The sequence below is a fragment of the Panthera tigris genome, chromosome C1 (genome assembly GCF_018350195.1).
Source record: "Panthera tigris isolate Pti1 chromosome C1, P.tigris_Pti1_mat1.1, whole genome shotgun sequence".
NCBI lineage: Eukaryota > Metazoa > Chordata > Mammalia > Carnivora > Felidae > Panthera > Panthera tigris.
The window spans coordinates 55,536,961-55,681,139 of NC_056667.1; the positions used below are offsets into that span (position 1 = coordinate 55,536,961).

Consider the following 144,179-nt stretch of genomic DNA (forward strand, 5'->3'; position numbering starts at 1 on the left):
TTGTTTCTTGTGTTTTTGATTTTAGCCATTCCGATAGCGGTGAGGTGATATCTCATTGTAGTTTTGATTTGCATTTCCCTGATGATGAGTGATATTGAGGTATCTTTTCTTGTGTCTGTTGACCATCTGGATGTCTTCTTTGCAGAAAAGTCTGTTCATTTTCTGCCCATTTTTAAATTAGATTATTTGGTTTTTGGGTGTTGATTTGTAGAAGTTCTTTGTATATTTTGGATACTAACCCTATATTGGATATGTCATTTGCAAGTATCTTCTCCCATTGAGTAAGTTGTCCTTTAGTTTTGTTGATTGTTCCCCTTGTTTTGAAGAAGCCTTTTATTTTGAGGTAGTCCCAATAGTTTATTTTTTGCTTTTATTTTCCTTGTCTCAGGAGACATATCTAGAAGAATGTTATTATGGCCAATGTCAGAGAAATTACTGTCTGTGCTCTCTTGTAGTATTTTTATGGTTTCAGGTCTCACATTTAGGTCTTAATCCATTTTTAATTTATTTTTGTGTATGGTATAAGAAAATGGTCCAGTTTCATTCTTTTGCATGTAGCTGTCCAGTTTTCCCAACACCATTTGTTGAAGAGACAGCTGTCTGTTTCCCATTACATATTCTTTCCTGCTTCATCAAAGATTAATTGACCACATAATTGTGGGTTTTCTATTCTGTTCTATTGATCTATGTGTCTGTTTTTGTGCCAGGACCATACTTATTTCATTACTACAGCTTTGTAATGTAACTTGAAGTCTGGAATTGTGATGCCTCCAGCTTTGCTTTCTTTTTCAAAATTGCTTTGGCTATTCAGAGCCTTTTGTGGTTCCATACAAATTTTAGGATTGTTCTAGCTCTGTGAAAAATGCTGTTGGTATTTTGATAGGGATTACATTAAGTGTGCGTATTGCTTTGGGTAGTATAGACATTTTAAGTTTTTCTTGCAATCCATGAGCATGGAATGTCTTTCCACTTGTTTGTTTCATCTTCAGTTTTTTTCATCAATGTTTTATTGTTTTCAGAGTAGAGGTCTTTCACCTTTGATTAGGTTTATTCCTAGGTATTTTACTATTTTTGATGCAATTGTAATGGGATTATTTTCTTAATTTCTCTTTCTTTTGCTTCATTATTAGTGTATAGAAATGCAACAGATTTCTGTACATTGATTTTGTCTTTTGTGACTACTGAATTCATTGATCAGTCCTAGTAATTTTTTGGTAGAGTCTTTAGGTTTTCTAGATATTATTTCTATATATTATGTCATCTGCAAATAGAAGTTTTATTTCTTCCTTACTGATTTGGATGAATTTCATTTATTTTTGTTGTCTATCTGCTGTGGCTAGATCTTCCAGTACTATGTTGAGTAAAAGTGATGAGAGTTGACATCCTTGTCTTTTTCCTGACCTCAGGGGGGACATCTCTCAGATTTTCCCCATTGAGTGTGATGCTTGTTGTGGGTTTTTCATATACGGCCTTTATTATGTTCAGGTATGTTCCCTCTAAATCTACTTTGTTGAGGGCTTTTATCAAGAATGGATGTTATACTTTGTCAAATGCTTTCTCTGCATCTATTGAAATGATCATATGGTTTTTATCCTTTTATTGATGTGGTATGTGACATTGATTTGTGGATATTGAACCACCCTTGCAAACCAGGAATAAATCCCATTTGATAGTAGTGAATGATATTTTTAATGTATTGTTAGATTTGGTTTGCTAGCACTTTTGTTGAGGATTTTTGCATTAATGTTCATCAGAGATATTGGCCTGTAGTTCTGTTTATTTTGGCATAAGGGTGATACTGGCTTCATAGAATGAATTTGGAGGTTTTCCTTCTATTTTTTGGAAGAGTTTGAGTAGAATACGTATTAACTCTTCTTTAAATGTTTGGTAGAATTCACCTATGAACCATCTGGTTCTGGACTTTTGTTTGTGGGCAGTTTTTTGATTACTACTTTAATCCCCTTGCTGGTGATTGGTCTGTTCAAATTTTCTGTTTCTTCCTGCTTCACTTTTGGGAGGTTGTATGTTTCTAGGAATATATCCATTTCTTCTAGTTTGTCTAATTTGTTGGCATACAGTTTTTCATGATATTCTCTTATAATTATTTGTCTTTCTGTGGTGTTCATTGTTATTTCTCCTCTTTCATTTGTTATTTTTACTTGAGTTCTTTCTTTTCTTTCTCCCCCCTTCCTTTTCTCTCTTTCATCTGGCTAGATGTTTATCCATTTTGTTGATGTTTTCAAAGAACCAGCTTCTGGTTTCATTGATCTGTTTTATTGGTTTTCTTACTTTCTAAATCATTTGTTTCTACTCTAAACTTTATTATTTCCTTCCTTCTTCTGGTTTTGGGTTTTATTTATTGTTCTTTTTCTAATTCTTTTAGGTGTAAGGTTAAGCTGTTTAGTTGAGATTTTTCTTGCCTCTGGATGTAGGCCTGTATTCCAATATACTCCCCTCTTTAGAACTGTTTTTGCTGCATCATACAGGTTTTGGACCATTGTGTTTTCATGTTTGTTTCTTTTCTTTTCTTTCTTTCTTTTTTTTTTTTTACTTTTTTATATTTTTTTTCATTTTTGTTTGTTTCCATGTATTTTTTGATTTCTGCTTTTAATTCTTGGTTGACTCATTTATTGTTTAGTAGCATGTTATTTAACCTCCATGTATTTGTGGACTTTCCAGATTTTTTTCTTGTGGTTGATTTCTAGTTTCATAGCATTGTGGTCAGAAAAGATGCATGGTATGACTTTGATCTTTTTGGATTTGTTGAGGCTTGTTTTGTAGCCTAATATGTGATCTATTCTGGAGAATGTTCCGTATGCACTTGAAAAGAATGTGTATTCTGCTGTTTTATGGTGGAATGTTCTGAATATATCTAGTCCAGTGTGTCATTCAAAGGCACTGTTTCCTTGTTGATTTTCTGTTTGGATGATTTGTCCATCGATGTAAGCGAGGTGTTCTTTTACTGTTATTTGTTTACTGTTATTGTATTATTATTGAATTGTTCCTTTGTGTTTGTTATTAGTTGCTTTATGTATTTGGGTGTTTCCATGTTGGGTGCATAGGTATTAACAGTTGTCATATCTTCTTGTTGGATTGTCCCCTTCATGATTTTATAGTGTCCTTCTTTGTCTCTTTTTACAGACTTTGTTTTAAAGTCCATTTTGCCCAAATAAGTATTGCTACTCCAGCTTTCTTTTGACATCCATTTGCCTGATAAATGTTTCTTCATCTCCTCACTTTCAATCTGCATGTGTCTTTAGTCTCAAAGGAGTCTCTATTAGGCAACATATAGATGACTTGTTTTTCTATCCATTACATCACCTTATGTCTTTTGATTGGAGCATTTAGTCCATTTACATACAGAATGATTATTGGTAGATAACTATTTGCTATTTTTTTTTTTTTTACTTGTTTTGTGGTTGTTTTTGTAGTTTTTCTCTGATCCTTTCTCCTCCTTTTCTTCTTCATGGTTTGCCGGTTTTCTTTAGTGATATACTTAGATTCCTTACTCTTCATTTTTTTGCATACCTATTTACTGTTTTTTGGCTTGTGATTACCATTCAGTTTATATAAAACATCATCTGCTTGTAGCAGTCTATATTAAGTTAATGGTTGCTTAATTTTGAACTCATTTTTCTCTTCCCTCCAAGGTTCAGATATTTGGTATCATATTTTACATCCTTCTATTTTGTTCCTTCCTTGACTGATTTTTACAGATTTATTTATTTATTCACTTATTTATTTTGCTTTTGTGCTTCCTATTTTTCTTATTCTTATGTTGTTGTTGTTGTTTCCCCCCTCAGAGTCCCCTTTAACATTTCTTGTAGGGCTGGTTTAGTGGTCATGCATTCTTAACTTTTGTTTGTCTGGGAAATTCTTTATCTTCTATTCTGAATGATAGACTATTCTTACCTTAAGATTTTTTCCTTTCCACACCCTGAATATATCATGCCACTCCCTCCTGGCCTGCAAAGTTTCTGCTGAAAAATCAGCTGATAGTCTTATGGGATTTCCTTAACTGTCTTCTTTTCTCTTGCAACCTTTAAACCACTTTATCACTATTTTTTTTTTTTTTTTTTTTTGGTCATTTTAATTACTATGTGTCTTGGTGTGGACCTCTTTGGGTTGAATTGTTGGGGGAATCTCTGTTTACTTCCCCAGAATCATGACATTTTCAGCTATTATTTCTTTAAACACATTTTCTGCCCCCCTTTCTCTCTCTTCTCCTTCTGGGATCCCTATAATGTGCATGTTATTATACTGAATGGTGTTGCTGAGTTCTCTAAGTCTGTTCTCATCATGCAGTATTTGTTTGTCTTTCACCTCTTTAACTTTATTGCTTCCCATTACTTTATCCTCCAGGTCACTGATCTATTCCTCTGCTTTCTATAGCCTACTATTTATCCCATCTATTACATTTTTAATTTCATTTGTTGAGTTTTTCATCTCTGATATGTTAGTTTTTATCTCCTTTTACGGGTCGCACTGACATCCTCCACTCTTTTCTGAAATCAGTAGCTTTATGATCATTACCTTAAATTCTCTATCAGATAGATTATGTATTTCTGTTTCTGCTTAGATCTCCTGCTGTGATTTTGTCATGTTCCTTCAGAGCCAACTTCTAATAATAGCATTTACCACAATGCATAGTAATTTATGTTTACCTCCTACTACCCATCCCCATAACCCCTGCCTCAACTATCCTGGGAGATCCCTGTCTTTTCTGGGTTTATCCTAGGACATATTTAGCATACTGCCAGTGGGAACTACTACATTGCTAGCACGGCATTAACAAATGAATGAATTCCTCTTTTCCTTGCTTCTAAAAACCAAATTCTCTGTTACATTTAAAATTTGGATGAGCTATTTTTCTTTTTGTAGTTATGTTTTTGAACTCCTCTTAGAAAGGCATTGTTGGCACTTTGCTCTCTTAATTCTATTAATTGCCTCTAGACAAAATACCTTTCTGCAAATCATTTTTACTTAAAAATTCTTTCCAGTCCTGTTGATGAGTCAATAGCTGAAGTATCAGGAAGTGATTCTTTAAATATCTTTTAAATACCTATAATTACACGCAGCAAACCCACATATCCTCTGACCTCATACTCTAGACTTGGTTCTCCTGATTTTTAATTCAAGGAAGGAAATATAAAATGACTTGGGGTGGAGATGGCAAAATGCACCTGAAAGTGAATTGCTCACCTCTCTCAAATTTGTGTAAAATGTAAAGTTAGAAGAAACGTTGACAGTTACCTAGACTAAGTCCTTTTTAAAAAGTAGATCCTTTCTTTTTTTTTTTTTTTTTTTTCTGGAAGCAGGACCAGAAGTCATAAAGGTCCTAAGGTTGCATAGCAAATTAGCGGCAGTTGGACTAGAACCTACATTTCCTGATTCCAGGACATGTGTTCTCTTACCTCATACTAGCTGCTCATGAAAAATTCGGTGTTTTTAAAAGACCTAGCAAATATGCATTTGGATCTCTTCACACTTGTATTTCCTCATATGGAAAGTAGGGATAATAATAGTAGCTACCTCGTGGGTCTGTTGTGAGATTTTAAAATTGACACACGTTCGGTATTACATAGGTTTCAGGTATACATCGTGGTGATTCCACAACTCTCTATGTTATGCTATGCCCACAAGTATAGCTACCATCTGTGACTATACAGTGATATTACAGTATCAGTGGCTATATTCCTTGTGTCGTACCTTTTATCTCCATGACTGACTCATTTCATTACTGGAAGTTTATACCTCCCACTTGCCTTCATCCATTTTGCCCATCCCCCAACCCCCTCCCCTCTGGCAATCACATTTCTTCTCTGCATTTATGGGTCTGTTTCTGTTTTTCGTTTTGTTTTTTAGATTCCACATAGGAGTGAAATCGTATGGTACTTGTCTTTCTCTGACTTATTTCACTCAACCTTATACCCTCTAGATCCATCCATGTGGTTGCAAATGTCAAGATTTCATTCTTTTTTTATGTCTGAGGTAGTAGCCCATTGTGTGTGTATCTCACATCTTTATCCATTCATTTATCCATGGATACTTGGGCTGCCTCCATAATTTGGCTACAGTGTAGCATTATTTACAATAGCCAAGACATGGAAGCAACCAAATGTCCATGGATAAAGAAGTGTTATATAAATATATATACATATATATATATACACACACACATATATATACACACATATATACACATACACATATATATGTATATATGTATACATATATGTACATATATATGTGTGTGTGTGTGTATATATATATATATATATATAATGGAATATTATTCAGCCACAAAAAAGAATGAAATGTTGCCAATTGCAACAGCATAGATGGATCTAGAAGGATATTACACTAAGCAAAATAAGTCAGAGAAAGACCAATACTGTATGATTTCACATATGTGGAACCTGAAAAACAAAACAACTGAACAAAGGCAAAAAAGAGAAACAAAAAAACCCCAGACTCTTAACTATAGAGAACAGATGGTTACCATAGGGGAAGTAGGTGAGGTGGATGGGCGAAATAGGTTAAGGGGGATTAAGAGTACACTTATCTTGATGAGCACTCAGTAATATATAGAATTGTTGAATCATTATATTGTATACCTGAAACTAATATAGCACTGCATATTAATTATACTAGAATTAAAATTTTTAAAAATGCAATAAACATAGGGGTGCACATATCTTTTCAAAGTAGTGTTTTGTTTTCTTTGGGTAAATACCTCGCAGGTAAATTACTGGATGATAGGGGGTTTTTTTGTTTTTGTTTTTTTAGGAAACTCCATACTGTTTTTCACAGTGGCTGCATCAATTTGTATTCCCACCAACAGTGTAAGAGGATTCCTCTTCTCTACACCCTAACCAACACATATTATTTCTTGACTTTTTGATTCTAGTCATTCTGACAGGTGTGAGGTGATGCCTCATTGTGGTTTTGACTTGCATTTCTCCGATGCTTAGTGATGTTGAGCACCTCTTCATGAGTCTGTTTGCCACCTGCATGTCTTCTTTGGAAAAATGTCTATTCAGGTCCTCTGCCCAGTTTTAATTGGATTATTAGTGTGTGTGTGTATTGAGTTGAATAAGTATTCTAGATATTAACCCCTTTTCAGATATATTATTTGCAAGTCTCTTCTCCCAGTAAGTTGCCTTTCATTTTGCTAGTTTCCTACCCTGTGCAAAAGTCTCTTATTTTGGTGTAGTCCCAATAGTTTATTTTTGCTTTTGTTTTTGTTATGTCTTGGGGAGACATATCTAGAAAAATGTTGCTAAGGCCGATGTTAAGGAAATCATTGCCAATGTTTTCTTCTAGGTATTTTATGGTTTTGTGTCTCATATTTAGGTCTTTAATCCATTTTATTTGTATATAATGTAAAAAGTGGTCCAGTTTCATTCTTATGCATGTAGCTGTCTAGTTTTCCCAGCACTGTCTATCAAAGAGACTCTTTTCCTCATTGTATATTCTTGCCTCCTTCGCCATAGATTGGCCATATAAGCATGGGTTTATTTCTGGGTTTTCTCTTTTGTTCACATGCCAACTTTTACTTAGGGTTATCCTTAACCAGATCCCAGGAGACATGAATGCTCTGTGCCAGTCAGTGCCAGGAACAAAGCAGGTACTGCTGGCCATGTTCTTCCAGTGAGTGCCTTAGGCTTGCCCCCAGTAGAACAACAACTTCTAGATCCACAGGGTCCCCCATGATGTCACAGGATGAATATTTTATGTTAGGACCAGATTTAAAGTCTCTTAGTCAATGAAGCTCTCATTTCTACCTAAGTAGGATGTGTGTGTGGAAGGATGGGGGGGGTGACCGGATCTAGAGACCAGAAGTAGCAACTTGTACATAGATGTTTTGGCTGCAAATTTCTTAGACCTCCAAGCCTGGGATCTTGACATTATGCATCTCAATGATTTCAATTACTTGCTTTTATAATTAAGAAGATTATCTAGGATTTATAGGGTATAGGAATGCTTCATATGAATAATTCTTAATGATATCTAAAACTTTACTATTAACTTCTTTATGCTAAACATTGCTCTTTCCATAGTGATCTTCTAACCATTAAGTCATTAGCATCTTAGAATGAATTTATTTGGATTGCATTCTCCCTCAGGATAAAGAGAACATTGGTTTCTGAAAAAATTGATAATTGAAGGGTTCTTGAGACCAACTGTGCATGTTTGTCCAAGGCTGGCCTACAGTTAAACGGCCTTGATAGACATGAATGACTCTGATAAGGAGATAGTAATTGGAGTAGCAGAAGGGCTCATCTGAAGGCAAAGGTTGTTTGCTGCTTACAGTGGTAAAGAGGTAAAGTAAAGTAGCCAGTAGGGCCATGCTCTGAAGACAAGCTAAAGGTGATATCCATGCCAGATGGTGCAAAGATGGGTATAGCTGATGGTGGAATCAGGTTCTACAGAGCTGTAAGCCAAAGGTTTGTAAACCTAGGGATAGGGAAGGAAGGAGGGAGAAATCCTCAACAGGTGTCTACCTACCACCAAATAAGGCGGCTTATAAATACTATACACATGTATATGTATGTTGTAACTGACCATCTTGCCAATGAGAAGGTGTTCACCCCCCGTATCTTGGAGAGTTGGAAAGCCACGTGACATGAATCTCCACGCCAAGCTACCACCATCACCTGTAGGTTTGAGTTCCTTGTTCATAACATTAAGGTAGTATAACATTTCATCTGCCATGTTTACTTACATTGTCTATCCTTTGCATTACCTTCTCTTCCCTCACTTTGTTTTAAATTCATCCCTACCCAGTCCCATCTCCTAATACAATTATCCTCCATTGAAAGTCACAGGAACTTCTGATACTTTGGTCTGAACCAGTGAAAGTGCATGTTAGCTGCTGTTTTTCATGATCAAAATCTCAATTCTTCAGTCCTTTCCTAGAAAGGGCTGAAGGACTCTTTTGCTCCTACCCTTTATAGTGTGTATGTACTGATTCTCAGAAGCCAGGGTCATCTCTGTAGCTGCCCAGATCCATAACCAGACACTCACTGGCTGCCTTTTTTTCCTTTCTGGATGATGATATTGTTCCTTCATCTCTAAGGGAATCCCAGCCTTAGGGGAAGGAATTGAGGAGGAGGCAGGGTACCTTTGGCAAATACTTGGTGAATATGAGTCATTGTGAGCGTAATGGCTTTTTCATTTGTTATCTGTTTCCATGGTCACAGCTGGGTCTCAGGCTGGGAAACCACCCTCTCTACACATTGGATACCATTACATCATTCCTCTTTAATAACCTCCACTGCCTTCCTGTTGCTTGCAGGACAAACAAGTAGTTTGGGAATTACTCTGTACTCTAGTTTTGAGCCCACTCTCCTCCTCTTCCCTCACTTTCTTCCAAGACTTCATTCTAGTGCTTACAAAATTTCTTCTTTTCTCAAGACCCAGCTCACACATCACCTCCCTTGGAAGCCTCCTCAGACCTCACTGTTGTGGAGCTGGTCCTTCCTCCTCTGGGCTCTCACAGTACCATGTGCTCACCTTCACACAGGGTACTCTGCTGCTCGATTGTCAGTTTCTCTATCTGCCATGCCACCCTCCTTGCTCCGGACTGTGAGCTTTGCACGGGCTGGTGTGAGTCTTACTCATTGGAGGGCCAGAGCCTGGTATTCAACATCTGGCTCTCAGCAGGTGTTAAGAAAATGGTAACTGAATGAAGGAGAATGGAAGAGAGCTGGTCTTCTATTAATTTATTGGGCAAAACACGAGTAGGATGATACAGTGAGGCACGGATCCAGTAAAGAGAAGGATGTTTTAATGAAACTTCTTTTGAATCTGTGAAGTACATGTGAAGGAAATGTTTCTATTCTTTCCATAGGACAGATTTCCAAACAATGATCACAGTGCTTAGGTTAATAAGATGCTGGACAGATGAGTAGCCAAAGAATGCCATAAAATGACAAAATCCCATCCCAGATTACTGGGACAAGTGAGTGATGTTTAGAGTTACACGGCTAAAAACAAAACATTACAGTAATCAAGTCCATAAAACCAGAAAAAGCTTTATAACAAAAAGGCCTTTCATAAGCTATTAAGTGAGCATATATGATAGACGAACCATTTTATATTTGAAGCAGCTTATAGCACCAACACATTGGCAGGACCTGTAGCGGGGTAGGCCATTGGACCGAGGCTTCAGAGAGTGGAGGTGCAGGGGCAGGGGGATCGCCACCATCATCTACTTCAAGCCCCTTGTTTTACAGATGGCAAAACGGAGGCCCAGCGAGATGAAGTGCCTTGTTCAGAGTCACACGACACAGGGGCACCACATTGGCTAAAAAAGGATCCAAGGCTATGATCCAGGCCACCCAATTTTAGGTAAGTGCTCTATTTTAATTTACACTTAATTCTATTTGATTCACGTATTTTGTTCCTGTTAATAGATCTATCATAAAAGAAATCAATACAATTCATAACACACTCCAGTATTATATTTTATGGAGAAGGACAGACATGTACTATAGTTCATTTCTTGGGCTTCTACAGATCTTCAATCAATAGTTGGAGTAATCAGATGACACTTAGTTGTAAATTAGCTGAGAAGAAGGCATCTGAAGAAAAAGTTTGGTGCATCCTCTACTACCTAAACTAACCTATGCCTCAAAATTACTAAGTCACTGGTATAATTTCTTTGATAGTTAAAGATTAGTAAAGTACAAAAACAATATGGAAAGAAGGCAGGTCCTTCCTTTAAAAGATAATTATGGCACTTTCATTTTCATAAGGTAAGGAAATGTAAAAACCTGATTCTCTGTAGAAGAAAAAATAGCTACAACCTATACTTGGTGAACAAACTGGAATAATGTGTTTCTGTAAAATACTTTGGAGTCCTGAAATTTTATCTAGCATATCTTGCCGTGGTCCTGAGGCCTCAATTGGGACAGATTTATGCACTAATGAACATATAAGAATGAAAAAAAGTCACCGTTAACAGAAACAGCATTAAAGGCAAAAGTATAATGAACACATTTAAATAGCTTCACAGATATGAAGCCAAAAGTTGCATGTATATATGTGATTTGTTTTTATAGTGGTAGTTGGAAAAACAACACATACTGGGCATTTGTCCATTATCATAAACCAGCTGCTGTAGAACAGTTAAAAATGGTTTTTCATAAGTAAAATAAAGCCTGACAAATAAAAGTGATTTCTATATGTCCTATACATGTACTTTCTCACATAGACATCTAGTTTTAAGTAAATCAACATTTAACTACAATTTTTCCCCACTGGGTCCATCATCAAAGGATGTGATTTCACTTTTCTTAAACATGCCCTATACATCATTAGGAAGCTACATGATATTTATACTCCTAGCCTTTATGATAGCTGACCAGGAAAAATGAAATCTTTAGGGACCTCAAGTCCATTCCTTACCACTATAAGCACATTAACAAATAGGGAGCAAAACGTATTTGTTTTCCATTAGGTAAAAGAGCATAACTTAGTACTAAGCAATGAACTATGCTTGCTACTGAAAAAGTGCACATATAATGAAAAGGTATAAAAAAATTTCATAAAAATATTTAACAAGCTGTATTATAAATATTTAAAGAAACATGTTAAAAATCAGAGTGAAAATAAGATTAGTGTTCTGAAACTATCGGTAGAAAAATATACTTATTAAAAGAAAATGTCTCATTAAGTGAAGCATTAAATGCAATGTTGTCTTTTTCGTGTACATTTCAAATTTCACCTTTATCTCTCCTAAACAGGTGCCTACAATTTATGTGGAAACTGGTCATATTGCAAAACCCAGAGGCAGAGGACAAGAGGATAAGGCCAGTGGCATGATTTTCACATGATCTTGGAAAAGTGAGGGCAGTTCACAATACTGAACAGATAGGTGACTGGGGAAATACTGACTATATTTGAACAGTTTAAAAATAGGACTACATTTGTTCACCCACAATCTGCTTAATACTTAAAACCAGACATTAGGTTTTAAAAGGGGCTTGTGTTGCAGGGCAAGATTGTACAGAACTAGGGAAAACCATCAGAAATAATTCCATTTTGGGGTTGACTCCTTTTTGAAAATAAGCTTTTAATCCTTCATCAGTAGTTATTTTCAATGAACTAAAGATGAATTAAAATATCAAAGGCTTGTAAATGGTTTGAGCCCTTAGGTGAGCACTTTTTTTTTTTTTTTTAAAGAACCTTTTCTCTTTCTCTGATAAAGTTAAAATACTCTCTGGGCACAGGAGATTCCTTGGGATGCCCACTGGAAATTCCAAGGATGTGAGGGCTGTACTCATGTCCAGAGGAAAATCAAGGAACTGCTGCTGGAACCCTGAAGCCCAAGTCATGTATCCCTGAATCCAAGCCTGCCTCGGGTGGTTTGTGGACAAGGTAGGGAACACACTGGCACTATAGATATTTGAAAAGTGCCTGATACTGTTGTGTTTCATGTATTTCCATCCCACCATGTTCCACCCACTTGGGGCTGGGGAGGTGAATACCACCTCTGGAAAGAGATGTTCTAGTGGGAGAGGAAAGACAAAGGGCAGGGCAGAGAGAGTGAAATTACAAAGTTTGGCTGAGAAAAGCAGCTGGTTTTCACACATTCCTGCTCTCCTTTGGGTGGGGCTCACGTGCACTCTAGGCATTAGGGTGGACATTTCAGAGGTGTCTCTCCACAATCTAGAGAACATGAGCCCCAGAGTCTGGCCCAGAGGCCTCCCCTCCTCTTCTAGACTCAGGATCATGGGAGCCTTTTTAGGTTCCCTTGTCAATACCTGATAAGAGGGTTTTTAGTTCAGTTTTTAAATTTTAATCGGTATAGTTAATTCTAGCCTAAGAGGTCAGCAACATTTCTTCACAACTCAATTACAGTGGATACCTTTTTGTACAATAACTATATGAAAAACTTTTATTCTATCTACATACAGCTCAAGACAAAGGTATAACTTCTGGAGTCGAACTGATGGCATGGGGAGAGAAATTTTAAAAAGGAAATAGCATTGATATGTGTATATACAAAGACATATATATATATACACAAAACACTCTTCACCCACGTACACTGTACAGGTTGGCACAACCCTATTAAAAACATACTATGATATAAAGGTTTCAGTAAGTTATTCTTGGCATTTTAACCTAGACAGGTACTTAGGTAATTTAAGTCTTGATATGACTGGGTTATTCATATATTTAAAAGCAGATAATGTTTTTTTTAAATGGCCCAGACCAACTTTTCTGAAGCAGTAACCCAATAGGACACCATAGTTATCAAATGGAAAAGAAGATTGTTATTCTGTATTAAATGAGTAAAAGGTGTTTTAGAGAAAGGGCAGCTTGGAAAATAAAGACATCAGAGTCAATCGTTCCAAGTTAGAGTATTTTAGTTATTAGCAGTGGTTACCAAATAAGCTGAAGGTAAATGTCTTCCAAGGAGCTGCTCATAATTTGCTTTGTTGAGAAGAGGCGAGGGACGGTTTCCGTGTTCCTCTATAAGATGATGCAAGTTTTTTTATCCTTGAAAGGGTTTTCTGAGGTTGGTATCCCGATCAGCAAAGGGTCGCTCCTGGCATGCTCCTCACAGTAGGACATGAGGTCCGCCGATGCCTTTGAGACCTGACAGGTGGATGAACCAAAGCAAACACACAAGAAAATAATGTATGCACAAACTTTAAAAGGGTAGTTGAATGTTGGTCCTCTGCGTAGAAGACTGGTGGAGTGAGCTTTCCAGACCCCGTTTCTCCCAGATTACTTGTCAGTTAAAAAGGAAAAAGATTTGTAAACGGACAAATCTGGTAGCTCTGCTTCTTTAACCAAGTGATCGGATCTAAAGATCGGAGAAAAATGACATCACGTGTCTCCTAGGGTGAGCACAGATGACGCACCACCAGCTAGCAACTATTCCTGCCAAAACATTTAGCCGGCATCGAAGAATCGGCAAGCAATGGTATCCCATGGGAGGGCCATTCTGAGTGGCCTGGATTCTTCAAAAGTGGACTGTGTGTTAGATATTACTAGATGATCCCGAAACTTATAACTGTAGTGTGGTTATGAGGAAGGTGAAGTATTTAAGGGTGAAGAGTCACGATGTTTGCAAATAACTTTCAAGTGGTTTAAAGGGTATGTGTTGTGTGGGTGCGTGTACAAGACACAGAAAAAGCAAATGTGGCAAAATGTTAATTGGTGAATCGTGGCAAAGGGTATATATGGGTGTTTGTTGTGATAGCTCTTTTACAGGTTTGACGCTTTTCAAAATAAGCATGGGAATGGGGAAGTATATGTGAATCAAGGGAAGGCTGTATCTTAGTATTTGATACAAAATTGGAACTGAATTATGGGCTTGGAGTCCGTATTCTTGAGAGAAGAGCTTTAGGTTCTACTGTTAAAGGTTGGTCTTAGAAAAATAAAAGGAGGGATAAAACCAGAATGGGAAGATTCAGTGCCTTCCTCTGGCACGAGTTAAAAACAGAAAATGCCACACCCTGTTCAGAAGTCTGGGTGGGCTATTCCACAGAATAATCAGATCAGTGTCCTCAGGCAAGGAACACAGGGCAGCTGAGTCCCGTCAAATACAGCATAAGCAGCCTCATGTTTTGAAGACAGGTGACTATCTCCAGGCCCAGAGGAATGTATCAGGTGACTGCTTCAGTTTCTAGGAAACAGCATTACTCACAACATTCCAGGGCACACACTGCCTAGTTCTCTCTTGGGATTTGGGGAGAAAAGACTTCGAAGTCAGGTGACCTAACAAATGCCTTCCCCTTTCTCGTAGATCTCAACTAAGGCTGGCATTACTCACCCCGGGTACAGAATGTGGTCATTAAAATAGTGCACACACATTTAAAAAAGTGCGTAGTCTTAAAAAAGGAGACCCCGAGTGTTGACTTGCTATGCCAGACTATACTCTAAAGCACTTAGTAAATTCCAGAGGGATAACAAGGGTGTTTATAAAATCCATCTAGAACCCCTGTCCCAGTGCAGAACACAGAGATCACAGGACTTGGCTGTGTTCCTTCAGGGAAGGTAGGTTCTTGGGGAATCCTGTCATTGGGTCTAGGTTTTCTGTTCCAACAGAGAGGCTAACTCAGACACTTTGGCTTGCCTGTGCTTTTGAAATGAAGCCCAGGCCGGGCAGAAGTGAACGTTAGATTCTGAGGCTCTCAGCCGGCCCTAGGAAAATCCTGGCCCCAAGCCGCAGGGAATGGCACTGCCTTCTCGGAAACGTGGCCCCGCCGTGGGGAGCAGAGGGGCCTGATCAGAAAACACGTCTGATCCCATCCAGGCCTCTTACCTTTATTCTCTCAATGGAGGCTTCCATTCTCAACTGCTGCACAGTTCTCCTTGCCTGGGCGATGTTGTTGGTGCTTGCTGTTTTGCTCGACATTGTCAGGTATTGTTTTTACCTGAAACCTGAAAAGAATGTAAGTTGTTTAAACATTCCTAAAGTTTGCATTACTTAGGGGAAAAGGATGCATTTTTCCCAGTCATCATGGGCTCTGTTACGAGAATGCCCTCCCATTGGAGCTCCTTCATAGATCTTTCCTTTGCAGAAACCCAGTACTAGTTTCATCCATCCACCCCAACACGCAGCATAATGGAGCCTTTTCTAGCATCTTCTGAGAGGAAACAAATATACATAAACATTTGCAGTAGTTAGGGGGCCTCCAGCACATATGAGCGTATGCAAGCACAGGCCACATTACGTGTGTAGTTTAATATTACTGCTATGTCCTTTAATAGAAGGTTTGATTTTATTTCATTTTGGCTCTCTTACCCAGCTATTACACTGATTCAAGTCCTGGCAATAGAAAACAGCAAAGGAGAGTGCCTCTGGAGAACTTTGCACAAAGGGTGCATTTTTAGGTGCTATCGAGATTTGCAATCATTTGAGGAATGTTAGTTAGGCAGATAAGGAAGCCTTTATTCAAGAAAAAGTGGGAACCTTTCAGCTGAAAGACTCTCAATGATGAACCCCCTGCAAATGTCAAAGGGGATACACTGAGCAGCCTAAAGCCTGAATATTTAACAGAACTCTATCTTTCCCTCCTTTACCTCTCTCTGGCCTCAGCCGGGGCGCCCAGGGCACTTGCTAATCCTGTACCCCCACCACATGTTTGGGGGTTGACTCTCCTCTCGGGCCTGAGCCCTTGGAGCCAAGGCTGCTCTTTTCCTCTCGCTCCCCAGCCACCTGGTAAAAAGGAAACGAAACCTCCTGGACCTTGAGCTTTAACCCGGCTGATTGTCCAAGGACATATTCCAAAAGGCAGGCAGGCTAGGGAAAAGCACTACTGGTGCCCCTGCCATATATGGCTAAGTTCTGTCTTGGCACGGTGGCGAGTGGGGGAAAATGCAGAGCTGGCAGGCCGGGTGGCAGTTTTGTGACTCATAGAAGCAGGTGGACAGTAGGTATGCCTCCCTCATACTATGCAAGGGCTCAGCAAAGTCTTGGGGCACCGTGGCGCCTGCAGCAAACCCAGACTGACTCAACCTTCTGGAAGGGCCGCACTTGCAAAAAGCATCTCTGCCATAAAGGCCTAGGACCAGGCAGGGCTACAAAACATGCCCGCAACCCCCAGGCTCCACGGTGTCCACCACGTGGGCACCAAGGTGCTCTGCCTGAGCTCTGCCACACTTGGAATGCTCCCAAGGGCTTGGCTCCAAGATTTAGACAGGGCTTTGGTCAGAGGTGGCTTTGGGTCAACTGTACAAATAAACCTGTGTTTTTAACTGTGTGCAGAACTTTGACATCCAGCCTCATCGTCATGCTTCATATTCCTGGGTTTGGACCCTGCCTCTGCCACTTACTAGCTGGGTGAAACTGGGCTGATCACTTAACCTCTATGAGCCCAAGCTTTCTTCTGCATAATTTGAGGAGATGATGGTTTTTGAGGAGCCACTTTGCTGATGCACATGTAGTGTTTATCAGAGGACCAAGGCACCCCAAAAATAGCAGCTGCTCTTGTATTTATCCTTGGGAGGCCACACCCAGCACGATGAATCAGAATTGCCTGTGTACCTGGCTGCCTCGCCCAGGTCAGTGAGGCTCCAGGATTCTGATGACGGGGCCTGGGTGGGCCATGGCATGAGGCCCCTTGTAAGTGCATCCTTAGGTGATTCTGCTGCACTCCGCTGTCAGGGTAGAATGGAATGGCTGGTGACAGACAACAGAGGATTCCCCTAGAAATAAGGATGTCCCACCAGTGCAGGAAACTGGGAGGAGGAATCATCCATACATCATACACAGGGCAGGGTGGCCCGGCTTTAATCCTAGGCCTTGGCGACCTCATTTCAACACTCCCTGACTCGCTGCCTCTTCCTCAGATTCCAATCATCCCGCCCCACCCAAGGGAGAGGCCTAGGGTCCTCTCCCAGTGGTTTTGCTCATACCCAGCGGCCTGGCCCAGTGTTGTTCTGTGCTCCCAGGCAAGCATTTATTAACAGAGCCTTTGAAATGGGACCGAGGCAGAAGGCAAACCTCCCTGCAAGCAGAGTGAAGCATCCCGATTCATGGCATTCTAGTTCCACGTTTTGTGCCCTGCAGCATGTTAAACGGGGCTCCTGTGCCAGTTGGCGAGGTTTCTGAGATTTGGCCCCCAACCTCCAGAATGTGAATATGATACCCTTCTGAAGGGCCTGTGGTTTCCAGGCTGCATCCTAAGGACTTTCTAAATGTCCCTTTGAGAATAACGCCAAGCATTCTCTTCTCAGGCTCCAGGGCATAAAGTTTCCAAGGCCTGAGCAAGTTTCCCTGTAACTGCACACCAGTTCACATCGGTCAGGCCTGGACCACTCATTGCTCCCACCCGCGTAGCTATGAGCAAAGAGCCCACGGTCAGGCTCTATAAAATACTGGGGTAGGGGCACCTGGGTAGCTCAGTCAGTTAAGTGTACAACTTTGGCTCAGGCCATGATCTCACGGTTCGTTCGTTCGAGCCCTGCGTCTGACTCTGTGCTGACAGCTCGGAGCCTGGAGCCTGCTTCAGATTCTGTGTCTCCCTCTCTCTCTGCCCCTCCCCGGCTCGCTCTCCCTGTCTCTCAAAAAATGAAATGTTAAAAAAAAATTTTTAAAAATACTGGGGTAGGTCCCTCTGAAATCGGTAAGAAACTTTGCCTCTAGTACCCGTGAGTTTCTTCGTGTATTATAGTTGTGATTGAAAACAGCAATTCACAGATCACACTTGCAGGTTTAGCGCCTCTGGCAGGTTTCCCCTATTCTGATATCTGCTCCCTTCACAGTCCTCCCTGTTTCTCAGACAGCTTCCTGCTTCCTTCTCCTGGGGACCCTCTCTCTTCTGCTTCAGGGGGAGTGGAGCCCGTCCTCTGGCCCCACCAACTTATCTTGGGCTCCCAACGCAAATATGAGTTCTTTTCTCAAAGTCTGTTTCCCTCTCCTAGCATATGTCTAAACTCACCCAGAAAAGTAGTTAAAGTTTAGGAGATGGGTGATTTTCACAGCTTCACAGATTATTAACCACCACCAACTTCCTACTGAATATAGGAATAGTGTTTGGCAGGTCAATTAAATGGGGTATTTGTGGCCATTCCTAGAAAAAGTTGTGTACCAGGCCACTGGAGAACATCATCTCTTATTACAACATTCTTCTAACTCAGAGAAAAGTCAGATCAAAGTTACGGTTTCAACTTAAGGAGCCCCATGCAGGGACCCAGGGCTGAGATGCCTCCTGTCACTGCAAAAACGGCCACTACTATTTGGTTGTGGAGAGAGAGGAGGTGTTTCCAGGAGCTGGAGGTCTAGCTGAGGACTTCCTCCTAACCTGCAGCTTCTCTGAATCTCCTCAACAGCTGGACCGAGAGAACAGGTATCTCTAACCATCTTTGTGCCTTGAGCGGGTTTTCTTTGCTCTTCCCTCAAAGGCAAGGATGTCTGTCTGTTTGTGCTACCACGTGGATAAAAAGCTTGCTTTATTCTTACTTTAAGAAAGCTTCCAAGGCAAATACCACCAGATATTTGTATGAAACCCTAGACTGCACACGTTGCTCTCATGCGCAGCAGTCCGTGAAGCCTCACTACGATCCTGAAAGGTGTTATTACTATTTCATACTCATTTTATAGATGAGGCAACTGAAATTAGAAAAACTTGCTTCAAGTTAACCCTGCTCATAAGCCCCGAACCAGCTCATAAGCCTTTCACCCCGGAAGCCATGCTTCCTATTGCACCAAGGAAAGGATACAATTCCAGTTAATTTGATTCACAAACACTCAGGGCTAGGGTGACCTTGACACTGATGACCTGGAGTTGCGGGCTTGCTGACTGCTTTGTGTCTGTGCAACAGCCCTTCTGGTGCAGAAAGCATCTGTTTATCCGGTGTCCTGAAAAACAGGCCTCCCCTCTCCTTTCCACAAGCTAAGCAAGAATGTTCTAGCTGTCACGACCAGGCAAGGACTGAGGTCAGCATCTGGAGATCCTGAGCCACCAGCCCTGCCTCTGCCTCCCTAAAGGGCAGAGGCCTGCACAGACCCCCAGTTTCATGAAACCCTGGCTATAGCTTCTGCAGCCTTGTTCACATTTTTACAGGAGCAAATCTGAATAAACATACATAATATTTAGTGATTCAAATAGTTGGCATTGGTTTTAAGGCTGTTGTTCATCTGAATTCTTAGGTTCCTAGAAATTCCTAGGAACAACATTTCCCATTAGGGAAAGAAGAGCATCTTAACCTTTGTCCAGAGGGGTCTGCTGCACGGAGAGGGTGGGGATGGAAAGTGTGTGAGGGAGCACACTTGGGGAAGCAGCAGCTGAATCACAAGGTCATCCTGGCCGGGCAAATAACTGAAGCACTGGACCGAAGCCAGTGTTCTGAGCAAATACACCCCTTGTGTCTATAATAAAAGAGCAGGTTAAAAAAAAAAAAAAGGCTTCCATCTGATCTTCCTTCAACTATCAAAGTCTTAATGTCTTACCCTGGCTTGGCCCTTTATCAGTCCCTCTCATCTATTAACGGGGTGCAGGCAGCAATACTTAGCTCACAGGGTTGTTGGGAAGAGAAACAAGAGAGCCTATCAGTACGTAGCCTGTACACACAGATACTTAATAATGTTGGGTCCCTTGGTTCACTGACAAGACTGAAAATCATGCATTCGGGTGTGAAACAGGAGAAAAATTCACCCAGCAAAAGAGCAAAAGAAGAATGTCAAGGTAATATGATTGGGTAGCAACATGTTTCTAATATGGCCTTAGAGGAAGGACAGTCAGATCCGTAGAACAGTGTCTCTATCTCCTGAACACTTCTTTTAAATCAGAGTCTGCAGGCTGAATCCAGACTACTGATGTGTTTGATTGGGCCCCGCACAGGGTTAACTCAACTGTGTGTGTGTGTGTGGCGGGGGGGGGGGGGGGGGGGGGGGGGGTGTTAACTTTAAATTGTCAACATTTGAAAAACTGAGCTATCACTTTAAGACAAAGAAAGATCTCTGGAAAAATCAGAAAATTTTATAAAACTGGGCTGAATCTAAGTAGAGGCTGCTGCTTTAACATTTGCTGGCATACCTGCCCATCCCTCTATTTGAACTTGTGACATGGCCTTTGTACTATGCCTTGGACATTTAGTTCCAGGGACATACTCAAGGATTAGGGCAGGGGACTTGAGCTCACTCCTGCCCTTGCCACTGCCTAGTTCTGGGGCCCCAGGGAAGGACTCGCAACCCATGTAAGCCTCAATTTTCTCATGGGAAAAGGGGGGATAATAATACTTTCCTATTCCAAAGAGCTGTTAAGAGCATCAGATAACATAAGCATGTGAGTATAATAAATACAAAGAATACTTTTGCTGAGTGTTAAGTACCTATACCTTCTGATCACATCCCCTGAGAAGTACTCTAGGCACCTGCAGTCCCCGATGGTTGGCACTGAACAACTGCCCTACCTTCCTCCTGGGGCGCCCTATTGAACCGCCCTGATGGAAAGAAAAGTAACCCCCCATAACTCAGAATAAAGTGTATTTGGAGATAGGGCCTTTACAGACATGATTAAGTTAAATGAGCTTATTAGGGTGGGCCCTGATCCAATATGACTGGTGTCCTTATAAGAAGAGGGAATTTAGGGAGCATCAGGATGGCTCAGTCAGTTAAGCATCCAACTCTTGATTTCGGTTCAGGTTATGATCTCACAGGTTTGTGGGTTCAAGCCCCACATCAAGGCTCTGTGTTCACAGTGCAGAGACCTTTTGGGATATTCTCTCTCTCTCTCTCTCCCTGTCCCTACCTTGCTTGCTTGCGCACGCTCTCCCTCTCAAATAAAAAAAAAGAAAAAAGAAGAGGGAATTTAGAGACAGATGGGCACAGAGGGGAGAACATGTGAAGATGCAGGGAGAAGACGGACATCTACGAGCCACGGCTCGTTCTCTTACAACTAGGGATCTGGAGGATGCGGGCTCCGCCAAAGGGATAGGGATGTGATCATCAGAGATCTGAAGGTGGAAGTGAGAAGGCCGGTGCTTGCGGCTTGGCTTATTTTCTGCTGGCAAGCAGGGCGGTGAGCTCTTTGGGAGCATCCCAGCATGCAGTCGCTAGCGATGTGGTGCTAAGAACCTGTGTGGCTACAGCAGTCTCCTAATTCTCCACCTCCTGCTGGGCCCCCGGGGCCAGTTCTGTGGTGATGTCTGGAAGCTGGTCCTGGTCGAGAAGTCAAGAACCAGTTGCTCCAGCCCTCCTACTGATTACACAAGCACCTCATCCCCTGTACGAAAGCCCATTCTGCTCGCACTGCCAAGCACGCTGCTTGTGGCAACTGAACCCTGACTGATACACAATTGTTAATCTGTTGTTTTGTAATCTGTAAATAACTTACAAAGGCTAGCTATGATTTCTATTATTATCATGCCATGATTGAACACATCAAACCCTAAGACCTGAAAACGTGGAGATGCAAGCCATAACATTCTCTTTCTCCTTCTCCCCAACCAGAGCTCACAGGCTGTAAGATCAAGAGTGGTGAACCTGTGACCAGCCCCATGTCCTGCCCTGTTCCTGTCCAGTTTTGAGAGCAAAGAGCAAAAAGAACAAGTTACCGGCCCATGGGGGAGAAAAATGAGAGGGCGTGATGAGGAAGGGCTGCATGGAACAGTGGAAAATGCCACCGCGGCTGGGGAAGACAGAGTGACTGGAGCTCTTCTAAGAGTTTATATGGGCTCAGAATGAGCAGAATGAAAAAGAGTAAGGACAGCATTCCCTCAAGACCTGAAGAGTGCGTCCTCTAAAAGTAGCATGCTTTTATACTTACAGACCCCTGCGAGGTCCTCATCTGGTATCTTTAATGAGTTCACTTTACCTGCCATCCAGCCACATGTCCCTGAATAATAATGATGATGGTGGTGACAATGTTACTGTTGTAGGTATAATGACAAAATGTGACAACTACCACCATTTATTATTATGTGCCTGGTAAGTGAATTCCATGAATCATTTCATTTAATCCTCTTAGAGACGAGTTCTTTTATCATTTCTGTTTTACAGATGAAACACAGAGAGGCCAGAAGAGTCTTGCTGAACAGTATGCTGATTTATGTAGCAGAGCTGGGACTCAGGCCACCTGACTTCCAAGGTCATCCTCTGAATCATCACCCTATACTGCTTGTCTCTGGACATTAAGAGTACAAGGAAGGAATGGGAAGGAAGGGGGGGAACTGTCAGTCAGGAGCCCTGGACAAAAGAAGACATGACCTCCATTTAGGGCCCACTACTCATTTAGATAGGTGGTCTCCATAGCAATGACAGCAGGTGTTGAGAAAGTGGCCTTGGAAGAAGACTGAAGTGAAGAAGAATTGGTAGCTCTTCATTAAGAGAAGGACTGTCCCAGATTCTAGGTAAGGCTATTGCTAAAGACAGAGGATGATCCCATCATGCCTAGCGAAGCTGGTAGGAAGCCACGAGAATGAGCCAATCTGGGTAATAAATCCAGGAGAGAGCTGCAGAGCCTGAGTAGCGGGTTCCTAACTTCACTGTATATCTAGAACATCTGAGGCACTTATTAAAAAAAAAAATCTGATTCAATAGGTCTGCAGCAGGGCCCAAGAATCTGTATTTAAAGCTTCCCGTAGGGTCGCCTGGGTGGCGCAGTCGGTTAAGCGTCCGACTTCAGCCAGGTCACGATCTCGCGGTCCGTGGGTTCGAGCCCCGCGTCGGGCTCTGGGCTGATGGCTCGGAGCCTGGAGCCTGTTTCCAATTCTGTGTCTCCCTCTCTCTCTGCCCCTCCCCCATTCATGCTCTGTCTCTCTCTGTCCCAAAAATAAAAAAAATTAAAAAAAAAATTGTTTAAAGCTTCCCGTGTAATTTTGATTTGGTCTTCCTGAGAAACACCAATAATGATTGCCAGAGTCTTGCCTCTTGGTTCTACTCACGTTTATTTTTGCCTGGGAATAAAATATGTCCATTTAAAAGAACGCCACTTCCTATCCATGTTTAACTTTCCAGGGTTCTGAACAAGCCCCGGAAAATACTAACTCCTTTTTAATGACCTGAACTTACAGGATTCAGTGCCCTTCAGCTTGAAATAGCTGTTATCATCTAACATAGTTCTTTGCTATAAAAGTCTAACTTTGTTTTCTGAACAGCCACTTCCTTCTGGAAAAGTTTCTCCTCTTAGTGATGCTAGACTATCCTGTTCTTGCTTGTCCAGTGATATTCCTTTCTACAGTACGGCTCCTTCCTCTGACTCAATTTTCTCAGGGGCTCCGTCCTGGAGGACTGATGTAGCAGAGTGAACAGGGCTTTGACAGATAAATTTGGATCCTGGCTCATCACTTACTACACCTCAAGTTGCTTCACTTCTCTGAACTTCAGTTTCCTCATCTGTAAAATAAGAAAGGATAATAATAGTACCTACTTCACAGGGTTGTTACCAGGAGGAAATGAAAGAACGTATATACATTACACAGCACCTGCCTGACCCACACTGGTCCTCAGTAGACGTTGATCTACCCTTATGACGTTAGCTATGACCAACGCACTTCGCATACAATGCTTTGCCACAATCTCAATGTCTTAAATGAAAGCCTGTTTAAATTTACATGTAGGGCACCTGGGTGGCTCAGTCAGTTGAGCATCCAGCTCTTGATTTCGGCTCAGGTCACGATCTCACAGTTTTTGGGGCTGAGCCCCACGTTGGGCTCTGTGCTAACAGTGCAGAGCCTGCTTGGGATTCTCTCCCTCCCTCCCTCTCTCTGTCCCTCCCCTGCTCACTCTTGCTCAAAAAATAAACACTAAAAAATCAAAAAAAATTTACATGCGAAATGGTGCCCAGTTGCTTTAAACACAACACATGGAAAACCCAGTGAATATGGGTTTATTCTTCTTCTTTAGATGAATATGACCAAAATTGAAATGTAATCCATGTAAAAAATTACTGAGATGTTTTACTTTCTTTTGGTACTAAATATTTAAAACCCGGTCTGCATTTTACAGATACAGCACATCTTGATTTGGACTGGCCGCACTTGAAGTATTCATGAGTCACACAGTGGCTGCCTCACCAGACAGTGCATCCTCAGACCCTGGCACTTCCCAAATTCTCTTGATCCCTATGTTTTGACAAACCCCTTATTTTTATTCTTCCCCATTCTCCCCACTGCTATTTGACCTCTGTCTTGGCTCCCAGCACCTCATGTTAGGGCCACTGTATCAGCCCCATAACAGGACTCATGCCTCTCGTCTTTCTTTCTCCGATCTAATCTATCCTGACCAGTATATGCACAGATACAATGGCACTGTCAATTTATTTCCCCTGGTCTCAGAAGAGGATTCTCCAGTCCCCCCAGAAGAGTCCAAAGGGCTCAGCTTTGCAATCCAGATCCTCTCTAATATTTCTGCCACCATAATAAAAACCTTCTCATCGCCAATGAAGGAACTGAGCCATTGAGAAGTTAAGTGTATGCCTCGTATCAAACAGCTAGCAAGCTGCCTGGGTGGGATGTGAGCCCAGGCAGTCTGATTCCAGAGGCCAGGCCCAGAAGCTTCATTGCGATGCTGCTTTAGTGCCAGGGAGCTGTCACCACACTCCCCATTTTTCTTGTGGGCTGTGTTTACAAGTCCTCTTGCAAGTATCTGAGCAAGTTCTCTGCCTGCTTCTCTTGGCCTATTTAAATTCTCTCTTTTGGGGGCACCTGGGTGGCTCAGCCAGTTGACTGCCGACTTTGGCTCAGGTCATGATCTCACGGTTCGTGGGTTTGAGCCCCGCGTCGGGCTCTGTGCTGACACAGCAGAGCCTGGAGCCTGCTTTGGATTCTGTGTCTCCCTCTCTCTTTGTTCCTCCCCCACTCATGCTCTCTCTCTCTCTCAAAATAAACATTAAAAAATAAAATAAAATAAATTCTCTCTTCTTTTAGGCCCTAGTTCACATTTTTATCTTTTCTAGGAAGGCCTCTCTGCTTTTGCTTACGGTAATTTATTCCCTTTACGAATTCCTGCTAAATGCTTAAAGCTTAGGAGTTCAAGGACCCATAGGGGATGGCCCAGGCACGAGAGAGGCAGGGAGCAGGAGCTGTGTGTGTACTTATGTTTACTCTTTCTGAAGGAAGACATATGTATAGCTCTCATCCATCAGTTTTATTTTGGTGCTAATGATATGGCAGCTAATGCTTATTGTTATGTAACTGACTTTGTATGTACGAATATTGTCTTCCCACCAGACTGTGGGAAGTTTAGCTGAATAATAATAGTATACCAGGAACATTTATTCATTACTTATTCTGTGCTAGGTACTATTTAAAAATGCTCTATACCGTTATTAGTTCATTTACTATCATCTGCAACCGTAAGAGCTCAGTTTTATCATATCTGTCAAGACTAAAGCTTACGTTAAATAATTTGCTCAAGATCAGATAGCTAGTAAGTGGTAGAGACAGAATTTGAACTCAGATCTCTCTTACTTCAAAGCCACACCCTTAACCAGACAGGTGAGTTATCGCACGCCATCTTCTCTGTCACACTGACTAATGCAGAGAATGGGGCCTTAATAAACAGTTGGGTAAGATGTAGCCACCAACACATCAGCCAGTGAACGTCTCACTCTGGGGTGTTTGTGTCGGGTGTTTGTTTTCTTAGAAACAGGATACACCCTGCTGCTCCTTCCCACAAGTATCCCACAAAATACATACTGTTCCAAGCCAAAGGTTACCCACCTGTTTGGTTCCCTTCACAGCTTTGAGAAGCCTGGGTGGAGTCCCAGGGACTTGACGGGGTCAAGCTGCCCGTGAACATTCACCTTCAGCATGGGCTGGCCACTTGTGTAGCACCCAGATTCTGAGGGCAGTGCTGATTCCTTTGTACCCCCATACTGTGCCCAAACAGGTTTTCAGCCAGTGAAGGGGGGGCCGTAGGGCGCAGCTGTGTGATGGTGACCTACAGGGGTGCAGGACCCAGCCCCTTAGGCTATATGTCAGGCCAGGATCCAGCAGAAGCATGTGTTTGCAGTCAACAATGAGTATGACCTTTGCAAACAAGTTTTCCTCTCTACCTAACATAGCAAGACAGCTTGAGAAATGATTTGCTCATATTTGCATGGTTGGCTTAAGGGGCAGCTGGCAATCTTGTCTGTTAATAAATACATGGATGAATTCTATAATTATTTAATATTCAACACAAAAGCTAACAGTTACAGAGTGATTTTCTGTGCCAGGCACTGTTATGGGCTTTATTTAAAGTCATTTTATTTACTCTGAAAAAGAACTTATTATTTCATTAACTAATTTTTAAATTTTAAAACAATATGCTGCTAGTAAAAATTTTAAACAAATTTACCCAAAGGGCATACAACAAAAATTAGCTGTCCTACTCTAGACTACATGAGGTGATCACTGTTATCAGTTCCTCATGTCGCCTTCTGAAGACATGTGATGCATACACAAGCATGATTATTTAATATCTCTCTTAAAAAACACCAACGGGAGCATGCTATATGCATGGCTCTGTAGCCTGTTTATTTTATTTTAGTTTATTTTTAATTTTTTTTAACGTTTTTTTATTTATTTTTGAGACAGGGAGAGACAGAGCATGAACAGGGGAGGGTCAGAGAGAGGGAGACACAGAATCGGAAACAGGCTCCAGGCTCTGAGCTGTCAGCACAGAGCCTGATGCGGGGCTCGAACTCACGGACCGAGAGATCATGACCTGAGCCGAAGTCGGCCGCTTAATCGACTGAGCCACCCAGGTGCCCCTATTTTATTTTTTAACTACCACTCTATTCTGGAGATCATGATGAGGGTGGGATTATTAACCACTTTCCCAATGAGGAAACCAAAGCTCTCTGGGATACCTTGCGGGTAAGTGCCAGGGCTGAAATGAACCCTGGTGTTCCTAACCATCACTGCACACTGCAGCCACCTGCAGGTCCTGTGTGAGGAGCTTGCTGGGGCTGGAAAGCGGAAGTGGGAATGATGAGAGAAGCAGAACACAAATCTCCTGCCTTAAAAGGACTCACTGTTTGGGGGGGGGGGCGGGGGGCGGCAAACGATGTTATATGAAGTGAGAGAATGATTTCCAAACAACATAAAAACATATTCGAGATACAGTTCCCTGGTACCCTGAGGTGCTAATAAGCATTTGTGAAGGGAAGCAGTCTCAGAGCGGGGAGTGGCCCCAGTGGAGAAGTCCCCATAGACTGGTTAGTCTCCACACCAGCAGACAGCAACATCGTCACTGGGAACTTCTTAGAAATGAGGATTCTTGGGCCACTTGGGTGGCTCAGTTGGTTAAGTGTCCAACTCTTAATTTCAGCTCAGGTCATGATCTCATGGTTCATGGGATTGAGACCCATGTTGGGCTCCGTGCTAACAGCGCGGAGACTGCTTGGGATTCTCTCTAACCGCGCCCCCCCCCCCCTGCTTCCCCACTCGTGCACATGTGGGGGCATGCTCTCTCTCATGTTCTCTCAAAATAAATAAACAAACATTTAAAAAAAAAAAAAAAAAGGAAATGAGGATTCTCAACCCCCCACCTGGACCTCCTGATTCAGACACTCTGGAGGGGTGGGGTGTCCCAAGCAGTCTGTAGTTTGACAAGCCCACCAGGTGGTTCAGATGCTCCCTAATGAAGAACCACTATGTTAGGAGGAGGTGATTTCTGAATTAGAACTTTTTAAACTGGAGCAGAATCCAGCTTTTAAATAAATCAACAATTGGTCGATTTAAACCAAGCCTGGTCCATATCCCTGGCATTATCCTAGGACTAAACAGGCACACAGCCTTCATGTTGAGGAAGTTATTCCTGGCAAAGTACACAGGCCCAAAGCTGTCAAAGGAAGGGGGCATACATTCCAAACAAACTCTGACCTGTAATGTTGTCTGTGGCCTTTTTGATACCCACACCCAGAGAACTTGTACCTTCCTTTCCATATGTCTGTGACCAACTGGGAGTCCTTCCCATCGGCCTTCCTGGACCCCCTACCACCTGCCCTAGCTGAGCAGGGATGGAGGTGATCTACAATGGGATCCCTTGCCCAGGACATTCTCTACAACATAGCTGTTCTACCCTCAAAAGCAGAAGAACAGAGATATTTTGGATTCTGGTCATAAAGGCCTAGCATCTGATCTACTTTAAGCAAAGGACATGCTTTCTGATATTGCTAAGCAGACAGACGTTCACTTGCTTGCCTGCAGTCCATTTGGGCAAACCACTGACTGAAAGCGAAGAAACAGGCAAGTGCTGCTGCATCCATTTTAGATTAAGAGGCAACCAGGCAGCCGTTTTATTGCTTTGAAGGGGCCAGGTGCTTGGAGGCACTGGAGGAGCAGGGTCAAAGAGAAGGCTGACAAGAGTCTACAGTCACGGTGGGGGCTATGCCGCCTAACAAACAAGGCATGTAGCATATACCAGACCGATAGTTAAAAGGCTTAGGACTCCCAACAGGATAGAGGAAGTCTTGGGGAAAATAAGGAATAAAAGGCCAATAAAGCAAGACAAAGGTAAGCATAGGAGCTTGGGGCAGCAGAGAGGTGTGTGAAGGATACATTTCTTTTTTTTTTTTTTTTTTAATTTTTTTTTTTAACATTTATTTATTTTTGAGACAGAGAGAGACAGAGCATGAACGGGGGAGGGTCAGAGAGAGAGGAAGACACAGAATCCGAAACAGGCTCCAGGCTCTGAGCAGTCAGCACAGAGCCCGACGCGGGGCCCGAACTCACATACCGCGAGATCGTGACCTGAGCCGAAGTCGGGCGCTTAACCGACTGAGCCACCCAGGCGCCCCTGAAGGATACATTTCTTAAACGAATCAATCCTTGAAGGGAAGGAACTGGGTAGGTGGTAGCCAAGGAGTGAAGAGAATTTCAGAATGGATATGGAGGGAGCAGCAGAAAGTAGGTTAAAGCTGACTCTGTTATGTGAAAATGGGAGCCCCACAGGTTTCTGAGCAGAAGTGACAGACCTAGGGAGTATTAACAGAAAAACAACCGAGCGACATTGGATGGAACAGAACTGGGAGACAGAGAAAGACAAGATAGACTATTTCCATGGAAGGCCTAGGGACAGGGAATACGGTAAAGAGCCCAGGCTTTGGGGTCAGAAGGAAGTGGGTTCAAATCTGGGCTGTGTCACTTAGTGTTGCAGGATGTTGAATGAATGATTTAGCCTCACTGAACTCTTAGGTTCTCTGCCTGTAAAATGGGATAAACAAGAGTGCCTACCTCTCAGGACTGTAATGATTAAATGCAATCCTACAAAAAAAGAGCCTGGCACAGGCTGTCTGTCCCCGTCATTACTGTTCCTAGGACTTCATCAAACAGATGAAGGTGACCGGAATGCAAAGAAAGAGCTGGATCCAAGAGCTAGGAGACATTAATAATGAACAAGACTTCCTTCTTGGGGTTGAATGGGGACTGACAGCCCAGAAGTGGTGGTTTAGCACCACACCGGAGGGAGGGCCTGAAGAAAAGAGCGGGAAGCTTCCTGGGGTCTTCCTCACACGGTGTGGACAAAAAGGGCAGATTCAAAGGAGCAGAGAGGGGGCCAAGGGGGCTGCCAGGACAGGGTGACACTGGCAGGGACAGCTAAGAGGAGAGAGGAATATTGGGGAGAAGGGCAGAAGTTAATGCTGTACAGATATGCTTGCTTAAAAATACATTATACCCAGAAAACATACTAGAAGGATATATATTCTAAAATGTAGCTATTGTTAGGTGGTGAGAACTGGGGGATTTTGAGAATTGCTTTTATGCACTCCTGCAGTTTGTAAGTTTTTACTTTTTTGGTCTCACCAGCTACCACGTCTATAGCACGTTGTATGCTTGCCAAGTGTTGTTCTAACACCTTTACAGATACTAACTCTCTTACTCCTGAAAACAATGCTATGGGGTTATTACTATTGCTTTCCTCAGTTCAGGAGCAGATGCAGAGGAGCTGGTACTCCGATTTCAGCAGCCTGGTTCCAGAGTTTGTGCTCGCATCCACATGTCATATTTTTACAGTCTATATCTATATCTAATCTCTATCTCTATCTCTATCTCTATCTCTATCTCTATCTCTATCTCTATCTCTATCTCTATCTCTATCTCAATCAATCCCAGCATTTGTAACTCACAAAACCAGGAGGAGGGCCAGTCATTAGCCACTTTGGGGAGGGGGGCGGGGTTGTGTACAGGAAGGAAGGAGTGACCATAGCTCATAGGACTGGGTGGTTAAGGGGTTCCTGGGGACCCCCGGGTGAGCTTTCCAGAGCACAAAGTGAATGCAGGTCAAATGAGAAGGGGCACAAGAGAGAACTATTAATCCAAGAACTCAGGTGATTGAGTGTCAGGAATATTTAGAGAAGTGGCAGTGTAGTGAAGACAAGGAACTTGACGGGAACTCTGAGGGGTGGGAGGATTGTTTCAAGAGATGGCTGTCATCTGAGCATTTTCAAAAAGCGGAGGAGGAGCGTTGAGCAACCAGGGAGAGTGTGAGGAGGCTAGAGAGGTTAAGTAAGGGCCAGAAAGCATGGGCTCAGGTTGGAGCTCCAGGATGATGAAGGAGGCCTGGAAGACACAGAGATGGAAAAGCAGGGAGGCAGGCACCCAGCAGCTCAGGCCAGAAGGGAGCTTATAGGTGGGAAGCAGAGAGAAACCAAGCAGAGGTGCAAGCAAACAACATGCACGGATCTCTCAGACATCACACTGAGCAAAGGAAGCCAGGCACAAAGAGCCCTTGCTGTCTAATTCCATGCATAGGAAGTCCAGGGAATTTTCTCAGCATCAAGCATCACCATTAAGAAAAACCCCAGTTGGGCTCCTGGGTGGCTCAGTCGGTTGAGCGTCCCACTCTTGATTTCAGTTCAGGTCATGGTGCCAGCACTGTGGGATCAAGTCCCACGTCAGGCTCTGCACTAAGCACGCAACCTGCTTAAGATTCTCTTTCTCCCTCTACTCCTCTCCTCTGCTCATGCTTGCTCTCTCTAGTGCTCTCTTTCTCTCAAATTAAAGAAAAATCCCAATTGCATGTAATCACTTTAGTGTTATTTTATGGAATTAAAGACAAGTGTTATTAGAGACTTTGTCAGGTCATTTCATGGGCAAAGTTGAATTAGATCTCTCAGGACAGAAAAAAAGGTTCAGGGCAAAACAAATGTGATAGAAACTAGGCGAGTGGGGAGAGTGGGGGAGGGGATGGAGGAAGCAGGACTGGCCATTTGACAATCGCAGGCTGATTGCTGAAGTTGAGTGATGGGTACACAGAATTCATTCTATTTTTGTATTGGTTTGTATAGGTTTGAAAATTTCAAGAATTAAAGGTTAAAAGTAAAATTCAATGATCCTAAATACTTCACAACCTGTAACACAATAATAATAAGCACTAGACGATGAGCCCTGGCATTAAAGAATGGAAGATACGTTAATTATTATCTACCATTTCCTCCTCCAGATCATGATATAGCAAGTATGTCCAATGTCCACAGTGTGGAGGAAGTAACTGCCTTTTAAGGAGGCACACAGGGGCCTAAAACAGCCACAATCCGGGCCCTTTGCCCACTTTACACAGTGCTCAGGCTCTGGGTCACAGATGCCGGTGTTAACCGGCCAGGAAGTGCTTCTCCCTGCATTCACCCCCCCCCCCCCCCCCCCACACACACACACAAAGGCCGTGGTCCACATACCCATAACCATAATGCCACAAGACAAAATAGGATTCTTACTTTTCCTTTCCTCTTTCATCTCACCTTCCGTTAACTGTATAGCAGGAAACATGTCCTACCTCCTTTCCAACATGTCCGGACTTGATAACCGCTTTGAGGAAAAGCAAAATCTACGGGATTCCCAGGGTGACCAGCAAGATGAACATCTGGGCTGGCCCTCACAGTTCAAAGTACTTGTTATTTTGTATGCAGGTTCCTCAAAACATTAAAAATAGAAGTAACACACAATCCAGTAATTCTACTACTGGGTATTTACCTAAAGAAAATGAAAACACTAATTTGAAAAGATGTATGCACCCCTATGTTTTCTGAAGCATTATTTACTACAGCCAAGATATGGAAGCGGCCTAGGTGCCCACAGAGAGATGAATGGGTATAGATGTTGTCTATACATACAACGGAATATTATTCAGTCACAAAGAGAGAATGAAATCTTACCATTTGCAACAACACGAATGGACCTACAGGGTATTTTGTTAAGTGAAGTAAGTCATTGGCCTTGGCAGGAAGTGACAGCTTTGCAATTTTTCCTCTTCATAATTTAGGAAACGAAAGGGATGATGTAGTCCTGGGGCCGGGCACAGAGCAGGAACTCAATAACTACTTTACCGTAAGTGGTAAATGATAAATAATAAATGATGACACAAGGATCTGTGGCAGTATCGTAGGTGAGTGGTAAGGGCCTGAACCCCGTGTATGAACATCAGAATTTCTCAAATAAATGGAATCATGTCACATGACAAAAGGATTCCTTCAGAGGGGCGCCTGGGTGGCTCAGTCACACTTAAGCATCCAACTCTTGATTTCGGCTCAGGTCATGGTCTCAAGGTTTGTGAGTTCGAGCCCTGTGTCAGGCTCTTCACTGACAGTGTGGAACCTGCTTGAGAGGCTCTCTCTGCCCCTCCCCTGCATGCATTCTCTCTCTCTCTCTCTCTCTCTCTCTCTCTCTCTCTCTCACACACACACACACACTCTCTCTCTCTCAATAAATAAATAAATAAATAAATAAATAAATAAATAAATAAATATTTTAACAAACAAAAAACACAAAGGATTCCTTCAGATAATACTTTCCCAGATGCATTATCTACTGGACCAAGAGGTTAAGTCAGAGAAACTCATTGTTTAGCTCTGATTCTAATTAAATATCAATTAGGAACCATACTAAACATCCCTGAACTATAATGTAACATTTTATACAACTGCTTCTCTGCCTTGAGTACAGTTCTGCTTGGTTTCCAAAATACAGTACTAGTGTGTATATGGTCCTCCTTCCTGTACGTGTGAAAGGGAGGGTGGTATTGACTTTGCTTTTAGGAGACCTGTGACCCCTTAAGGATAGATACAGGAAAGTAAAATTCTGCTGCTGCAAGGCTTGGGAAGAAAGAAGTAGCCCCAAATGCCTCCGCTGCTTAAATTCACCTGCACAGGTCAGTTACTTAAAGTGGAGGGAGGGAAGGCTGCTTCCCAAGGGTAATTCATTTTATGAGCAGCCTTGGGCATAATATACGCTTTCAAGCAAATCCTAACAGTTCATACAGCAATATCAATACTTTTTATTCATTCATGTATTTAACTGTAAAGTTACTTAAACTTTTCTAACACTTAATGAATCCAGGGATTAAACTCCTGAGAGAGATCACAAGAGATCAGCATTCAGTTGTCTGTGGCCAAATATGAGTTCTAGAAGGTTGAGTTGATTCTATCAAAAGTTTGTCCTTGGGATATTTTCAGAAGTGCATGAGATTCTTTGGAACACTTTTATACAGAGTGTAAGTCAAAATAAACAGCACGTGTTTATATTACAGAGAAATCCAAGTCTTACACGCATCCAAGAAATCCACGCATCCAAGTCTTACAAACAGCTATCGCCTGTCAGTGTCAACATTTAAAAACGAACAGACTCAGTGACCACATGACCACTGGAGGCCTGTGCCTTCCCTTACAAATGAAAGCCATACCAAGCTCAGTTCTGGGAAAACACACTTAAGTGTCACATGCAGATAGGGCCACGTGTTTGTATATTACTTCTGCCTTTACCCAACGTAGAATCTGATATTCTATTTCTAATGTAGTAAGCCTGATATAACAATAATGCTATTAAAAGACTGCAATTTATAAAGTGCCTTCTCGTATACAGTCTATATTAGATGTGGTCAATTAACGACTGAATTGTATTTTAATTTCTACTAATGGACTTGTGAACTGCTTGAATTTAGCTTACAAATTTATGCAGTTAGTAAGATATTTTTGTAGATAATTGGTAAAATATTGGAATTCTTTTACCTCATGAGACTTCTGTTTCTTAGTAACCTGTCAGGTGCTTCCCCTCTTAATATGTAGTGTATTTCCACTTTTAATATATAGATGCTTCTTTTTCATTGTTATTATTTTTTAAATGTTTTATTTGAGAGAGTGTAAGTGGGGGAGGGTTAGAGAGAGGGGGACAGAGGATATGAAGAGGGCTCTGTGCTGACAGTAATGAGCCCAACACGGGGTTGAACACCAGAACCTCGAGATCATGACCTGAGCCGAAGTTGGACGCTCAACCAACTGAGCCACCCGGGCACCCTCACATACTTCTTAAATGGAGGAAGGATTGGTTTTTCCTCTCTTAAATATAACCCAGTTGATGACATTTTCTTAGAAGCAGATTATACCTGCACTTAAGAGGTAATGTGGAGCAAAAGGCAGAAACCACAAAGTGACTAGAAACTGAATTTCTAACAGGGCTGCCTTTCAGAATCACCTGGGCAGCTTGTTCAATGCACCTGCATTCCTAACCTCACTCCCAAACCTCCAGAATCCAAATATCAGGGGTAGGTCCTGGCAAAAGCTCCGGGTGATGTGGATGTGTATTCTAGGGGAAGAGCCATAGGACTTGAATGTCGTAGCAGGGCTATTAAGGTACAATGCCCGGGTCTCCCTCATGGCTCTGCCTGAATTAAGCTGGTGGCCTTGGACAAGTCACTTCCTCTTTCTGGGCCTCTGCTTCCTCATCCTTAAAAAGGGAGAACAATACAAGTGCTCTGTGCCTCTTCTATGCATCTTTCTTTCTTTTGTAATTTTTAAATCTGAGTACACAGTTACATTAGCTTCAGGCACACAACATAGTGATTCAAATTCTCTATGCTACGCTCACATGTGTCTGTCACCACTCGCTATCACAATACCATTGAGAATATTCCCTATGCTGTACCTTTCATCCTGTGACTCATTCATCCCAGAACTGGAAGCCTGTATCTCCCGCTCCCCTTCACCCATTTTGCCCTCTCCCAACCCCCTGCCCTCTGGCAACCATCAGTTTGTTCTCTGTATTTATAGGTCTGATTCTGCTTTTTATTTGTTTATTCATATTTTTTTAGATTCCTTTCCTGCTCTTCAGAACTACCCAGACCACTGGTTTAAGCTCTTAATATTTACCTATTATCATAATGACCAATGACCAAAGCAGGGACTATATGTGCCACTAAAGTCGACTGGGAAGGGGACAGAGCTGCATCTAGTGCCTTGAAAGTATTACGCACGTTGTGGGGGGCGGGGGGGGGGGGGGTCAGTACAGAGCTACTCCTGAAGCCTCCAAGACATTACAATTGGGGAGCGGCCTAAGTGAGGGAGGGGCAGCACAGCTTTCCCACCAAGTGGGTTTTAAAGCTAGCAAGCATACAGGAAAGAAAATAGTGTCTATAGGCATTTAAAATTAAAGCCACGCCCACAAATACAGTAAGTTCTCTTTTAGCCTGGATGTTCTGGGAAAGGGTATCAGAGTAAACTGAAATTTCTGGTTACCATGTGCAAGGGCACACTGTTGCCAGTTTTCAAAGATAACAGCACAATATGCACATAACCTTGAATATAACTGGTGGTTAAGAAGACACTTCCGTGAAATTTCATGATTCTAGATAAAGCTGAAGAACTCTTTGGACAAGTCCATTTTCTGGCACTGACACTGCTGGACTGTCCCACCCTCCTGACTTGTCTCCTGTCCTCCCTGGTTACATCTTCATGTCTCTGATCGCCTTCTGTCTCCAGGCTGACATCTTCCCCTGTCAGAGTCCTTGAAGATTGTGCCTGAGTGCCTGTTTTTCTTCTCTCCAATCTCTTTTTCATCTGCTCCCAAGGGCTGGCAGAGGCTCTTACATCTATATCTGGCCCTACACCTGTCTGCAGGAACCCCATCCAGATAGCCCTGCCTGCTCCTAAAACTCACCAGAAGTCGGACTCCCCCTCTTTGACACAGGGGGTCCTTCATTGGATTTGGCTTCTCAATCTCCCTGCTAATACAACAGCCTTTATTATAGTTATCTAGACTCAGGACATTGTCTCAGCAACAATCCCCTTGTTCCTTAACATCCAGTGAGGTGACGCGTCCTACATGTTCTATTTTCCAGTCCACATTTCCCCCCCTGGTGGCCCTGCCATTGACCTTTTGGTCAGGCCCTCCCTTGATGTGTGCTGGGAGAGGACAGTAGTGGCCTTGGCATTCTTGGTTTCCCTGAGTTTTCCCCCAACAGCTGTGCACCTGTCAGATGGCTGGTGGTGGGCCAGCAATCCTAGATAATGGCAAAAGCTAATCAACAGATAAGAGCTCTCCTGCTCTGCTAGAGGGTGGTTGGGAATGAACAGCCTGAAGCACTACCACAACTCAACCTTCCCTTCTCCCTCCCCTGGCGCAGCGCCCAGAAGGGGACTCTGCAGATTCCCAGGGCTCTTTGAAACATAATTCGAAACCAGTGCTCTGGGCCATCAAAGATACCACAGCCAGATAAATCTAAAATTCAGCTCCAGTCATAAGATGTTCCTTAAAAACCATCAACTGGTTGGTGGGCATGTAAATTATGGCAGTATTCACTTGGGCAGAACACTTACACATTGCCATTCTAGTCCTAGGTGAATACCAACAGAAATGTGTTCAAAAAAAGACACGCATTAAGGTGTTCAGAGCAACACCATTCATAACAGTCCCCAATGGAAACTGCCCAAATGACCAAAACCGGAGAATAGTAACTCACTCGATGGAATACTCTACAGCAAATGACAACAAACAAGCTTCAAATACATGAAGCAATATGGATGAATCTCACAAACATAATGTTAACTGAAAGCCAGATTCTTAAAAGAATATATGCCATAGGTGTCCATTAAGTACAAAAATGGGGGGAAACTAATCTATGCTGTTAGACATCAGGCTAGGGGTTACTTTTGAAGGAGAAGGTGGCAAAGGGGGCACTAAGGGGCTTTTCTAAGTGCTGGCTACATGTGTGTGTTCAGCCACAGACATGGGTGGAGGGGGGATTATGCTTATGATCTGGGTAAGTAGCTGCATGAGATTATACTTCAATAAAAAGTTAAAACAAACAAAACCATCACCTGCCCCAATGAACTGTTGAACCAAACACAACTTTCACTGTGACTGAGAAGCCCATTACAATATGGCTCTAATTCACCTTTCTTGTCTTTTCTCAACTTTTTTTTTTTTTTTTGCTTTGGGGATTCTTTGCCTCTAGAGGGTCCAGGTACTCTCTGTGAAATGCTGTGGGTATGTACATTTTCTGGGGAAAGGGTCTATAGCATTGATCCAAGGGGCCACACAATCCAAGAGGAAAAGACAAATCATCCTACTTGTAGCAACCCAAGTGATCTCTGAAACTGAATGCTGTGACTTACTCTGTTAGTTTCAGAAAGCCCTGGACCCTCCCACCTTCCCCTGTTGAGATTCCACCCCTGCTTTCAAGTCATGTCAGGTTACCTCTACTACCAGGTCTCTGATGATCCTCTACCCCAAAACTACCCTGTCCCTCTCTCCCACAACTGTTTACCAGGGTCTGTTCTGATCCTCCCCCAAGCACAAGCATGTACAAATAAACAAATCCTCAAGGAGCTTTCAATCCAGTAGAGGGGAAACAGATGTATCCACAAATAACTGTAAGCAGAAAAGTATCAGAACAGAGAGAGGTCAGTCCAAGGAGAGTTCAGGTTACAGAGGGATTCCTTCTGGTTGGGGGAAATCTGGGCAGGCTTTGTGGAAGAGGTGACACAGCTTTGCATGATTCGGAGCTGAGAGGGGAGGGCATTCTGAACAGAGGGGCAAAGGCTAGAGCCATGAAAGCCCTGATCCTGTGCAGGGAAGGTCAGGTATCTATCCCAGAGCAGAGACATTATGAAGAGGAGTTAGAAGGGGTGTGAGATGGGGGTCAAAAGGTTGGCTGCCAGGCTCTTAAGTTTGAACTTATATGCTGTAGGCAACTGAGAGCCACTGAAAAATTTTTGAGCAGGGAATGATCTGATCAGAGATGTGCCTCCTTGTTATGTCAGATGGATCCAGATGGTCTGCTCTTCCTCTAAGGGTCTAAAACACATTGTTCTGTGTTCTGTTTGTGTGGCATTGAACTGCCTCTTGCTTTGTAATGTGGTTATTTGGGTGCTTCGTTTCTGTGCTCCCCACCCCTACAGGACTTAAGCTAATGGAAGACAAAACTGGTTTTAGTGCTAGCATATGGTCTTACACGTGGTAGCACTCAATAAACATTTACTTAACAAATCAATGTGCAAGGTCTACTTAAAATGGTTTTCGAATGAATGAGGAAAGAAAGTGGGAAAATGGGAAAGAAAAGACACACAAATGAGCTGGCCAGTTCAGGTGCTCCATTCAACCTTAAGATTTGAATTCTATGCCTAAATGCCTTCACTATTCTGAATGACTGACATCTGAAGGAAAACTCCACAATCACAAAGGAGAATGTTTAAGTTTCCTCAAGGCCCTTCAGGAAGTGCACGTGGGGAGTGGAATCTCACCCTATGTTCTTAAATGAATGCTGACAATCCTCTAGGGAGGCCCTCAGAATCAAAGGGACTCTTCTCTCAGGAGAGTCTGGCTAAATGCTGAGCCCCTAGCACATGGAAGCTGGGAGTGTGGGGAAAAAGAGACAGACTGTTCCACCTCTTGGGTCCTTATCTGTAAAAAAGGAATTTCTGGGACAGCAGATACTCTGAATGCTGCAAAGAAAGGGGCTCTGCCTGCAAATCAAAACAGAAAGAGAAATCAACCCAGACACTGCAGGTGCCCTAACACAGTACTGCTCATAATATGTCTAACAAGATCAGTTTTTCTTTGTGTATCACCACCTTTTACCTTTTGAAGCGCTTCCAATTGTTATCACATCTCTCAACCACCCTGTCATTAGACTCTCTGTCCATCCATGAGAAAACTGAGGCCAAAGGAAACTTGATGACTTACCCAAGGCCCCCGGGAACTGAGCAGAGAACCCCAGACACTGGGGCTCCTGACTCCCAGACAGGGCTCCCCGCCTGATCCCATGCTCTCTGATCTTTTCCACTTGGCGGGGCTCCAGGTTTGGGGGAGTAGCTTTCATAGGGAGCAAGAACTCTGCAGAGGTGGCTCGGTGACCACGACTGCCTTCCTGGCAGTTACCCACTTGTATCTGAGCTTGGGGTGGGTCTCTGCAGGTGGTCAGGGCCTGGGTGATGAAGGTGATTTAACATGACTCAGGGCAATTTCGGGGGAGCTGAACTCTGGAGATTCTGAGCAGCCCGTGTGGCTTCCCCCAGGGAAGGGGTAGGGAAGGAAAAGCAAAACTCAGCAGCACCATCTGCAAGTGCACAGGCTCTGAAGCCACACGCTGCCGAGTGCACACGGCTCGGTGACTGGAATTGGCCCATTTTCTGGTCTGGTCTGGGTTTCCTTCCTTCTTACTGCAAAATCTCCCAGCCAGTCAGGCAACACCCATCATTAGCCACTACTACTTAGTCTGGCCCTATTTGTGGAACTAGTTTGGGTGTTTGCCTTTTATTATTTTCTTCCCTTTTTAAATAACAAAATGAATGTGGTAAAAAATTCAAACTATATGCATGTGAATAGAATGAAAAGTACAACCCTTCTAATTTCACTCAGAAGAGGTACCTACGGTCCATACAGTCTTTTTCTTTCCTTCCCCACCTTCTTCTGGCCTTCACAAACACACACATCCTACACATGTGTATGGGTTTTGAAACAAATGGGATATTTACATACAGTTCTGCAAATTACTTTTTTTTTTTCACTCAACAATAAATACATTATGAACAACCAGGCTTGCTCATACAGAGAGTGGTACATTTTTCTAATTTTCTCATTCTGAGATACCTAAAATGTACAGAAAAAAGCACGAAGGGCAACATAAATATATAGGATTCATTTTTAAAAAGTAGTAGATTCCTGCAATTGCCCCTCCTTCTCCCCAGTGGACTTGTCCCTAATCATCCTGGGAGTCACTGTAGGACCAACCTCTGAACATGCAGGGGAGGGGAAGAGCAAGCCTCCACAGGGCGATATCTGCCTGCTGCAGGCCGTTGTGAAAGGTGGCTCAGGCAGGCTGGGTGCTGGCAGACCAGCACCCAGAGGCTGAGTCTACAGAATTGCAAGACTCCTAGCCCAGCATCCACTCCCCTTGGCAGGGCTCTTCTGGTCAGATGCGGGTGACAGAAGCAGTGGCAAATTCAGTGAAAGTGCAATGCTTTGCAATTGTTTCCCCTTCTGGAAATCCAGGGGCCCATGGGTTTGCAAGGGCAGCTATCTTGTTTAAATAGGGAACTTGAGTTCCTGTCTCACCAGCACATTCTCCCTGCAGATTCTACCCGGGGCCACCCACAAGCATGTGGCTAAGCCAGATAGCTATCCTCTGTCCCAGGAGGGGTGCATGCCAATCCTGACTCAAAGGCTGAGGCCCAAGCCCAGGTCTGAGCTGCTATCTGGACCAACCAGATGGTGAGGGACAGAGAGAATCCAGGACAGCTAGAGAGAGCACCAGGGGAAAAGTCGGTCTCTGCTCCTGAGTCAGGATCTGCAGAGAGAAAGAGGGAAAAGAGAGGGTGCGCCTCTGTGATGTTTTCTGAACATCGTGAAACAGCATTTTGGTTGTGGTCAGACCCCACAGGTAGCACATGTTTTGATTTGTTCTGCTACATTTAGAACATCAACTACTTCTCTCCACCAGCCCACAACACTTTTCTAGGTCCGTTAGATGCACTGACTAACTTAATTCTCACAATCACCCTGGGTGTGAGAAGGTGCTTGTACGTTTCTCTGTTACACAGAGGGGAAAAGTGAGGCAGGGGAAGCTACATAATTTCCCTAGGTAGTAGCAGGCAAGGAATCTGAAGCCTACCCACCAAACTGCATGCCTTCCCACGCTAGTGTGGGGTTTCTCAAAATATGTTTCTAACTTCATAGGCATATACAGATATAAGGTTCCATGTCACATATATTTTGGAAATTCTAGTGAAACAAAGATAAACAGGCTTCTTTCATGCACGACTTCTCGTGGTCTTTCTGCAGTAAAATGCATTTATGCTCTGCAAGAGGCATATGGTTTGCAGCATTTCCCCCAGTTATTTGAACACAGACATGTTTTCCGAGATCATCTCATGAGATCAGTGTGTTTGGCTGACCACACTTTAAATAAATGCTGGCAAAGGGAGTTGTTAGGAACAGAGCTTAAGTTCTGGCTCTTGCCATTTAACTAACTTTGGCACTCTGGCAATTGCTTAACCTGAGCCTCAGTTTCTTAATTCGCAAAATGGGAATAATGGTTGTTTGTCTACCTCATGGAGCTGTTGTGAGGATTAAGTGCATGAGCGAAGTTCTTAAAATGTGCCTGGCTCTAAGCATTCCATAAAGGCAGCCATGAAAACGACTGGCAAGAATACTGATTAAGAAGAACAAGGGAATTATGAAAATTCCATTAAAAGGAGCCGAGAATCCCCATAAATACTATAACTTCTAAATGATCTTCACTAACAACAGCTCCTCCTGTCAGAAAAACATGAAAAACATTTAACACAAAAGAAAATCCGAAAACACCATAGACTGCATTACCATTCCAAGGGAAGGAGACACAAGGGAAACTATTTTCAAAGAGCAGGTCAGGCAGAAAGTTTCCTTGGCCAGGAGGGTCCTCTGATACTGTGACAGACTCAGACGGAGGACACCAGCCAATTTCCTGAGCACTAAACCAAGCTGAGACGTCCTTCACAAGCCTCAGAGCCAGGTACTGGACTCACTGCACAGGGGAGAGGAGGACGGTGCACACTTTTTGAAGGGATCAGTTCTTTGAACTGAACTCAAAACGGCTTGGCATCAACAGGATGTCTTCCTGTTCCTGTCTGGCGGAATGACACATGCATCTGCCATTTCACTTGCAGCCGCTGTGGGAGAACTCTGTGCAGGAACTCTGCCTCCACAAGAGGCACCCCCCCCCCCACCGCCTGACACAGCAACCCCCCTTCCGGTCATGCCTGCCAAACATGTGACAGTTGACAAACACCAAGCCAAAACCTGCACACGCGCGCGCACATGCACACACACACACACACCCCCAAACCCCACCAAGCCGCAGTGCAGTGGAAGACTGCGGCTTCCTGAAGCAAGAGTGGAAGCCGAGGGCACACACAGCCCAAGCTTCCAGGACCCAGGGCACCTGAAGTAATTGGCTCCCAGTGGGCCACAGTCGCTCTAAACACTGGACTTGCTTCCTGTTGTGCAACTATGTAAATGAACCTGTGCTGGGGCCAGGGCCAGCTGCACTGCGTGGCAGGGATGTGTGAGTAATGGAGCCACCTCGGCTGCCTCTCGGGGGGGACTTGCTCAAACAGCCCACAGGCTCAGACTTGTGATGCCAACCCCAGGGGCAGGGGCCCCTCATAGGCAGTTTCTCTGCCAGAGAAACTGTCCATGAGTATGGACAGGCAGTGTCCTGGCAAGTACAGCCTGGGTTAGACAGGAGCCAAGAACATCAGGAGATGGGATCTGAGTTGGAGAGTAATTAAAACCTAGGGGGACTGGACTCCAGGAGGCTAAACTCAGACTGGTTTCTTTGAGTTCCCGGGAGGCCTCAGTTTCTCCACATGCAAGATGAGAGGAGCTCGTCTCTTTCCCCAGGGACTCATCCGTGCAGGCACGACATGTGTGTGCTACCTAATGCCCACGGCGACACTGGAAAGGAAGTATCTCCCTGCCCATTTTGCACATATGTAAACTGAGGCTTGGAGCAGGGGGAATGGCCACAGTCCACACAGCTGTTACACTGTGGAGTTGGGATTTGACTGAGAATGTGGATATTCAGATGTGTCCCATCCTGAAATTCCATACTGGTTTCTAAGCTTCTTTAAAATGATGTTTGCAACTAAAATCGAGTCTTAATTTTCAACATGAGAATCACTCACTTGGTAAATGATCTACTGCACATTAAAAATTTCACTTTCCTTGACCCTTCTTTGACTATTTATTCTTACACACTGCCAAACGGAATGTGTTTAGGCAACTATAAGTGGATTCTGAAATCAGCAAAAACAAAGTCTAATTATAATCCTTGTATTAAATCATTAGCAAAATAAATCACCAAAATAATTCCATGGCTAGATATGAATGATGTCCTAAAGCAAGACCTCGGTCACTGGTCTGAGAAAAGTTGGTGCTGAGAGACAGAATGGGCATAGGGGTGGTAGAGAGAACTTTAGGCCCAGCTTAAGGAGACCTATGATATATCTAGGCCCATTTGGCTAATTAGCTGCTTAAATTACTCGAGTCACTTATTCCCACCCCTATTCCCTTTCTGCACCAATTGAAAAAAAAAGGGGCATGGGTTAGATCGGTGTTTCAGATATGTCCCATCCTGAACATAGACTTGGTTTCCGAGGAACATCTCATGAGATCAGTGTGTTTGGCTGACCACACTTTGAATAAATGCTGGCAAAGGGAGTTGTTAGGAACAGAGCTTAAGTTCTGGCTCTTGCCATTTAGCTAACTTTGGCACTCTGGCAATTGCTTAACCTGAGCCTCAGTTTCTTCATTCACAAAATGAGGATCCACTTCAGTAAAAAGACTCCTTTTAATATAGAAACACTCACTGAACTTTCTCCCCCCCAAAGATAGTTGTTCTTTTGGAGCCTATTGGTTATGAGAACACATCATGACAAAAAATTAACAGAAATGCTGTTCTCTTTAATGGCAACATCTTCATATACTTGAACAATAACAGTGCAGTGATGTTCAAGACATTATTTAATCAGCTTATTGTCAATGTGTGGCCCCTATAAACATCCTCCCACCCTTGGCAATAAAGTGTTTACTCTCCTTACCATCCTCTGTCCACAGATTTTGAACTTTTGTATTAAATGGCCTCAAAGGTTCCTTTCAGTATCAAACTTTGATGTTATCAGAAGCCAATTATTTCTTAAGAAACTATACACCAGGTTTCTATTTTTTGCTGGGAATAATAAAGCAAACTTTCAGTTAATGATTTTGTTTGGCACTAAACCACATTCATTGTGCAATGGATGCATTTACTCGTCAGATACATTCTGAATGCTTGTGCTGGGTATACAGAGGTGAATAAAATAGACACGGTGCTCCCAGAGCTTTGGTCTACAGCAACTCTTTCCCACAATCCTGAACGCTTCCTCTTTTTAATCTCCAGCTTCAAACTCCCCTGGAGACTCTGGCTTCTAATATCCACCTGCCAGCTCAACATCTCCACTTGAAATGCATCCAAACTTAACACGTGTAAAGTTACCTCTGGCTTCCTCCCCCCACACCTGCCAAAATCCCTTCCTCCCTTGGCATTCCCCGTCTCTGAAATGGCGACATCATTTATCCAATGCTCAGGCCCAGAATACTTGGAGCATCCCGGACTCCTTTCATATCCAGAAGTCAATCTTGAAGAAAGCACTGCTGGCACCCCCTACAAAAACACGTCTTGGGCTTGTTATTGCTTCCATGCCCCCAGCATGGTCCAGGCCACACTCATCTCTCTCCTGGACTCTGAGATGTCATGTTAGCTGGCCTTTTCCATCTCTCTCTTGCTGCCCTACAGTTTACTTTACAATCAGCAGCAGGAGCAAAGCTTTCTAAAAAAATTTTTTAAATGTTTATTTATTTTTGAGAGAGAAAGAGAGCATGGGCAGAGGAGGGGCAGAGAGAGAGGGAGACACAGAATCCGAAGCAGGCTCCAGGCTCTGAGCTATCAGCACAGAGCCTGATGTGGGGCTCGAACTTATGAGAACCATGAGATCATGACGTAGGCCAAAGTTGGATGCTTAACTGACTGAGCCACCCAGGTGCCCCCAAAGCTTTCTAAATTTAATCCGATCACATGATTCAAAATCCTTCAGTGGCTTCCCATAATTCCTGGAATAATTCCAGAGTCTTAGCATGGAGACCTTAGATCTGGCTACTGGCCACTACTCCAGGCTTCTCTCCCACTCTCCTCTCCCTAATTTTTGTGGTCTACTGGCTTTTTCCATAAACATGCCAGGCCTGCTCCCACCTCAGGGCCTTAGCATCTGCTACCCTTCCTGCTTGGAATGTCCTTCCCTGAGATATGTGTATGGGTTATTCTCTTTGTTCAGGTTTCTGCTCACATCCTTTTTCTCAGGAAGGCATTCCTTGATTGCCCTGCTTGAAATAGCCACTACTCTATTCTACCCATCACTTTCTTTCTTCTTACTCTGCTTCCGTTTTCTTCTGAACAGGGATCACTCAGTGCCTGGCATTCCGTTCTGTGTGTCTTTTGCCTGCCTCTGCTCTTAGAACCTGAGCTCCATGAGAGAGAGGTCTGTCTTTTCCCAGCCTGGGCCAGTTCACCCCCTCCTTAGGCAACTCAGTGGTCCCCTGCTCCTGGGAGGTCACCACATTGATGCCGAACTTAGTGTGGACTCCCAACTGGCATAGGGTCCCACAGCCCAGAATTCATGGGCTTAGACAATCCTCCTGCTCAGTCTCCCAAGTAGCTGGGACCATATAGCTTTCTATACACACTATCGCACCTGACAGGTCTGTCTCTTTCAATGCTGTTTGCCCAGCTCCTGGAACAGTGCCTAGAATGTATGTGTTGAATGAATGAGTGATAGAAATACCGTAAATATCATTTATTGAATGTGTCTTACGTGCCTGCCAGCTTCTGTTTTTCACATTATCTATAACCCATATGCAAACCTGACAAGGTGTATAATATTACAACCATTTCACAAACAAGAAAACGCACTCAGAAAGTATATGTGAACTGCCTGCAGTCTCACAGTCACTGACTGGAAGAGACAAGGTTTGAACCTGGGTGTCAGTTGCAAATGTGAGATAAGAAACCCAAGGAAATGGCCCAGTGTGTGGGTGACTCAGTGACTCTGTTGGATGGGCCAGGGGTTAGTGGGATCCTGACACTTCTCTGAGAATGACATCACAGAAATTATTCTAGCAGCCACTGAAGAAGTAGTAATAGGTCCTTTAATGGATTTGGTGGTGATGATGGTGTCAGGGAACTCTGAACCCCTGGCTGCCCAGTGGCTCAACCAGTCCTAGCCATGGCCTGTCTTCCCACCAGCTCCTGCTTGCCTCTTATTAGTAACAGGTTCCAGGTTTGCTCAACTCCAAAGCCCATTTCTCCGACCATGTGTGCAGCTCTCCTTAGGACTGACAGTTCTGAGGCAGGTGGAAGGTGCCCAAGGAAGTCAGGCAAGATGCCCGTCAGGCAGAATGCCAGCCACCCTTAGCTTTGGGCTTGGGCCAGGCAACACCACAGTGAGACACTATGGTCAAGTCCAGGCCTCAGCTTGTCAGGTTCTGAAACCCCATCAGTTACCTTCACAGGGAATCCTCTCCGGGGATGACCCACGCTAGTCAAGCTCAAAGAGACAGAGAAACCAGTAGGCTTGCTCTTCTACGCAGGTCAGCCCTCCCTGGGATCAGGTGCTTCAGGAAGGATGCCAGGGGACACCCTGGGAGGCTGCACAGGGAGCACATGGTCTAAGCAAAGGGAGGTGAATAACAGTGAGATGGATCAGCTGGGCTGTGGTGAGGCCCGCCGGCACACTGGCCCACTTCTCCTGTGACCTCGGATTTAGCAGGTATTGGCCCGGACAATGCTCAGTAAGCATCAACTGATTCTTCTCCCTTCCAGACTCCTGGCAGACCACCTGCTTTCCATTGACACATTCTGTCCTCAGACAGGGGAACCCCAGGGGCAGAGTTTCTGTTATACTCAGACAGGCCGTGATTAGAATTCTGGGCCTAGCTCTTCCTGCTCTGAGATCATCTCCCTCTGGTGACATCTAGACGGTCCATCCCTCCCCTGTGTTTGGATTTTTGCCATTTTGGGACTCAGAAGACCATCTTAATTCTAGGCTGTGCTGCAGAGCACAGTGAGTCTTTACAACGTCCTATCCACTGACCACCAATGCACAACAGAGATGCCACACAGGGACCAGCATGATCTTAATTCAACCTAAGTTTATTGCAAACCTATTGTATGCCAGGACCCACATGAGGTATCAGGGATAGAGCAGTGAGGGAAGGTTGGCATTCACAGGTGATAAAATGTGTTGTGGGTATTGTATGGGGTTGTGCTCTATGCCAAGAAAATCATAGAGCAAAGGGGTTCTAAGTGGCCCAGAGCATCAGGGATGGCCTTTTGGAAGCGGTGTTTAAGATCTAGCCTTCAAAGGAGGAGCTGCTTCAGAGTTGTCTACTTGGAAAGTTAGAGATTTACTCCTAATGATCCCCCCATTACTAAGAATATCCGGCAGATCAGCTTCAGTGGGGAGGGAAGTGTTATGTTTCCACTCCTGCAGGCTGGAGCACCCCAGAGCTGGGCATGAAGCAGACACAGTGAGTTCAGATATTCCAAATCCAGTGGCCCGCTTAATCTAAGCCTGACGTGGCCATGAAAGCCACTGTGAAACAAGAACTACTGTGGGCAACAGTTACAACTTTTTCAAAGTCACTTTTCAATCCTTTTCAAAATGTATTTAAAAAAGTTCCTGGGGCGCCTGGGTGACTCAGTCGGTTGAGTGCCCGACTTCGGCTCAGGTCATGATCTCACGGTTCATGAGTTCGAGCCCCGCATCGGGCTCTGTGCTGACAGCTCAGAGCTTGGAGCCTGCTTCAGATTCTGTGTCCTCTTCTCTCTCCACCCCACCCCTGCTTGTGCTCTGTCTCTGTCTTTCAAAAATGAATAAACATAAAAAAAAAAGTTCCTATCTTTTGAACCAATAATTCTAACTCAGGGAATTTATCCTAAGGAAACAATCCAGAGTACAAGGCATGTGCATAGAGATATTTACTGCCATATTACTTGTTGAAAAATTAAAAATGAAGGAAAAAAATAAAAATTCACAAAACACAGAAATGGATGAATTATGGTAAGTCAGCAAGAAGGAGTACCCTACCCTACACCACTTAAGGTATAATTCTGAACACTGTACTGCTATATACAGATGTTTAGGAATCACATTAAGGAAAACATTTTTACTTCCGCTACTCACAAGGTGTATAAAAATTATATATGCAGAGGTGACTGAGTGGCTCAGTTGGTTAAGCATCCGACTTCAGCTCAGGTGATGATCTCACAGTTTGTGGGTTCAAGCCCTACATCAGGCTCTGTGTTAACAGCTCAAAGCCTGAAGCCTGCTTCGGATTCTGTCTCTCTCTCTCTCTACCCCTCTCTCTGTCTCTCAAATAAACATTAAAAATTACATATGTAAATGGACAAAGAGTGATTACAACATAGAAAGATGAAGTTGATTTGCCAAGGTAGGTCTATGCTTTTGCTATTACTGTTTCAGCAATGGAACCAATAAAGAATGTAATAAATAAATATAATGAAGTCTCCCATATTTCTTCCTCACTCAGCTCAAGAGGCAAATTACTGCCTGAAGGTTAAATCCAGTCTGCTGTCAATTTTTGCAAATAAGATTTCATGGGAATATGAACATGCCCACCTGTTTATGTATTATTCATGATTGCTTTCACCCTCCAATGGTGGAACTGCATAGCTGTGACAGAGACTGCATGGTCCACAAAGCCTAAAATAATTACTATCTGGCTCTTTAAAGAATAAGTTTGCCCATCGCTGACACCGAGTAGGGAAAGATTATGGCTTCATTCAGAAGTCCACTACATATATAACATAACAGGTACGCCACGGATATGGGTGAATAAAGAGGGTATATCACCTGTTTCATACTTTCATCCACAAGGTCTTAAAAGAAAAAAAAAAAGAATTAAAATGAACTACCTGCCCAAATACTTCTTACCACTGTTTGTTCCCACTTCAAGTCAGATATGAAGGTCATGCATCAATCATATAGCTTCTTATCTAACTTGGACCTCAGTTCATTTTTATAAATTATACACTGGGGAAAGGAGACAGAAAAATACTTCTTAAAGATTATTAGTGCTGAGAACTAAAAAGCATTTCTGATGATTTAAATTTTTTTGTTTGCTTTTTTTAAGAAGTTTTTGTTTTTGTTTTTGTTTTTTTTTTTTTTTTTTAGTTTATTTATTTTGAGAGAGAGAGAGAGGGAGAGGGAGAGAAAGCACATGAACAGGGGAGGGGCAGAGGGGGAGGGCAAGAAAGTCCCAAGAGAGAATCTATAGCACAGAGCCCGACGTGGGACTTGAACCTATGAACCATGAGATTATGGCCTAGGCTGAAATCATAAGTCAGACGCTTAACTTACTGAGCCACTCAGGCGCCCCTTGTTTGCTTTTTAAAGCTCTTCTGGTCTTTGAGAAGAATAAACAAGTCAGAATTCCTGGCTATTCTAAATGATTGCACACCTGGACTTCAAGGCCACCACCTTCTTGGGTTAAGGTCATTGACATGTGCAGCCAACATGAACTTTTCTTCCAAGCTGTTCCTTATTGCTTTACAAAAATGCATTGACTCTGGAAGAGAGCTCCCTGTATTCTAACAGAAGCCCCTCCTACTAAGATGTTACCTGTGTGGTTAACTGCCTGGCATCTGTTTCCTTTGTTTGCAAAGAGGGGAAAGATCTGAGCCCAAGCTTGAGGGCCAACAGCTGGTTCTCAGATTTTGGAAGAGCTGGGATCACACCCAACAGGAAGTGACCACGAAAGTTACAAATTGCTCTTTCATTCCAGCATTCTCAGAGTTTATCACAATTAAACTAGCTGCCTGACATTAGAACAAGTTTTTGAAAAAAATGTTATATTATCTAAGGACAAACTCTAAAATCAAGTAAGTCAGAATTCACAAACTGGCAGCTGGAGGTCTGGGGCTGGCCTGCAGACCTGTTTTATTTGGCCCACAGAGAATTAGTTTAAAAAAAAAAGAGGGGGCACCTGCGTGGCTCAGTCTGTTGAGCATCTGACTTCGGCTAGGGTCATGATCTCAAGGTTTGTGGGTTCGAGCCCTGATTCAGACTGTATGCTGACAGCTTGGAGCCTGGAGCCTGGAGCCTGCTTTGGATTCTGTGTCTCTCTCCCTCTCTGCCCCTCTCCACTTGCGCCCTGTCTGTCTGTCTGTCTCTCTCTCTCAAAAATTAACATTAACAACAACAAAAAAAAAAATTAAAAAAAAACCAGTGCCAACATTTTAAAATTGAGAGTTTTCACACAAAAATACAGACTTCTGGCATCTTTCCAGAGCACGTATTCCCATGTGGTTGCTGGGCTAAGGCTGAGGAGCAGACAGATGCTCCCGGGGGGAGGTGGGTCTCATTCACTGCTCCACTGTCCTTCAGCTGCTGAGTTTTCGCCCATGGGGTAAAAGATGTTCTGGGAAGTTATTTCAGTGTTTCAGTGACCCAAACTTCAAAGTCCTGAGATGATTTCAGTCCTTTCTCCTCCTCTTAGAGGTGGCATAAATGAGGGGTAACTGGCCAGAGACAGATTCTCCAACATCCTTTCAGTCACAAATGAATAAGGGCAGTCACAAAAAGAGACCCGTACACAACAATGTGTACTAACATCGAGAAACGTTTTATCCTCTTGCCCCCAGTCTCTGTTTATTTTCCCTATTCCCCAATTGTCCAATTTTTATTCATTTAATAAGCACGTGCTGGGTTTCCTCTGGCAAGAAGCCATTATACTATATATTCACAAAGAATTTAGGAATTCTGTGATTCCAAGGATTTGAAAAATTCAGCTGAGAAGAAGACACCCACACCGACCAAAGAGGAGCTGACAGCCCTAATTCTGTGCCAGGCACTGTGCTCAGAGCTTTTATACTCATGTTAGACCATAAGGATAATTATTATCTCAAGAGAGGAATATATTTTAGAGCCTTAAATGATAGAGTCCAAAGAAGCTGAAGAAAAAGAAAAATAGTGCAGAACAGTGTGTACAAAGCAACACACACTACCTAAAAAAAAAAAATTTTTTTTTTTTGGTTATAAACAAAGTCACTACTCTGTGAAAGAATGCTAGCAAATTATACCATGTGATTGGTCTTGATGTCAAAGAGTGCTATTTTCCACTCTTTGGAACATTCAATAATTTTTGGTGGTCAGAGACATACATTCTTTAATAATAATTATAGTTAATGCTTGATGTTTGTTAGAAAAAGATAATCACACTCTAGACCAATGGTTTTCTTGAGGATATTGCATAAGGAAAGGCTACCTCAGAAACTGAGTTAAGTTGAAATAGATTTAAAGAAAAACAGTAAACATATGCTGTTAGATGCTATACAGGTATGATAAATGCTCTTGGCACTGGTAGGCAAAATACTGATGTTTTTACTCATTAGAAGAGTGAAGTCACAAGCTGTCTACTTATTAATCAGAAGAACACAGGTCTCTGATCATGAAGGGCAAAATTCAGAGTACTGATGGATTCAGGAAGGAGAACATCTCTGGGTGGTGGTATCATGAAAGCCACCTTCCAGGGTCTGAAGTAGGGAAGGAGGAGGAGAAGCTAGGCGGAAAGAAAACAAAATGCCATGTGGTATTTTGGGAATCTGGATCTTGGATTCTCAGCATCAAGATTTAGTATGTACCGTACCCAGTATGTGATGCGGAGGCAAGGTTCTTCTTGCATAGGAAAGCCAGGTAAGCCAACATCATCAACACAGAGTTAAATAAAGCAAGATGCAACAAATTTTTGTGAACAAATAATGAAAACTCCTAATCTTGCGGCATGAATATTCCTGTACAGCACGTGATGGAGATTTTTTATTTGTGCTGGCACAGCCAGTGTGAACCCCAGATACGGCTGCTCGGACTGGGAAGGGAGGATGACAGGCCGGAATGGCTCTGGGCAGAAGCAGCACCCTTTGCAAGGTGAGGCCCCAGGGAAAGAAGGCGGTTGAGGTTACTCTTATTTGCCTATGTCTGAATTTGCTTCTTGACTGTCACCAAAACAAAACCCCAAAAGACAAAACAAACAAACAACCACCCCAAGAGCCCCTATTTAAATTTAAGACCTATTTTTAAGACTTCAGAAAATTCAATTAATTATAATTAGTTTATAATTATAATTTGTTAATTAGCAATATAATTAATAAAGGTGTCTGTAATGCTTTTGGAAGCAGGAGCTAAGTTATGAGGCAGGTCAGTCATCTAGCTTTCTTTGAAAGTATTGTTCTTTCAGAGACTTGGGGAACATAGATTGGATGCTAAATAATTTTCTAGAAATATATTGAGATGGAGAAAATGGTATTTACCTGTATGTAGAATACTGAAAATGGTCAGTACCTTAATAATGTAATAAGCCACTTCAGGTGTGTGTGAGAGAGAGAAGGGAGGAAGTTGGGGGGCGGGGTCCCCAAAGGATATTGCTTGAATGAGGAGAATACTATTAATGATTATCTCAACAGTACTTACTGTGCTCTTACTATGTACCAGGCACTGTGCTAAATGCTATATGAGGATTAACTTATTAAATCTTCATTCGAATCCTATGGGGGGGGGAAACTACTATCCTCCCCACTTGACATAGGGAGAAACTAAGGCACAAGGCAATTAAATAAATTGGAGCTAGCAAGTGCCACAGTGCTGGGATCTGACCTCAGGCAGACGAAATCAAACCTTTGCTCTTAAACGTGAGTTCCTTGGCTACATTCTGAGCAAGATGATTCCAGGTTAAGCAGCAGGGTTTTTGAACTAGTCAACTGCTACATGTGAATCTAGAGCCCAAGCCAAAATTCTCAGATGTCCCAGGAAAGGCAACAGCTACCTGTGGTATTTCTTCTTCACTAGGCCTCACATCGTACTCAGGCACCTCTCCAACTAATTTTCAGATAGGTAAAGAATGTTCATGAAAAGGGGTGCCTATTTGTAACCTGCAGACAGCGCACATATCTTACTTAGCCAGCTTTACAGAAACAGATGGAGACAAGGCTTGAGTCTAGAACCATGAATGTGTAACCACTACCTGCTGAGTGGCTGCTAGGACTGGGGTGTTTTTGTGAGGAGCTATGGAAATATCTTCCATCTTCACTACAACCCTATGAAGTATGCATTTGTCCCATTTTACAGATGGGAAGAATGATTTTGTGCCAAATCCCACACCTACTAAAGGGCAGATCTGGGATTTGAACTTAGGCCTCTCTGGTTCCAAACCTTCTATCCCTCCTAGCACATTGCCTAAGGGAAAATGTGATCCCTTTTAGCAACCTGGAGTAGTGGCTAAGTTCATAGACTGGAGCCAAGCTGTCTGGGCTTGACCAGCTCTGCCCCCTACTAATTGTATGACTGAGGGCAAGTTACTTATTATCTCTGTGCCTCTTTCCTCATCTGCAAAGATGAGGGTGGTAATTGTACCTGTCCTCTCAGGTTGTATTGAGGAGGGAATGAGTTAATGTTTGTAAAGTGTTTGGAATAGTGCTTGGCACATAGTAAATATTTCATAAATGTTGTGAAATAAAATACAAATCTCTCTAATGTGGGCACCTATACATAGCTGATAAACCAAGCAGGGGGCAATGGATATATTATCAACGGAAGATGTATTGAAATTCACTCTCGCTGTGGCCAAGTTGCAAGCCCACCATGTCCACTGGCTGTGGGACCCAGCAGGCTTTTGATCTGAATTGCTGAACTGAAAGAATACATTTAGAATAGGGATCTAGGCTTTAGTCCCAGATCTGACAATTAGCTGTGCAATTGGGAAAAGGCACTGTATTCTCCTGGGCCCCAAATCCACCTGCGTTAAAAGCTGCTGGGACCATTGTGACCAGGATGGACAGCACAGGGAAAGAATGAGGACAGAAACCGGGCCAAGTGCCCTGTTCTGGTTCTTCCACGTGGGGATTTTGTAACTTTGGAACCCATGGCTTCATTTCTTTGAATTTTAATTTTCTCTCCTTGAACATGAAGAAAATGGCACCTGTCCCCCTTTATCTCACAGGATTAGGGAAGAAGAACGAAAGCAAATTTGAGAGCCCCTCTGCAAAGACTGTTCTACAAGAGCATCTCCTATTTCTGGGTAGCAGGTGGACACTTAATAAATATTTGTGGAAATGATTTGATCACTTACTATGGTCTGGAATAAGCCCCTTATTACTTGTCTCTGTTCCCTTAGAATCTAAGGTTTCTGAAGGCAGGATATCTCTATCTATGACCCTGCACTTAGTGAAAAGCAAGCACTTAAATGTTTATTGATTGAATTTGTGGGATGCAGAAATATGTAAATCAATGAGTAAATGACTTTAAGGAAAAAAAAACTGACCTAAAGATTTTAATTAAAGCTCTAAGTATAGATTAAACAGAAGAGAAGATACGAAGGTATAAAGCTCTCCTGTATCACCTAACTCCTCTGAATTCTTTTCTTTGGGGAATTGGTTTGGTCAAGGAAAGGCAGCAGAGTTAAGATGCTATAAAGTGGTTAAATTAACATACTCAGCAGGTACGCTGACTTTCTAAAGCTGAATACCAACTGGGATAATTAAAGGCCAGAGCCTTCTCCTTTTTTAAAAATTGACTCCCCTATAAACTACCTGCTGACAAAGGCATAATTAAGTTGACTCCTGTAAGAATACATAAGGAAACTTTTCTCTTCCATTCTTAATTAAAAAAAAAAAAAAAAAGTTTCCATTTCCCCCCAAGCTCATTGAGCACTTTGTCAAATGCACTATAACTAAAAGGAAAGTTACAAAACACTTTTTGTTGTTTGCTTTCTTCTTTTTTTAAAGTAAGCCTGCAACATCCTTTCTTCCCAGTAACCAATTCGTCAGAGGTTTGGAACTGGCTTGTGCTGGGGAAGGCGTCAGGAGGGAGGCAGCTCCCCAGGGGAGGAGGTGTTCAAACCAGCTCTTCAGCGAGGGACGGAGAAACGCCCGGGAGCCTCTTCCATGACTGTCCCTCTGTGTGGCCGAAAATAAAATCTGTGATTTTTTTTTCTTTTTAACACTGTTCTAAAAATAGGGGTTTGGCTTAAATCCACCGGTTGGTGTTCTGATTTTTAAATTATGTGCAAAAAAAAAAAAAAAAGAAAAAGTTATGCTTAACCTAGTGAGTAGCGGCAAGGAATTCAGAGAGATTGCAATTTTTTTTTTCTTTTGATTTCAAGGTTCTAAGACATTTATTCTTTTAGAATCTGGGGAAGGTGAAAGGTGATAATAGACGTGGTAGGCTTAAACTCCAATTTGAAAGCAAAAGGCTGCTAAACATCCCTAAAGCAAGTAATATATTAAGTTTTTTGATGAGGGTGAGTGCTGGGTGATGGGGGGGGGAGGACTATAATTCATTCAAAATGAAGAAAAATTGATGAGATTCAACTTTTGTATCTTTCCTGATGTCATTTCTGGAACCAACCTTCATGTACACAAAACTGGAAATAATTTATAACGTGCAGCTTTAAAAGCACAAAAAATTTTTCTGAGTGTTGGGTGGTCAAAGATTTGATCTTTGGGATAAGACTTTTAGGGTCGCCTGGGTGGCTCAATCGGTTAAGCGTCCGACTTCAGCTCAGGTCATGATCCCACAGTTCGTGGGTTCGAGCCCCGTGTCAGGCTCTGTGCTGACAGCTCGGAGCCTGGAGCCTACTTCAGATCCTGTGTCTCCCTCTCTCTCTGCCCCTCCCCTGTTCACACTCTGTCTCTGTCTCCGGAATAAATAAACATTAAAAAAAAAAGAAAGAAAGAAAAGACTTTTAAAGTCTCCCTCATTAGATGCCAGTCATAATGTATTTCAAGAAATATGTGCGATTATTGCATCTTAATTAATGAAGATTAATTTCACATGAAATCGTCTTAAAAGGCTTTCCTCTGACGGCAGTGAGGTGAACAGGGAGGGCTGTAAGAACAAAGTATGAATGGTATCCCGCTTTTGGAAAGACTGAAGTACCTTCAACAATTGATTTCACTTGTGAATTTCGGCAGCACAGTGTTCAGCTAATCTCTAGAGTATAAGGATTTGGAATTTTATGTGTGTGGGTAGCATCATGTGTGAACCATGAAAGCCACTGTCTCTTCTCCCCCTCTCCCCGGAACAAACACCCACAAACCGATGGGGATGCTCTGAAGGTTAAACTGGCTAGTTCAATTGTCCAGGAATGTACGCTATGCAAACAATGTCAGCTCCCTGTGCCAAGGCAGAGATACCAGGGGACTTGAGGCCACTGGCCAGGAGGAGAAGGATGGTGGGGCATAGTTCTATTCACTGGGGCAGAATGGGAACCCGCAGAGAGCGGCTGCAATGTTTCACTCTCCTAATCTGCAAAAGACAAATAGTTACAGAACTTGCTATATTAAAACCCGAGACTGTTAGTCTGTAGAAGGGAGGGGAGGGTGGAAGGGAGGGGAGGGTGGGCAGGGATGAAGAGCTTTCCTTTTAGGGGAAAAAAAAAAGCGGGGGGGGGGGGGGAGAGAATATGCAAAGTGGACTACAATTCACTTTCAAAAAGATTCTTCTGCTTGCAAAATGGTTCTTTTGAAGAGGGTAAGTCCTGGGTATTTAAGAGTTTGGTTAAAGATCAATAAAGAAATCCCTGGCTTTTCAGATGCTGGTGGCAGAGAAGCTAGTGTTAGGGGGCAGGATGCCAAATCAAAGATCAATGTGATAGGAAGGTCAGAGAAGCCGAACAAGGATACCACTGGTTTCTGGGAAGAGTCAGTTTACTTTGCAAAAAAAAAAAAAAAAAAACCCTTCCTTTATGCATTTTTTTTTTCTTCACAGGGAACTTTGGGATGTGGGATCCTGCAAGGGGGCAGGAGGCAGAATGACTGTGGGGGAGGGAGCAGCAGAAAGAGAGGGTGGAGGAAGGCTTGTCTGCAGCATCTCTCCTTGGGGTGGCGAGTGTTTTATTTGCACCCTCTTAGAGTTCTGAAATAATTAACATGTGCTGCCATTCTTGTTTTTCCAGTGGTGATTTCATCCAGTCCTTGCAGAAACTCAGAATTAAATGTCACGGTTTTGTCTTCGGGAAAGCAAAACTCTCCTCCAGACAAGAGGGTTCTGCATACCTTTGGTGAGCGCGCGTGAGATCTGAAACGTTTGCAGAGTGCTAATCATTAACACACTGCTTTTGAAGGCAGGACTGCCCCTTTCTTTGCTGACTATCTCGTTTCCTTCTGTTGGGTCCTGCCCTGTCCCAGTTTACTTTCTGTTTCTCCCACTCATTTCCATGCATTCTTCCGCAATGCACGCGAAGTCCTGAATAGCCTCTCCTTCTGTGCCGGCCATGTCAACACTTCCCTCACTAACCCTCCTTTTTCAAAATAAATTCATCTCTGACTTATTTTTCCAACGCCTCTCCCTCTTCTCATTCCCCTGGGAGTGTCTGGGGGTGGGTGTGCAAGGGGAAGCTCTCCTCCTTCCCAAGTAACACAAGAGACTAAAGTAAAAGAACTGTAAGCAATTGTAAATAACACTGTGTCTGAGAGGAAGCAAAGTCTGGTAATGAATTGTGGAGGTAGCCAGATCTGAGTTTGCATACTGGCTTTGTAATTTACTAGCAGGGAGGCTCTGGATAGGTTACTTAACCTTCCTAAGCCTGGCTTGCCTCATCGGCAAAATGGAGATAACAATGTAAAAACTCCTCCAGGGCTCTAAGGACAATTAAATGGGATGAAGCATATGAAGTGCTTCCAGTTCCTGGAACATAGTAAACACTCAACAAATTGTGCTTCGTTATCATTGCTACTATTATTATTATAATGTAAACACTTTGGAGAGGAATGGCATCCACCCCCCCACCCCCTTCCCCTGCTGCCTAAGGAGGAACAAGGACTCCCTGCTTCTAAACACTCAAGAATAGATCCGTAAGTACGGCTTGGATGCAATTATTTGCTGATCCGCAGCCCCTGGGAAGCACTTCTCAGAGGTTATGTGCAGAACAGAGCAAAGGGCCTATTTTAGGCGTTTCCAATCAGAGCACAGTGGTTGATCTGGACGGTGTACCTGGCAGCCGAAGCCGCAGCCACAGCCCCCTCTCCACAGGCGAGAGTCATTCCCAGGAGGATGCAGCACAGCCCCAGGCTCAGGAATTTACAGCCAACTTGCCCCCCCCACCATGTCCCTTGTCACTTTTGGTGACCCCAGTCTTGAGAAAAATGAAAAGCAGTAGCTTCTCCTTACAAATAAGGCAAGGACCCTGCCTGCTGTTACTGAGTCACTGGTTAAGCCTTGTTCCATTTGTAGACTCTCCCAGAAAATGACACAAAACACACAAAGTCAGGTTCCAAATCTCAGAAAGGCTGATTCACCAGGGCGTGCTTCAGAACTGGAACTTTGGGGATGGGAAGTATACATCACAGCCTAGCCCACCAAGAGCCTACCTTCCAAAAGAAAAAAGAAGAAAAAAAAAAAAAAAACCAGGAAAAAAGAGATGAAAAAAATAGAAAGAAAGAAAAGAATAGGAAAGAAAAGAAAATTAAAAAAAAAAAAAAAAAGGAAAGAAAAAGTCCGAACCTTTCCTAATAAGGTAATGCCACATGCCATTTGTGGTTTTGAATTGCTCAGGACTCTGGGATCATATGACATTCACTGCAGCCACTGCTTCAAGCTTGTGTGAGAGGCTCTCCAGGAAGAGGAGAAAGACTCTTCGATGTGCCTCTGGGGATTACAAATTAATGGGGAACACACTTTGCCGGTGGAAACCCCACATTGTCCTGATTAGCCACACTGCCTTGCACCCCTCCTCTCTGCTGCCCCCTGGAGGACTCCTGTTTTGCAGGCTCGGGCCCCAAAGCTCTTCGGTTGCTTTGCACGCAGGCTTTCTCTCCGACTGGGTACAAGCTTCTTGAGGGCAGAAATGCTCCTTTATTTCTTTTGTCTCACCCTGCTATGCTTATCACACACAGCATAATCCACCCAGCAGTTATTCAATAAATCCCTGATGACTAAATAGTGCTGAGAATTTTACAGATCAGTAGGTGATCACTTTATACCCTTAACCCCCGACTTATAAATCAGCAGGATTTCAAAAGCTGGTTTCAAAGAAGGCTCTTAGGAAGCATATTTTCCCACAGAAACAGTGTTCTAACTGGGGGTTGTGTTGCCAGGCCCACTCATTTCTCAGAATATCCTGTCCATATTTATATACCCTCTTTTTGAGCCAGACTCCTATCAGATTGGCAGATCACATGCAGAATAAACTTCAGTTCTTTCTATTTACTTTAATGATTCACTTTAGTGAATTCACTTTAGTTACAGCATCAGTGACTTGCACAGGTATTTCCCTCGTTGGGTGTATTTTCCTATTTTATGACACTTCATGTAAGTAATAATCTGTATATCAGATACTTTAAAAATAACATTAACAAAGAGTTATTTTCGTTCACCATTTAAAAAAAGATAACACTTTTGTCTTTCCTTTTGTATCAAAATATTTTTTCAACAGTTTTTAACTATAACAATTATTTGGGCCACTCAGGATTTTTCCAACTATTACACACACACACACACACACACACACACACACCTGTATATCCATTCATACTTACCTCTTTTCAAAAAAGATTTATAGTAAAGATCACAGCCTCCATGACTGGCCATTCATATTTTTGTTACTACACCTATATATATTCATATTCATAGATATACTAACACATAAATATATATATTTATTACAATAAATATATATATCATATATGTTTGTTGGCCACTAAATTAATAAGTGACATTAGCTTTTAAAGTAAAAGCTATAGGGGCGCCTGGGTGGCTCAGTCGGTTAAGCGTCCGACTTAGGCTCAGGTCATGATCTCACGGTTCGTGGATTTGAGCCCTGCGTTGGGCTCTGTGCAGACAGCTCAGAGCCTGGAGTTTGCTTGGGATTCTGTATCCCCCCCCCCTGCCCCCTTCCCCCACTCCCTCTCAAAAATAAACAAACATTTAAAAAAATTTAAAGTAAAAGCTACATTTTACTTTACGTAAGGCAGAATCTTTAAGACACTTTCTTGCTGGGGCATAAGGAGAATGTTTAACGGTCTGCCTTTGGGAATAATACTATATGCATAGAAAAAAGTTTTCTGTGCTTCAGGGAAGGACAAACACCATGGTGAAGTCTGTGGCTGAGGTGGCCAATCTCCTTCAAGCCTGCGGTGTGGTGGCTCTAAGGGAGCCACTGTTATTAACTGTTAACTGCCAGGGTGGGGCCTTCCAGCAAGTCTGGGTTGCTGTGTTTGTGACCATGAGTAGAAAAGGTCACATGTACCCAAATGCTTGCTGTTGTACGGCTCCCTGTAAGAGCCTCTGGACACAGGTAACCTAAACAGCCTTATCTTGGCCCTCGTTCCCATTCAAAAGTAGCCCGAAAAGATAAACCTAAATGATTTTCCAACATGAAAAGCAAGAGATCTCTTGTATCTCTAAGACTGACAAAAAGGATTAACCTGTGGACAACTCTCTAAGTGGGAGACCAGAACAATAGTGAACAGGAAGATCTTCCAAATTTAACATGCTAAACTCATGTACTGAACATGCCTCACTACGTCTTTGAGTTCTTGGCTGCCTTTCTAACCCAAACCAGCATTTAGCACAGCAAAACAGAGATGTCAGGTTAATGATTGTGAAGCATGACAAGAGCTAGCGCATTCGTATCACAGCTGTCTTTCAGCAAGAGTTATTGCCAAAATACAAGCAACGGCCATTTCTTCTCCACCTCCCCTCAAGGTGCCTGGTAGTAACTCAGTGTGGCTCATCCTTCACTGACTGATTGGGCTGACCCTTTAATCGGAAGCCCTGAAGAACGGCATAGTCTTGCCAGCAGCTCCTTTCTCGTATCAGCTCTTACAGAAAATCTAACATAAGTTCCTCTACTCTCCCACCATTGGGAGGAATACAGTTCAATCAACATGGCAATCAATTACCCTATATTCACCTCTCCTTGGTGTTTCAGGATTCTACTTCTGATCAGTGACAAGAAGACAGCTGTCTAGCTGGAGCCAATATAAGGGACTGGGCTGAATGTACTTTAGATTCCAATAGACAAGTCTGAAGTATGATTACTTCCAAAAATTTCACATATGGACAGGGCGTTGTTGTTTGTCTCTGGAAAATGTGAAGTGCACAAGAGTGGGGTTCATAGGTTTTATGTAGTCAGATCTCAGTTATTTGAGCTCTTATTCTAATTTAAGGACGGCAGATGTGTGGCACGTATTCTGTCTCATCCCCCTCCGTGCCCATGGCAGACATCACTAATAGATCACAGTGCTCTTTCTTATTGGGGCCAGATGTGAGTTAATTAATACCTCTTTTCAACACCTGGCTCCCATCGACCCTAGGTGGCGCATATGCTGAAAACAGTTAGCTACTCCTGCTCTGATGTCAAACACTTTATGTAAGTTTATGCAACTGACAGTTGACTAAAGGATCTACTTTTCTGCAACATTCTCTTTATTCTTAGCTGATCCCTTCACTAATCTAGCTGCAAATAGTATTAGCTATCATCCATTGCATGTTTACTATGTGCCAGATGCTGTTAGTCAGTGCTGACTTATGTCCCTGTGTCCTTACACAAGTTCCAAAGCAGAGAAGGGTAGCTTAATCTGATCTGTATTACAGCTTCTAGCAACTTTCCCTAGTGACTCCCAGGCAGAATTAGTGGCCTTCTTTCGGCGCCCTCCAGTGCCACCACTGCATTGACCTCATCGCACTACAATGGCAAGTTCATGCAATTGTCTTCTCTACTCAATGAAGACCCCACATCTCACTCACCTTTGAATGCCCAATACCTGGAACACAGCTGAGTACACAGTGGGTGTTCAGTATATATGTTGCAAGAATTTTTTTTTTTTTTAAAGCTCCTGTTTTCAAATACTCTCAGCGCTTCAACTCAGGCCGGTTTTACAGTGAATGGAGGATCCAGCACCAGTGCTGGTCATTTACATCACAAAGCAAGGTGTGCTGGTCAGGTAAGCCAGAGATAAAGGAGGCCCAGGGCAGCCCTCAGTGGACTTGCAGGAGTTTTCTCTGGCACCCCCCCCCCCCCACCCCTCCTCCGTTCCTGAGCACTGAAAGTGCTGTGCTCACTCATAGCTCTCTTTCTGCCTTCATGCTTCATTGCCTGCATTTATTTATTTGTTTATTTGCTTGCGTGCCTTTCTCTGCCTGCCACACTGGATTGTGTTCTCCCCAGTTCTGTGATCCCAGCACTTAGTCCAGTGTCTGGGCAGTGGTGCATAAAGGCTCCTTGAAGGATCTGTAGTAAAAAGAGCACTGGCCTGAGTCAGGAGCACAGGGAGCGGCTTCCAGAACTGCCCTGACGGCCCTGGGCGGTTTCATTCCGTGGCTGTTTCTGTACTTGTTAGTAGGAGAATGCCCGCCCCCGACAGGTGGTGCGTCTTGAGCGTGACCACGTATTTAAATGCTCTGCTAAGTTATCACTTCTCCTTTTTGTGAGGTTGTTGGGTATGGAGCTGGTGTTGTCGCTCTAGAATACCACCATACCCCTTTCAGCCACCCTGGGCCCCCTCGACCCCGCTTCCTGCAGCCCACTTGGCTGTGACATGTGAGAACCTGCCATCTCCTTCTTGTTATGACCTTTCCAGCATAGTTCATAGAATTTCCTTGCCTCCGTTTCTCCTCATCACCTCCCTGCACAGCCTCTTAGGAGGATCAAGTATAACCTCCCAGCGGGGCCCACAGGCCCTGAGAGTTCTGACTCGTGATTACCTCTCCAGCTTGTTTCTTACCCCACCCGCCTCCCACACACCAAGCTCCAGTCATACCTGAACTCAACATTCCCATCCCCACCACAAACCGCCCACTGTTAATGGTCTCCGACTCAGGGAGTCGCCCCACTATCCAGGCAGCTGCTTAAGCCAGACGCTCTGCAGTCACCCTGGGCCCCCCTCTCTCCCACTGCGCCTCTTCTTATAATCTCCTAGTCCTGCTCTTTCTGCATATGCGGACCTTCTCAAATTCATGTACTTTATAGCCCCACTGCCACAAAGCTAGCTGGGACTACAAGCAGCTTGCCACTGATCTCTGAAACATTGTGACAGCTTCCTAGTTGGTCTACCTGCCATCCGAACTCTGCCACTCCATTCTTCACAGCTAGAGTAAACTTCCTGAAAGAAAGATCATATTGTGTCCTTCCCCTTTGTAGACTTCTTCCACAGCTTAAATGTCAGTTCCTCCAGGAAGCCTTCCTGATGTGCTCCCACAGCACCTGTACTTCTTCCATTAAAACAGTTAAGTGTGCTTGTAGGTCTTCTCCACTGGAAGCAACCTCTATGAGGGCCCACCTTGCTCTCCTCCTGAACAGTGTGACATTTTTTATGATTTCCTATGTACCCGGCACTCTAACCTGCCACTCGATAGCCATTTCCCCCCTCCACTCTGCTGACAGAACAAGTGTGCCCTTTCCTCACGTGACTAGGGTAAATGCAGATTGGTCTACACCACATAAATGACCTCATCCCATTTGTTAGGGATGAGTTTTGGGGTGGGCATATGTCCCAGTTCTGCCAATGACACATGAGGAGAAGTCAGCTGGGGTCGGGACACGGGTTTCTAAAGGTCTCTTCATTCTTAAGGAGAGATGCATAAAAAAGTTCTCTGTCTGCCTTGGCATTGACAGGAGAGAAGGAGCTGCCTGCAGCCTTTCTGTATCCATCAGGAGAGCTAGCTAATGCTTTGAGGATGACATAATAGATGAAATGAACTTGGTGTTGATGAACTACTAAATTGGTCACCTGTGGAAAGCCTGCATCTGAACTTCTTTTTAGATGAGTTGGGTTTTCTACTTGTAGTCAAAATGGATATAGCTACTTAGGGAATTTTTTCCACTTTATACTGTCTTAATAGTACTTAGGTAAAAATCTTATTTTTCTGTTCCATTATGGGCTTTCTGAGGGTGGGGTTTATGTTTGATCTATCGTTGTATCCCCCAAAGGCAGTGTGGCTCATTCCATTTCTGTGCTGAACTAAAAGCCCACAGTGTCTTCTGGATTTGTACTGTGAGATCCCAGTACTCTTTTTTTTTTTTTTTTTAATGTTTATTTTATTTATTTTGAGAGAGAGATAGAAAGCAAGCAGGGGAGGGGCAGAGAGAGGGAGAAAGAGAATTCCAAGCAGGCTCCACGCTGTCAGCACAGAGTCAGATGCAGGTCTCAAATTCACGACTGGGAGATGATGGCCTCAGCCAAAGTCAAGAGGCACTTAACCAACTGAGCCACCCAGGTGCCCCATCTCAGTACCTTTAAAATAGGTCTTGCCTTCTTCAAGGGCTTAATTTTTTTGTTTTTTGTGTGTACTTTTTAAACACTCAACATAGGAAGAACCATCAGCAAAATATAAAAGCTTTACGGTCAACTCTGGGAGGCTAACCCTACCTTATCCATCCTTCTATACCTCGTAGTACCGAGCACATGCTTTGTGCAAAGTGGGTCCTCAAAATGTTTGCCAAATGAATAATTGAATTTGCCTGCGATGAGTCAAGGGCACTTAAGACTTTTACAGTGTCCCAGGGTCATGATGATGAACAGTAATTACCGACAAACCATGCTAAATATATCCTGGGCTTGGGATATCACTAGTGGTAAAATTCTGTTTGTAGGAAAGCCTTGACACCACCAAGATGCTAAGGCTTTCAGCTAGAACCACAAGCAGAGCTAGGCCTCGTAGAGTGAGCCAAAGACGAAGGTTCGATCGGCAGGAGTGGCTGGTGAATGTGCACTGAAGGCCCATCTTGTTTGTGCCAGGCCCTTGGGCTACCGCCAGCTAAGACAGCACCGTCGTCCTCAAGGGGCTTAGCATCTGGGAGCAGAGGGAGGGAGACAGACAACTTCACAACAGTGTGGAAACTGTGACGAGAGGTCCAGCAGAGGCTGCAACAGCGATGCCTGATGCACGCCTGCTGAGGTGGGAAGACCTCCCTGAGGAACTGTGGGCTGCACCTGATTGCAGACGGAAGTTAGTTCCTCAGAGGGACAAAGGAAGAAAGAAAAAGGAATGGCCCTGTCAGGGTTATAGTTTATAAAAAGCGCACTGCATTATGGGGTGGGAGAGACAAGGCAAGAGTCGGGGATACCAGCCGGGAGGCTGCCGTGGTGAGACACTGCCGGGTAACACGGGCTTCTCAGGCTAGACACAGACTGAAGACAAATGCTGTCGGGCCCGGGTCCCCAGGAGCTTGTGGTGCTGTGGCTGCTGCTCAAAGGATGACAGCTCTGGACATCAGCCTCCCACCTCCTGGGTTGAGGATGGGGAAGGGGTCTGCTTTGGACGTGGCATGGTACAGTGCAGCGATTAAAAATTTCTCTTTGGTTATACAATACTTTGTTAGAATGAAAATATGAAAACCTGTTACTTTAGAAGAAGTAGGGGCGTCTGGGTGGCTCAGTCAGTCAAGCGTCCGACTCTTGATTTTGGCTCAGGTCATGATCTCATGGTTCGTGGGATGGAGCCCTGCACTGGGTTCTGTGCTGACAGCGTGGAGCCGGCTTGGGATTCTCTCTCTCTCCCTTTCTCTCTGCCCCTCCCCTGCTCACATTCTCTCTCTCCTTCTCAAAATAAATAAACATTAAAAAAAAAAAAAAAAGGCACAGTAGTAGCTCTGAACCCGGGGTGTATTTGTGTGTGTGTGTCACACATACGCATGTGTGATATGAAGTACTTGCTCCTCGTTCACGCCTATTCTATAGTTAGGCAAGAGATAGTACTGGTCCCAACAATACTGCTGATCCCTCTGTGCAGGCTCTAGTCTCTTTGACTCTTTTTTTCTCACAAGGTCCACAAAGGATCTGGACCTTGAAATCTTTACAGCCAACAACTACTTTGAATTTCCAACCTTTTGCAGCAGAAGGGTTCGGTAAAACACCTTGCTAACCTACTGCAGGGGTGGTCTGTGCTTTGACGTTTCTGATTGTATGGAGTACAATGTCTCACTCAGTTCCCCTGGCTGAGGTTTAGGAGAGCCTCAGCCCACATGGCCAAGCACGACCTGGCTATCCGGGCCTCAGGCCATGGGCATTATCCTCCATACTATAGTATGGCTTTTCTAAGCATGCCATTATGAAGAAGAAAGCAGGAAGTCCTGTTCTAGATGGGACAAGGAAAAACATCCACGTGAGGTGCTCTGAGTTAGTTTCATCCAACTTCGGCTCAGGTCATGATCTCATGGTTTGTGGGTTTGAACCCTGCGTTGGGCTCTGTGCTGACAGCTCAGATCCTGGAGCCTACTTCAGATTCTATGTCTCCCTCTCTCTCTCTCTGATCCTCCCCTGCTTCTGCATGCTCTCTCTCTTTCTCGCTCGCTCTCTCTCAAAAATAAACAAACATTAATTAAAAAAAAATCCACGAGTCCAAAAGCTCCTTTGGCCTATCCCTTACACATCTTCCTATCTCTCAAGTGTCTACTAGCTGTGTTAATGACAAGGCAAACACCAACCTGCTTCCAACTGCATCCTGGGAAGGTGAACACAGAAGGTGATAAGAAAAAGGGCCAAAGGCGCAACGACAGATGGAAGCCTCCGTCCCTGTGCTCTCTCCATCTCACGCCTTTCTGTCTACCTGGGGACCTCCCTCTATTGGCTATCATCCCCACCCTCAACAGCTCCAAACTCTCCATCTGTCTCCTTTAATATGCATAATTTTGGTCACCATGGGGGAAAAATATCTCATTTTTAGATGGAAAAATATTCAGAAGGAAAAACACTGCTTTCCTTGGAAAGGCTGACCCCCGAGTCTCTAGTTCACACAGGCCCCCAGAGATGCTGACAAAGTTCGAAGGAAGATTCGAGATGACTCAGTTCACTTCGAGAGAAAAAGTGGTGGGGCTCCTGCATGGCTCAGTCGGTTAAGTATTTAACTCTCGGTTTTGGCTCGGGTCAGGATCTCATGGTTTTGTGAGTTTGAGCCCCACGTCCCTGTGGTGACAGTGCAGGGCCTGTTTGGGATTCTCTCTCTCCCTTTCTCTCAAAGTAAATAAACTTAAAAAAATAAAATAAGAGAAAAAGTGGCAACGAAACAAGTCTCAGTGCTCAGAACCACAGGTCTGAGAAGGAGGTTTCAGCCTAACATCATCTGGGTTTCCTACTGCAGTGGAAACCTCCCACACATAAGGCACACATAAAACACCAATCGATCAAACCGCTGGGACTGAATTATTATATCTGGACAATGATTACTGTGGCCCAGGTCCTGTTTCCCTTCCTCAGAGCTCACTGGCATCGTGACAACCAAAAATGTTGTCTGGTAGCCGTGGCCAGCTTACTAACCAGGGAAGCAGGTCCTCTGCCGTTCATGTCCCCTGGGATCGGCCTGGTGTCAGGCCTGGGGAGTGCCCTATGCCCTGACTGCAGCATGGAGGGCTGGCTCGACACCCTGGCAACCCTCTGGTCATGGCTTTAATGGGCTAAAGAGACGCTGCTGGACACCACTCTACCAGAAGAAACCCAAGGAACGTCTACCAGACGAACGTGAAGAAAATAAAGTCAGCTGAGAAGCTCCCTGTAGAAAAGTTTCCTGAAAACATTCGCCATGGGAATAGCCTTCTCCTGACTGTTCCAATGGAAGAATAATGATCTTATTACCGACAAAAAGTTCAGTGCAAAGTCCAGCTCAGGGAGTGTTACGAAAGCCGGCAGAAGTGTGGTTTTGCGTAAAAGGAGTATCAAGAACTGAGTCCTTTCCTCAGAGAAACTTCTCTGTGTTGGCTAATTATAGTCTGAGAGCTATTCAACTCAGTAAACACTGATCAAGTGCCTACTGCATACATGCAAAGGGCTGTAGGAGGCAGCATAGTATAGTAGTTAAAAAAAGAACTTTGCAATCATGTGGGCCAGGGTTTGTGTCCTGACTGCTCCACCCACTCCCTGTGTGACCTCAACAAAGCTACATAACCTCTCTGTGCCTGGGAGTCCTCATCTGTAAACAGGGTTATTGTGGGAGGGATACTTATAGATCTTAGACTAATGCCTGACTTTTAGTAAGTACACAGTACTCATTAGCTATTATTATTATTCTAATCTTTCTGCACTTCAATTTCCTCATCTAGAGAATAGACATAAGAGGTAAACCTACCTCACGGGGTTGTTGTGAAGATTAAAGAGAATGATGCATGTACAGCATTTAGTATAATAACTTACACATAGTGAGTGTGCGATAAATACTAGTCACTGTTGTTCCTAAAAGATTCTCCCTGAAGTATGTTAAAAATAAGACACCCACATATAAATGATGGTCCATGCAACAAAGAAATCCCTTCTTTGAACAATGTCATTTTGTGACAATGCTCCCATCACCCCCCTCCACCCAAGTTCTAGTTACTTTCCAGACACCCTGCTGTGTGCTAATTAGGCTCCATGCTGACTCTTCCAGGAGTTCTGATATTCCTCCAGATATTCTAGGCTTCCTTTTAACTTGATATTGACATGCCATCCATCCTGCCATTTAAGGGACTACTTAAAAGTGTGGTTTTGTAAAACAGGGAGCAAACCCACAAAGGCTTCTGAAGCCTGTCTACTTGGCTTGGAGGGAACAGAAAAGTGGAGTTTTATGGTATCAAATACCAGAAGCAGCTCTCATAGCCGCTAACGTCGTGAGGCTCTTCCTCAACCCTGGCGAGGTGCAGAGCATGTTATATGCATGACACCACTGAGACAAGGGCCCTAGCAAGTTCCAGGGAACTGGAGGTCCTAGCTGGTGTGAACAGAGCTATGGGCTTTGACCCATACCTGGCTCCAAAGTCCATGCTTACAAATCCTGGAACAACTGCCTCCAACTCATCCAAGGGCAACGGTTTCCAATTACAAGATCACTCCCACTAATATTCTTAGGGCAACCAGTTCACCAGTTAAATGCTTTTTTTTTTTTTTTTCCCCTCCTTTCTGCTACTTGGCCAATCGTGACACCTAGTGGCCAGTTGAGAGTATGTCTCCTTAAAAGGCTGGTGGGTGGGGCACACAGAGCTTCAGGACTAGAGGGATCTGATGGACACATCCAAAGTGAGGAAACAGAGGCTCAGAGAAATGAAGCAAGTTGCCTAGAATCAAAGAGAGAAGGAAGCCAACGTGGAACAGCATGGAAAGCCTAGACCTTAGAGTTAGTACCTGGGTTCTGATTCAGATTTCATCTAATTTCTACCTTCAGCAAAATACTGTCTTCAATCATTTATAAACAAGATGGAGCACCTAACCAAGTGCTGGTCACTGTGCCAGATGATGGGGACATGATGATAAGCAACAAATCTCTTGTCTTTCCAGCCAAACAGGAGAGGAAGACACTTGCACAGGATTCAACAGTAACACCACCAGTTAATACGAATTATGGACTTACTCTGCTGCCAGATACTGTGCCAAAGCCTGAGGTACTTAACTCATGTAATCCTTGCAATGGTCACAGGATGGTGGTGCAACTGTTATTCTTGTTTTAAAAAATGAGTGGGAGAACATTCACGCTAAGAGCAATAAACTTAGGCCTCTTCTACCTTTCTAAGTTTCTGAAAATGAGGTTGTTAGACTAGATGCTAGGCGATTTGTAAGGCCTCTTTCCAGCTCAGATCCTCCTAGGACTGACACATCTTTGAAATGAAAATAATACCTGGGGCACCTGGGTGGTTCAGTCGGTTGAGCATCCAGCTCTTGATTTCGGCTCAGGTCATGATCTCATGGTTTGTGGGTTCGAGCCCTGTGTCGGGCTCTGTGCTGACAGTGCAGAGGCTGCTTGGGATTCTCTCTCCCCCTCTCTCTCTCTCTGCCCTTCCCTGGCTCACTCTCTCTCTCTCTCTCTCAAAATAAATAAATAAACTTAAAAAAATCAAAAATAATACCTGAGTAAAAAAAAAAAAAAAAAATCATGCTCTCAAATGATTACAAAAAGAAAAAAGAAGGTCCCAAGATCAATGGAGAAGCTTTCAACATAACACAGTTATGGGATTCTTAACAACTGCTTTGCCTGTTTGATCTGGTTACATGGTAGATTAAAAATACTTATATATTGGTGTCCTCAGGCTCTCATGACTGGAATGAATGATGGGCCCAGGTAAATGGTGGTTCAAAGATGAATTACTGTCCAATGAAGTAGGGAACACACTTCTCAACATTACTTTGGCGTAACTCTGGGACTTCAGAAACAGCTATGGAGCCTGTAAGGCCAAGTGCCAGGTAGACCTGACCCCTTGATTTAGGATTCCAAATGAATAAGGCATGTTTCAGGAGTGCCACTGAGGACAGAGTGAGAGATCAGCAAACTCTCCAAAATGGTACCACCATCAAGCGTTGCTTGCTCCTCCCTGGGTGGGGGTGGGGGTGGGGGCAGCATTTGGTTTCCAGAGTGGGGGAAATCAGGCAAACTCCTGCAGTGATTCTGCAAGTGGAGGCATCAAGTTCATGGGCTATGGAAAGCACCTCTGGCTCCCTGCAGCAGGACCACTTCCTCCAGCACCTGGGATAGCAGCCCCTGAAGGACAGGACCCGTGCCCCCCAGGTCTCGTGAACACCTCGCCTCCCTGGCCGGGGGTTTCTCCAATGATACTGAATGGGCCACAGAGAGAACATGTGCTAGAGATGCTGGAACTTTCAGCTTGGAATGCTCTGCTACCTTTCTCTGAATGGCAACATCTCACTTAACTTTCTAGGTCTAGAGATCAACGCCTGCCTGGCCCGACCACCACAGCTGCCCCAAGCCAAATCTGCCTCTCGTGGGAACTGCTACCCTCCCGAAGTTCCCAGCACAAGATTGTAATCACAGATTTGTCTGGCTGTGGACTGTGAACATCTTTAGAAGACAGGCTGGGAGGCCCATCTATCTTTATGTACTTAGTACCTAGCATTGTGTCTGGATTGCAAAGGGGCTGACTTCCAAAGAACTGGAAAGTAAAGCAAGGAATTCAGAGTTGGGAAGAGGTTTATGAGGTACCATCATGTTTGAACTCCTGCTCAACACAAAATTTCCCTCAAAACATCATTACAGAAAAACAGAAGTTTTAGAAAGTGTGTGTGTATGCATGTATGCTTCCAGATCTCCCTTGACGTACTATGGGGTTATGTCCCAATAAACCATCAAAAGTTGAAAATACCGTAAGTTGAAAATGCATTTAATATACTCACCCACCACTGGACCACTTTCTCACACGATACACAAAAATAAACTCAAAACCAACTAAAGACCCAAATGTGAGACCGGAAACCATAAAACTCCTAAAAGAAAACATGGGCAGTGATCTCTTGGCCATTGGCCTTTGCAACATATTTATGAATATGTCTCCTGAGGCAAGGGAAACACAAGCAAAAATAAATTATTGGGACTACACCAAAATAAAAAGACTTTGCACAGTGAAGGAAACCATTAACAAGACGAAAAGGCCACTTACTGAATGGAAGAAGATATTTGCAAATGATTTATCTGATAAGGGATTAATATCTAAAATACATGAACTTTCACAATTCAACAGAAAAAAAAAAAAAAAACCCAAATAACCTAATTAAAAATGGGCATAGGACTTGAATCAGCATTTTTCTGTTTCAATATAGATGGCCAAAAGATACATGAAAAGATGTTCAACATCACTAATCATTAGGGAAATACAAATCAAAACCACAATGAGATATTACCTTATACCTGTCAGAGCTGTCAGCACAGAGCCCTACGTGGGGCTCAAACTCACAGACTGGGAGATCATGACCTGAGCTGATGTCGGACGCTTAACCGACTGAGCCACCCAGGAGCCCCACAGTCTATATACTTTAAATGGGTGCAGTTTATTTTAGGTAAATTATACGTCGATAAAGACGACTCTTAAAAAAAGAAAAGTATACCAACCTACCTTATACATGCTCAGAACACTCAATTAGCCTGCAGTTGGGCAAAATCATCTCACACAAAGCCTATTTTATAATAAAGTGTTGAATAGCTCATGTAATTTATTGAATACTGTACTAAAAGTGAAAAGCAGAATGGTTGTCAGTGCATTTGCTGTTCACCCTCGTGATCATGTCCTTGTCTGGGAGCTGAGTGCGGCTGGTAGTCAGTGCCCAGCACCATGAGACAGTGCCTTAGCTCACGGTGCCAGCCTGGAAAAACAGCAAAATGCAAAGTACAGTTTCTATTGAATGTGTATTGGTTTTCCACCATTGTAAAGTCGAAAAGTTGTAAGTTGGAGACCGTCTACGCATGTGTGACACCCTTCTAGTATAGTGGGTACATGGTGGCAAAGACACTAAGGGCGAAGCTCACTCAGTTCTTTGAGAGTTAGCTACCATCTTCTTCTACAAGATTTTTTCCTCCTGATCTTTCAAGAAATACCTGCTACTTAGAGAAAAATGTACAGCATTTATTAATGTGGATAATAGAGAACCGAAGTTAACACGTTGCTCTATTTCCTTCTACTATTTTCTCCGTGAGTTTTTTTTTAAGGAGCTGAAATCACATTCTATCATACAATTTTAGTTTGCTCCTTTTCAGCAAAGGCATTTTCCTATGTGATCACAAAGTCTTCATAAGCATCATGTTTTAAAACGTTTATTTTGGCATAATTTCAGACTTAGAGAAAAGTTATAGGAATGGCAAAAATAATTCTCTTTCACCCAGATTTGGGTTACTCAAATGGGAACATTTTACTGTATTTACTTTAATCCCTGCATTCTCTTTTCCAACAGAAAGCATGAGAGAGAAAGAGAGGTAGCCATGATGTTACTTGGCCCTTAAATACTTCAGTATGTATTTTCTACAGATAAAGAGCTCTCTTACATAACCCATTAGTCAAATCCGGAAACTAACATTGATATTGATATTACCCAATCTACAACTGTATTCAGATTTCAGCAGTTGTCCCCATAATGTCCTTTACGGCAAAAGAACACTCAAAATTCCACACTGCAGTTCAACTGTCGTATCTTAGTTTCCTTTCATCAGAGATGGTTCCAGTCTGTCTTTGTATTTCATGATACTGATTCTTTTGCGTAAAGACCAGCTATTTTATGAAACACCCTTCAGTTTAGGTTTATCAGCTCTTTCTTCCTGACTAGATTAAAATTATGCACTTTTGGACCACAGAAGTGAGTATGCATGATTTTTAATGATTTTGGCAGGATTCCATTTTATGTAAACATTCCCTCATCATGGAATTTGGGCTATTGTATAATTTTGCTGTAATTCCAAAATGAAGCTCCTTTTCTTTCTTCCTATCAACTACCTACCGGTTTGTCTCCATTAATTTCTACATTAATGATTAACTCAAAGTTAAAAGAATGATTTCAGGTTATTTCAAGAATATTTTAAGTGTTAATATATTTATTGCTTTTTTCTATAAAGCTCCTGTCAGTGTGCAGACCCACAACCGATAAAAGTATCTACTCCACCTCAGGCTAACTGGCCTTCCACACTGGCATGTTGTAAGATATAGGTTGATTTGGAAAGACAAAAAATATTGCAATGCTGTATTAGTAGACTTCATCTTTAAGGGATGGTTTACAAAGGGTGTTTGTTGTTCCTCTGATGACACTGAATACATTCATTTTCTCGTGTGTTCCTTCCTTCATTCAGCTAATATTCCGAGTTGTCAGTTGTGTGCCAGTGTCCTTCTAGGTGATAACATCAAGCTCCAATGTAAAGAGATAAACATGATAATACAGATTGCACTAAGGGCCATGAAATACTCCACTAATAAGTAACTGGAGGGGGTGCTCTGGGTGGGGACAGGAAAGAGCCTGGTACTTTGAGACAGACAGAACTGGTGTAGCCACAGCTGGGGAGCATAAGGGGAATGGGTCAGGCCTCAGTGTCCCTTGTTTCATCTCAAAGTGCTTACTACAGAATTGCATCAAAAGGTCTGTAAAACATTGTCCTTTACGAAAAACACAAAGCCATATTCTGCCCTATCCCAAACACCCATCTCTCAGTGGCAAACCTTGCCCTTCTCCTTCCTGTCTGTCCTAGTCAGCAGAGTCTGAACGTCAGCATGTTGCAGTTTGCGAATAATGAAAGCTTGAAAATTCTGAAATGAGAGGAAACTTGCAAACCATCCTGATGTGGCTCAGCCTTGCAATTATCTGAACATCAAGGAATCATTAATGAATCAGGCTGTCTCAACATTAGATTAATGGTCACTTTCAACAATGAAAAGGGGGCAGATGACTGAGAAAGGTTTGTGTCTTCTCCTCCAAATAACAGGGGTGGTGGCTGCAGCCGTAGGCAAGGAGGGTAAGTATTCACAAAGAAAAGAAACCAGCCTGTGCTGTGGACTGAGACGGGGCCAGCAGGAATTCCCGCTCCCCAGGATCACTACCTGCTCTGAGCTTCATCAGAGTGTGTCAAGAGGCCAGACACAAGAGCAATCTCCCAGGAACTTATCCTGGGGGAAATATACCCCCCCCGCCCCCCCCAGTAATGCCTACTTAGCACTTAGGACAGTTGGTTTCCATACATTGGGTGCAAAAAGCAAACAGATGGTACAGTGAAAAAATGGTTTTCTGGGGCAACTGGGTGGCTCAGTCAGTGAAGCATCCAACTTCAGCTCAGGTCATGGTCTCATGGTTTGTGCGTTTGAGCCCTGTGTGGGGCTCTGTGCTGACAGCTCAGAGCCTGGAGGCTGCTTTGGATTCTGTGTTTCCCTTTCTCTGTGTACCTCCCTCATTCACGTGCTCTGTCTCTCTCAAAAATAAATAAACATTAAAAAAATGATTTTCTTATATAAAAATTGCACAAGATGAAATATTATACACAATAAATACACATATGATCAATAATCATTAGAAACCTCTGTCAAATGTTGAAAAAAAAGGTTGACAATAATAACCTACAAGGTATGTGTACACTCTTCCCTTTCCCATCCTTCTTTTAAGGACACACAGCCCCAAGTAGGCAATGAATCTGATGTAGAAGTAACAAACACCCTCTTAACAATGCCATGCCCTCAAATACTGAAGTGTGTCTCAGGATTCCTGAGAGCAGGGAAAGGAAAAACAATAACTATTAAACTATTAGTACCATTACTAATAAAAATACTGTGATTGTATCCTCCACTTGGGGGATGAAAATCTAGAACAATAGAGATGATAAACATTCACCCGGGGACATGAACTACCACTTGGTGAACAAAAGATAGTAGATGAGATTTTTATTATGAAGGCTCTAATTATAGAAGACACAACAGAAGCTAAATAATTGGGTCAGATCTGGTAATTAAAAGCAGTTGAGTAATTAACAAAGAATTAGTAAAAGCGTCAGGACAAAATCATCTCTTAACAAAAGCTGAAATACATGGGAAGGTTTTTATATTTTGGCTATTACCCTTCTGTTTTGCATTTTGGTTTTAAAAATATACTAAAAGTATAGGAAGTAGTAGGGAAGTAAGTCTTACTTTGTTAGCCTAATTGTGACTGAAAGCTACTTTCTGGCAGGTGCTAGTAGCAAGTGTAAGTGAACTGAGGCAAGTAATTTATTAAAAAAAATTTTTTTTATTTTTTTAAAAAAATTTTTTTTTTCCAACGTTTTTTATTTATTTTTGGGACAGAGAGAGACAGAGCATGAACGGGGGAGGGGCAGAGAGAGAGGGAGACACAGAATCGGAAACAGGCTCCAGGCTCCGAGCCATCAGCCCAGAGCCTGACGCGGGGCTCGAACTCAGCCCAGAGCCTGACGCGGGGCTCGAACTCACGGACCGCGAGATCGTGACCTGGCTGAAGTCGGACGCTCAACCGACTGCGCCACCCAGGCGCCCCCAAAAAAATTTTTTTTAATGTTTATTTTTGAGACAGAGACAGAGCATGAACGGGGGAGGGGCAGAGAGAGGGAGACACAGAATCGGAAGCAGGCTCCAGGCTCTGAGCTGTCAGCACAGAGTCTGACGCGGGGCTCAAACTCACGGACCGCGAGATCATGACCTGAGCTGAAGTCGGACACTTAACCGACTGAGCCACCCAGGCGCCCCACAGGCAAGTAATTTAAACCAGCAGGACTAACTCAAAAGATTCCAATGTAGGCAATGGTGAGCTGCAGTTTCTAAGTTAGGATCACTAATATGTATCTAGTTGGTTGTTGAAAATTTCTATTTTCTGGTTGTTTTTGTCTCTACCACAACTTCAAGGGATAAAAGGAGGCTCAATCCTTAGCATTGGTCACGAGACCTGGCCAAAAAAAAAAAAAAAAAAAAAGTGCCCACTGTAGTTTAATAGGTGTGAGCCGTAAACCTGGTAACATTTTAACTATTTTACTCTTTATAGATACAAAACAAGTATTTGAACCTAGGTTTAGAATAATTGTTTGAAGGCAGAAGAAAAGAACAACCAAAAAAACCCCAAAAAGTTTTACAGACCAGGCCCCTTTCCCTATCCTGACTCATCACAGGCTGACAATTTCTTTCCAGACTATCTGTCAGAACAATAAGGATGCCTTAGATGGCTCGTTTTATGCAATTCTCCAATTCTCCTCCAGGGGGCGAAGTTGGCCAGCATTTCACTGAAACAAGGAAATTCCTTTCAAACGGGATTTTTTTGCAAAGCGCTAGGAAGATATTCAAGTACAAAATGGGCCTTTTCCCCTCCTCCTGCTTCTTGTCAATACATTTAATTCTCACTGATTAACAAGCACTCCAGCCCTTTTGTGCAATGAGGGAAGGGACATGATTAAGGCAGTGAGCAGGAACACTTTATCAGCATAGTGCTGTAGGTTGGCAGGTCTACTCTCCTAAAACTTGAGATCAGGGTTATGGTTTTGCCAAAGCTGATACAGTTTCAAGGATATTCCTTTTTTTTTTTTTTTAGGAGAATTTTCCACTGCGCCTCACACAGGGTTCCCTTTGCAGGGCCTCCTTCTGTGCAACCACAAAGCCACTGGAGGCCTGAGAGCACCCGCCCTGCTTTCCTGGAGGAATGGTGGGACCTTGCCACCTCCTGAGGGTGTCTGGTGGCCAGGAAGGAGCCCAGACAGCAATTCCTCACTGGCCTTCCTTCCCTTCACAGAAAGGGTTATGTGCTCCCAGTGGGAACTCAGATAAAGCCACAGAAGAGGTCTCACACAGGGCATAACCTGTTCTCAAAGTTGAAGCAAACTGTAGGTTTAGTCTCTTGGTGATGGCATAACAGGGCAGAAGGAAAGACCCTGAGTGTGTGCCAGTTCTCCCTGGCCTAGGAACAGATCTAGTTTTTGTGGACCCTGAGCCTTATTCGATTTGGGGGCCCCTTTACCAGAAGAATATAAAATTAGGAATGGCACATTAGCTATAGGATCTCAGAAGGGGTCCCCAGTGGTGAAAGACCCTGAAACTCAGGCATCATAACTGTCATTAGCTCTGTGGCCAGCACTGCTGGCTGAGGAGTGACTGTGTCGGCAAGAGGCTCCTGCAAGCCTTGTCCACAAAATGGCAATGGGTGATTTCTGTACGGTCACATGGCTCAGTTCCCACCTCAGGGAGTGGACTAAGAGGCTGGGAAAGAGAGTGCGAGGTGGTCAGCGGCCAAAAGTGTCCCCATAGGTTCTGCTCCTTCTTCACCCTGCCCCAGGCACATCGCAGGTGCTCAATAAACGCCTCCCAACCAAACAACAGAAGTGGCCCCACTGCTTCCCCACCTACCCGTCCCACCCTGAAGGCTGTACTGCCTCCCCTTTTCTCTAGCTCACCAGCCAGGTTTTAAGCTTCTAGGTAAAGGAAGTACTCCTGAACAGTCTATCTGCGGAGGTGGGTAAGTCAAACCCAACATAAGAGCGGGTTTCTGCTTCCCTGGGCAATTCATTCACCAAAGATGTACAGGCATGAGTTACCTAAACTTCAAAATCAGTCCAACAAATCATGATGCCGCTTCATTCTATACAAACCCTGTACTTGGCACAGCATGGGCACCTGGTAAGATGCAAGGAGTCTGGAGCTCTACTGGCTCCGGAGTGCCCACAGCCCCAGGGGGATCCTAGGAAGGAAGTGTTCCCCGTGATTCCTGTTAGAGGGAACGAACCTCCTTAATCAGGAATCCAAGCTCCACCACTGGCCAGCTTTCCAACCCTGCCTGACCAAGCCTCTGCCCTTGTTTTGGGTCATCCCGTTGGCTCAGACCCTGCCTTCTCCCCCTCCTCCTGATGGGAAGGTCAGGTCTCATTTTGAGACCTCCTTGGGCTCCACAAAGGTTCCAACTATGCCAGTCCTATTGACAACAGAAAAGAAACTGATGTGAATTTAAAGCACCTAGCCAAATATAGCTATGTTTGCATATTTTCACAGTCCCTGTAAAAATAATCTATAAACTTCTCCCAATCTAGTGGCAAAATCACTTATTCAAATCTTAACAAGGAAATGAGAGGAGGTCTAAAGATATGACAAGTTGTTTAGTTAATGTAGCTTGCTTTTGTATATGCTACAGCCTGGTATTTATAAGCAAACCTGCTCCTAAATGTTCTTGTTCTTTCTTGAATAAAACAGTGAGAACTTCTTACGTATAAAAGTGTCTCCATGAAGCCATTTATCACAAGGAAAAAGAAATGTTCTGCAAAATAAAGGTAGTATCGTGATGTGAAGATAGTGGCCACCATTATTTGGGTGCTTACTGTGTACTAAACATTTCACGTGGATTATTTCACTTAATTCTCTCAATAACCCTGTGCAGTGTTATCCTCATTGTACTGATGCAGAAGTTGAGGCTTCAAGAGTAAGTGACTTGCCTGAGGTCGCACGGTGCCCAAGGTATTTAGTGGTGGATTTGAGGTTGGACAGGTTGAGCTTTATTTTTAGCCCTTGAGGCATGCTGCCTGTGCAACCAAAAAAAGTCACTTTGTACACGACAAAGAACTAATGAGATTTGCAAGCTACTTTTTCAAAGCAGGTGGTCGCACACATTTTGATTTTTTCTCAAAATCCTATTTGATCCAAAAAAGAAAAAACTGCTGGAGAATTGGGCTTCTTCTTTCAAGGCTATAAGGATTTTTAAGAAATCATTGCAACAGTCAAAAGCAAATAATGGTTAACACCTACCATTTATTGAACATATACTATGTGACAGGCCGCTGTGCTGAATTCATTATATGCAATGCTTTCCTCAATGCAGCTACCTCATGAGGCAACTGGCATTATCCTCATTTAGCAAATGAGGAAACTGAGGCTCAGAGACCTTGCCCAAAGTATCTCAAAAGCTAAGGAAAGGTCTGGACTCTGATCTACCTGTCTACACAATACACCTCCCTGCTGTAAAATGCACACAAATAAAAAGAATGTTTTAGTTGACAGCCTGTTAGCTATTTCATACATCTAGATATGTGAATGGCCAAATGGAAAGTGCTGTATCCTTGGAGGCCAAGAGAAGACAACAGGTGAGAAGCGGTCGGGGGGTTCAGTTCTGCCCTGTCAGCCTCTGTCTCCAACATCACCTGGGGTTTGAAGGAGGACACAGAGCAGGGGATGGAGGAGAAGGGAGCTAGATCCTACCGTCTTTATAAACAGCCAGAAAAACTAACAGGAGGGCATAAGGCAGGTTCACATCTGGATACACGTTGAGTCTTGCTGGGGGAACCAGTCCAATGATGGAATTGCCCAAAATGCACTTAATACATTCTTAGGCCATCATCCCCAAAGCGACTCCACCTCTGACTCGAGTGTCCTGCTAGCATGTGTCACTTGCTCATCTGACACTCTGCCTTTACCAGGAGGTGGGGGACCTAAACACAGAGTGACCTACCTACCATCACAGTGGCCCAACTTGCACATGACAAAAGAGGGCACCTTGCCAGAGAGGCCAGGTTCACAATGCTGGGGCTGGAGAAGGCAGAAAAATCTGCTGACTCCAAAGGATGCTGAAGCATAAAAGAAAAACTGCAAAAAACAAAACAAACAAACAAACAAACAAAACAGGGGGAAGGGGTGGTCTTTGCAGGACAGTAGGGCATATTCTGTAGTCTTGATTTTTCAGGGTTCATAAACTATGGACGGAGCCTTGATTAGAAATCCCCATAAAGCATGGCCCCCATCAGCCCTCAGAACAAGAAAAACTATGTTAGGGTCATGAGCATGGGAGACGGTGATTGAGCATGGAGTTTCTAAATACTAGCTTTCTCTTGCGGTTATAACAAGTGCACTTTGGTGTGATGGTAAGGAAAACCTTCCCGGAGACAAGGTCAAAGGCTTCCCTGTGGTCTTAGAGGCAGGGTGCTGGTAAAAGCCTGGCTGCCATTGGAATCTCTGCTGCCCAGGCCGATTTCTTCAAACTGGGAGTCACACACACACTTCTGATACCCATTAAAGGGAATGTAGCTGGGAGCTGGGCCTGGCTTTGTGGGAGCAGCATCCTTCCAGCAACTTCACGTTATCTGAAAATTGGAAGAAGACATTTGGGAGAAGAGGAGGAGGTGGGGGGCTCCCCATGCTCGCTCAAGTTTCAAGAACAGGACGGAGAGTCGCTTTTAGGGGCGCTGAAGAGGAGTTCCTTGCAGTAGCCAGGGGTTAACAGTTAATCTAACAAGATGCTAAAGTGGAAGTTTCCACTCCAGCATCAAGATTCAACAGATGGGAAATTCCAAAGCAAGGGGCCAGACCATTATGTGGAAATTTCTAAGAAGCTGACTTAGCTGGCTCAAAGATCCATGAGGAGGATATATAAACAGGTTCAGGGCAGTGGAAAGGGATGAGGATTTTGTGAGGCAGATTCCTTGGAAATTCTCTGATTCCCACCCTCCCCAAGATGGCTTGGGTGGAGGGAGCTGGCCTTTCATTTCAAGCCTAGAGAAAAGGGTTTCAAAGGCAATGTCTGGAAGGCTTGATATGGGTCTCCTAGAGTGTGGGGACTGGTATGTGACTTCTGCCTGAGGAACCAAAATATGAGGGGGTTACTAAGGAGGCCTAAGGTGGGAGAATAGAAGGTTGTGTCAGGGAAAGTGACTGCTCACCCCCTACCTCTGGGGGGTTGAAGGAGTATGAACTCTGGGCTCCAGGAATGCCAGCTTCGGTCTCCTTAAAACAGGTTCTACCCAACGGCCTTCATTCAGCCTGATGGTGAGAGGATCCCAAAGACAGAACGTGAATGGAAACCAGAAGCTGCTGGCTGATGGTCACAGCCAGCAGAAGGAGACATACTGCCTGAGTGCTGGAAAGTTCCAGCAGGGGGGCCTTGAGAAAGCCACGGAAGCAGCCAGGAGAGAAAGAGTCCATTTATCCATCAGCCAGGCTCAGAGGACCCAGTACCAGGCGTGACAATGGCAGTCAGGTAAGAATCTTCCTCTCTTCCTCCCTCTCTCCCTACTTCACCTGGGGAAGCCTGAAGTGGTGGGCAGCTGGGGAGACCCATACTGGCAAGATGGCGGGGGAGGGGTGAGTCTTCTCTTGAGTGAATACTGACTGCTGATTGACCACACATTGAGCGTTTCCAATTTCCAAAGCAAATGTGCATGTGTGGTATGTGTGTGTGTTACTTACGGGGGCCATAGGACTTTTTATTGCCAAAGAAAAACCAGAGAAGTCATAGGCTTAAGTTTTTAAAATAAAATGGAGAAAAGACACACCTCACTGAATAAACAGACAATATAGCCATGTCTTAATTAGGTCTCGGATGCCACGTGTGGAATGTCTAATTACAGCTAACCTTTGCTAAGAACAGACTATGTGCCAGGCACGAGACCAAGGACTTTACAGGTATTACCTCATTCAGTCCCCCTAACAACTCCAAGAGGCAAGTGTTATTATCCCCTTTGACCACTAAGGAACCTGTGGTTCAGAGAGGTTGGGTGACTTTCCTAGGGTCACACAGGTTGGTAAGCAAAGTAGTAGCCTGGACTCAACCTCAAGTCTGACATCTAATCCTGAACCTTTTTTATCCTTGCAGATGAGTGGTTTTCAGCAGACAGTGGTGACTGAAGTAGGGCAGGAACTTGGGTCCTGCCCACCCTTCCCTCTTGGGAGTCCCTAAGCTAGATAACCAAAGAGCAGAGCTTGTAACCCCTGAATTGCATGATCTTAGTGGCCTCTTCCAACTCTGGGATTCTATGATTCTGTCATCTGTGGGGAGAAAGGTAGAGAGAGGTGGACCCACAGCAGCAGATACAGGGAAGACAGAAAAGATGGAGTTTCTATTCTGTATTCTCACAGTGGCAGAGAGAAGGAGCTGGTTCTTGTACGTGTTACTATAGACCTGAGGTTTGCGGAATTATAGTCATGTGTATAAATAACTAGTTCAGATAATGCACATAAAGCACGTAGCACAGAACCTGGCACCAGAGTAAGCATTTAGGTAAATGGCAGCTATGGTTGTAAAAAGTTTACATATATGCCTAAAGACCTCAACATGCAATTTAATGCAACATACTCAGCCACTGACATCACTGTGTCTGTTCCATAGGGAACTATGTTTATCATGGACACTAAACTTTATTAGCTGAGCCAAGACAAGAAATGGATGCATAAGATTAAGCTAGCCAAATATAAAACAATTTAAGTACGTGTGAAGCAATGGCTCTTAAACGGTAGGGGCCATGGAATCCTAAGAGAAAACAATGGAAGCATAATCCCTTTTTCCAGTAAAAAAGTACATACACACAATTTTGCAAATAATTATAGAAGCTCATTCATTTTTTTCATTCAATGGGTTACAGGTCTACTGAAGCCTATTTACTGTGTCCAGGTTAATAATCACTCCTATAGATTCTGGGGATGCGGTAGGAGATCCTCAAGCCCAAAGCTGCCTATCCGACCCCACAGTGGGGTCACCCATCCTTGACCTCTCCATATGCTGTTACTAGTCTTGATCATGATACCAAACCTGGAATAGATAGCCGATGAAAGTGAAGCTGAATCTAATTTTAAACCTTTCCAGTTTAGTGGACACCCCTCCCCGCGCCCCCATTAAGAATTTCTAAATCAGTGGACTCTGGTACCTAAAAATTTTATCTGCTTGGCACTCCCTTCCTTCCTTCCTTCCTTCTACTGGTAACGAAATTCTTCCTTTTTTCATAGGGATTGCATTCCATGAAATGGGATTCACCCTCTCTCAAGGGCCACAGAAACAAACCTTGCCCAAATAGATACTGCTATTGTCTTCTGTGTGCTTCTAACCAAGTTGATTCAGGCAAAGAATCCAAACTGGGCCCGTTAAGATCCCTCCTTGGTCCTATTGCTAGAAAAATGGGAAAAGAAGCAACCCCTTTTCACTGAGATCCATAGCTGTGAGGATGATGGAAATGTAACATTGATGGCCACCTCTGGCACATGGTGAGGGAAGAGCTTGCCTGTGAATGAAGTTGACAGAGTTGAGCAGAGCCAAAAAATGGAGAGAGTGAAAGATAATGGCCTAATGATACCTTTTGAACCCCTGGACACAGCTATACCAGAAGCCCATTCCAATACAGACATCTTAATCATGTAAGTCAAGAAACTAGTGGGGCTCCTGGGTGGCTCAGTCAGTTAAGTGTCCGACTTCGGCTCAGGTCATGATCTCACAGCTCGTGAGTTCGAGCCCCACGTCAGGCTCTGTGCTGACAGCTCAGAGCCTGGAGCCTCCTTCGGATTCTGTGTCTCCCTCTCTCTCCTCTGCTCATGCTCTCTGTCTCTGTCTCAAAAATAAATAAACATTAAAAAAAAATTAAAAAAAAAGAAACTAGTTTCAGTTGGATTTCTGTTACTTGCAAACAAAACAATTATAATAACAATAATAATAAAAATATTTATTATTTGTAAAACAAATTGGATGGTGAATGGAAGACAGTTTTACAAATGCTGCCTGTTGTGGTAGCTGTTTGGGGAAGCTCTAGGTGAGCAGGCTGAGAAGGTGGTGGCCTTGGACCAGGAAGAGCCCTGCGCCAAACTGTCAGCAGATGACTTGGTCCTCCTCCCCCTCTTCCGGCCCTCGTGCAGACCTCCCACCACTCCATCCTTCCTTGGGCAGCTGGGCGCCCTCTGGCCCTTTCCTGTGCCTCCCACTAATGGTTGCTCTACCTTTCCCATCTCCTCTCATCCAATCAAAGCAGTTCACACTTCTACAGGACCTTTTACTTGACACTGACAGGCTGTCCATGGTTGACAGCAGTATTTCTTCTTTCAGGGATGAGCACATTTTAACTGGGTATTTTGAAGAGGACAAAAAACCCAAAGGGCTCATTCACTAATCGTGGAATAGGCCCTAATGATGGTACAGATGCAACTCAACAGGGGGCTCTTCTCGTAAATCTCAAATAATTCCATGTAAAGCAGTTAGCAGTGCCTGGCTCACACAGTCAGCACTCAAAAAAAAAAAAAAAAAAAAAAAAAAAAAAAAAAAAAAAAAAAAAAAAAAAGAAAAGAAAAGAAAACCCCAGTACACACTAATATGACTTATTGCTGCTGTTATTATGTATCCTCCCATGACTACCACGCAACTACTCACTGCCTATTCCTCCATCACTACCACGACCACCCCTACCACGAAGGTAACTTCCCCTTTCTTAACCTTGGCTAGCCTCAGATCCATAACCAGTTAATGCACTTTAATTATTTTTTATGGTTTATAAAACACTTGCACATACATCCTCCTTTTAGATCTCCTGGCAGGCCTCAAGTTAAACATCATTCCCATTTTACAGAGGGAGAAACTGAAGCTCAACGAGGTTGAGTTCATAAGGTCCCACAGCCAGCAGCAGAAGAGTCAGGGCTCAGACCCAGGTCTCATATAAATTTCTTATTCTTTCCATAACAAGTGGTTGCCAACTTGTGCACAGCAATCACATGCGAATCATCTGAGCACTTTAAGATTCTGGGAGTCTACCCCAGACCTAATGAATGGGGAGGGCGCAGGGGAAGGGACCGCGTGCTTGTGTTTTAACAGGTGTCACATGTGATCCTGATGAGCTGCTGACAGACAACCAACTGTAGTGTCCATGCTGCCTCCTGCTATATATACTAAGTACCTATACTAAGGTATACCTGCTATGTTAGGACTAAGTACCTGCTATACTCTCAGTATACACCTCTGTGGTGCAAGGAAAGTGTAGGTAGCCGTCTGCTCTCTAAAGTCCGTTTTCTACCACTGTATAACAGTTATCTCACGGCAATCATGTCTAGATTTAAAGACATCACTGACAAAGCAATGGAAGAAGGAAGACTAGCCAAGGTGAAGGGAGTGAAACACAGAGCACAGGGTTTGGCTTTGAAATAGTTCAGGGCAGGGCAGATTCCAGATGGCAGGAATAGGCGGGGAGGCCATATTGTGGAGAAGGGAATATTCCAGTGGGACCTTCAGAATGGGAAGGGTTTCCAAGTGGAGAAGGGGTGAGCAGCATGAAGTATCCTCCAGAGAAATGGTAATGGGACCAGCATGGCTGGAATAAAGGAAATAGTGAGAGGCGAGCAGGAAAGGATGTAGCCAGGTGATGGATATGGAGAAGCCAGAGAGAGGAGTCGAGGCTGGTGCTGTGGGTGACCTGGGGCACCGACAGTTTCTGAGCAAAGCAGGGACAGCCTGAAAGATGAGCCAAAGGATGACCAGTGCGGCAGTGTAGAGTGGAGGGAAGGTCAGAGAGTGGGCAGTCCGACACTGGCAAGAACACCTCGAAACCTGCTGAACTGAGAGCCAGCTGGCAGTGCCAGGGCCTGTCAAGCAGAATGGGGACAGAGGATGGCAGGCTATGGGACAGGCATGGATCGGAGTCCTCATTCCATGCCCTTCTCTTTCCCTGTGACTCAGAAGCCCTGTATGGCAGGACTATAAAAATGGCCACAATCCTTCCCCTCTCTTTATCCATGCTGCCTGAAGTACAGTTCTGTAGCTCCTGTACTAGGGGGTAGACTCTGGAGCCTCGTGATTCCAGGCCAGCCATACAGCTCACTTTGGCCGAAAGAATGTGATGGAAACAACGCTGTGCCACAGCTGAGCCTCAGCCTCAAGACGTTCCCACTTTGTCTCAGTACCCTGATCAACCCCATGCGAACATGCTCAGGGTAGCCTGGAGGATGGTGAGACACATGCCTTAGCCATCGTGGACCTGTAGCTGACTTCAGACAGGAGTGGTCCCACCGGAAACCAGAAGAATCACACAGCAAAGCCCAGCCCAAACTGCCAACCCACAACATTGCAGGATAATGAAACGATTGTTATTTGGGAGTCAGGAAATTTCGGCTCGAATTTCTGGCAGTATATTTTGGAGTGGTTTCTTACGCAGCAAAAGCTAACTGCTACGCACTGCAAATAAGAATATCACCACAGTATTAGGGAGTCAGGCCACATGAAGCCCCAGAAGATTTTTCACTTAAAAAGTATATTATTTGCCTAACTCTAAAGTCAGTTTTCTACCAATGCATAACTATTCTCTCACAACAATCACATTTAGGTTCAAAGAGAGGAGAAGAAACCTCCAGCAGTAAGAAAGCTAATACGTTGTAGCTGTAAGCCAATTTTCATTACAACACACTGCAAGGGACTGTCTGAATTCCTTGGCTGAAATAACACTTTGTTGTTTTGGATACTGCTTAAAACAAGCAGACCATCAACAAGGGCCTGGAAATAGTTTCATTACCAAAAAAAAAAAAAAAAGAAAAAAGAAAATTTAACAGTATTTGGCATATAATCATAGATCTTTTCCCTGACCATGTTCTTAGCAAAGGAATGTGGATTGATCTACTTTTTTTTAAGGCATGGAAACATCTTAAATCCTTTCAGAGAGGAAATTTTAAAAAGTGTGAATAAATAGACATCTAATCATAGTCCTGGTAGGGATGTATCTAACTTAGAAGTGTGAATATCATTTCAAAAATAATGTCAAACAGTCACATTGTTTTAAAAATGAAAGAGAACTCACCAGAAAGACTTCCTGTGGCCCACCGTTTTCAGGTTGGAAGTGGTGGAATGAATCTGAAATAGAATTAAGCAAACATTCCATAAGTAAATCACACTTGCAAAGGGTGTGCTTTCAGTCCCAAGTGACCGCCATGATGTTGAGTATTTATTCTTTTAGTTAAAGATTAGCAAAGCTTTTTCTGGCTCCTGATGGAAGAGGGAGAGTTTTTTGCCTACATATTTCAACTTCCTGAATAGAGAGCCTTCTCTCTTCTACTTCAGGGAGCGCTGAAAGTCTGAAGCCAGTATAACTATAAATGGTAGTGTTTTCATCCAAACCCCTCCAAGTCAGCAGAAGCCTCTTTGGTTGTTGCTCTTGCCTTGGTCCCTCAACCCCTTCTGCTAGGACCAAGCCACAGCTCCCTGCATGGAACCAATTAAAAAATGGACAGTCCAGCACAACCTCCAGGACTATAGGGAAGAGTGTACAAGGCTTCCCAATAGATCACAAATAAGCACAAATTTTTGTTTTATTGATAAGGATGAGCCCAAGGCAGTCCTGCTCAACAGAAATAGAACATGAGCTATATATATATAATTTTCTATTTTCTAGTAGTTACACTAAACAGGCAAAAAGAAATGGATGAAATTTTAATGATATGTGTAACTGAATTTATTCAGAATATTATCATTTCACCATGTAACCAATAGAAAAATTACTAATGAGACATGTCACATTCTTTTTGTCACACTAAATCTTTAAGACCCAGCACGTCACAATGCAGACTAACCACATTTCAAGTAGTCAACAGCCACAATGGCAAGTAACCACATCAGACACAGAGGGAATCCACTTTTGGCCTTCAGGTTCTGGTAAATCAAGTCAAATGCATGAAGAGATTTTATTCATCTATTTTTCTCCTCTTAGTAATCCATCATCACCCCATTTGTGATGTCATTTTACTGGAAATAATCACGTAATAATAGCAAATATTTATATAGCACTTAACTATGTGCCAGGAACTGTTCTTGGCATCTGACTTCAATTAACACTCACAATAACCTTATGAGATAAGCATATTATCATTCCCATTTTGTAATAAGGAAACTGAGACGTGGAGAGGTTAAGTAACATACTCAAGGTTATACGTTGGTGACAGAGCTGGGATCGTAATCCATGTAGAGGTCTGCCTCCAGATCCCATGTCCTTTAGCCACTAGACTCTCACCTAAACGTGAATGGCTCAAGATAAGATAATTACTTTCAGTTTTAGTTATAACCACCAAGTGATCCAAGGCTGCTGTCACGATACATGGTCAGATAATAGCAGTGACGGCAGATGGAGGAGTTACGGGATGTGCTAGCGAATTAAAATAAAAACAACATGCAGGAGGAGCAGAATCACCACAAGCAGGCCTGGGTCTGACCGGGATGCAGCAGGAGGTGAATGGTGTCGGGGTTGGGGGGGTAGGTGTCGGTCTTTCGAAAATTTTGTCTTCACAATTTTTCTGAGGGAAGGGTCTATCACTTCCATCAGATTCTCGAAGGGGTCTATAAGATAGGCACCTCTATATCCGTCCTAGCTGGGTGGAGAGGAAGACCAGAAGAATCAGGTAGAAAGGAATTCAGAAAACATACCCTTTTAAATTGATTAATCCGTGGTCCCCAAAGAAGTCACACCTAGTGAGAAAAATAAGATCCACACGTGTGAACTCCACGCCCATATAGTAGGAAAGGAGGTTGGTCAGGGACACTGTTCAGAATCAGCAGGCCTTGGACTGAGGCCACTGTGGCATGCTGAGCCCCGAACCTGCTGAAAGTCCTTCAGTGGCTTCCTCTAGGTTGTAGGAGCAAATCCAAGTTCCTTAGCCCAGGCTCAAAAGCTGCAGTGGTCTCATGCCTGACCTCTTCCCGGGCACTCAGATATTTTGTCTTTTAGCTACACAGACCTATTTACAGGTCCCTACATGCCACACACTCACCCCTCTGTGCCTTTGCAGATTCTGTTCTTTCTGTCAAACACATCCTTTCCCTATCGTATTAGCCTACCTGTAGGCATCAGTTCCAAAGTCATCTCCTCTGGGAAGCCTTTGTGAACTCCTTTGGCTGCCACAGGGACAGCTTTCTCTCTCTGCAGTAACAGTAGTATTCATTCAATTCAGTTGAGAATTATGTACCACTACGGATAATAAAAAAACTGGTATTTATGGAGTCATGTGCCAGGCACTGTTCCAAGTGCTTTGCATGTTCCTCTAATCTACTCAGTAACCATACAGGGTAGGTCCTTTTATTACTCCATTTAGCAGGTGAGCAAACTGAGGCATAGAAGTCAGCAGCCTAAAGTTATCCAGCTTGTAAGTGCAAGAGCCAGAGTGTGAATAAAAACACACTGGGATAAAAAGTCTCCAAATATGTTCTTTAGCAAAGCAAGCTTTCACTTCATCTTTTAAATCCAGCCAGTGCTGAGGGGATATGTTTTAAATCCAGCCTATGCTTGTTCACTATGAGAGGGAACAGACACAACTCAGAGCTTGGCCAACTCGATCATACCTCCAATGAGATCATCAGCTTCCCTCAACTTTGCACGTGGATCTAAGTAATAACATGCCCTCTGAAAGCCTTGGCTTACCATTATAAAGGAATGACAGAAAAGACCCTTTCCTTTAAAAGATGCAACATTCGGGGCGCCTGGGTGGCTCAGTTGGTTAAGCATCCAACTTCATTCAGCTCAGGTCATGATCTCGAGGTTCATGAGCTCGAGCCCCACATGTCAGGCTGTGAGCTGACAGTGGGGGGTCTGCTTGGATTCTCTCTCTCCTTCTCTCTCTGCCCTCCCTGCCCCCCCCCCCACTTTTGCTTGCTCTCTCAAAAATTTTTTTAATAAAAGCAATATTCAAGTTAAAAAAGTACACAAAGCCCTATTTTTTTTTTTTTGGATTTACTTGGCTTCAAATAACTCAGTGAGTATATTCCAAATATTTTTAAAATAAAAGTCTGTTGAAAATCTCCTTTTGTTGTCCAGTCATGGCTTTGTCATTCTTTACCCTTCAGTTCCACAGTATGTTTCTTTCCAGCACTATCTAAACTCTCCTTGGATGGATATAAAAAGTGACCTTGTAGGAGGACACTCTCCCCTTTCTCTACCAGTGGCAAAGACAAGAGTTTCAAGATCTGGGACATACACAGACTTCTAGGGAGAGAAAGAGCTCTCTGTAGCTCACGTCAGAGATTGCATCAGGACATTGGCCCAGCCTACCACTCGCCAATAAATGCAATTAGCCATCACAGCCCCTCTTCCCACTGCATCCAGAATGTAAAAGAAACCACCAACTTCCCATGTATATGGACGTCAACATTATCTCAGTTATTAACAATAAAATTATAATAACCAATTGTGTTTTGACTCTTCCTACCTCATCTCCTTCTACAATAAACATTAATCTAATTGTTATTGAGACGTTTACTGAATGCAAAGTATGTGCCAGGCATGGTTGTACCTGCTGGAGATATAGCAGTAAATGAGGTAAACAAGGCTCCTGATATAGGGGCCCTCCCACTGTAATGGAACACAGAAAATAAACAAGTACACAAAGAAGTAAGTAAGATAACTTCAAATAGTGACAAGTTCTACAAATTTTTCCATGTAAGCATGGAGTGATGTGACCTACTGAAGAATTTAACAATGTCTCTCTGGCAGCTGCATGGAGGAGTCTGGAAGAGGCAACAGTGGATGGATGGATCAGTGGTGACCAGTATGAGGCCATTCAATTGTTTAAGTGAGAAATGATGGTACCTTGGGCACAGGATGGTAGCAGTTGAGATGGAGATAAGTGAATGGATTCAGGATAGGTTCTGGAAGTAAAACAATTAAGACCTGCTGCTGAAGTGGTTGTGGGAAAGGAGAGAGAGGAACAGGTCTAGAGGACACCTAGGTTTTGGCTCAAGCAACTGGGTCAGTGGTGTCTTCTTTAGGGGAGAAACAGGTTGTGCGAGGAAAATCAAGAGTTCTAATTTGAAACAAAAAAAAAAAAAAAAAAGAATTGATTTGATCGACCTTGTTAACTTTGAGCTACCCAAGTGGAGATGTCAAGAAAGCATCAAGAAGTCTTGAACTATTGCTGTCCACTACAATAGCTGCTAGCACATGTGGGAATTTAAACAATTAAAGACTCATAAGCCATATTTCAAGTAATCAAGTAGACATAGTAGCCACTGTACTGAACAGCACAGGTGTACGTATTTGTGTCACTGTAAAAAGATCCACTCGATAGGAATCGTCTAAAATGCATGTGATAACTTGCTAGACTCCATTACTATATAACATTTACTGTCATTATAAAATACAAAATTATAGCCCTGGGAGATCTTTAAACAGCCACTGGATCCTGATCATACCTGCTTCTAGTTCATGTTAATTCTCTAGAAAATACAGAATATAGCACTGTAGGAGGTGGGGTGGGGGGAACATTAGTTTTATAGGCCTGGCTTCTAGCTGTCTTGACTACCACGACTTCCAGCAAATCACTTAACTAACAGGTGCCTCCATTTCCCCACCCACAAAATAGGAAGTGACCCTGAATGGGCTATACTGAGAAACATGTTGGAGAATGTTTCCAGCTCTCAAGACATCTCCACCTTTCCTAGTCAGATCCGTTCTCATTTCCACTTGCAAATTCTGACATGATGTTATCTCAAATGGCAAAATGGATATAAAAGGGCCTTCAAAACATACAAGGCCCTACTGTAGGTGTAAGTGTAAAAGATACATGTTCCACAAAGGTGAGGCAAAATATACCCTGTGTCTTGAGCCTACCATAGAAATTTGTGTTACTAGATGTTGTAGGGCTCCTGACTTTATTTTTTTATTTAAAAAAATTTTTTTAATGTTTATTTTTGAGAGAGAGAGAGACAGAGCACAAGCTGGGGCAGAGAGAGAGGGAGATACAGAGGGACAGAGAGGGACACAGAATCAGAAATGGGCTCCAGGATCTGAGCTATTAGCACAGAGCCCATCATTAGGCTTGAACTCACAGACAACGAGATCGTGACCTGAGCTGAAGTCAGACACTTAACTGACTGAGCCACTCGGGTGCTCCAGGACTCCTGACTTTATAAAGCAATACTGTAATGCGTCAAAGAATCAGGACAAGTCTTGAGCCCGAAAGGTGAAAGACAGTAGGAACAAAAATGGTGACATTTTCCCTCACCGTGCAAAGGCTTTTGTCCTAGGAAAGGGCACACCCTGAGCAGGTGAACTGGCCTACTTTAACCAAATGGTGCCACCCCATTATCTCCACCTTGAGATGGGCTCCTGCTCGGAAGAGCTGGTCTGGGCTGTTCATCAGGAGAAATTCTCCCACCTGCTCACTGTCCTTAATCCACAGAGAGTTAGAGACTTGAAATTTTGTTTTTAATTAAAGAGCTGGTGGGATGTGTCCTCACCTACTTTGTAGATAATCTGGGGGGAAAGTATCCTGATTATGCCAAAGCTAGTGAGAAATTTTAAAAATAGACATGTAATTCCTATTTTGCCAACCTCTATGAGAATACATAAAAAGCCAGAGTAAACAAATGAAATTTTACTCAATATATTGTTTCTTATTTTTCTATGGAAAGGGCAGTGGCACTTTTTTGGTGGTGGTGGTGGTGGTGGTGGTGTGTGTATGTTTCCCAATGACAGTTTTAAAAGGACATCAAACATCTCTGGGCCCATATGCCCACCATCGTAATGCTACCACTTATTTTTGCCTGTTACGCTCCACACGCACACGTTATTACGTAACCATGGCCACAGTTCAAATGCTATTGATAGTAAACCCAGAGAAAGCTTTGGAGTTAGGAGGTGAGGTCTGAATGTTGGCTCCTCTAGAAGGTGAGGTCTGAATGTTGGCTTCTCCACTGATGACATGCAAGTCCTTGAACCATTTACCTGTAAGCCTCAATTTTCTAACGCGTAAAAATACCTTTAAGCACACAGTTGCTATCTGAATAAAAAGGGAGAATGTTGGCCCAATGCCACCAGGAAAGGCTCCATAAATGACGGCTATTATTTTCTTTTTCCATTTTATTTTAAATATTTTCTGGGTTTCTACACATATTCACAATGATTATTTAAGGGGCCTAAAATCAGTCCTTCATGTAAAAAGTTCCGATTTACTAAATCACTCCCATACTGCACTAAATAATGCAAATTGTCACCAGTCTTTATTATTATAAATAATATTACATTGGATATCTTCATGCTTTAGCTTTTTTCGTCCCTTTCACTTATTTCCCCAGCTTCCCTAAATTTCTAACAGTAGAATTAACAATTTTTTGTTTTTAAAAGGGCCTTTAATTAGCATATAACACCACCAACCAAATAATGGGGAATTTCTGAGATGTTGACATTTTACACATAAAATGGTATTCTTAATGCAGTTTTAATTTGTATTTCTAAGATAATTAGTGAAAATGAACTTTTTTTCCTGTTTATTAATGGTTTGTCACCTTGAAAAATAAGCTTATGTTTTTCTTATTCATAGAAGGATCTTCATATTTTTGTTATGAATTTCAATGAGCTCTTAAATAGTATATGATAATCAAGAGTTAGTATTTGTCTTTGCTATAAATATATTCCCTGTATTTTGAATTTTAGAATAAACACCTTTTAATTTACAGAGCATTTTAATAAATAATAAGCAACAGCCACATTTTGTATAAACCTCATGAGCTATGACATTGTTTCTTGGCAAAATGCTTGGCTTTTGATTGCTTTTCAATGTTCATTTACACCCACTTTTATTTTCACAGCAACCCTGTGAGTGAGCTGCGGAATACGACAATTCGCACTACACGCCTGAGAAAACCGAGACCCACGCAGGCCAGGCAACTTAAACAGGGTCACCGAGCCTTGGAGTTGGCCAAGATTGGACTCAGCCCTTTGTTCTTGGAACCACAGGAACCAAAATAAAGAGATGTGTTTTTGTGCAAAGGGATAATTATCTCAAGCACCAATTCTACCTCATTTCCTATTAAAAAACCTTTATACAAAGCATCAGAGAACCACACCTGCTGCACTAGAGGCTCTCCAGAAATGTTGGCATTTTTAATTCAGCTTTGTTGAGGTGTAATTGACAAGTAAAACTGTAAGATATTTCAAGTGTCCATCATGGCGATTTGATACACATTGCAAAAGGCTTCCTCCTATTTAGTTAATTAATACACCCATCATCTCACATATTGACCTTTTTCTTCGGGTGGGGTGAGAAAATTTAAGTTCTGCTTTTCTAGAAAATCTCAATGATATAATACAATGTTATCAACTACAGTCAACATGTTTCCCTTTAGATCCTCAGCCCTTATTCATTTTACAGCTTAAAGTTTTTACCAACCTCTCCCCGTGTCCCCCCCAGCCCCTGGCAACTACTTTTCTACTGTTTCTAGGAGTTTGATTTGATTTGTTTTGATTCCACATATAAACGATACCATGCAGTACTTGTCTTTCTCTGGCTAGTATTATTTTTAGAGAATCCACCAAAACAATGCCTTATGTAATGGACCATCCTTATGCAGTTAAAATAATCCAAATAACTTAGACCTAAATTAAGTGTTGCTTTACTGTCATTTTTTTTTTTTTTTTTAAACGAGCATAAACATCACTCTTCTTGCCAGTATTCCTTCCCTTCTGGGCTCAATGAAACCACTCTTCTCTATGAATTTCTATAACCTTTATCACTCTCTACCTTTTATAGCAGGTATTTTAGTATATGTTTCACCTCTTCTACTGAGTAAGATCCCAAGGTCCATATCTTATTTGTGTTTGTATCTCCCCAAAATCCTAGCACCCTACTCTGCACAGAGATAACACTGACTCAGTGTTTTAGTAAGAGATGAAGCACTTCATGCAGTTAAGAGACCAAGGTAAAAACAAACAAACAAAAAAATACAGTTAGTTAAAAATCAGAGCACTGAAGGCTGCATTAACTATGTGCTTTTTGCTAAGCTGCTCCTTATTCTGGCAAGCACACTAACATGAGACAGTCCTAATGCATTCTTAGGCCAGAAGTCTACATTAGCTAAACAGTACCAAACTACATTAAACAGAATGTCCAACAATGTTTCCAGCCTTGGACAAATCTGTGTAATTCTGTAGATATAGCTGTTATGCTTTTATTTGCAAATTCTGATATAACTCATTCCTCAAAAATTCACAGTGTACACACACACACACACACACACACACACACACACACACACACACACACACACTACAAAAGTCCTGGTTCAGCATTTGGGAAAAACGCAGATAAAAATATGAAACATCTGTTTCCTAATATCAGGAAAATTCACAGGAAACGATTAATGTTCACTAGGGAGAAAGAAAAATAATCTGGATCAAATTATAAAATGAAACTTCCAAAATTCACGATTAAGCCTACAAGTCACTACGTCTTCAGAACTGAGGGCGGGGGGGGCGATGTGAGGATTTCACATTTAAACTCGCCACAGTAGAAATATTTTTATTCCGTGTATATACAAATAAGCAAAAAAACTGTGTGCCTCCACCCTACGTAATATTCTCAGTTCCTAAGTCTCCCCACTGATATTTATATAACCCTTGGCAGTTTGGGTTGGTATTGTGTATGTATTTTCATAACGTGCTTAGTGTCTTACAGGGTGAATGAAAACCTAGCTAAACTGGGTGATGGTCCCTGTAAGGACAGGATGGGGTTCTTCTGAGAAAAATCAAGAGTGGCTTACATCTCCCAAGGACTGACAGGACCGGGTGGTCAGGGCCATAGCAAGGTCAAAGCAAACTACATATGAGGGTGGTGAGTTCTTCCACTATCCTGCCCCACATCAGCCTCTCTAAGCCTACCACATGCCTGGCAATGTGGAAGGTGCTGCAGATACAACAGAGAGCAACATATAGGCCTTCTCCTCGAGGAGCCTACGATAAGTCATGGAAACAAATGAGGAGGTAATTAAGAGCTTCAGCAGCATGTTATCTAATTGCAGTAAGTACGAGGAGCTCTGAGGGCACAGAGGAGGGGCATCTATACCAGTCTGGGATGATCATGGAAGGCTTACGAGAGGAAGCAGTGTTGGAGCTGAAGTATGAAGAACACCCAAGGTTAACCAGAAACTCAAAGGAGGGAGTCGTGAGCAAGGCAGAGGAAACAACCTGTGCCAATGCCCAAGAGGAAGTGAGTACCTAGGCCCACTGAGGACTGCAAACTGCTTAATGCACCGGGTTGGGGAGGTTTACATGCAAGAGAGGCCTCATCACCCAAGAGGCAGTACCAGGCAAAGCCCAAAGGGGGTGACTATAGTGAGAAGCATGGGGCCAACAGAAATGACCCAGGATCTCTAGCATCTTCACATCAGAAAGAACTAGTACTGATTTGGAGCACCTGGGTGGCTTAGTCGGTTAAGCATCCGACTTCAGCTCAAGGTCATGATCTTGCGGTTTGTGGGTTTGAGCCTCACGTCAGGCTCTGTGTTCACAGCTCAGAGCCTAAAGCCTGCTTCAGATTCTGTGTCTCCCTCTCTCTCTGCCCCTCCCCCACTCATGCTCACTCACTCTCTCTCTCTCTCTCTCTCAAAAATAAACATTACAAGAAAAAATAGTAACTAGTACTGACTCACTGACAGGCCTCTGGAGAGCAAGCAGTTAGAGGGCCCTATCAGAGATGATGCTGGTCCCCTCCAAGGACAAAGCAATAGCCAGCTACCCAGCCCCACAGATAGGAATAGTTGAGCCTTATCACAACCCCATGAGGAAGACAGAATTATCTCCATTTTACAGATAAGTTGCTGGTTTCAGAAGATCGTATTTAGCGATATTCCTTTCTGTACGTAGATCCTACTTTTGATTAGGGAAACCAACTCTTCTTGGTATGCTTGGGACTTTTGGTTTTAGCAGGGAAAGTTCCACATCCTAGAAATCCCTTCGGTGCCACACACAACCAAGATGGTTGGTCACCCTACTCAGGGTTTGTGAGGTACACACAGTGGACCAAAGGGTTTATGCCCCAGGTTCTTATATGGGAACTGGTGCAATGTTAAATGTGATCTAATCCCCAGAAATTAATCTGGACCCTTTGAGCCATGGGACCCTCTGGAAAATCTTGGGGGCTTGGAGGCTCGTAGATCATTTGCAATAATTCTTACTGAATAATATGTTCAAGGCACAAAGACTAGTTGAGAGCCCAGTGATCACTAGCTGTTGTCCTGAAGGGAAAGAACCACTTACTTAATGTTTAGAGAAAACAGCAATTAGCCAAAAGACTGGTTGAATTTAATTTCTGCTGTTGTTAACTGAGAGTTAACCAAACATTTTCAGCTTTAACATGTGACAGTGCAAATCTTCCTAAAATAAATTCGTCTACTTACCTACGCAGAATATAGCAAATATATTTTCATGTGTCTTTGTTAACTAGGGATCTTACAGTGCCTCACCCCATGGCCATGGCTTATACTGCTACTGTTCAACAGACAGAGTTAAAGTTTAGAAGATAAAGAAAAAGAACACAACACGGCTGCCAAAAAACTATGGTCACAACAGGATGTTACTTTATGACAGTATCTGACAGGCAGGGGGTGGCTGATACATCTATAGAGAATGAATGATGGCAAAAAACTGGGCCATGCAGAATTACAGAAAAGAAAATGACCAGGTGATGAGGGACCGTAAGGCAGGCTGAGGGCCAAGCACAAGCTAGCACAACTTCCCCCCAACCCCCAGTGGGATCTGTGTGATATTCCTCAGACACTTCTGGCTGCTCAAGCACAAAGGAAAGGGCAGAAAACAAATGGTTAAACTGATAGAGTCCACCAGTTTACAAATATCTCTTCAATAGCCTAATCTCCAGGAACTCCCTACTATCTTAATGATAATACTTTGCTAGAGGGAAAAATAGCCTTAGCTTGACAATAGCTAGGCCTCCAATAATCTAAAAAATCCTCTTTAGCATGTAGAAATCCCTTTAAGAAACTTCCTCTTGACTTTACCTCCCCCAACACCACAGTATATAAGCAGTCACTCTTCACGACCCCAGAGCAGCTCTTCCTGCCCGCGAGGCCTGTCCTCGTCCCGTCTTGCACCAAAGACGTTTGTCTTCAAGAATTCTTTCTTGGTCGTTGGCTCCATACCCCCGCCAACACCCTGAAAACCCATCACCGGGGATTGTGGAAGAGATGATGGCTTCACTTGAGCTTTTGCTACGGTGCTATTGAGTCAGGCATCTGCCGTACAGGGTTCTGGTCTGAGAAAAGGGAGCATAAGCTCTTCAAGGGCTCTCCCTTCCTTGCAACAGGGGTATGAGTGAAATAGCCCATGCGGCCTTCAGGCAGCAGAAGATGCAGAGAGACTTCAAACTGCTAGGAATCAAGGGCCCTCCATTGAATCCTGACTCAAAGGCATCCTCCCAGAATCTCAGTTAATGTTAGCCAGACACAATTCCCCACTGTGAGAACTCTCCGCACACAGGAATGGAGATAGGAGCCTTAGACTCTTTCTCTGGCGACAATGATTTCCAACATATTTCTGGTTACTTTTCAATGAAAAAAATATTTTCGAAATCCAACCATGCTTGAATAGAGCTATTAAAAAAAACAACAACTCCTCGGCAGGGTTGAACTTTTATTAGCCTCAGAAAACTTAAGAAAACAAAAAGTAAAATTGAGCAGCATTTATCACTGTAATATATAACTATGTTTCCCTCTGCAAGTTCCAGCTTTATGGGAGTGTCCCGGGTAACTGAGTTTCTGCCACATGGTGAAAATAATCATTTTGTCCACTGGGCTTAGCTCTCTAATCGTTATCACTCCTTTCGATGACATACTTTCTGTTGGATGCTGAGACAGCGAGGAAGACAGTCATCCCACAAATATTCAGGTGATGTCTGCTGCACAGAGTCAGGCAGCATAATAAGGGCAGGATGCAGCAAAGGGCACTGCCCGGAGCTGGATCAGAAAAATCAGACAGGGAAGGTTTTGGTTTCACTCTGCCAGACCTTTGACGTGGATGAGCTACTTCTCCGGGCCTTGGCCTCAGAAGCAAATGATAAGTGCTCCTTAGCTGATGCTAGGAGCGGCCACCCAAACCCTGGTTTGGGGGCTTTGACTCCACTGAGTGATTCAGTTTTAAATTGTAGCCACCAAAACGGGTGGGCATTGAGTGAGAGTCCCTTGGTCACTGAAAACCAATCAAAGGAGTAGATAAGATATAGAGATTCTAAGGACTTGTTCATCTTTTCCTATATCATCAAGAGATCAATAGCTTACAAAAACAAATCCCACTGTGTTCAACATAATCCACTCAAAGACATAATTCTACAGTAAGAAGACAAGTCTTAAGAAAACCAACACAGCAGGCACAACCTCTCTGTTCCTGCACCTACCACTTGCTGCCTGGATAAAGCCACCTTTGCTGCCTCTACTGTTAACATTAGTTTGTACCCTCTCCCAGACATTCTCATGAGCTTTCCATTTTATATACATGCTGAACTACACAATCTGATGACTTTCCTTTGGGGGAATGCACAAGCCTGAACTCACTGCAACAGAAAAAAAACAAAAACAAACAAACAAAAACCTACCACCCAGAGCCAAGGAAAACAAACAAACAAACAAATAAACAAACAAAAAACCCCTGTTATTCACCATACCTCTAGGAAGGGATTTAACAGCAGCCCAGGGCATCTGATGATGTTCTGTACAGCTAGCCATTTCCATGCTCAACTCGTCTCCTTGACCCCCCCAACCCTGTTCTTATTTGTTTATGCACCTGCATAGGCAATTTGATTATAAGGCCTTGTGACTGCACAGGCCATACTTTATACTTCTATGTATTTTTCTTCCTTCCCACAAGAATGAGCTCTTTGCTTAACACACCCTAGGTTTTCAATAAACGAAAGGGAGGAAAAACAAAAAAGCCCTAAACGTTCATGTTTATAACTAATTGTGAATCCAGAAATTAGGTTCCTATTTATCTTCTATTGCTTAAGCTAGGTTTTGTTCCTATGAACATGTCTCCCCTACAAGTGCTGTGGACACTGATGATGTAAGGCAGTCTTTCTTAACCTTTTATGACACCCACCTTTGAAAACCATAAAAACCTTCCCTTCCCTAACCAGATTCTGATGTGCCCTTTCCATGGCTGTTTCAGGAAACTGATGTGCGTTCTCAGTCTCCCCTGCTGGATCCTCTCCTCTCCCCTAAATCCAGTAACTTTCAAATCTACATCTCTCCATCCCCAGCCTCTTCTCTGAACTCTATAGTTATTTATCCGACTGACTTCTTGATATCTTCCCAAGGATGCCTTATTAGGATCTCAAGCTTAACAACGGCCACAACCAAATTCTTAAATGATCCCCCCACACTGCTCCCCTGGGGCTCCCAGTGCTGGAAGCTGGACACCACCATTCATGCCTTTGCTCAAGCCCAAATCCTCATTCACCTTTGGCTCCTTTCTCACCTACTGTTCATCTAGTCAACCCACCAGCAAATCCCGTCAGCCCTACCTTCAAAACGTCTCGGATCCAGTCACACCTCAGGGTCTCCTCCAAGTCTCCTGGTCTGAGCTGGCAGCATCCCCATGGGTCTCTGGGCTTCGGCCGTGCTCCTCCCCCCATTCCAAGTCTAGTGTCCCTCAGCAGTGGGGGTGTCATCTTTCTTCACCTTACTCCCCTGCTCAAAACTCTCCAAGGGCTTCTAGGCATGTTTAGCACACGAGCTAAATCCTCGGCTTCCTGGGTTCTACATGAACTGGCCCTGGCTCACTCTACCCAGACACACTGACCTCCCCTTCTCCTCAAATGAGCCAAGCAATCCAGGGGCCCCTGGCTGGCTCTGTGGGTAGAGCCATATGACTTTTGATCTTGAGGTTATAAGTCTGAGCCCCAAACTTGAGGTTGTAAGTTTGGGCCTAGAGATTACTTTAAAAAACACGTATTTTAAAAAGTATTTCTTATGTAGAAACATAAAAGCAAAACAAACAAACAAAAAAACCCAAATATGCCAAGCAATCGCCTGCCTCAGTGCTGAGACACATTCTTCCTCCTGCTCCAACTCACACACACTTTTCAACCTCACTTCCTTCAGGTCTCTGTGACGAGTGTCCTCTCCTCAGAGAGGCCCTACACTCTCCTTTCTTACCCTGCTTTGCTCTTCTTCATAGCACTTAACACTTCCTGGCATTCTATTTGCTATCTTATTGAATTATTATCTCTCTCCTTCACTGGAATGTAAACTCCACGAGAAGAGGACGTTGTTTATTCACTGCTGTACCCACCGTGCCTGAGGAGATGCCTGACAGGGACTACGTATTTTTTTTTTTTTTTTTTTGTTACTGAATGAATGCATATTCTCAAATAGCCAGAAATATTTTATGCAACTGAATTTTTCTAATGTTTATATTATGAAAATATTTCCCTCTTTCCCAAGCAAATCATCACACAGTGTATGGTTTTTTAAATGACCCAGCTCCCTTGCTTAGGTTTGGATATGTCTGCCATCTTTCACACACCCCACTGGGGGGTGGACCAGGGTGCCCCACCCCCTGAGGGTCAGTGATGTGGTGGGTAGGCTCAACGTACACAAACTCATGGCTATGTCCTGAGTTTTTATCCAAGCATCTGACATGTTTTATAGCCTTTTGCCTCTTACGAAAGCCTTAAAGCTTTATTACCTTCAAAAAAATGCTCAGAGAATTCAACTAATAAAGAGACTGTCTGCCTTATTTATGGTAATGGCCGTGTTTCTTTCAGTTAATTCTGAATAGGGCTGGCTCAAATTTCAATGCCAAGCGGTTTGCTACACTACTTTTGTTGTGTGCTTCCAAAGCAGTTTGGTCCCAGTGGCCAAAGATTATACTATGGAACATTAAGAAAACTTTTTGGAAAAAAAAAATAAAAAGAAGCATAGATTTCTCCTGCCAGGTATCTATCTTCTATACATTTGGATTTTCTGGTGGCTTACTTCAATATGGGTGCTTTTCAGAAGAGCAGTGTTTTCCTTCATGAATGAACCCCATTTATCATGATACGCCAAGTGGTCAGTGTTAGCTCCGAGGGGACAGCCATTCTCCCAGGCTTCTGGCATTTTCCCAGCATGGCAGTGAATGCCACCCTGCAGAGACCAGTATCTCACTCTCTGAATTCCACCTTTCTCTCCTTTACTTGGCCTCTTAGCAGACCTCAGCTTCAGAGAGTTCAATCAGCGACATTTGTCTACTGTGTCTTTTCTCCTTTTCTAAAAGCATCATTTTTCTCGAACTTTTGTGGGTGAAACTTTGGACCTCTCATGTAAACACAAGGCATTATTAATTTCCAATCACTTGAGAAATTAAGTCAGACACAGCACGGTTCAAGGATACGGTCAAATTCTGACACTGGAGTTGACAAAAATAGAAAACAATGATCCGCATCAGTTCTGCCCTTTGACCTCCTTAACAAATAAAATACAATAAATCATATGCAAGTCACAGTGAATTTTTTCTTATATGTGTATTTCTTTAAAGCTTAAAAGTTTTGAAGTTTTTGACATGGTATCTCATTTAATCGTTTAGGAATGCAAGTTGTTAGGCTGGCGTGTCCAAAAAGGAAAATGGTAGATACTGATTATCAGGCATTTCGTCATCCAAGTCAAAAACTCCCAAAAAATCAATTCTTTTTTTTTTTTAACCACAAATCTGGATTCCTAGAACATGTGTGTTTGTGTGTTTATGTGCGACTTAACTCTGCAGTCCTTGCACCTCTCTCGGGCTGTACAAGTGGCCTTTTCCCCTCTGTTCTCTGAACATTGAACATGGGCAGAGCCAACATAAACTATACACTAGTGACATTCTGAACGACCCTCAAATTCCTGCTCTCTTCTGCAAAGTTTCACTGCCAACCCTCCTAAAGCTCCCCCCACCGCTTCCCTCAAATAGTGTTTTATATTTTCTTCTCTTCACTTAGCTTGGTTGGACAAGTATTTTGTTAACAGTCCTTTGGCCAGTGTCAGGGTAGGGCTTCTGGCAAAAGTCAGGGTTGCAGCATTTCAGAGGCCTAGCACTAACTCTAGAAAATATTCCCCTATTTTAACTCTTTTACTCCTCTTTTCTTCTGCCATGCAAAAAGGAAGAAGAAAAAAAATTTAAAAACCTCCATACATTCAACAAAGATACATCCAGCCACAAAAACAGTGCCATCTGGCTTAAAACCAAAAGAATCTTAACATCCTAGCTGGGGGCTTACAAGTCCTGAAGCCCCTAACACAGATAAAGTCTTATAAATAAGTCATATCCAAACATGAACTTCTGCCTTTTTTGCTTTTTCAGTTTACTTATGTGAAAATGTGGCCAACACTATGGTGGTTCAGCCTCCCCGTAGCCCTCAACATTTCCCTGCTAACGGAACCCCAGTTTGTTCAGGAAGAGATGCTGTGAGTTCAGAAAAGGTCCTGGCCTGAGGGGGAGCTTTGTGGGGGTACTGGGAAAGGATTCTGCCTCCTCATAAATGACAGAAGCGGCATGGTAGATCCCTCACTGGTTCTCAACTTTGAAACTGGTCATGAGACACAGAACTGTGACAATCGTTTAGTGACCACCAGAAGGAAAGTCTATGTTTTAAACCCAACACCGCAAACAGGGTAGATCAAAGGAATGGAGACAGACAGATCCATAGTGGCAAAGGGCAGAAGCAGCTGTCTCCTTCAGACTTTCTGAAGATCTGGAGAAATAGCTCCCTACTTGTTAGGGCCTCAATTAGTCATGTTTTCTGCCATTTACAGCCTTGACACAAGTGAGATGATAAAAGAAAAAATTATGGCTTAATTTGGTTTCCCTTAACTTAGACGTAAGAAAATTTGCTTGGCAAACCTCAAGGTAATATAGCCAAGGCCAATATAACTTGCTCTTGCTTTATTATTTAGCAAAGAGGCCCTCAAGTCTTTCTCAATCCACAGTGATCGTTCATTCATTCGTTCGTTTGTTCCTTCCTTCCTTCCTTCCTTCCTTCCTTCCAGCCAGCTATCCATCTAACCAACCATCCATCCACCCACCCATCCATAATCCCTCTTTTATTCTGCCAACAACCAACTGCTGAGCCCCTACCCTGTGCTGGGCACTGGGGATACAAACAACCCAAAGGACAAAAAAATATTATACCCATTTTAGAGTTAAGGACACTGAGATTGAGAAGGTTTAGATATTTTTTACAATACCACAAGTCTACAAGTGGCAGAGCTAGGAGTCAAATCTAGAACTATCTGAATTCATAGGCTTGTGCTTTTCACTATACCATGCAGCTTCAAACCTAGCCATCACTTTGCTGGCCTAATTTAGAAATAATTAAAACTGTATTGATTTTAATATTCTGCAATTCTTACTACCCCCACCTCACCATCTGCAGTGAATCTAAAGTAGTTACACTGTACTGTATCTAGACATTTTGTCTCACCAAGACCAAATGTCCACTGTCTACCTGGAAGTCTGACTGACACTGTGTTTACAGGATGGCGATGCCACCATGATGCCTTTTGCTTCCACATTCGTCTCGAATCTATTGGCTACTGTATGCTCCATCATTTGGGGACCTTTTCTACCTTACCAGTGCCTGGTACTCTCTGGCACATGACAGGTCCTCCCTACATATCTGCTAATTAAACGAAGAAAAATAAGCCAAAGAATAAGATGCTGTCTCAGGAAATCCTGAATGCCAGTTCTTAAGACTCTTAGTTTAATGAGTTGATATCACTTCTAAGACCTTGGCAGAGAGTGCCAGTCCAGAAGGCGCATAATAAGTTGCTGACTGAGCAATCTGTACCTGATGTTTATAGCAAATATATTCTTGTGAAACCCTAAACAACCCAAATGTCTAGTACTTGGATACAAAGTTAAACCAACGGCTACTTACCAGCCCAGGGGATTATTTTATCGCCTATCGTAAGGAGAAAGATGTAAACTATGAGCACACAGGAAAAGGGCAACATGAACCAAGGTTAGATGCAAAAGTAGACGAACAAAGAGGATGTACACACTGATCCCAACTATGCAAAAATACACACATGGACACGGGCATTAGAATGAGAGTCTAAACTCCTAAGAACAGTTCTCAAGTGTCCAATAAAAATTCAGAATCTAATAAAACCACTCACAACTGGCTTTTCTTTCTACTGTTTTATTCCCACAGACCTTCCTATGATCAATATGACAGAATTCTTACAGAACACATCTTCACAACTGAACATGTGACCAGTTTTGAAAAACATGCTTTCTATGTACCTATGATGAAAATGAATGCCTTAACTGGTAAAAGACATCCATTTATTTGCCAGGCTCAACATATACATTGTTCTCAGTGTCTGAAGGCCATGTCATAATGAATGCCCTATGTGTGTGTATGTGTGTGAAAAGCACAATAAGTGACACTTTTCCAAACTATATATCAGATAATCCAGTTTTCTTTGCAGGAACAATCATTCCTTGCTGAGACTGGCACACTCGGGGTGCTTTCTGCTTAAGACCTGCATTGCCATACCCTTCCCTTGGCTAAATCAGGCTTCTTCCAGAATTTCTGAACTTGGGCGCACCCCTCTCAAACAACAATGGGTACCACTTCTTGAATATTTCGCTATATACTAAACATAATTGTAAGCACTTCTTATGAACCCCACTTCAACTTTGTTTCCTACTCTAACCCCAAACACAGAGTATATGGCATGCAGCTCAGTAAATACATGTCTACCCAGAGTTACACTTTAGTGCATTTAATTCTCATGTCCACACTGAGGAGGTATTATAATTATTGACACTTTACAGACGGGGTCCAGAGAGCTAAAGTCAATTGCTCAACAAGCTAACATTTTGCTAAGGTCAACAAGAAAGGATTAGTTATCTTTCTTACTTCACCTCTCCCCATTTCAATACCTGGCTCATTCAAACTTGGAATATCACACTTTTATGAGTTAAAAATTAACTGATAAGACACAAAAAGTCATGTTCACAAGAATAATGTCTAAAATTCTTTTTCCACTCAAACTTAACTTGTCCTGCCATTAAAATGCAGACCCTTGAAAGGCAGAGACCTCCTACCCATCAACGCTTCACTGGAAGATGGAAGTGCTCTAAGAGGTGTCACCAAGTATGAGACATAGAGAAAGGCAGTCCCATTGCTTGTCCAGTGCTTACACATACAAGCACAGTTGAGTTAGGCAGCTCAAAACCATGAGTTCAACTGACTATGGGGAAAACAACAACAACAACAACAACTCAAGTACGAATAACACAAAAGTAAGACCTAACATTCCACACCTGAAATCTCAAAAAGCCCAACTAGGGTTATGTGGCTTAAGGAAAAGGGCCCCTTGCTGTGGTAGTTCTGACTTTGGGAAAATCCCAAATCCCAGATGAATTCATTCAACTGACTCGCAGTTACACTTTTCACACTTTGCCTGAAGAAGTTCTAACCTAGAAAACGGGGTGGGAGATGGAGAAAAAAGGATCAGTCTAGTTCCAGTGGGCAGGGATGCTGTCTCTGGGATTTTCCTAACGTGGACCACAGCATTTAACAAAAAACCACATCCTCAAAGCCAAAGCCTTTCTCAAGTTCTGTTGCAAGCAGGGCCGAGGCAACCAGCGCCCCCACTGGCACTACAGGATCACCACAATGGCCTCAAAACAAGCTTCCCTGATTCAAATGCTCTCTCTCCAGATCCTCAGTCTCCTCAGAGGCCCCCCTCTGTGTTTTCTAATGCCCTATACAACGCGAGGCTACCTGAGCTGACCAATCTCTACCTTCCTCTACTATGGTGACTGCCCCTCCCATCCTCTTCCCCTCCTGGCACTGGCCTCTCAGCCATGCTGCTGCCCCGGGCTGGATGGAATGCCCTCTGTCCATTCAAGTCCAGTCAGGCCCTGCTAACTCCAACTCCTCCAAGCCAACTCCCTCAACCCCACCTCTCTGACTGACTTCTGATCACCTTCCTATATGTTAAGCCCTTTTGTGGAAATAAATAGACTCCCTTGAGTGACCTCAATTATGAGACACTTATTGTAAGTATATACAGACAATAAGAGCCATGGGACGGGCCTCACTGAGACCAAAACCAAACCAAACAAACCAACAGGCCAAGAACTGGAAGGAACCAGAACAGCCTCCACAATTAGATTCTCTGGTCTCCCAACAGCAGCAGGAGTGTGGAGTCCCATGCACTGACGATGACCCAGCCTCTTCCTCCCGCTTCTGTTGCTCCTGCCACACATGTTGGGTCTTCCCTCTGCTTCCTCATAGTTTCTGCTGACTCAAAGCCTGCCCAATGGCCTCTCTGAGATTTTATTTCCAGCCTACAGATTAGACTGCCACTGGGCAACTGTCCCTGCTCTGGGTGTCTTTCATGCACAAATTCTTATAAAGAATCTGACTAGGCCCATTTTACTGGGCTGAGCAGTACTGGGCTGTGACCTGGTCAGAGCAGATCAGGATGCTTGTCAGACTATGGCTGCCTGAGGATCAGGGGCTCTTCTTGATCCAACCAACTGTGGCTGAGAGAGAAAGGTAAGGGAAGAAGTCACATTAGTTAAGAACATGGCCATTTTTAACAAACAGTTTGGGCTGCTACCCGCAGCAGAAATTGGACTTTTCAGAAGGGGCTACAGACACATTTATTAGTTCCTCTGGTGAATGGCTCTTCTTCACACCTCTAATGCCCTTATAAAATACGCATTCCTAGGCCTGGCCATGGAGGACAGAGCACTGTATACTAGCCTATAGTCACTTCATGCCTATTTGTCCTGATACTGTACTTAAGCAGGTAATGCCAGATAACCCAGAACCACAGGGCACTCACGGGTGAACCTCCCTGGAGGACGGACTTAAGTTCTCACGGTGTCTGCCAGGCACTGCAACTGTTTACACACACTTCTCATAGAGCAATTCTCAAACTTTTGGTCTTAGGACCCCTTTACACTCTTTAAATTGAGGCTCACAAAGGGCTTCTGTTTATTTGGCTTAACCTATTGATATATTCACTGTTAGAAATTAAAGCAGAAGTTTTGAAAATATTCATTAATCCATTAAAAATATAACTGATAGGGAGGGGTGTGTGGTTGGCTCAGTCGGCTGAACGTCCAACTCCTGATTCCGGCTCAGGTCATGATCCCAGGGCTGTGGGATCGAGCCCCATGTCAGGCTCCACACTGACCATGGAGACTGCCTAAGATTCCCTCTCCCTCCACCCTGCTCCCTTGCTCACACTCTCTCTCTAAAAACACCAAAAAACTATAAATATATTTATATGTATAAATATAAAACTGACAAATCCATCAGATCTCAACAAAAGCAGTATTTTATGAAAAACAACTGTTTTCTAAAACAAAAAAAAAATTAGTGAGAAGAGATTTACGTTTTTGTAAACCTACTTAATGTCAAGTCTCTGCAAATCTCTAATAGGAAACAGCTAGATTCTCATTTCTGATTCTGAGTCCAATCTGCTGTGTGATATATTGTTTCCATTGTCATATATGAAGAAAGTCTAGGCTTATACAGATATAGATGGAAAGGCTTTTCAGATAACTGTGGATATGTTTCTTTGATACCATGCCAAAAGTTAACAGGAGATGATTTTCTTTTAATTATTTATTTTTGAGAGACAGCGAGAGATAGAGCATGAATAGGGGAGGGGCAGAGAGAGAGGGAGACACAGCATTCAAAGCAGGCTCCAGGCTCTGAGCTGTCAGCACAGAGCCCGCCTCGGGGCTTGAACTCGTGAAGTGTGAGATCATGACTTGAGCCGAAGTCGGACGCTTAACCGACTGAGCCACCCAGGCACCACTGCAAGAGATGAGTTCTTAAAAGTTACCTCAATCGCTTTCAATGAACTTTTCACACTCTGCTATATGAAAATTGAATAATCTGTCTTGCATTTGAATAGAACTTTTACCCAGGCAGGGTTTGCAGCATTCACACTGGTCATTGAGAAACAGTGGCTCCCTGATTCCACAGGTATTCCAAATGTTGACACATTTCATCACACAGGATCAAAATCACACTCACTAATATCACCACGGATCTCACCGGAACGTCTTTGAGTATACTGGAAGTAATGTGTGGGTTGTCGCCAAGCTTATGGGGGCAGACACAAGTTCTTTAAAATTCCAATTTTTGCTTGCAAGCTAGAATTTCATCACAGGCAACACATACTGACAGTTGTTTTTTTTGAAGTGACAGCCTCACTTTGTTCTTTTTCGAGAAACTGTCCGCCAAATATCCAAGTCTGAATAGTCATAGTTTGTCTATCAGACATTCTTTCAAGTAAAAATGGGGTCAGTTCAGCTTGCAACTCAAATAATCACGCAAGTGTTTTTCCTTGAGACAATCATCACACTTTATCATCAGAAGGGCTTTATTCTCCTAATTGTGCCACAAAGAATGTTAAAAAGATGTGCCTTCAAGGACTGAGACTTAGTAAAGTTGATAATTTTTACTGCTTCAAGGACATACTTATGTGAAAATGGCTTTTTTTTTTTTTTTTTTTAACTGTGAGTGTGTGTGGTGGTGAGGAATGTGGGCACTAATACCATTTGGTGGCACTGCCTTACTTATGATTAGGCACCAAGAGTTTTAGCCACCACTGCTTTTGCATCATTCTAAATGTCAATAGGATGAAAAGGTCAAATAATATCTTAATATTATAAAAATAAATTTGATGTTGTGGATGCCCTGGAAGGATCTTGAGACTCCCAGGGTCTTTGAACCTCACCTTGAAAAACACTGTTCTGAAAAGTGCTGAATAGGGGTGCCTGGGTGACTCAGTGGGTTAAGTGTCCGACTTCGGGTCAGGTCATGACCTTGCAATTCGTGGGTTTGAGTCCCATGTCAGGCTGTGTGCAGAGTCTGGAGCCTACTTCAGTTTCTGTGTCTCCCTGTCTCTGCCCCTTCCCCCTGCCCTCTCTCTCTCAAAAATAAACATTAAAAAAAATTTTTTTAAGTGCTTAATAAATATTCATGAATCCCTCAATGAATGAATAAAACTTCATATTAAGCATGGAGGTTCTGGAAAGGTTTCATGGATGAGGTACTTTTCCAGTGGGGCCATCAAGACCACACAGGTTGTGTGAAGGTGCACGAGGTGGGGAGGAGCTCGAGCAAAGGGAGAGGTAGAAATATGCAGGGAACATAACTGGAGCAGAAGCAGAAGAAAATCTAACTTCAGATGAGCAGCACCTTACGTGTTGCAAAGCACGTTCACACCGCCCTCCATCTCCATCAGTTCCCCACAACAGCGCCGTAAGACGGGGTTACCAACCCCTGTGGTGCAGGGGAGGAGACTGAGGTCAGTCTGCAGCTCCCTAAAGGCAGGGACTATGCTTGCTTTCCCCATAATGAATTTTGAAGCCTCACACACAGGTCAGCACAACAAAGGCACACAATGAATGTTCATGGAGTTAAATGAACACATGAGGCTCAGAAAAATTCGTCACCTGCTCAAGATCCCACAGCTGGGAAGCGGTGGCTCCAGCACCAGACCCAGGTTTTCTGGCACCAGATCCCATGTGGTTGCCACCATACCGATGTCTTCAAAGCAACAGAAAGCACAGCCATGTTTTGGGGGGACTGGATTATCAGCATGAGTGGCCTATGAACTGAGGAATTTGGGGTAAGGGAGATACATGATCGCATTTGTGGGGCAGAGGAAGAATCCCAACGGGATCTGGGAGGCATGGAGTAGTGAAGGACAGGAGAGACCAGTTTGGATCCTGTGTTCATGGTCGAAGTGAAAAGACAGATGGGGTTGGGGGGAGTGTCACATTTCACAGATTTCCCCTAATTCTGACACTTCACTGTGTGAATTTGGATAAGTTAGCCTTCCTGTTTGATCCTTACTTTCCTTATCTGCAGAACAGGATAATGATCATATAAAATTTCATAGAATCACTGTATTAAATAAAATGCACACAAGGCAACCAGCACAGGTCTCACCTCAGCTCACTGAGTATCAGCTACATGAAAGGAAGGAAGGCAGAGATGAGATGGAAGGAGGAAAAAGGGAGAGAAGGAAATGCTTGTTGAATGCCTGAGTGAACGTGGGCAGTGCCACAGGGAGAGCTGATCTCCAAGCCCTGCTGTGGTTTCAAAACTAGAGAACATAAAAGAAGCATCAGCTCATTCTAAGGTTTCGAGCCTCGGTAAGCAGAAGGAGTGGATACACAGGTGGCCACGGGGAATCCAAACAGAGGTGCCAAGGAGGCTTGGTACTATGGATGCCAAAGGGCCAGACTTGCAACAAAGATCAGGAGGTCCTCTGGGGAGAGGGAATGGCCCAGAATTTCCCTTAGTCTGGGAAAGGCCCAGAGTAAAGGATCAATTAACATTCTGGGACGTTATAAATGAGGGCAAATGGGGAAAAAGGAGAAAATGGATCAGAGACACACAAAAAAAGGAAGCACCTGCTTAAAACTATTTTTAATGGCTCCAAACCCTCATCTGCAAGGCACACTTAGGCTCTATCTCTGCCTCCAGCCAGGCATTCCCGCTGCTCTGCCAAGCCTGACATTTGATGCTTGCGTGACACCAGACTTCTGCAGACTCTGCTCTGTCTGCCTGAAAGGCATTCACTGCTTCCCCAAAAGCAGATTTCTCAAAAAGTGGCACTTGTAACACTTTTTAAAATGTGTGTTTATTTAAGAGAAAGGGGGAGTCCCAAGCAGGCTCCACACTGTCAGCAAACAGCCTGCCCGACATGGGACTCGAAATCACAAACCGGGAGATCAAGACCTGAGCCAAAATCAAAAGTCGGATGCTTAACTCACTGAGCCACCCAGACGCCCCAGCACTTATTATTTTTAAGGTCATCTGTTAAGATTATGGAGAGACAAAACTATCATTAGAGAGAACAGTGCTCAAAGTGGTACCTTGGAAGCTCTGGTCCGCTCATCGTCCCCTAGGCTAGTCCAGCCGGCTACCTCCCCCGGCCCCACCTGCTGTGGCTGCCACGCCCCACCTCACTCTCGCCTCTCCCTGCTCCTTTCCCAGCCTCCCCCTGGACCCTGCTCCTCCTGCTGCAATAGAGTGAGGTGTGTCTTTCCCCCAAGACAGGACCCTGTCCCAGATGTCTCAGATGCCCAGTCCCAGCTGTGGGGCTGAGTGGGCCAGGAAAGCTGGGATCGAAGGCACCAGAAGAGGAGCAACAGACAGAGGATAGGTATCATTCGTGTGAGAAGAGACCAAAGGTGATAGACACGTCCAGAAGAAGTTAGTGCATTTCCCAAATGTTAGACAATTAAGGATCTAAGGGATGCATTCTCATCTGGAGAAGTATTGCCCACTGCCTACTCCAGGGGTGGAAATTGGTTCTCAGGGAAGGGAAGTAAAACAATTCTTAGATATTACATAGTTCATGTCCCTCCAAAGCTCAACCCTACCCAATAAAATCTTATTCTTTATCTCAATTATTATATTTATCTTAGTGGGGGAAACATTTAAGTTAATTTAAATTTAAGCTAATTAATTTAATTATATTTATTTTTTTCTCCATATGCGGTCATAATGAACCAAGGGTTGAGAAGCACTGATCTAGAAGGTGATTCAATACAAGGGGTGAGAGAATGGCACCCTTAAGGACTGAATGCAGGGGATGTGTAGGGAAAAGCAGTGAGAATGACTTTTTTCCCCTTTCCTTCATAAGTCAGCTTCCTGAACCATAACTATCCTGAGCACTTACCACACGTGAGGCCCCATGTTAAGTGCTGACCATGTTATCGTTTTACCTGTTACCCTTGCAACAATCTTAGGAAGTTATGTTCCCTTTTTACAGATGCTTAGAGAATGTAGGGGGCCCCACAAGGGGTCAGTGGCAAAAGATGCAAGTTTAGTTCTTAGCCCAAGTCAGACACATTGTAGGGGTGTGATTATCCTAACTATGAGCAGAGCTGCCAGGCCTGAACACATCTGTTGGAAGAGGAAAAAGTTTCTGCTACATGGAGAGCTCACCCAAAACTGTTACTTGAATGAGACAGGAGAGAAGCAAAAATGCAAGTGGGAGAGGAGACAACTGATGCAGAAGGGGTCCAGGCAGCAGGACGGGATAGATTCCAAGAGGAAGGGCTGGTTTAGCAAGCAACAGAGCAGGAAGAGAGTGGAAGGAAGCGGAGAAAGCTGGTTCAGGCCTGTGGGCAAGGTGATGGGGGCAGGGCCTGGGGGCTGAATCCTGTCCCCACTGAAGGCAGGCTGAATGAATTCCTGGTGGAATCAATCAACACGACAGCATTATTTCTCCAGCAACCTTCTTCAACGAGACTCAGTTCATCAATATTATGCCTACCTTCCCTCTCCCCAAGGCCCAGAACTAGGAAAGGCAACCAGACACCATGCTTTAGTGAAGTAACGCCTAATCTTTCCTAGTATGAAGACAACTTCTTGCCATCAAAAATAAAACAAACAACTTCCTAGCACTTGGTAATAGAAGCTGTCCTCTTAGTATCCATTGTGAGAAAATGCTCAGTCCACATTGACTTTGTCCAGCTGGGACACTTAACATGACTTCATAGTGTCTTTATCACAAAGATGCATGTGAACAACAGATGTCCAATAGGTGAGATATTCAGTCTGCAGGCCATGCTTTTACATCCGGATTTTCAACCCCCCTGCAATAAATCCTTCCCCCATCCCCACCTTGGGCTGCAGGTTGGAGATCCCTTATCTACAAAAGAGGCAAGAGATATCCCAGATTGGGACGGCATCCAGCATCAGTTTAAATTCCAGTTCTCTGATGACCAGCAATTTAATGACAGGTGAGTTGCTTAAACTCTGTATGATTGTGTCTTGTTTGTAAAAAGAGCGTAGTAATACAAGTTTTCAGCTTCAGGTGAGACTGAATTGATCGCATCTAACACAGAACCCGACACACAAGAGGTGGTGAGTATTATTTCTGTTCTCTGGAATCAATGGTTCTATTTTCAAAGTGTTCCCAGGACCAGCAGCATAAGCGTCACCTGGCAACCAGTTCCACAATTCTTTGAGCCTCAACACGGACTCCTCCAGGGGTGGGCCCCACAACTTCTGTTTTAACAAACCCTCCAGGTAACTCTGGGGCTCAGTAAAATTTGAGGACCATTTCTCTAGGGTAGTGGTTTTCAACTTTTTTTTCCTCTATTATAAACAGGGGAATACTTTTGGACAAAGGTAAAATAAGGAACTTTGAAACAGCTCTGATGGTACTGGGTTAGCAAGGCTCCACTTGTGCCCCCTGGGTCCTGCCTCATTCCCCGCAGCCATCCTGAGGGACCTCAGCAATAGGAAACAGTGGTCTTTGGTGTAGTTACGTATATTACAGTTTTTGGTGGCACCACTGAAAAAACCTAAAAGATTCAACCCTACACCATTCAACCATAACTATAAGGCAAATCCTGCCATAGTAAAATAATGCTTCCTGGGGTTATAAGGGGTATCTTCAGCTGAAAGGTCACCCTCTAGGGTTGCCCTCAAGGGCCATATTGCTGGCCTGCCTTCACTATTGTATATGTGTGGGGGCAACCTTCTCACAAATGCCCAGCTAACCATCCTTCTTTGGCCCCAGCTACATGTCACACTGCCTGCTACCCAGAGCAGGCTGTACCCCACTCATGTGAGGTCAGCACACCTACTCTGTTGTAGCAGAAATAGGTTTTATGGCTTGACCAAAATTTGGTGATGCACCTGTGGAGAGAGTCAAGGCTCACCAGTGAGCTGCGGGCATGGCAGCGGAGAATCACTGCCTGGGGACAAGGTTTGAGGACCAGTGACGTAGATGTGCTACCTGGGGAGACAATTCCTGAGCAGGTTTGTTTACTGAAGACCATATGGCACCACATATTCCACATGGGACTTAAAGAGGCTGATGTGGGGAGAAAAAAAAGCAAAAGGAAGAAAAGTCACAGTTCTCATGAAAGGGGATCTGCTTTGGTTTCTTGGAGGAAATAGCAGACTTTGGAAGGGTGGATGAGGGAATGCCTAGTTAAGCAAGATTATGAAAAACTAGCACCGCTGATCAAATCTGTCATCTATCATCAGTACCGAGCCTTCCAGCTCACATTTCATATGGGCTGTTGAGTTATTACTGTCTATACTCTGACAAAAAGATTCACCTTGACACCGAAGTTCACCAATTGCAGCATCAGAGAGAAAAGAAAACCCACCCACGACTCATATCAAAACGAAACGTATTTCCAGACAACAAAGACCAATTAAGAAGGAGGAGGTAGTAAAGGGATTTCCTCACTGATTTTCTAATTTGAGCCTCTCCCAATATCGTGGGGGGGGGGGGCCGTGGGGGGTGGGAGTGGGAGCAAATGCAGAGCAGGTGTTAACTACTTCAGGTAACAGATAAGGAAACTGAGGCACAGGTGGGCTAAGTGCCCCGCTAAAGTTCACACTGCTGATGAGGGGCAAGAACTAGGTCTAACGAGGCCTCAGAGAGAGATCTAAGTCCAACCCCTCATTTTGCAGAGGAGCCACCTTCCACCCAGAAAGTGGGGTGGTTGGCCCAGGGTGAGTCTCCTGGTTCGGCACAAGGCCAGACGTACCTGAACCACTAGAAAAAGAGAGCCTCTCACCTGGTGAGAATGAGATAGGAGGGGAAGACAGGCCTTTTTCTCCTCCTCAAGAATCTCTAAAGCTGGATTGTCCACAATGATAGCCATTAGCTACATGTGGCTATATAAATTTTAATTAAAATTAAATAAAGCGAAAAATCCAACTTCTCAGTTACACTAGTCATGTTCCAAGTACTCAAGAGCCACATGTATCTGGACTGAACATTTCTGTAGCGGCAGAAAGTTCTGCATAGAATTGCTCTGAAGAACACCCTTTATGACAAGGATGTCATATTTGGGTGGACATCAGGCAGCTGGAACTGGAATCAGGGGTCCCAGGGATGCCACAATTAGTGCTATGAACTCAAGCAGATCTCTGGGCCTCAGTTTCCTGACTTGTAAAAAGCAGAAGTTGGACTCCAAGACCACAATGGCCCCTTTGAGCTGTACCATCCCATGATTCTGCTCCTAAAACTCCAGAGGGCAGGCTTCTGACTCCCCACTCTCCTTTCTTAGGACTTTCATGCTGGCCTTTCATCAAATTAGATCAGGAGAATAATGCACTTGGACTTTATCATTTTCTGTAGGAACATAATCACTGAATAAGAATGAAACTGCATCTTTCTAATCATTTCAAGGATTAAAATAAGAAACAGCCACCAGAACAACCCCTCCAGATATTCCCTGGGAATAACTGCTGAAGATACTAAGGAATCTACCCTCAGTGTTCCTCACCTAAGGATCTACGTGACAAATCGGTTGGACCTTAGGGCCAGAAAAAATATATATCTACAGAAAGTGGTACACTTCTTTTCACCACGGGGTGAAAACTACACTCTTCACTATGATTTGGGGGGTGGAGGGAGGTGGGGTTGGCTCCTCAGGGGATCAGATGCTTGGGTATCAGTCCATGCCTGAGCTCGAGGCCCCTCCCACAGCACCTGGAAGGATACGGTCTCCTTACTGAGCTCCCGATCACTTCCTGGGTCAAGCTCTACCCCCACTGAATATCTATTTTCAACAGAGGTCACATCTAACACTTTTTGAAAGTACAGCTAGAATGGTAACATGTTTTAAAAAAACAGTTCAATGATCTGTCTACTATTCCAGACTGCAGAAATAGAAATGTGGAGTACTGCAAGAATAAAAAACACGAACCTCAAATCATTGAGCCCAAAAGAACTACCTATCCTGCTAGAATCAGCAGAAGGTTGGCTAAGGGGAACTTCAGCATCCTCCTTCCTCCTCACCATTATCTCCACCAGGCCCTCCAATTAAATTAATTAAACTCCAATTAATTAAACAATGGCAAACATTTACCGGGCTTCTAGTTCGCTCAGTGCCAGGCACAGCTTTCAGCACTTTATATATATCAACTTATTTATGCCTCACAATAGCCCCAGGAAGAAGGGGCTCTACCTCCATTTTCCAGGAGAGGAAACTGAAGCAGTGAAAGGTTACGTAACTTGTTCAAGGTCACACAGCAGCAAGTGGCAGAGCTGGGTGCTGGTCAGGCTCCTGTTCTCTGCCATTACAGGACCCCTCTTTTCAATATGGACAATGAACACTGTCTCACCTTATAAAGTATACATTAAAAAAAACCTTTAGAAAACATTGCAAAAACATGCAAAAAAAAAAAAAAATTGTACTTGCTTAGCAAACAGAGTTTCCAGAACGTCCATTAGCACCCCTTGCAGACTGCCAGCTTTGAGCCCTTTCTGAAATTCGGGACAATGCCAACCCTTTAATTCTGTCACTTTTCCAACATTTACTCTAAACTTCCTCAGTATTGTTTTCTGGTGAAATTACCAAAATACTACATTCAGTACAACAATCGGCCAAAGGCACGTTAATAATCAGCAAAACTGTTCCTACCTATGAAACCCCATCTTTAACAAGAACAAGTCACAAACAATAAAAAGACAATTGAGCTGGGAACTGATAATTCCAGTCTTTGCAGCTGTTATGAGCCAGTTTAGAAACAAATTTGCATGCATGATTACTGGGCTTTTTATAAACATGGTACCTGCCAGGAAGCAGTTCCACTTTCTCTTCTCTGGACTTTCTGTCCTTCACGTAGACGCTGACTCCATTAAGCCCCAAGCTTTACAATGCTTTCATGTGCTTTTATGATTTCTATGGTTATCAGGACAATAAAAGAAAAGTTTCTTAAAGGTGTAAGAAAATTAACGCTTGTTGAGTTATGCGTGTTTTTTTAGTATTAGACGATAGCATAGTATAGTCAAGCAAGGATAGGTTTGAATTCTGGCTGTGCAGCCTTGGACAAGTTACTGAACCTTTCTGAGTTACAGTTTTCTCTTCCATAAAATGAACTACTTAGATTTTACAAGGCTTGTAAAGCCTGGTTAAGAGCAGGCACAGAAAAGTTATCTTCCACTCCTTCTCATCATCAAAGTTACAAAAGTTTTTTTTTTTTTTTTTAAAGTTAGTTTTAAAACCACATTGCACTCTTGAGATTTCATTTTTCATTTTTGTTCAGTCTATGACCAAAAGAGTTCTTGAGGGACTTCCACTTTCAGATACTTCTGGAAAGTGTTACCATACAGAAGGCTTCTAGCTCTCAGGGGTGAATGGGGGAAATCTATGTGGAATGGACATTCAATCCCAACCGTCTGAAACAGAACAAAACAAAACAGTATTTGTATCTGGCAAAACAAACCCAGAAATCATTTCTATGAATGTAAATTTTATAGGTCACCTTCCCTCACCATTTTTCCTTTCCTTGACAAAGTAAAAATATGCTGCTGGACATAAAACTTATGTTGACCACTAAAGCCATTTCTAGTCAAAATTCAAGAGCCTACATATGCCCCTCAAAAACAACAATTTGCTCTTAGGCTCCATATTGAACCTGGACATGAGTAACACCTCTGTCACAGAATCCCAGATTTCAGCCTTCCCCAAAAAACGGTCATGAGGTGGTGTGACCTGCCAGAGAGACAGAGCTTTGATCAAGACCCCTTTAGCACCAGAGCACCTTGTTCTTGTTCCCAGAGTTACTGTGCTGTTAAAATGAGGGTGGTAACATTCACCCTCCCAGGGCACTCCTTTTTATTTTTACCTAACAGAATACACTAATCATTTAGTCATATGTAGGAAGAGCTTTTCATTTTTTAAGGGATGGCTTAGACAGCTCCAGGATAGAGCTGAGTGTGTTTCAAGGAAGAGGATGTGCAGAGAGGACGTGTGCTCAAAGGCTGCTCCCGAACCCCAAAATGACATGAGGATGAGCCAGATTTGTAAGACTCACAGGTGGCCACATCACGACTTCCCCTCATGTCAATTATTGGCACTGCAGATGGGGAGTGAACTCAGGCAGCAAGAAGGCCACCCTCCCGGTGCCCCCCACCCTTGACCGTGTGCTGAACCCACCTGGGACTTTTCCACCACTTTCGGGGCCCCAGACCAGAGGGGCTGTGTGGGTGTAGCCAGGGCTTCGTGATTGTCAAAATCACTCCCCAGCTGATTCTAATGTGCAGACCAGTTCTCAACCCACTACCCTGGTCTATCCTCTACCAAGGCTGCCTAAGCCACCGGATCCTATTCCCTTCGAGAACTTTTTCTTTTGTTCAAAACAAAATAATAATAATAATAATAATAATAAGCTACTTAAAGATAAGCTAAAATCCTACATTTAAAACTTTTCTCAAGCAAATATTCAAGGTCAGAGTCCTCGGTGTGACTTCATTTGCCCTGCCTCCATAATAAAGATTACAACCCCATCTAAGAGATTAGAGCACAGAATATATTCTGGAGCAGAGTGTAAAGGATACCCCTTGCAAAGAGGTGGGGGTGGGGGTGGGGCGGGAAGAAAAGTACATCAAGATGTTTATGGTGATGGAAAGAAATCAAAATACCAGCTTCACTGCCCTTTGGATATCCTTACGAGAGCTTTCCTAAGTCTCCAACTGCCTGACTTCACCGGGCTCCTCCTTAGCTCCATTGCCTTCCTTACAGATCACTCACTCCTATGCAAGGTCCCCCTTCTCCTTCCAGTCCCCTGCAGCCTCCTGCTTCCAGCTCAGGACGCCTCTGTCCTCCAACCTCCACCCCAGGTTTCCAGGTGAGCCCTCACCGTGAAGGGTGTGACCCATAAATACCAGTGGGGCAGCAGTGAGCCAGTCAGGTGGGGAGAGAGGGTGTGTCCTGAGGCCTCTCCAAGCCTGGTTCCTGCCCACTCAACCATCCCAGGACAGGCGGTGATACGAGGTTCTGAGCCTGGAGAGCACCCAGACAGACTCCTGCTCTTGAGGTAGATTTGACGAGGCTGCACAAAATAGGAAAACAAGAGTTGTGGGGTTCTAATCTCACTTGTGCCCTTAGCTAACTCCGTGATCCAGGGCAAGTAATACCAATGTTATAAAAAGAGCCTCAGTTTCCCTATCTATAAAGTGGAAATTAATGTTGGACAAGTGCTGTGGAGCACAAATACCATAGACTGAGTGGCTTAAACAACAAACATTTATTTCTCAGAGTTATGGAGACTAGGAGTCCAAAATTAAGGTTGCTAGCAGATTCGGTGAGATTCAAAAATGGCCATCTTCTCATTGTGTCCTCACATGGTTGCAGGAGCAAGACAGCTAATCCTATGGGGATAGGAGCTGCCCCCATGACCTCATCACTTCCCAAAGGCCTCACCTACTAATACCATTATCTTGGTATTAGGAGTTAGGATTTCAACATCTGGATTTTGGAGGGAACCTAAACATTCAGTCCATAACAACCAGACTCCTCGCAAAGCTTTTGGAAAGACACCCTCAAAGTTAGATTTTAATAGAAATTCCCTAAACATTGAATCTTCTGTGCACTGGACAGTGCCTGTCATTGGCAGGTAAAGCTGCATAATTCAATGTCATAATGAGTTTAACAGTATGCTTCTGGAAACCCACACAAGAGCAAAATTTAAATGTCCAGAGAGGACGGCAGAGAGCAAAAAGGTGACAGCATCCAACATTTATGGAATTGTACATGTCCCAGGTACACTATGTCTATAATAATTTCAGGTGAGCCTCAAAACACCCTTGTGAGATATACAGGTACTGTTGCCCCGATTTTACAGATGAGGAGCCTGAAGTTCAGAGCATGTTATGGTCAGAATGTATGTGTCCCCTCAAAATTCACACTGAAATCCTAAACCCAATGCCACCTTACTTGGAGGTGGGGCCTTTGGGAGGTGATTAGGTCACAAGGGTGGAGGCTTCATGAATGGGATTCAATGCTCTTCTAAAAGAGACCCTGAAGAGCTCCCCATCTTCTGGCCTGAGGACTCAGTGAGAAGACAGCTGTCTATGAACCAGAAAGCAGGTCCTCATCAGACACTGAACCTGCCAGTGTCTTAATCTTGGCCCTCCCAGCCTTCAGAACTGTGAGGAATACATTTGCCATTTACAAGTCACTTTGTCCATGGTATTGTCATAGCAAGCTGAAGAGACAGAGATGTGGTCAAAGTCATATGACTAGTGAGTGGCAGAGCTGGGTTTTAGCCCTGAGCTTGACCTCAAGACCTGATCTTCATCTTTGATGATGCCATACTTACTCTAACTGTGAAACCATTCTGACTTCCTCATCCCCCCTTAGCCAGGCCAAGGAAGCCAGGCACACCTTCCTCTGCCCCTCCACACTTCTCTACTCATGATGCTGTGGAACATTCCTATCCCATCACTGTTATTTGTTTATTCGTCTTGTGTCTGTCTCCCCCATTGGCTTGTGATCCTTAAGGGCAGGAATAGCAGATAGCAAGTGCCTCGTAATGGGATGTAATGCCTCTGTTGGTATGTAATAAATGTTTTCTCAGTGGGTGAAAGAATGAAATTATGGAAATTATGCTAGATTTCAAAAGACAGGCAGGAATTCACTGGGTAGTTTGAGGGAAACTTTTTCAAAAGTAGAGGCATATCTTATTCATCCTTATGTCCCCAGAGACTGGCACTTAATTAGGTGCTTAATAAATATGTAATAAACCCTAGGCAGAGGAAAGGATGGGAAGAAATTCAGAGAGATTTAAGGCTACACAGTGAGTAAGAGTAACCTGGTCAGTGTGAGTGAATCAACTAAGAGGGCATGTGGGAACACAGTAGTGCTTCTCAAACTATCTGTGGTGAGAGATCAGATTTTTGGTTTTACTTCCAATTCATCATGGACCAATACTTTGATAAAATGCACTAAAAATGAACTCTTAGAAAAATGAAATATAAAATGCAGGTCCCAATTTTTTTTCATCAGATTCAAGAGACCTAAAATGACTGGCAAATTGCTACGCAAATGCCTAAATACGTACTGTGCACATGTGAACCTCGCTAGCTATGGCTCATCAACAGAGAGCTCCGTCCGAAGACCAAGTCCTGCATGGCACTGGGTGGGGCCGGGGGCAACAGGAAAGGTGAACTCCAGCTATCGAGGACTGGGGGAGAACAGTGTTCACTGAGCGCTTTCTGCTCCACACAGAGTAATTCATTTCAATTCCACAAACCTATCTGTTTGGTAGGTGCTACTACCACTCCCATTTTGGGGATGGGAAATGGAGATACAAAGTGAATAAAGAATTCTTCTGAGATTCCAAAGCTTGTAAGAAACATAGCCAGGCTTTGAACCTAGACAGTATGAACACTTAACTGCTGGACTGTGATACCTTTGGGGAGCTGCTAGATAGGAAGTGACATATTCAGATTGAAGTTTTACTTACTCCACTGGTAGCAGTGTGAAGGGTCGAGGTCAGTTCGAAGCCATAGCAACCATCCAGGTGAGAGGCAGTGGGGGTAAAGGGCAGGCATGTGGGCTGGTCAGGAAGCAGATGCAGCAGGCATTGGTAGGACCCAAGAGTATCTAAACTGGAGGTAGGTGAGGAGGAGAGAGGGGTTCCAGATGACTTGGTTCAGAGCCTGGCATCCTGGGTGGATGAATAAGTCTTGAGTCGAATTAGAAAAGGCAAGAAGAGGGGCAACTGGGTGGCTCAGCTGATTAAGTTTCCGACTCTTGATTTCAGCTCAGGTCATGATCTCATGGTTCATGGGATAGAGCCCTATGTTGAGCTCTGCGCTGACAGCACGGAACCTGCTTGGGACTCTCTCTCTCCCTCTCTCTGCCCTTCCCCTGCTTGCTTTCCCTCTCTCTCCCAAAATAAATAAACTTTAAAAAAGAAATAAAGAAGGAAAGAAAGGGCAGGAAGAAAAGCAGGTTTTGAGCAGATGATAATATTGGTTTTCAACAATGTTTACCTGAATTTCAAGCGCCTAAGATAGACAATCTGCACTTACACCTTGGGAAAATTCTAGAGACGGCAATCTTAGAGTAGTTTATTGAATTCAGGTAGCAACTACTTTTACTCCCATTCTGCTAAACCACTCTTCTCCTTTTTTCCCCCTTTGTCCTGGTTACACTTAAAATAGTTTAAAAAGCAGAAATTCCCCAATGCTAAACTTATCTCCCTTTGAAAATCACACACAGTATATAAAAGGGTTCTGGTCACCAATTCCAGTTCACAGGGGAAGAAGGGGGATCCACATCAGAAGGCAATTCTCAACACCAGCTGAGTGTTCCATAACTCAACTCAATTCTCACGCTGTCTACCTGAGATAGCACCAGACCCCACACGTTAAGGGTTTGGTCCCACAAGACCGCCCCACCCCGCCCCACCCCACCCTGGCCTGCCACTTCTGACGCCAGTCTCAAGCCCAGGTTGTCGCCTGTGCTTCTGAACCACCGGCTACAGATCCAGGGTTTCCACGACCCCCTCCCTGTGTTTGGTTAATGTGTGAGAATGGCTCGCGGAACTCAACTCCTTCTACTTACTACCTCCCTGGTTTATTATAAAAGGCCATAACTCAGGAACAGCCAGATGGAAGAGACGCATTGGGCAAAGCGTGGGGAGAGGGCACTGAGCTTCCCAGGCGTGGTCTTCTCCCTGCATCTCTAGGTGTTCACCAACCAGAAGCTATCTTCACCTCCTCCTTTCGGGTTTTTATGGAGGTTTCATTGCATAGACACAATTGATCAAATCACTGTCCGCTGGTGACTGATTCAAACTCCAGCCTTTCTCCTCCTCTGGGAGGGTAAGTTCCCACTTTGTAATTAGGGGTTCATTCCTCTGGTAACCAGCCCCCAGCCTATGGGTGGGCCCAAAAGTCACCTCATTAACACAACAAAAGAATGTTTATCACTCTCATCACTTAAAAAAATCCAAGAACTGTAGGAATTTAGTGCCAGGACCGATGAACCATATATGTATTTCTTATTATAAATCACAGTATTACTCATAGCTGTATCTCCAGAGAAGGTAATTGATAAATATCTGTTGAATGAAAAAAGATCATTTTTGTACTTACTAAAAACTGAAAAAAGGATGAAAGGACAGAACCTTTGTCCTCAATGAGCTAAATCATTCTTAGCAAAGAAACATCTGAGTACAAGACAGACATGTCACAGGGCACTGTCTCTTCCTCTGTGTTCCTTCCCTTTCCAGGAAACCACCCCCTCCAGCCCACAAACCTGGTGGCCACCTCTCCCTGTTGTACTTTTCACATGGTCCCACCAGGGACTGTGGGACAGGGAGCATGCGCCAGGAAGAGCGCAGACCTCAGACAGACCGGGCTTCAGAGCAAGATGCCACCACCACTTGCTACTGAGCTCTTAAGTGGTATTCAACCTCTCAGAACTTGCTTCCTTGCCTGTAAACGGAGCCAGTATTCCGCAAGGTGAGAATAAGTGCATGTAAAGCTCCTAGCAAATGAACATCATCGGCATCAAATTACCTGCTGGAACACTATCTTCTCCCAATCAGCTCCAAATGCATTTAACTGTGTGAATAACTTCAACTGAAATTAAAGATAGCTTTAATGTGAGCACTATGATCCTAATACTAATTACAACAACAATCCTTAATACTTGAGCCCTTACTATTAACACACTGAATGTTTATATATATATCAGTAGCTCCTTTATTCCTGAGCTAAAGATAGTATTTCATCAATTCTAGGAAGCATATTCTGTTTACATCCCTGACATTGGGATGGCTCTTTGAGTAGGCAGAATGGTCCCCCAAAGATGGCTATGTCCTAATCCTTGGAACCTGTGAATATATTATACTACATGGCAAAAGGGACTTCACAGCTATAATTAAGGTAGGTTACAGACCTTAATATGGGGGGGGGGGGCGGGGGAAATACTCTGGATTATCCAGGTGGGCCCAATTAAATCAAATGAACCCTTGAAAGCAGAGAACTTTCTCTGAATGGAGTCAAACATGGAGCAGAAGGAGGCCTCAGAGAGATTCTGGGCATGAGAAGGACTTGTCATGCTACTGCTGGCTCTGAGATGCAGGGTACAAGTGCAAGGACCAGAGAGAGGTCTCTAAGAGCTGAGGGTGGCCCCCCAGCTGGCAGCCAGCAAGGAGTCTGACAACTGCAAGGAACTGGATTCTACCAACAACCTCAATGACCCTGCAAACGGATTCTTCCCAGAACCTCTCAATAAGACTCAGGACTTGTAAAACCCAAAGCAACAAGCCAAACCCTTGCCAACTTCTGACCTACAGAACTAGGAGACAATACATGTGTGTTGTTTTAAGCTGTTACATTTGTAGTAATCTATTATAGCAGCCACAGAAAAGTAATAGCCTTAAGGTTGATAATGGTTGATGTGGGTTAGAGTTGAATCAGCAGCAATTTTTTTTCTTATTGGCACACAGAATAGCATGTCTCATAATTGATGGCATCTCAAATTTGATGAAATATGGTGTTATTATCTCTATTTTGCAAACAGAGGCTCTGAGAAGTCAGGTGACTTGCCCAGGTTATTCAGACTGCAAGCTTGAGCTCTCAACCATCACGCACGCTGTCAGAGATCACATAAGGGCTAAAGAATCCTGCTGAAGGACCAGGCCAGGAATGGCTCACATGCCACCGCCCCTGCCCATGCCAGGCCCATGTCTGACATGGGACCTCTATCATGGTTGACTGCAGAGACCCAGCCAGGTCCAGAAGGTATGTGCCCATTTAATGTGCATCATTTATCACCTACTGTTGATGGAACACCTCAAGGTGCTAGGTAACCTTCTAGGTCCTGGGGACAGAACAGCAAACCAAGAGCCTGTCCTATGGAGCTAACACTATAGTTGGGGAGGCCAGCATTAACGCAACAGAAAGAAGCACTGGAAGGAAAAATAAAAAGCATCCAGAGAAATTGACATACTCAGGCAGTAACAAGGGGGCCCTGGAGGAGCAGGTCCTCCTTTCTGGAGCTTCCATGGGCCTCTACTAAATGTGTGAACTCTGGGGAAGAGAGTTTATTGCTGATGTGGGGTTTGTTTGGCTTTTCTCTCTTTTTTTTTGATAGAGATACACAGGACTGCCTCATATGAATTTCTACAAGCAAACCAAAAAACCCACAGTCATCTTTTTGCTAAACCACGATTTTTCTCTTTTGATGGATTTCATTTTTTAAAAGATGACAATTACTTTTCTGTTAACATATCCTCATCCCCAGAGCTGACTGAAAGAGCACCTCCAGAAGAGGGGCAAATCTGTGCAATTCCAACCCCCTGCCTCTCGTCAAATCCTGAACTCCAGCTGGTCTTCTTACGCTGTCCTTCCCTCTTCTCTTTCACTTCGGACATAGAGTAGACAGCTCTCTGATGCTGAAGTCAAAGGAAGAACAGGAGCCCAATTCAGCGGGGAAACAAAAAAAATGTGACACGTAGGGCCTTTCAGGTGAAACATATAAATAGAAAATTCTACATTTCTTAAAAGATCTTGCAGGAAATACCATTGGAATTTATGTATTCTCAATCTCTTCTCTTGTTTTTGTTTGAGACAAATTCTAGACTAGAAGATCATCCTTATAATGGTTTTGGAGAAGCCCCAGTTTAATAATACCATTAGCTGAAAACTATTTATAAATCAGACATTAGCAACTGGCATAAAACCCTACTTTCCACTTCTCTCAGTTTTGCACTGACAATTTGGCAGCCCCCTCTACCCTTAGGCCCAAAAGAGCCATCACATTCTTAAGTCTGTATTTAAGAGATTTTGACAGAGGCTTGCTTCCGGAGGAAAGGTCAAGAAATGCCCACAGCAGGATGGACAGTGCACAGGGGGGAAAATGTACCAATGGCCCCAAACCACCACCTCACTCATAACCCGAAGAATTTAAACAACTCCAAGTTACCATTTCTCACCAACCAGATTAGCAAAAATAGAGCTGACACGCTTCTTTTTTGTTGTTGTTTTTTAACATTTATTACTGACAGACAGCATGAGCATGGGAGAGGCAGACACAGAATCCGAAGTAGGCTCCAGGCTCTGAGCTGTCAGCACAGAGCCCGACGCGGGGCTTGAACCCATGAACCGTGAGATCATAACCTGAGCCGAATTCAGACACCTGAACAACCGAGCCACCCAGGCGCCCCAGAGCCAACAGACTTCCTGCTGGTGGGGCTGTGGGGTAAAAGACCATCCAGAGAATTGCCGGTGAGAAGGCAAAGTGAGCCAACCATTCCAGAGGGGGATGGAAGGGCCCTTTGATTCAGCAGACCGGCCTCTGGGAACCCGTCCTTTAGGTGCACCTGCACACAGGCAAGATGACCCAGTACACCTTTATTTGTTGCAGCACTGCTTGTAATAGCAAAAGGTTGGAAATAATCCAAAAGTCCAGCAACAGGGGATTGGATGAATAAACTATGGTATGTCCACACAGTGGCAAAATAATGTGCTAAGAGAGAGATCTCCAGGACATACTGGTAATTTATTTATTTATATATATTTTTAATGATTTTATTTTTAAGTAATCTCTACACACACTGTGGGGCTCGAACCTCCAACCCTAGATTGAGAGCTGCGTGGTCTACTGACTGAGACAGCCAGGCACCCCTAATTCAAATACACACACACACACACACTCACACACACACACACACACACACATATATACACACATATTTTTATTTGCTATATTTACAAGTTACAACCTATAGAGTGTGGGAAAGACTTGGATGGGGAAGGGGTGCAGCAAGGTTTCTCAGTGTTTATATATGGTTGTGAGGGTTTGCGGGACCATATAAATACATGACCTATTTTTTAAAAAATGAAGAGGCTATATAAGCCATTTTTCACAGGAGTGTGAGGAAGAGGACAAGACCAGCCTGGAAGGCACAAAGCTAAGTAGGAGTTCAGCACAGAAGGTGTCTGGGAAATCTTGACTGAGGCAGAGTTCTCACGGGGACAACAGTAAATGAAAGAAACCTTGGTCCAGAGTTCAGGTGAGCACGGCGAGCCTGGAGAGGTGATCTCCGCCCTGTTTTGCATCACCTGGTGGGCGTGGGGTGTCCCTGAGGCCCCTGCTATTTATTACAGCCAGAAGAAAGTCAGAGAACTGCAGGCAAATGGGAGGTAAAGACAGAAACACTAAGATTACCTCCCAGGCAATGTGCCGGGGGCATTTATTTGCTTTCTCAATTTGGACGGTAATGGCTGAAGCATGCTGCTCATCAGAGATTTATGTTTAAAAAAGGGGGGTGGGCAAGCATGTATAGGGATATTCTACTTAATTCAACAGAGAGATATTCCTGAAAAGTTGAGCCTCCTGGAATTTTGTAAAATCAAATCATAACTGTAAATGCAATAGGTGAGTCTACTACCTAAAGAAATTCAGTAGGGGGGGCATCTGGGTAGTTCAGTCCGTTAAGAATCTGCCTTCAGCTCAGGTCATGATCTCATGATTCATGGGTTCGAGCCACTCTTCCGGCTGTGCACTGACAGCTCAGAGCCTGGAGCCTGCTTCAGATTCTAGGTCTCCCTCTCTCTGCCCCTCCCCTGCTCACGCTCTCTTTCTCAAAAATAAATGAACATTAAAAAAAATTTTAAGAAATTTGGTAGGGAATCCTGCTATTTCTGTTTTGGGAATCTGAGTTTGCCTGAAGAAGGCTGCACTTAACCAAGATCAAATGTGAAAGGCATTTACGGTTTTGTGCCTGTGGACTTTTTTTTTTTTTTCCCCACAAGCTAGGTAGTCCATTCATAAAGGTTCGGAAGGCTAAAGTCCCAAGTCCAAACCAACACCCTTATCCTCAGAACCACTGTCTTAGCAGTTTGATCCATTCAACATGGCCTGTCCTACCTCCAGTGGGACTGCCTCTGGGGAGAGCAGCCAGGAAGAGGAAGTTAATTCTGAGTAGGCTTTGCTTTCTAAAGGATCAACGTAAAAGAGAAAGTATGCAAGAAGTGCCAGCTGGCACAGAGGGGGCACAGACAAACTCCCTTAGGTTTTGGTAGCTTTAGCAATAAGGCTCTCCCTTGTCTTACCATGAACTAGAAAAACCATTTTACAGGAGAAGCAGTTGCTCCCAGGTAAGTTCCAAAGGCTCCTGCAGCCACTGTCCTCTGCATCCTGCCCCCCAGGAGAGGGCCCAAGCTGGTCAATAAATAACAAGGATCCCTTTGCACATTCCCAGGAGTCACCACTGTATTCCCTTCATCAGGTAGATCATGAAAGGGGTGCAGGGACCCCAGCAATACTGAGCATGTTGTCGGTGTTACTAACAGTAAAGAATGTCAACAACACCCCAAATACTGATCTTGATCTGCCCCTTAGAAATGATGAATGGAAGACTGAGAAGCCCATCACAGGGAACATGCACTTCCTAGCAGATACGATCAATTTTACTTGATTAAAAAAGAACACTGGCTCAGGCACTGCACTGACACATGCTACAGAGAACATGGTTCTATTCCTTCATTCCACTGGCATTTATTAAACACCTACTACATGTCAGACTCTACCAGCTCATGGCATTTACAGTTTATTGTGGCCAAAGAGGCCCTTGAGAGGCAGAGCCACTGCAGCCACATTGTGCCTTTGCAGGAGTTAGAAAAAAGCAACCCCTCCAAGTGGACCTAGCCTTGCAGACTTGATGGCATCAGGAAGTGCCCCCTCCTCCTGGCAGACAGTTCTAGCCTAGGACACATGGTTTTTTGAGCAGATTTGAGCCCCACTTGGTTCCTTGGCCAGACACTCTTGTGCAGTGAACAACGTGTACAAGAGTTCAAGGCAGCCCTGTCAAGAAGTCACAATTCAATCCTTCTGCTAGTTGGCCAGGCATCCAACTCTCCCCTGACAGCCAGTCATGACCTTATACACCCAGGCGAAGCCCCATGGTGTAATGCACAGGCCATGCTCTAATAATTCAAAAGGTTTCAGTAGTCTGGGTACAGGACAGGCATCAAGTCTGCTGGTTTCAACATTTTTCCAATTTACCCGAGATTCAGGTTGAATAAACCCAGTGTGATGGTTTTATATCAACAAAGTCCTTACTAAGCCTCAATAAAGTCCAAGCAGCTTTTGGATTTTGAGTCCTCTTTCCATCCTTAGATTTGTTTAGCCCACGTTGAGAGCTAAATTGTGTTGCTCTTCTGCAAGAAATTCTTCTGTGAAAAGCAGACAAATTTGAGGTCCCCACAAGCTGGGGGTCTTAGTCAAAGGGTCCCAGGAGGGTTAGGGTTTAATGTCCAGTGCTCAGGGACATCCTGGCCCATAGCATCTGCCGCTAAATAAAAGCGTGATTATTCTATATTGGTAAAGTTAAGATTCCACCCCCAATGGGCTCATGTGGTTTGCACACAGCCATTCAGGATGAACTCTCTATACAGGAATGCAAGTGCAGAGCTGATGACTGATTCACAGCCCCCTCCAGTGAGCATTTATGATGCCGCCACCCCAGGTAAACCAGAATGTAGACTAGTCTCCTTGATCAACCGACGGGGAAGCCTACGTCAATCATGTGACATTGACTGCAAGGAGAACGGTGGTCTATTCTGTAAGTCTCTGCTTATAATCAATGAATGTGAAAAACTACAGAAGATGCTTAGTAACTGATTCACTAAGCAGCCCTACAAGAAATTTTTTTTTAGCTACTAATTCTCCAGCAGAATTGAAAGTATCAAAAGTCTTAACAGTCTGCAACACCCTGATTTTTATCATACAGTAATCTTCTGAAATGCAGACCCATTAAAAGAAGACAGAAACCCTCCTTGTCAGAGGAGGACAACCAGACACTCACAATAAACACTTTTACGGTACCCAATAAAGCCTGACGTGATAAACCAAACATTTAAGTGACACTAGAAATGATTTTGAAGAGACTTGGCAATAAATGGAAAAATCCAGCTAGAAGGAACCTTCAGTCAAATCACTCCCCTCTGCCCTGCGTCCAAGCCACCTGATCACTACTCTTCCTAAGAGAGAACAGTGGGGAGGCCGGGCCTTGTTGGTATGAGGTGGTTCTAGAATGGGACTCAGCAGGCCAGTTCCTTCATCTGTACACTCAAGGCCTCTTTGGGAGTCCATGCACGGGAGAGGTCGACTTCACAGATCACTTCAGGCCTGCTGGGTCTCTGAGGCAATTTTTAGAAGCTTTGCCTTCTGACTGAAAGACAGCTAATCCCGATGTAAAGGCACTGATAATTCTCTTCAGGTGGGTCAACTCATCCCTAAAAGGAGCCCTCTTCCCATCTTTCTGTCGATTTGATTTATAGCTTCTAAATGGAACTCCCACTCCCCTCCCCCACCATCCCTCAGGCCCTCTCGCTGGATGCACCTGTAGAACAGCTCAATAAATGGAAGCACACAATTGTGCTCTAAATACTTTTTATCTGTCAAACTTTCCTGCCAAACTAAGTGCACTTATGTCTTCCTTGTGACTATCGTGGAGGCACCTGACAGCTGAAGGTGCTGTAGGCATGCAACTTGTCAATGCAGAGCCTAGATCTGAGAAGTGACCATTTCCATGAAGTCAAGGTTGGTAGACTTGGTCTGTATGCAGTCCTTAATTTCAAACACCTCTTAGGAAGATAAACCTATACGAACTTCTGAAACAGCCTTTTACTGCTAACCAATTTTCACTACAAAGGTTTGGACATTTAAGGATCTTCAACTGCTATGCAAGCTGGTGTTTTTTTCTCAAACAACAAAAGCCTGCTATTTGTAGCTAATAAACCAGAGTTTTTACCAAGTAATTGTTACACAAGTAGACTTTATTACATATATACTCATTGGGGAAACGGGGAAGAAAAGTAGGAAAGTACCAGAATCCCACCATCCATTGGTCTGTATTTTCTTCTAGACTTTCCTTCATCTGCATAAATCTTTTTTTTTTTTACCTAGCTGTAATTGTTAATAATGCACTGTAACTGTGCATACTTCCCTTCCCCTACTTAACCTAACATAACATAGACTGCATGGATTAGTGTTTTTTTTAATTTTTTTTTACTGTTTATTTTTGACACAGAGAGACAGAGCATGAGCGGGGGAGGGGCAGAGAGAGGGAGACACAGAATCTGAAACAGGCTCCAGGCTCCGAGCTGTCAGCACAGAGCCTGACGTGGGGCTCAAACTCACAGACCCCCAGATCATGACCTGAGCGGAATTCAGCCGCTCAACCGACTGAGCCACCCAGGCACCCCTTTTTAAGTTTCTAATAAGAAAGGAAAATGGCATTGAGATCTAGGAGAATTAATTTGTTGAACAAATTAATGTAGCAATCCATTTCACATTTAAAAAATGCAATGACAATTACCTAATCATATTCTCTTACTTTGTAAGTACTGTTTGGCAGGACTTTATAATTACTGAGCTTTTTTAAAAAAATTTTTTAATTTTATTTTTAGAGAGAGAGAGAGAGGGAGAGGGTGAGTGAGAGCAGGGGAGGGGCAAAGAGAGAGGGAGACACAGAATCTGAAGCAGGCTCCAGGCTCTGAGCTGTCAGCACAGAGCCCCATGTGGGAGGTCGAACTCATGAACCGTGAGACCATGACCTGAGCCGAAGTCGGACTCTCAACCGAGTGAGCCACCCAGGCACCCCTATAATTACTGAGCTTTTTCAAGTTTGGGGGAAACATTACAATTTCATACAGTTGTTTTCCTTTTTACAAAAATAATACGTGCTAATTACATAGCATTTAGAAAAGAGAAAATCTCAGGAAGTAATAATTTACCATTAGTATTTGTTGAACACAGACTCTGTTCTAAATGCTTTAGACAGATGAACTCATTTCTCCCTCATAATACCTCATGGAAGCAGAGACAGATGAAGCAATTTGCCCACACTCTACACACCTAGAAGCAAGAGTCAGGAATCCATCTCTATGCTATGATGTTGTAGGAGTGAAAAGAATCAATAATTTATTCAATCAAGTCCTTCACTGGTTCAGAGTATAATGTCATAGGCAAGAAATGATTCATAATAACACTGTACGCTTTACAATTACTTTAAAATACTATAAAACACCATCTCGGCCTCCCTGTGGTACAATTAGTAAAATGATAAGTCATCTGTTACACGAGCTACGATTCCAATCAGTCCAACCTCAGGCACCTGATATACATTAAGGACAAAACAACAGGTGCTTAAAAGGATTTGATTTAAAGATAGAAGCATTTTTTAAATTTCACAAATGATTCAATAATGTGATGAGTAGAGTCCCTGAATCAGCTGAACACTCATTCTCACAAAAGTTTACAATCGGTCACGACACTTTTATAAAACGTTTACAAAATGCTCCTAATCAGTACTAAACACTTCTGATGGCTTATCTGTTGGCATTGAGCATCAGTACATGAAAAATAACTGGAAACCCTTGGGTCACATTTTTTCATACTTTAATTAAAAATCATACTTGGTTAAAGATAAATATTTCTGTTCCTGGTTTAATTTCCTATCCAGGACTAATAAACAAAACTTTTTAAAATATAAACTCTTTAAATTTAAAATATGATTAATGAAATGTTTCTGACTGCCTGGCTCTAAAAATATTATATGACTATAATTTTAGCACTAAAAGCATATTAAAACTTTAATTAATTAAAACTTTAATGAATCATAATTATTCATACCACTGTGGTAGAAACAGACACACATATGTACACAGATATTTTATACCTTTAGATAGATAGCTCTATCTATAAAATCAGGTATCTTCTTTGTAATTTAAAATAGCTCCAGGGGCCCTGGGTGGCTCAGTAAATTAAGCCTCTTGATTTCAGCTCAGGTCACAGCTAGGTTCATGAGATCTAGCCCCATGTCGGGCTCCACGCTGCCAGCACCAAGCCTGCCTCTCTCTGTCCCTCCCGGACTCACATTCACGCCCCCACGCGTGCGCGCTCTCTCTCTCAAAATAAATAAATAAAGTTTAAAAGTAAAATAAATAGGTTTATCTAGCATTTCCAGAAGGCTCAAACTACCATCTTGTAATCTGTCCAATAGCCTACTGCTAGAGAAAGCTAGAAAAGTAAAATCTCATCATGTTGAACATTAACTGTGTTGGGTACAAAAAGTTTGCAAAGGCTGTTTCATATATTTTCATGAAAATCATTGAGATAGAGACCACTATCATCCCCATTATACAAATCAGACTGAAAAGGTTAAAGAACTAATATTCCCACCCAGATCTGTCTGACACCAGAACTCAGACCTCAAATCACTATGAAACAGCTTCTCTTCCAAATCAGGCCCTAAAAATGTTGACTTCCACAACTTACCTCCCTAAATTAAGCTTGAGCTGACATACAAAACTTAAAAAAACAAAAACAACACCCAAAACAAATCCTACAATTTATCCAGCAATAAATTACTTAATTCTAAATTTGAAATTTTTAGTTCTTTTTGGTCTCAGAGAGATTTTCAACATAAAAAACAAACAAAATTAATCTGGTATTAGCTAACCATTTTCTCAAGTGTTTTGACTGAGCCTCTTTGCTGTCACAACTTGACAAACCACCCATGTCCTTCAACAAGTGACAATACAAGCCCAATACCTCGAATCTTGTTGTTAGAGAGCTAATCTTCCAAATGAGACCGGAGCTTGCTCTCTTTAATCTTTTCAGTCTCTTGTGAAACAGATTCACATTTGTATGTATTTCTACAGAAACTTAAATGCTGTTGGGGTTCAATAACTAGTGAATTACCTGGGGTAAACACAGTAAATACAACATTTCTTACATGGTTTTACAAAAACACCATCGTTAGACTGTTCACCATTTTTTGGACTTAAACCAGCATTTTATGGTGCTAGTTAACTGTTAGGGAAGCAAAGGGACTAAACATTTGATCCCAAAGTCGTTTTGTCATTGAAGAGTCTGTAACATGTTTGATTACTTTTAAAAATTATGTGTGTGTAAATCATGTTTGTTTATTGAAAAAAAAAAAGGGGAGGGGAGCTTGTTAATACATAAAATTTGGCCTAAAAAAAAAAAAAAAAACAAACCAAACAGCTCTTTACTTGAATGTGATTGTTTTGGCAATAGTAATACCCGACCCCGTCATTCTTGCGTTGCCTGCCTTCCTGGTTCTCCTAGGTAAGGGCCGCCATCCTGGGATAATTTACACGCAGAGCCCAGAAACACCAGCAATGGTGCAGTGTGGTGACCAGCACTTTAAAAACAAAGCCGAACTCCGCTTTTAAAAGTAGAGAACACACAGACACAGACCCTGACTCTGACAACATCCAAAAGATTCATTATAGACAATCCATTCAGACCAAGCTACAACAGCCCCAGGAAATATAAACAGTGTCCGCAAAGACAGCAGGGGAGGAGAGGAAATAACTGATGGGAAGGAAGCTAATCATGTGAAGTTTGTCCAACTCCACAAGGTCTTAATAAATTCCCTGTTTGTTTCCACTTGGAGCAGCCATTAAACGTGCCCCGACACGTGGGCGCAGGGGATCTGCCTTCTCTCCAGTTTTTGCCCATTTCCTTCTCTATAACCTTGTTTGTATACAACCACGCCCGGTCAAGGGTGACTACAAGATAACAGGCCTCATCAGTTTCTTCTCTTAGATTTCCAGTTGTCCAAAGTTTCACTCCACGGCGGTGATTTAACAAGAACCATGAGTTCTTCTGTGAAAGTTATGAATGGTTTAAGTTTACAAGGCACAAACATAAGGCGAGGGACAAGTCCGACGACTTTAGTGACAGCGTTTTAAAATTAGTTTTAACTGATATGCCCCAGATAAAATTAAGGGGAAAAATAAGTCACCCCGATCCACGCAATAAATGTCCCGACAATGCTTTAAAAAAAAAAAAAATCACCCAAGACTCGTGAGCCTCGACCTCCCCATACCACCTGCAAATAGCGTCTCGGAGCCACTCACTGCTGGGGGTCCCTCGCGGAACATGTGAGGTGGGTTCTCCCCCCCGACCCGCTATCTCCCCGCTAGACCCAGCGGCGAGCGGGTTCCGGGGCTGCTCGCCCGCCCGCTAGTCCCAAGAAAGAGCCGGAAGAAAGTAGGGAAGAGGGGCGTGGCGCCCCAGTCGCCCCCAGATGCCTGCCCGCCTCCAGAGCCTGGCACCGCCGCAAGGAAGGGCTGGGAACACCGGAGCCTCCAACCACAACCGGGCGCGGGGCGCACGGCCGCGGGGCGGCGAGGACGCGGGCGAGGGCGAGACCTTTCCTCCCGCTCCCGCCCCCATCCCGGGGCCTCGTCCCCAGCCGTAGCTCCCTGGGGCCCCCGCTTTCCGCGGCTCCCGGCCGCCGCCCGTCGAGGGCGGGCGCGCAGTCCGTCTCTGGGTCTCGGCGTCCCTCGCCCTCCCTCCCCCATCCCCTTCTCCGGGGCCCAGGGCCCCGACCAGTCCCCGCCCTCCAGGACACTCTTCCCTCCTTCCTTCCTTCCTCCGTTCCCTCCCTCCATCTCGCTTCCCAGCACTGGGAACTCGGAGGCGGCCCCCGAACTGGCCGGCCGACGCCCCGCGCTGCGCCCCTGTGCCGGCGGGGACCAGACTCGCCACCTGCGCCCGCCGTTCGGTGCCTACTCGCCTGCCGGTGCGCTCCCCCCGCCGCCGCCGCCGGGGACTCGGTCTCTAAGGGCTCCTGGAGACGGCTCCGACCTCTCCTCCTCCTCCTGCTCCTCCGGGCGCCGGCTCCGCCTCGCTCGGGGTGGGCGGGGCGGACAGCCCGACGGGCGGGGCGGCGGCGGCCCCTGACTCCTTCCTCCGGCCCTGGCCCTCCCTCTGGCCCAGGCACCCTGGCTGTTCTCAGCTTCGGCCGCAGAATCAGTGCCGTGTCCGGGCCGCCAAAGTAGAGAGGTCGGGAGCTGTGGACTTCCACAAACGTCTGGCCGCCTTGGCCATCCCCGTTTTCCCTTGCCAGATTCATGGAGGCCCTGGAGTTCAAGGACTCTCGGGCCCCCCACTTCACACGACCCTCCGCTGTGCTGCTCCTCAAAAGACTCCTCAAAAGTTTCCTTCGCGTGCAAACGCCTCGCTAACCCCTATGCCAACCGTCCCCTGGGCCTCGAATGTAAGCGCTGCCAACCCCCTACACAAAAGTTAGGCTCTGCTCCAGGAATTTCTTAAGAAAACAGTCACAGTAAAATTTAAAGGGCCCTGGGGCCATGGGGAGATTTTGTTTCCCAGAAAATGGAGATATAACTGCGGATTGTTGAATTTGAAGTGCATGCACCCATCACGAGCTTCTCCATCTCTCCCCCATGAAATTTGGGTTTCCAAATACCCAATACCTGGCAGAGCTCTGCATAATGAATTAATTGGATTTGGTTGGTCTTTTCTGAATGGGTTCAGGTCAGGTAGTTTGAAGAGCCACTTCTGTTTATACAGAGTGCAAACTATTCATACAAACAGCCATTCAAGGAACATTCATTGAGCACCTGTTGTGTGCCAAGCATTGCACTAAAGGTGATGGAGGGACACAAATATGAGTCAGACAAGGCGCTCACCCTCGAAAAGTCCAGAAAGAGTAAAAAAAGTGGGCATGCAGAAATCTTACCAGTCAGCAGACCTCCCGTGTATCCCCAGGTATCTGCTTTCTTGTTTGACAGGATGGAGACAAAAGGGAAGGTGAGGCCAAAGTAGGTCACTCGGAACCAGTGTGGGCAGAGTGCATGCTTGAAATGGAGTCTGGTGGCACTGGTGAGGGATGTGTGTGTTGAGTTTCACCAACTGAAGAGAAGAAGTGAGGCCTGGGGAAGCTAGCAGCCAAGGACCGCGATGAGGACATCACCTTAACTCTTACTTTCCTCCTGACCCCTACTCAAGTATCATTCCCAGTGAAACAATTAGATGAGGTTGCGGCAGGGATACTGCAAATAGAGGTAGTTGCTGGTTGGATGCCTTGCCCCAGGAGAGCGGTCATAGCAACCTGCATCTCATTGTCAGAGTACCACCCTCAACAGCTGCAGGATTTGTTTTGCCTGTGCCAGGGACAGCTGGGAGTACCTGGGAATTAATGCTCCCCTGTCCCCACTACACCCTTTAACCAGTGACCTAGGAGAATAGAGGCATAAATACTGTGGTTCCTTTGCCTCCAGTTGAGACAACCCCGGGGTGGATCTCTGCTGTCTACAGAGCTCCCTATGAGATTAGACTAAATTCCCTCCCCTCTTCTATGGGATTTTGCTCGATATCACATTCTTTATTGCCCTTCTTACCCTTCTAGGTCCCATTCCCCTACCAGTATTTCCTGGGAACACATTCTAATCAGGACCAACTATGTGATTTGCAGGCCCCCATGCAAGATAAAGAAGAATGTTCATAAGTTATAAAGAATTTCAAGTTGGTAAGAGCAGAGTATTAGACCAAGTGTGGGGTCCTGTGTTTCTGCATAGATGTGCAGGACTCTATAGATGGCACATCAGTGAAGCTGGTCTGGATGCTAATAGCTCATTTTCACTTGAATTCTCATTGCAAGGTTTGCTTCTGGGGAATCCCAAGCTAAGATAACAACTGTTAAAGTAAAAAAATCAGCCCATCCAGTATAAGCATAATCATTGTATAGAACACACTCATAGTCAGCATCCCACAGCTTGGGAAGCTACCCCTGCTGGGAGGACAGCTTATGTCAAGTTGTACTTAACAGGAGCTTTTTAGCCCGCAAAAGAGGGAAAACAGCTGAGAATGGTTTAGGTTAATAAGAGGATGGGACAGGAAATCTGGGTTTTATTCCCTTTCTGAGCGATATGCAGAAAGTGTTCATTTGAGTAGTGTCTTAGATTGAGTTACCTAGAAACACCTTATTTGAAGTTTTATTGGCAAGTGGTTAAAAAGTTACATCTCACCTGTAAGGAGGTGAGGTTGGCAGGATTGGGCAGAGGGAGAAGCTCCCTCTCAATGTGGTTACAGCTGGGCCTGAATCCCAGCGAGTACAGGAGTTGTATATCTCCTCCATATCCTGCATTCCTGGGAAGAGGCAAAGCCATACGCAAAGCAGTTCCCTGAAGGCAATGCCCGCTGATGGACACAGCTATGAATGGTCAGGAACAGAGGTGTCAGGGCTGAACAGAGGACTGGGAGAAACTCCACAGTATCACTCTAGGCAAATGATCTCTGAGATCTCACTTGGACTTACAGTCAATCATAACAGGAATACTCAGCGCAGCCCAGGAGGGCCTGACCCCTTGGTCTTCCACATAGCACCTGGAAAATTTTTAATTGCACTTAACCTTCCTTATACTGTAAGCCTATTTAATTTCCTCTAATTTTTTTCTTTTAGACTTTTAAAAACTCTTTTTCCTTCCCTTTTTATGTTCTCACCCGACTTATTTTCTACCCCTCCAATGGCACTTGAGACAAATAAATACAAATAAATAAATGAGTTGCCTAAGAATGGCGGTATAGTAAAACAAAATATTATACATTATGAGATGAAGCCTTTGGGAGTAAGTCCTGACTTTGCCATTAACAAACTGTGAATTTGGGGCACTTTACCAGGCATTTGCTTGTCTTAAAAAAATTTTTTTTTAATTTTATTTATTCTTGAGAGAGACAGAGCACAAGTGGAGGAGGGGCAGAGAGAGGGAGACACAGAATCTGAAACAGGCTCCAGGCTCTGAGCTGTCAGCACAGAGCTAGATGCTGGGCTCCTAGATGCTGGGCTCGAACCCACAGACCGTGAGATCATGACCTGAGCACAAATCGGACGCTTAACTGACTGAGTTACCCAGGCGCCCCTTTTTGTTTTTAAAATAAAGGGATTGTAAGAGAGTGGTCTCTAACATTCCAATTCTATGGAAGTTAATTTTTTTTAAAGAGGTGTTTTTTTCTGCTATATAATCCCTCATGACACAAGCAAGAGAAATGGTTTTATACCTCAGAAAAAACTGATTTTTAAAATTAGTTGCAATTCATATGTGAAACACTATTCAATATTCAGTAACAGCACCCTAACTAAAACATCGGTCAGAAAGAGATGGGTGAAGAAAGATGAAGAAAAAAAAGTGGGGCAAATTGATCAGTCTGTGGGTGATGACATCTCCACAGACTTCAGAACAACTTTTCTAGAACATCAGATTTGCTACCTAAGAATTTTATTTGTCCTGTTGCACATGGCCACATTCTGCCTGAACCTGCCCTGGAAGTTATGGAGAGGTACCTCCTTTTGAATACGTTACCTGGGTAAGTGTTTCACAAACTGGTTTTTCTGCTCAGTCAGAGGCTGCCATCTTCCCATGGTAAAAGTTAGGTTAGGGAGAAGCACCCACAATCTTGGAAATTCCCAAGGAACTTGTTGAAACGTGTATCGCCACAGGCTGGAGCTATGACCAAAACTGTGGGTACAGATCAGTAGGCAGTTGATCACAGTTCCATCCTCAAGTGGGTGGAAGCCTTTGGAGGCCTGGGTGGGTGTGGCCCAATGATGCAGTAACTTACATTAGGTGATTACTAACTCAACTATCTGGCTGTTATGGAGCTAAGCCCTCTAGCTCTGGAGAGTGGAAGTCTTCGGATACTGTTGTCTAGAGGCCAAATATATGGGCTCAAAAGCTAACAAAATTCCCATCAGTAGAGGGTTTCAATCAGTGGTCAGCTAGAAGGTAGAGGTGCAGAGGCTATAGGGAGGAGCAACCCAAATGTCTAGAGAAAACATGGTACCGCCTTCTAAAACGCCCCATGAAAAGATGTAAATATATTCACATGAGAGGATACCCTGAATATATTTTTGAGCATAGAAAGCAGGTTATAGAAGAGCACGCGTAGCATTTCCCACTCGCATATAAAGCATACATGTACATACACACACGTCCAAATCAGTACATCTGCAGCGACGTTTGCCCAAATGTTAACAGTGATTTTCTCCGGGTGCTGGAGTTTCAGCTAACCTACATATTTTAATACCGCACGAATTTTCTTTCTTTCTTTCTCTATGAATAATGTGAGTTGTTTGCATATTGTAAATGTGTCTTTTTTCATATTATAAAAAGAAGAAAAAAAGCATTGTATAGGCCAGGGGTTGACAAAGTACAGCCAGAGGGCCAGACCAGTAGCCATCTGTTTTGGTAAATAAAGTGTTATTGGAACACAACCACACCCGTTCATTTATCTATTGTCTTTGGCTGCTTTCGCTTTACAATGATAGAGTGAAGGTTGTGGCAGAGACCTTATGGCTCACAAGGCTTAAAATATGTATCTGCCACTCTAGAGAGGTGTAGACAAGTAGACTTGAAAACGTTTCCGGTATGGCAAATTGTAGCCTAGATTTTACTAATTCTTCAGATTTTAATGCATCTGAATTTTCTATGTTAAAGGAATATAGTCTGTATAATTTCAAGTACCTCCCAGTCATGAGTAGTGATTGCAGCAACACAACAAAGTGACAGTACCAATATTTGGGTAGTTAATGTCTGCATATTCTCCTTCCTCCTCCCCCTTCTTCCCTCACTATTTTCCTACTCCCCCTTTTCTCTGCCTGTTCCTCCCGTTCTCCTCCTCGCCCTCCTGCTCTTCCAATTCCTTCTCATTTTCCCAATGAAATAAGGTTATACCCAATCTCTATTTTGCCCTCAAATGCTATTTCACTAAAGAGAGGGCTAGACGGGGACTGAGGTTCTTCCCTCCTTCTGGCCTGGGTCTCTCCAAGACAGAATGATTGAAGACATCCTGGACAAAATAAATTATCGCAGGGGATGAGGAGTGAGGTCCCAAAGAGTCAATCCGGACCTGGAGGAAAAACAGCCAGCAGAGCTGTGGAGGGAAGGAGGGTGTCAGGATCCAGGGGAAAGGCTGGGAAATGAATGGGGCAAGTCTCCTCTCTTCCCTCATTCCTGTCATACTCTCCTCCGGTTTTCTTTAAAGTTTCCCATCCACACAATCCATCTGGCCTCCAGGTTCACAGAGGAGTTTTGGGATTTTTTTCTCCTTCACCGTCAGTGGTACCCAGCATCAATGCTCTCACTTACAGAAACCACAGGAGCAAGAGTAACTAATGCCAGTCTGAGTAATGCCAGGCCCTGGCTCTTTTCTAGAACTCGGCCAGAAGAGCTGGACGTTGGCCCTGACGTGGAATCTACTTAGATGCTAAGTAATTAAATTGTTCAACAGAAACATTCTCTTTGTCAACCACCCACCCCAGAGCTCCCCTGAAGAAAATAGAAGGCCCCTGGAGAGTCAGAAAAGGAAGCAGCCTGGTGGATGATGATTAGATTATTGGTCCATCTATAGCCTATGCCACTGGGTTTTGACTCAGACACAGTCGATTCTGTGGACCGGTGAGCTAAGCTGTGATGGGAATGGAAAGTATTCGCTCTGGCACTCTGATAACAGACCTGCTAATTTCATTTAGCTTTATGTTCTGGTGAGAATGGAAAATACCAAGCCTGCAACCTTGGTGACTCCAATTTACACTGCATGGTTCTCAGAATATCTAAAATGCTTTTTGGGATGTAGGGGAATCTCAGAAAATGCAATTAAAATGAGTTTTTGTTTTTTTTTGTGTGTGTCTCGGTATTGCTCTAGAAAAATGAGAGATTCACTGAGAGAAAAATACCAACAATGCCAGGATCCTGGCATTATTATTAGTATTACTCTATTATCTCAGTATTTCTAAAAATAGAAATATGAACTATTTCTGTCCTCAGACTACCTTGAGAATTATGAACCACATTGAAATGTTGAATGTAATAAAGGTGTATTAATTTGAGGAGTGTTCTGACCACATTCCTCTGGTGTTTTAAACCCTCCCCATCTTGTTGTTATTTTCCTATTTCCTGAGTTATCAAAAAACTTGGACATCTCTTCTTGTATTTATTAGTCATGTATGGTTCCAGTAACAATTTGGGTATGGATCTACTTCCAGAGGCCTCTGATGGATTGTGCTAGATATTTTTGTATTCCTATAAATAGCCTTGAGCTTTGTTCTGGAACATAGTTAAGTTACTTGGAAACAGATTTATCCTTTTAGGTCTTGCGGTTAAGATTTATTCAACAAGATTGGAACAGTTATCACCCCAGAAGTGATTTTTCCCCTACTGAAGTAAGACCTGAATGTGTACCCAATGCTCCAGAAATCTTGAGGTTTTCCCTTCTGGTTGGTAGGAAGAGGCACCATTCCTGGCCCTGTGTGATCATCAGGCCCTGTTACCTCTGATCCTGACGGGTGGCTCTTTCCCTGGCCTTGGGTGGTTCGCTTCATCCTCACGAGTTTCCCATTACTCATTACTCCCATCATATGTATCATGATACTCAAGGGGACCTTCTGCCAGTCTCTGGGTTCTCTTTCTGTTCAACCCTCTTCTCTCTGGTGCTCTGTAGTGGCAAGTTGTCCTACTTGCTTTGACTTCCCCAAGCTCCCATCCCCACTATTTCAACTCAAGGGGCCCACCAGGCTCTTCCTGAATTCCCAGCTCTCTGCTGTGTCTGGAAACTCCCTCAAGGCAGTACACTGGGCGAGGTGGAGGGCTCCCCTCATTTGTTTTTTCTCTCAGGGATCCCTCTTCTCTTGTCACCTGAAGTGCAGTGTTTTACAAACTGTTGTTTCATATATTTTGTCTGTTTTTAGGTTGTTTCAGGTAGGAAGATAAACCAGTTCCTTTACCCCCATCTTGACTGTAAGCAGCGGTCTCCCCTGTCACTCTAAACTATGCATTATTCTTCTTTCCACTTACCATTATCTAACACTATTTTTGTATGGTCTGTCTCCCTCATCAGGCTGTAAGCTCCATGAGGGCAGGTCTGTTTGGCTTACTGTTGTTCCTCAGCTCTTATAACGTTGCCTGATAGAGAACAGTGCTCATGAAATACTGAGAGAATGAATGAAAGTGTACCCGGGCCAGATCATGGGAGGCTTTGAATGCCAGGAAAGGAAATTAAACAAGTTTTGTTGAGAGCAGAGGCTCTTATTCTGGGACTAGAAGGACATATGCCAAATTCTATTCATTAGCAATTTGAGGACATTGTGGGGTACAATGCTGGCAACTTCACTCAAGCTACTCTGTCTGTAAATCTGCCAAAGCTCTTGGTAGATTAGGTCACATTTTTGGAGTTGGTTTGGAATTCAGGAACCTGGCAGTAATAATGAATCTTGCCTTTGACCCTGCCTCTTAATCTGATTGGCCCTAAGCCCTTTACAAATATTAATTGTATTTCCCAGTGCAGTTGCCACCCTGACCTCTTTTCTTAGGCTGGTAACACTGGGACCAGTGTTCAGCACTTCCACCCATAATAGCATGCTCACTCCTCCTCCTTAAAAGAGAAAGCTTATCTTTATTAACACCCTTAAATTAATATGTATCCTAATGATGAACTTGACAAGTGAGTTATTTTCTTAAAAACTTCACTTGATAATTGCAATAGCCTCTCCACTGGTCTTTCTGACTCGAGTCTCCAAGAGAGCCAACTGAGGGCAAGATAAAAAAATATTGGAAATTATAGCTACATTTAATATGTGTCTTTTCCTTAGTACAGTAGTTCAGG

The 144,179-nt window shown here is 43.6% G+C and overlaps 1 protein-coding gene and 2 long non-coding RNA genes across 5 annotated transcripts; 2 read left to right on the plus strand and 1 right to left on the minus strand.

Moving 5' to 3' along the window:
* Positions 1-9,711: 9,711 nt before the first annotated feature.
* On the minus strand, positions 9,712-115,579 carry GNG12 (G protein subunit gamma 12). 2 transcript variants are annotated; one of them, XM_007089813.3, is made up of 4 exons: positions 115,497-115,579; positions 86,964-87,016; positions 15,290-15,408; positions 9,712-13,614 (listed from the first exon to the last, which is right to left on the minus strand). In XM_007089813.3, exons 3-4 carry the CDS (start codon positions 15,380-15,382, stop codon positions 13,489-13,491), a joined length of 219 nt encoding a protein of 72 aa, XP_007089875.1. In that variant the 5' UTR covers positions 15,383-15,408; positions 86,964-87,016; positions 115,497-115,579; the 3' UTR covers positions 9,712-13,488. The 2 variants fall into 2 exon arrangements, with proteins under 2 accessions (XP_007089875.1, XP_042853482.1); XM_042997548.1 differs by lacking the exons at positions 86,964-87,016; positions 115,497-115,579 and adding an exon at positions 62,004-62,108.
* LOC122241437 lies at positions 12,301-22,336 on the plus strand. Its single transcript, XR_006221575.1, has 2 exons — positions 12,301-12,387; positions 21,923-22,336. It is a non-coding gene; the product is annotated as an uncharacterized LOC122241437 (long non-coding RNA).
* LOC122241438 lies at positions 113,932-116,736 on the plus strand. 2 transcript variants are annotated; one of them, XR_006221576.1, is made up of 3 exons: positions 113,932-113,985; positions 116,063-116,276; positions 116,586-116,736. It is a non-coding gene; the product is annotated as an uncharacterized LOC122241438 (long non-coding RNA). The 2 variants fall into 2 exon arrangements; XR_006221577.1 differs by lacking the exon at positions 113,932-113,985 and adding an exon at positions 114,995-115,141.
* The last annotated feature ends 27,443 nt before the right edge of the window (positions 116,737-144,179 follow it).

What these genes read in the sequence shown, in the direction of transcription:
- GNG12 (XM_007089813.3), bottom strand. Translation starts at nt 15,382, where the DNA reads ATGTCGAGCAAAACAGCAAGCACCAACAACATCGCCCAGGCAAGGAGA. An exon ending in CCTCCATTGAGAGAATAAAG is followed by an intron (nt 13,615 to 15,289) that starts GTAAGAGGCCTG and finishes TCCACCTGTCAG; the next exon opens with GTCTCAAAGGCATCGGCGGA.